The 144179-nt window shown below is 39.7% G+C and overlaps 1 protein-coding gene and 1 pseudogene across 2 annotated transcripts; both read left to right on the top strand.

Annotated features, from left to right (window-relative positions):
* Positions 1-34035: 34035 nt before the first annotated feature.
* Positions 34036-34377, top strand: LOC101150923 (small ribosomal subunit protein eS21-like; annotated as a pseudogene).
* A 30688-nt stretch (positions 34378-65065) lies between these two features.
* Positions 65066-131000, top strand: TAPT1 (transmembrane anterior posterior transformation 1). 2 transcript variants are annotated; one of them, XM_019025738.4, is made up of 14 exons: positions 65082-66065; positions 78456-78586; positions 89758-89876; positions 100803-100965; positions 103973-104108; positions 105434-105531; positions 105708-105777; positions 112652-112732; positions 116055-116164; positions 117551-117610; positions 118008-118076; positions 121546-121622; positions 125494-125654; positions 128752-131000. In XM_019025738.4, exons 1-14 carry the CDS (start codon positions 65261-65263, stop codon positions 128979-128981), a joined length of 2310 nt encoding a protein of 769 aa, XP_018881283.2. In that variant the 5' UTR covers positions 65082-65260; the 3' UTR covers positions 128982-131000. The 2 variants fall into 2 exon arrangements, with proteins under 2 accessions (XP_055241420.1, XP_018881283.2); XM_055385445.2 differs by lacking the exons at positions 121546-121622; positions 128752-131000 and having other exon boundaries at positions 65066-66065; positions 125494-125649.
* The last annotated feature ends 13179 nt before the right edge of the window (positions 131001-144179 follow it).

Here is a 144179-nt window from a genome sequence, read left to right as displayed (position 1 = left end):
GGATGAACACCAGCAATTTCATATTTCTATCTAAGACTAACTCTTTTGATTTTTACAACAATCTTCTAAACAATGTTGTTGTCTTTTGTTATGAGCTCTAGATGGGTTTTTAACTCAGCTCTGCTACTCTGGTCAAATGTGCCTTCGTTTTCTCCCATGTAAAACGAGACTAATAATACTGCTTGCTTCATAGGGTTATCACGAGGATTAAATGAGTGAATAAATGTAACAGTGCCTGACACATAAGTGCTAAATAAATATCGGTCATTATCATTAGCTTTACGTAAAGTGATGTTAAGGTCTCCTTCATTCTAGAAATACTTTGTGCAGTGGCATTTCATGTTTTGTTTTGTTTTTTTTTTCCTACCAGGCACTTATTTCTTCTTCTCTTCTAAAATAGCATCCCAATTTCCCTTTCAGGGAACTTGTCCCCCTGGCTGACTATCAGCCAGGGATCCTTGCCTCCCCTCACTATGGCGTATACATGTACCCTGAGGTTAGCCAGCCTCTCTCCTGTGTCCTGTATTTTCCAAAGCCACATTATTCTGCTTTTCCTGTGATTCTGAAGCTCTTCTGTGTCCTTCCAATAAATTCCTTTTTTATTGCCCATGAACAATGGGCACGTGGAGGAAATACGGAAGGTAATTTAGCAGATTGTTGGCAAGTTAAGTTAGCAAGATAAGTGGTTTCTACTGTTGCAACTAAAGATCTTTAAAACATATATCATTGGAAATAGACATTGTAATGTTCTTTTTATGAATAATGAAACCAGCTAACATTTACTGATTCTCTGTCTAGACTTTTACTATGTGGTTATGTTTAATGCACTTCTGCGACAGTAGGCGTCATTAACCCCATTTTGCAGAGAAGAAAATTGAAGACTTAGATTCCCCTGCCAGCTTGTCCTGCTTGTGTGTCCTTGAGCAAGTCTCTGAATATCTCCAAGGTCTCAGTGTCCTGATATGTGAAGTGGGGTTGGTGACATTTCCCACCCACAGGGTGGTTTTGAGAATCAAGCAAGATGATGGAAGTATAAAAGCTCTTTGTAAACTATATAGTTACATGCCATATACGGGTAAGATTGCATTATGATTCTCTTTGACGAAAGGACACATTTTAACTCCTGTGTCTTGGTGCCTAATTTAAGCCATTTGTTGTTCTTTCTGCATAATAATAATAATAACAAATAAATAATGCATGTTTCAAAGTGAAAGCCCTAGCTAACACACACCCCAGAATGAGATTCTTTTTCTTGGAAGCAACACTACACCTATGTGGATTTCCTGGCTGCTTTATGTTCTTGCCAGGCTAATCACGGCTGAAACTTGTGTTCTCTGCTTTTCTGATCAAACTTAGAGCCCTTCTCTCTCTTTTCCCTTTATTTCCCTCCTGTCTTTCCCAATCTCGAAGCTCCCCAAGGACCAATAAATTCTGGCAATGACTACACACAGCCTTCTAAGGGTTTTCAGTATATTAGAAATAAGATCCAACTTCCTGTATTGAAACCAGAATTTAAATGAAGGTTTTCCAAACTCTACTGAGGATTATATAAAGAGTAAGCAGGAATCATAAAAATTAGGAATATTATTTTCAAATGCCAGGGTTTTTAATAGACAGATAATGTATGGGATCAGGCTGCAGTATATTAGCAAAAGATAGAGAAAAACGAATGAAAGAGAAACATATTTCACTGTGAAAACCAGATGAATATTCTTATTGGCCCACAGTGCCATCTTGTGGATCATTTTTAAATAGGGCTTCGTTTTCAGTTGTGATTGCATTTGTTTGACTGTTCCTAATCATGTAAAGCATCCATTAAAGTCTGCAAATGATTTCCAGGTAACCCAGGAGAACATAGATGAACACACCTGGTGGAACTCATCTGTTTATTGATATCTCATCCTCCTTAGGCATAGTTGGCCTGTCATTCCATGCTTTAAATAACTTCTCTCTTTGCCCTCTGTAATAGTAGATGTTCATGGTTCTCTCTGGCCATTTTCTTCCAGCCTTCACCAAATCTACTTTATCTATGTAACTCCTAAGGTATGTTCTTTGCCTTCTCTTTCTAGATGTAGTGGTTATGCACCTTTTCATAGGTTTTGTAACCCATGGAGAACCAATGGTTACCCATGGTCCACGGACATTCTTTCCAGAAAAAGACACTCAGATGACTGTGCCCCTCCTGGCACACACACTCTGATAGACAAAGAACACACACTGTTACACACTCGCACACACCTACACTCACATACATGCTCACACATTTCAGCCAACAATTTCAGGGGGGTTCACAAAGCTCCTGGTTCCATGTTTAGAACCTTTGCTTGACAGTACTTCCTTCAGTGATGTTATGGAATCCTACACTTGTAAATATCACACCTATGAAGAGATATCTCAGATGCCAGGTTCTTTTCTATATCCAGTCCTTTGTTTCCAACCTCCCTCACTATTTCTGATGTAAACATCCTGCCCTTCCCTACGGCTAACGCTGTAGCCATGTTGATCTCTTCTCAAGGAACACTTCTGGGCACGTTCAAATTCTGTTCACTCTCCAAGCCCCAGTTCATATACTACCATCTCTGGGAAGTCAATCTCTAATCAAAGAGAATTAAACTTTCCCTTTGTGATCTCTTAGACTATTTTTTTAAGTTTTCACATTAAATATTTCAGACTTTCTACTGTTTATAATTGCCTGAGTAGATAGGTTCTTAAGGAAAGAAAACATGTCTGGTTTCATTTTGCAGCTTCTATCATAACAAGAGAGGGGCTTACTTTGTAGCTTGTAGCTTTTCCTTTAAAGTCTTTGAGATTGGAAGACTTGGTTTAATTTCTCAGTTTAGACCTTAACGTGTGACTGTGAGCAAGGTAGTTAAGCTTTCCAAGCCTCGGTTCTTCATCTGTACACAGGGATCCGATGGTTCTGTACTATATGTGGGGTCTGTGGGAGGATTCAATGAGTCAAGGTATGTAATGCACTTTGCATGTTTCCTGGCACACAGCTGGGGATCAAAATATGTTTCTTGAATAATAGGACCCTCAGAAAAGGAAAAGAAGCTGGGGTCACTCTCTCCAAAAAATGTATTCCCATGATTTTGAAATCAAGGAGTTTGTCCTTGTCCTTTCTTTCTGTAGGAGTGACTAGGATGTCCCTAAATGTTAGAAACTCAGTTAACAGCAGAGAAACAAGATGAATCAGCAGTTTGCTCTAATAGATCCAATCTTTGAAACCTTTCAATCAGCATTGGGATGGCAACCCAAGTAATTTTTGTAAGTATTATTTTATTTAGGCCTGTGTGGCTGGCTTTTCAGTCTGGGCTGACCATTAGCAAGAGCAATCTGCAGCTGGTTTCGGTCTCCTGGCACCAGTGGTTTTCACAGCAACAGCAAATTGTCTGTGGTGCAGTAGAAAGAGCACTGAAGTTGGAGGTAGAGGGTCTGACCCAAAGGATACCCTTGTTCCTCCAAACCACATAGCCCGGAGAATAAATATGGACTTCTGCTGCTCATTGAGGTGCGCATGTCTATTGATATAAATTATTTTATGTCCTCCAGCATGATATTTTGTGCAAAAAACCACTATTTTTGTAAGTTTATATTTTTAATTAAAATCTGTTTAGTTTACAACTTAAAAAATATTATCTTCCCGGTTTCTGCCATATTGCTTGCCAGCCCACTCCCCAGAGTGTTGATCCAGTTAACAACGGGCTAGATCACATTTCCCACAGCTCCCACAGGCTGAGATGTGAAGCTTATTGTTTCTCCCTCCCCAACCCTGCCATCCTTGTTGAACTAAATATCCTCCAACAATATGACTTTCATTAATCTGATAGATGTACTGTGGGGTCATGTTGCCATTTAACTTGGGAATTTCTATGGTTATGAGAGATGTTGAACTTTTTTCCTAAGCTATTTAAATTTCCCATTCTATGACTCCCCTACTTATGTCCTTTGATGACAGAGTTGGCTTTCTTACCTTTTTCTTGTTGGTTTGCAGGAGTACTTTGTATATTCTAGGTATTAATCCCATTCAAAAATTCTCCTATTTTTTTCATTAGCTTGTAGCTGTATGTTTCACATTGAAGTCTCTAATTATCTAAAAGTTCCTCCCTTGACCAGCCTGGAAAACAGAGGGAGACGTCATCTCTACTAAAAAATACAAAAATTAGCCAGACATGGTAGCGTATGCCTTGGTCCCAGCTACTCAGGAAGCTGAGGTGAGAGGGTCGCTTGAACCTGAAGGTGGAGACTACAGTGAGCCGTGATTGTGCCACTGCACTCCAGTCTGGGTGACAGAATGAAACCCTGTCTGAAAAATAAAAGAAATAAATGAAAGTTCCTCTCCTTGCTTATGGAATAAGATGAAGATCTCACTTTATTTTTCTCCTTAATATGAGTCTATTTCCCAATATCAACTTCTTAACAATCTGTCGTTGAGCCACCGACTTGTCTTGCCACCTCTATCATATATCAATTCCTAGATATATATGGATCTGCTTCTGAATTTCCTGTTCCATTTCATTGTGATAGTTGAATGTTCCTGTGATAGTACTGTTTTTGTTTCCATGGTTTTGTAGTATATCTTCATATCTGCTAAGAAATTCTCTTTCATTTTCTCTTCTTTTTAAAAATTAACTTAGCTATTCGTGGACTTTTAGTATTAACCACAAATTTGAGATAAGTCTTAAGTTTATTTAAAAAATGCTGATGTTTATAAACTGCATTAATTTCTAAATTATTGGTTTTTATTTTTGTTTTGTTTTGTTTTTGAGACGGAGTCTCGCACCGTCACCCAGGCTGCAGTGCACTGGCGCGATCTCGGCTCACTGCAGCCTCCACCTCCCAGGTTCAAGCGATTCTTCTGCCTCAGCCTCCTGAGTAGCTGAAATTACAGGTGCCTGCCACCACACCTGGCTAATTTTTTTGTATTTTTAGTAGAGACGGGGTTTCACTATGTTGGCCAGGCTGGTCTTGAATTCCTGACCTCGTGATCCACCCACCTCAGACTCCCAAAGTGCTGGGATTACAGGCATGAGCCACCGTGCCCAGCCAAATTAATTTTTAAAGAATTGACTCTATTACAATTTTAGGTCATTACACCTATGAACATAATGGCATTTTCATGTATTCAAGTCTTTGTCTATTTCCTTTAATAAAGCTTTAAATTATGATCTGTAAAGCTCTTATATTTTCTTTGTTAAGTAAATTCTTAAATATGCTAGAGATTTATTGCTGTTGTAAATGTTATGTTATTTTCCATTATATGTTCTAGTTTGATGTTGCTGGTATAGAGAAACACTATTATCATTTGATACAGTCTCTGCAAATATTACTGATATGTCTTATTAATTCTAGTTCATGACGGTTTGAGTTTTGTGTAGATTATCATATCATCTTCAATTATGTAACTCTTCTCATCCTTTCCAGTCTTTAAATTTTATTTTTCTTGGCTGACAGTAGCACCCAAAACCTCCAAAGCCAAAACCACATTCACAGTGGCAGTAATAAAAGGTTGCATTCTATTTTCCTGATCTAATGAGAATGATCCAACATTTTACCATTAAAGATCATCCTACAGTAAGGTTTAGGTACGGATATTTTATCAAGTTTAAGAAATTCCCTGCTAGTCTGAATTTGCTAAGAGGTTTTAACATAAATATATTTTGAATTTTATCAGATACTTTAATCTACTAATCATACAATTATTCTTATTTAGACCATTTATTTGGATACCTAGTTAATTTTCATTAATATTTCTCATGTGCTAAAAGAAAATGTCATCAGTTAGGATTTTTTTGCTTATATATCTGTTATCAAATTGTCTTCTGCATGAAAGTCATTCATTCTACTTTTAAAGTGTTTACCCTTAATTATTAAGACCTATATTTGTGTTTATTTTTCTATATGGGTCTCTTAAACTTAGCATTAACTCTATGTTTCTCCAAACGGTACAAAGACCCTAATTATCTTCATTCCTTCTCCTTTTTTTTTTTTTTTTTTTGGTTTGATAAGAGTCCACTGTTTCCATTATAGACTTCTCACATCCTAATTTTCAAGTTGGTTATTCTTTGCAAGTGCTTGTTCTGGCCTTTATTACAAATTCCCTTGACTACTCCTTTGAGATATTTACTATATCTATTTAGATTTTTTTAATATGCTCCATTCATTCTACTGCATCTAGTATAGGTATTTGTTTTTGTTGTTTGTTTGTTTAACATTGACTCAGTTGACCAGTGTCTTATGATTCTCCCTGGGAGCTCATATTCCCCTGGGAATATGAATGGCTTCACCATATCATCTCTACCAGGAGAGGCAAAAGTTCAGCCCCTGGTTTCCCTCCTGTAAGTCTGAGGAGAAAGGATCCTGCCTCAGGACATTGGGCCTCTGGGATTACTTATTTATCTTGGTATTGTCCACTTCCCACTTCTACCAGCAACATTGACCTTTGCCAGCACTGCTTTAACAAGGTACCACCAACAGAATGGTTTAAACAGTATATTGTCCCATAGTTCTGGAGGCAAGAAGTCCAAGATCAAGGTGTCAGAAGAGTTGTTTCATTCTGAGGGATGTGAGGAAGAACTGGTTCCAGTTCTCCCCTAGCTTCTGGTGGTTTGCTGGTGTATTAGTTCATTTTCACACTGCTGATAAAGACATACCCAAGACTAGGCAATTTACAAAAGAAAGAACTTACAGTGACTGGGGAGGCCTCACAATCATGGCAGAAGGTGAAAAGCATGTCTCACATGGCAGCAGATAAGAGAAGAAGAGCTTGTGCAGGAAAACTCCTCTTTTATAAACCATCAAATCTCGTGAGACTTATTCACTACCAAAAGACATATTCACTACCACAAGACAGCATAGGAAAGACCTGCTCCCATGACTAAATTACCTCCCACAGGGTCCCTCCCATAAGACATGGGAATTTAAGATGAGATTTGTGTGGGGACACAGAGCCAAACCATATCATTCTGCCCCTGGCCTTTTCATGTCCTCACATTTCAAAACCAATCATGCCTCCCCAACAGTCCTCCAAAGTTTTAACTCATTTCAGCATTAACTCAAAAGTCCGTAGTCCAAAATCTCATTCAAGACAAGGCAAGTCCCTTCCTTCTATGAGCCTGTAAAACCAAAATCAAGTTAGTTACTTCCTAGATACAATGGGGGTACAGGCATTGGGTAAATACAGCTGTTCCAAACGGGAGAAATTGGCCAAAACAAAGGGGATACAGACCCCATGCAAGTCAGAAATTCAGCAGAGCAGTCAAATCTTAAAGCTCCACATGATCTCCTTTGACTCCATGTCTGACATCCAGGTCATGCTGATGTAAAAGATGGGTTCCCATGGTCTCAGGCAGTTCCACCCCTGTGGCTTTGCAGGGTACAGCCTCCCTCTTCACTGCTTTCACGGGCTGGCATTGAGTGTCTGTGGCTTTTCCAGGTGCACAGTGCAAGCTGTTGGTGTATCCAGGTGTTTTCATACATCCTCTGAAATCTAGGCAGAGGTTCCCAAACCTCAATTCTCCACTTCTGTGTACCCACACCATATGGAATCTGACAAATCTTGGGACTTGCACCCTCTGAAGCCATGGCCTTAGCTGTACCTTGCCCCCTTTTAGTCATGGCTAGAGTGGGTGGGATGCAAGACACTAAGTTCTTAGGCTGCACACAGCACGAAGACCCTGGGCCTAGCCCACGAAACCATTTTTTCCTCCTAGGCCTCCGGGCCTGTGATGGGAGGGGCTGCCATGAAGACCTCTGACATGTCCTGGAGACATTTTCCCTAATGTCTTTGGGATTAATATTTGGCTTCTTGTTACTTATGCAAAATTTTGTAGCAGGCTTGAATTTCTCTTGAAATGGGATTTTCTTCTCTATCACGTTGTCAGGCTGCAAATTTTCCAAACTTTTATGCTCTGCTTCCCTTATAATACTGAATACCTTTAACAGCACCCAAGACTCCTTTTGAATGCTTTGCTGCTTAGAAATTTCTTCTGCAAGATATCCTAAATCATCTCTCTCAAGTTTAAAGTTCCACAAATCTCTAGGGCAGGGGCAAAATGCCACTAGTTTCTTTGCTAAAAGATAACAAGAGTTTTGCTCTTTGTAAAAAAGTTGTTTGCTCCAGTTTCCAACAATATCTCCATCTGAGATCACCTCAGCTTGGACCTTATAGTTCATATCAATCATCTCCATCTGAGATCACCTCAGCTTGATCCTTATAGTTCATATCACTATCAGCATTTTGATCAAAGCCATTCAACACATCTCTAGGAAGTTCCAAACTTTCCCACATTTTCCTGTCTTCTTCTGAGCCCTCCAAACTGTTCCAACTTCTGCCTGTTACCCAGTTCCAAAGTCGCTTCCACATTTTTGGGAATCTTTTCAGCAGCACCCCACGCTACTCATACCATTATAGTGTATTAGTCCGTTTTCACACTGTGGATGAAGACACACCCAAGACTGGGCAATTTACAGAAGAAAGAGGTTTATTGGACTTACAGTTCCAAGTGGCTGTGGAGGCCTCACAATCATGGTGGAAGGTGAAAGGCATGTCTCACATGTTGGCAGAAAAGAGAAGAGAGCTTGTGTAGGGAAACTCCCCTTTTCAAAAATCATCAGGTCTCTTGAGAGTTATTCACTATCATGAGAACAGCACAGGAAGGACCTGCCCCCATGATTCAATTACCTCCCACAAGTTCCCTCCAATAACACATGGGAATTTAAGATGAGATTTGGGTGGGGACACAGCCAAACCATATCACCTGGCAATCTTTGACATTTCTAGACTTCTAGCCGTATCACCCCAGTCTCTGCCTTCATATTTACATGGCATTCTCCCTGTGTGTATGTCTGTGTCCAAATTTCTCCTTTTTATAAAGACAACAGCATATTGGATTAAAGGCCCACCCTATTCCAGTATAATTTCATCTTAACTAATTATATCTACGATGACCCTATTTCCAAATAAGGTCACATTCTCAGGTACTGGGGCTTAAGACTTCAACATATAAATTTTGATGCCTTTATAAAAAATATATAGTTTGAAAGACACAATTCAATCCGTAACACCCTTCAAAGTACCTCCCTGGACCTCTGCCCTGGGTGCTGCCATTTTATAATCTAAATAACTAATCCTTGCTCTGTAGAGAGGAATGGAGAGGTTTGTCCTCAGCTTTTATTTTCTTCCCACCCCAGTTGCATGTATCATTTCTCTGTGGCCTATAGCGAGGGCTAAGCTTATGATACTGTTTTTCTGATTTATATTGGCAGAAAACATTAGAGAGAGAAACAAACACAACGACAGAGCTTCCACCATCTGCAGCTCCTGCCTTCTTCTATTCTAAGCTGCCATTTTTCCTCTATATTGTGACCCAACCGTTGTTTTATCTCTGGGAGTTTTTTACAGTTTTTATTCACAGTCTCAGATCCACCACCTTCTCTCTTGCTTCTGTGGTATCTCAAAAAATTCTTTCACAGGTGGGAGACTTAGTCCATGTGAATTTGATATCTAGTTGGAATCATTCTTTGCCTGAAGTTGTTTTATAGCACACCAGTACACAGGAAAACCCTTAGTTTATCAGGTATTTCTCATTTAGGGAAGAAAAAATGAGTGTTTTTATAATTCCTACAATGGAGGCAAATGGATAAGCAATTAAAGCTAAAGGCAAAGTTTTAAAATATATTTTAAAGTTAAAGATTTTTGCTCAAGAAAGAGTAAGCAGCTATAGAAAAGTTAGTACATTGATAAATGATTGTTTTCCAGACATGGATTATTGTTGAAAACAAGAGGATGCTTGTTAAAGTGCTGTAGATATATTAATTTTTCTTTTCAGCATTGTTTGCTTAATACTTTGTTATGGTTCTTCCTGTCAACTTAAGACTAATGAGATCTATAAGTTTGGAAAGGACACTTTATTTCTTATAGAGGATTACAGCTTGTAAAGTGACCATTCTGACAGGCTCAGAGTGTAGCCTCCAGTCCAAGCCTAGAATCAGGCACTTGGAGAGAGGGAAGTGTGAGACAGGAATTTAAGCTGAACAGGTTGTCCAAGTATACTTATTCAACAGATTACAGGAGGAGCTATGAATATTCATGAAGGTGGTCCTAACTCAAGTGTACTGAATAAGCATACAACCTATGTTCACTATGGGATAGAGACTTAACCTTTAAGTGTATTATATAGGTCTTTACAGGACACAAAAGCATTCGAGTGTGCAGTCTCTGTAAACTGACCAAAACCAGTTCATGATCAGTGGCCTCTTATCAGGAGAAAGTGATTGAAATCAGTCTCTTGTCCAATGAAAGCTATACCTGTGGCTTTTGGAACAGGAGAACCAGTCAGTATCTTGTGGTAGATGAGCAGCAAATTTTTTTAATATTGCTTATCTTGAAGCCAGTGCTTGTTTCACTGCTAGAGAAAAATAAAAACCTGTGGCAGGTAGAACATAGTTTATTTGTTGCCAGCTGTGATGGCTCATGCCTATAATCCCAGCACTTTCGGAGGCCGAGGCAGGGGGATTGCTTGAGCCCAGGAGCTCAAGATAAGCCTGGACAACATGGCAAAACCCCGTCTTTACTAAAAATAAAAATAAGTAAATAGATAAAAACAAGAAACAAAAAATGTTAAGCAGTTTTTTTAAAAAAGAACATATTTTAGTCTTTTAAGTGTAGGGGCATAGGTCTTGCCTGGCATGGTCTTAGGTTTACAGGTTGGGATCATATTGCCACAGAATCCATTCTGTCAGTCTTATGATCTCTGTTTTAACATCAATGCTGATCAGTCGTATCTAAACCCAAAAGGAAGAGGGTATAATGAGGGGTATTTGATCTACTGTCCCATCATGGCCAGGAACTCAGTTTTTACAGTTTCTCTGGGGTACCCTTGGCCGAGGGGAGGTGGTGTATTCAGTCAGTTGGGGGAGTTAGGATTTTCTTTTAGTTCACATTTCTCATGCTCTAATGCACTTTTACCAGCTGAATGTGATGGAAGAAATCATGGGGTGGGAGTCGAAATGCCTGGGGGCTTGACTTGACACTGCGCAGGTCCACTGAGCTTCCATTTTCCTCTGTCAAATCAGGGGCTAGAGCCCACATTCTGTCCACGTTCTCACCACATTTAACATTCCATGAAATAGCATTTGCCTGTCACAGAGTGAAGATCACTGTGCAATGTACTTTTGTTAGTTTGAGAACTCGAAGGGGCTAAACCTCCAAGAAATTTTGTACATATTTTCTTTTGTATCGATTTATCTCACAGATGGATGATATAACCTATCTGCAGTAATTCTGAAGTAATTTTATAAATCTGGTGGTAAAATGAGATTTACAAATATACAATTTGACCCTAATGTCTACATTTCTAAATGGATAGAAAATGAACACTTTCTAAAAATACCCAAAACAAAGCCATATAATATGCAAAAGCAGACAAGTGTTCCTTTGATTTAAAGGATGTACTTCAAAAAATGAATTTACTTCTCAGTCTATCCTTGATGGTCATGACCTTGGGAGTCTTGAGGCATACTGGCCAGATGTCCTGTAGAATGTCCTGTAATTTGAGTTTGTCTGATGTTTTTCTTGCAATTATCCTGGGGTTATTGGCTTTTTACAAAAACCTTACTATGTGAATTACATCACATCAGATTAGGTGATACATGATATTTGCATGATACCACTATACCACCTTAACTTTTATTACCTGACTAAAACAGTGTTTTCCAGGTTTCTCCACTGCAAAGGTACTGTTTTTCCCTGTCCCTGTGTTAGTCTTTGGAAGGAGTCATTAAATGTAGTCCACTGTCAATGACAAGAAGTGGGGGAATTAAACTCCAACTCTTAATGGAGTGGGAGACCACTACATACGTCATTTGAAATTCTCCTATATTGCTTGACCTTTTGATACACTTGTTGTATTTTGTTTTGCTTGTTTTAGCCATATATCAATGGTGTGGTACAGTTGGCTCATAGCTTGAAAGAGCCTACTGTTAAATTTTCAGAAACTTTGCATACTGGTTGACATCATGTTGGTAGCCTAAAATCAACTATGGTGGGAGTGTTTACACCATAGATATTGGCAAACACTACAAATTAGGACTTTTTTTCCTAGGGAGCTGGCTGTAAAAGTTATCAGCACACCCCTGTATTGTACATATGCCAAATAAACATACCAAAATATTAAATGCCAAAAAAGCAAAGGAAGATAGTGAACAGATATCACCATGGGCCCTTTATTTCTTTCCTGATTGAAACAGAAAAAGAAATCAGAAGATGTCCGTGCCCTGCCACCTCACTTCTACATTAGACACTACGCCATTGTCAATGAAGAGTCTCAGCCATAACTCTAGGCAAGCTCTCAGCTGTTTGACCCCATCAATGGAACCATACCATCTATACCATCTCTGGAGCCATAACATTCTTCAGACTCCCAGCTGATAAGCTTTTAATATCTATGTTGCTTTGTATTATCCCGAATGCAAACGTGAGGTTTCTGGATCAAATCAATAATTATTACTTATTTATAGCAATAACTGCATCCATTCCTCATGCCTCAATTCTTTTCCCTTCAGGAGTGGCACAATGAGAGCCACACATGCCCACCCAAAGGAGTTTCTTGTATTACGGGAGAGGAACCCCAGAAAACATGAATCTGCAAGCCTATATACAAGTTGCCCTCTCCACTCCAGAGAGAGGGAGGGAAATCTGGTCTTATTGTACATGTAGGCCCTTTGGGAAGGAAAGAGGAAGTTTCCGGTTTCTTTCCCTTCTGAATGTAAATAAATGTCACATCCCCAAGGGTAAGTAAGACAAACTGGGGTTTACAACCAAGGGCCTTATTCCCCCATTTGAAATGTAAATACGTAGCTAACTCTTTAAATCCCTGTTAAGGTCTCCTGGATTTAAATCACCATCTCACTTTCAGGCTTGTTCTTTATCCTAAGCCCCAGATTTCTTCACTCAGAAAGCCCTATACATACAGATACAAAAATATCTTCTCTACTTTCCCACACCATCTCCTAGTAGAAGGCAGGGATCATGCAGATCAACAATTTGAAGTTTTATTTAAAAAGAGCTAAATGGAGAAGAAAACTCCTAAGCAGTCTCCAGTCTCTGGGGTCTTCTGTTATAATCCAAAACACCAATATTGTGGTTTTATCAAAAGAGATGAGATAACTCCCATTTATAGGACCCTAAAATTGGGCAAACAAAATTTTTTAGAAAGATCGTTGGTCTCATGAGGAGAAACAAGTAACAAGTGCTGTCTCTCCAGGAAAATGATAAATGCTCCTCTGCAAATTCATCAGGCAGAGTTGGTGTCTATGTTGTGCAGAGTGGTCCCAAGGTGAGCTGGAAGGATTCCATCCCCCGTCATCCCTATCACTGGGACTCATTGGAGTCCTCCTGAATTGGAATCTCCAAGATTCTGGTGCCCAGGAATCCAAATTTTTAAGTCTCTTCAGGTGACTCAAAGGGCACCCCAATTTACCCTCAGCTTCTCCAAGGTTCCTCCCAACTCAAAATGTTATGGTTCTGAAAAAGGTTACAGCTCCACCTACAGATGATACATGGTTTTGCAACAACTCAATATACACCAGGAATATAGTTTCAGTGGGATGTAAACATGAAAACCTGAAACATTAACTTTTCTACAATTATTCCATTCATATAGACTCTTTGATACCTGTATTATGCTGTTTTCACACTGCTATAAAGAACTACCTGAGACTGGATAATTTGTGAAGCAAGAGGTTTAATTGACTCACAGTTGCACAGGCTTAATGGGAAGCATGAATGGGAAGCCTCAAGAAACTCACAATCATGGCCGGTGAAGGGGAATCAAGGTGAAGGGGAAGCCGGTACCTTCTTTACATGATGGCGGCTGTGGGGAAGTGCCATATGCTTTTAAACCATCAGATCTCAGGAGAAATCACTCACTATCATGAGAAGTTTGGGAAATTTGCCCCCATGATCCAATCACCTCCCACCAGCATTGGGAATTATTATTCAACATGAGATTTGGGTGGGGACACAGAGCCAAACCATATCATTCCTCCCCTGGACCCTCCAAAATTGCATGTCCTCACATTTCAAAACCAATCATGCCTTCCCAACAGTCCCCCAAAGTCTTAACTCATTCCAGCATTAACTCAAAAATCCAAGGCCAAATTCTCATCAGAAACAAGCTAAGTCCCTGCTGCCTATGTGCCTGTAAAATCAAAACCAAGTTAGTTACTTCCAAGGTACAATAGGAGTACAGGCATTGGGTAAATACTCCCATTCCAAAAGGGAGAAATTGGCCAAAACAAAGGGCTACAGGCCCTATGCAGGCCTGAAATCCAGCAGGGCAGTCATTAAACCTTAAAGGTCAAAAATAATCTCCTTTGATTGTATGTCTCATATCCAAGCTCCACTGACACAAAGGATGGGCTCCCAAGATCTTAAGCAGCTCCATCCCTGTTGTTCTGCAGAGTATGGCCTCTGCGGCTGCTTTCATGGACTGGCATTGAGTGCCTGCAGCATTTCCAAGTGTATGCTGCAAGCTTTCAGTGGATCTACCACTCTGGGGTCTGAAGGATAGTGACCCTCTTCTCACAGTTCCACTAGGCAACCCACATTTCCCCTCTGCACTGCCCTAATAGAGTTTCTTCATGAGGGCTCTTCCCCTGCAGCAGACTTCTGCCTGGACATCCAGGCTTTTCCATGCATCCTCTGAAATCTAGGTGGAGGTTCCCAACCTTCACTTCTTGCCTTTTGGGCACCTGAAGGCCCCACAGCATGTGGAAGTCAATAAGGCTTGAGGCTTGCACCATCTGAACCAATGGCCTGAGCTGTACCTTGGCCCTTTTTAGCCATGGCTGGGGCTGGAGTGGCTGGGACACAGGATGTCATATCCAGAGGCTCCACAAAGCAGCAGGTCCCTGGGCTTGGCCCATGAAACCATTTTTTTTCTCCTAGGCCTCCAGGCCTGGGATGGCAGGGGCTGCCAGAAAGGTCTCCGAAACGCCCTGGAGACATTTTTCCCATTGTCTTGGTTATTAACATTTGGCTACTCTTTACTTATGCAAATGTCTGCAGCAGGTTGAATTTCTCCCTAGAAAATGAGTTTTTCTTTTATACCACATGGCTGGGCCGCAAATTTTCCAAACTTTTATGCTCTGCTCCCCTTTTAAATATAAGTTCCAGTTCAGATAATCTCTTTGTTCATGCATATGAGCATACATGTTCAGAAAAACCAAGTCAACTCTTGAATGCTTTGCTCCTTAGAAATTTCATCCAACAAATACCCTAAATCATCTCTCTCAGGTTCAAATTTCCACAGATTTCTAGGGCAGAGGCAAAATGCTGCCAGTCTCTTTGCTAAAACATAACAAGAGTGACTTTTACTCCAGTTCCCAAAAAGTTCCTCATATTCATCTGAGGCCACCTCAGCCTCAACTTCATTGTCCATATCACTATCAGCATTTTCGTCAAAACCATTTCACAAGTCTCTAGGAAGTTCCAAACTTTCCCACATATTCCTGTCTTCTTTTGAGCTCTCCAAACTGTCCCAACCTCTGCCCATTACCCAGTTCCAAAGTCACTTCTACTTTTTCAAGCATCTTTATAGCAGTGCCCCACTCCTGGCACCAATTTTCTGTATTAATTTGTTTTCATACTGCCATAAAGATACTACCTGAGACTGGGTAATTTATGAAGAAAAGAGGTTTTATTGGCTCACAGTTCTGCAGGCTTAACAGGAAGCATGACTAGGAGGCCTCGGGAAACTTAAAATCATGGCAGAAGGTGAAGGAGAAGTAAGCACCTTCTTCACGTGGTGGCAGGAGGTGGGGGAGAAATGCCACACATTTTCGAACAATCAGATTTCATGAGAACTTACTATCATGAGTACAGCATGGGGGAAATTTGCCCCTGTGATCCAATCATTTTCCATCAGGTCCCTCCCTCAGCATTAGGAATTACAATTTGACATGAGATTTGGGTGCGGACACAGAGCCAAACCATATCAACATGTTTGAGGGACATCTTGGGCAGGTGCTATAACTTTCCAGACATATCCTGCAATTAAAAGTCCAGACCAGTTTAAAACTTGAGACTTAAACATGATTTAAATCTCATCTTCTCTCTGTTCCCTCCTCAACACTGCCAACCTCAGGCTGTTTTGGTGGCATAAAGAATTAGGATAAAGTTGGGGACTCTTTCCTAATCAGTCTCAGACCCCTTAAAGGAGAAGGAGAGGTGTGTAATTCCTGACACACGAACATCCATCCCTTTCCTCTTTTGAGTCTAGTTCTCCTAAGGTTAGTGGAAAGTGGAGAGGAGAGAGACTCGTTGGAGAAGGTGGTGTACGGAGGATGTCTTTTTATGTAGCTACTAACATTTTGTGACATATTGGTGGTGGAGAGGCGCCCCTACTTGGGTCAGATTTGGACTGAGATTGATTTTGTTTTGAGGTCATTGTCCCTCACCAGTACCACCACTGTCCCTCAGCAGTACCATGTCCCTCACCAGTACCATTAAGATAAGTGGGGATTAGAGCACACCATTCATTGGCATACCACCATGGGTGCTTCCACTAAACAGCAGAGTTGAATAGTCATGACAGAAGCCCATGACCTACAAAACCAAAAGAATTTACTGTCTTAAACTTCATGTAAAAATTTGTCTCCTCCTGTGATAGTGGAAAGAACTCCAGGTTGGACTCAAAAGATATTAATTTTAGTGTCATTTCTACTTCTTTCTCAACTATGTGCTGAAGATAGTCTAGCTTTCCACCTGCCCATTATCCATTCCCTGCTTATTCTAGTAACTCACCCCAGGTAAAAGTTCCCCCCAGGTAAAGTCTCCGTTATGACACAGTTGCATCACTTAGGGTGAGTTTAGGAGCAGCTCCAAACTGAGGACCCAGCTTCAAACTGCTTTGAATAAGAAGAGAATAATCACAGAAGTCCACGGGCAGGCAAAGTTCGATGGCTCAGGGATGTCATTAAAGACCAGGAATCTTGCCACCTCTCTACTTTGCAGGTTACAGTGACATCTTAGTCTTAATGGTTTATTCCCTTTCTTCTGGTATCATGTTGCCAATTTTTCTTGCAGGAACCACCTCTCCTAACAGAAACACTTTATCCAGAAGTGCTTTGTAAACTGTAAAGTAGCAGGTAAGTATAAGGAGTTATATTGTCATTGTTATGTTGTTATTTTGTGAAATCCCTAACAAACAAACAAAAAACAGCAGTGGGTTGTTGATTTAAAGTCTTTATTCTGGCCGGCCATGGTGGCTCATGCCTATAATCCCAACACTTTGGGAGGCCATGGCAGGCAGATCACTTGAGGCCAGGAGTTCAAGACCAGCCTGGGAAACATGGCAAAACCATGTCTCTACTAAAAATACAAAAAGTAGCCAGGTGCTTATAATTCTGCTACTATTATAATTCTGCTATAATTATTAGCACATGCTTATAATTCTGCTACTCAGGAAGCTGAGGCATGAGAATCACTTGAGCCTGGGAAGCGGAGGTTGCAGTGAGCCAAGATTGCACCACTGCACTCCAGCCTGGGCAACAAGTAAGACTCTGTCTCAGAAAAAAAAAAAAAACAAAAAACAAACAAACAAAAAAAAACCCAGCATTGGGAATAGGGAATAAACAAAATATCTTGGCTCTTGAGTATTGATATATTTACTCTTTCATTCATTTATTCATTGATCATATACTACAGTATATGTCAAACACTGTGATAGATGGTGGGATACAAGATTAAGATATAAGAAGATTAAGACAAAGAAACTCTATAATGGTTCACTAATAAGGCCATATTCTGTGACTTTTATTTAAGGAGTTTTTACCTGGTTCCAAAGTACTTCTAAAAATGTTAACATCAGTGGTTAAAATTTGGATGCTCAAAGGTTAAATTTAACCACTATGACCACTTGTTTGCCCAAATAGTGCTTTTAAATAATTGGACTTTTACCCTTTTGGGGTCCACTTTATAATCTGCTGGTAGCTCTGAAAATGGGCGTGAATACAAAAATTTGCATACAATTTTAGGGAGTTCCATGAATCCTCAGGTAAAAGCTCTTTGATGTGATAGTTGTATCACTTAGATACAATTATGATTACTAGAAGGATTTAAGCTGCAAATAACTGTAAATCCAAGCTCACACTGCTTTGAACAAGAAGCAAATATACCTGGAAGTCCAATTAGGCCTTATGTTCCAGACCGAACTGTGTTCTCTTTGCCCAAAATTTATATGTTGAAGCCCCATCCTCCAATGTGACTGTATTTCGAGATAGGGTAATTAAAGTTAAATGAGGTCATAAGGATGTTGCCCTAATCTGATAGGGCCAGTGTCCTCATAAGAAGAGGAAGAAACACCAGAGTGCTCTCTCTCTCTCCATGAGCACACACAGAAGAAAGACCATGCGAAGACACAGTGAAAAGATGGCAAGCCAGGAAGAGAGGCCTTACCAGAAACCAACCCTTCTGGCACCTTAATCTTGAACTTCCAGCCTCCAGAACGATGAGAAAGTAAACTTCTATTGTCTAAGCCACCCAGTCTGGGGTATATTGTTATGGCAGACCTAGCTGACTAATGCATCTTTCCAAAATTGGCAACTCTCTAAAGCCTTCTGTTGGCTTCCTGCAAAAGTTGTGTTACTCAAGGACGACACGACTATGGCTCTGATGTGGACAATGTTGCAAAAAGCCCCGAGGCCCATTAATAACATGAAAGATAGCAGCTGATGCGTACTGAGAACTTACCATGTCCCAGGTGCCATACCGTGTGCCCTACATATATTATCTCATTTAATTATTATGATAGGAATAATTGTCCCTATCTGACAAGAAAAAAAGAAAACTGAAGGTATTTGACTCCAAAAGCTTTTCTCTCTCCATTATGCATCCCTAGTTTGAGTAACTAGGCTATAGTATGGCCCAAAACTGTACCCCCAAAGGCTGGGCTCATTGAAGGGGCCCCAAGTTCACAGTCATCTCTGATCCCACATTCAAACACTCACCCAGTCTTTTTGCAGATGCCCAAGATGAACCCTTAGACCTGTGTAGTGACAGATGCAAATTTGTTCTCTGGACTCAGATGTGCAGAAAAAAATAACTATTCCACCTAATACCTGTCTACACCCAATGGATAGTAGAAAAAAATCTAAATTTGCAACACTCTTCCAGTTTAAAACAATGTCATTTCAGATTAAGTATTTAGTCAGCCCAAATTTCATATATCAAAAAACTGAAACACATGTAATCCACTCTTCCCATTATTAAAACTTAACGATGGAGCTGAATTAAGAAAAAAGAGAATGCTATGTAGGGGTGTCAGATGCCCAGTCCCTGCCTCCTCTAGACTGTGGATACCAGAAGGAGTCCTGGGAGAGAGGAAAAGACAAGAATGAGAAACCCATCCTCACTTCTGGTCCCAAGCGGATATAGTGGAAGTGCGAGTAGCCCAGCAGCCAAAGAGACAGCCTGTCCTTGTTTCCCCTCTCTGGGCTCTGGCTGGGAAATGGGGAAGGGTGCATCCCTAAAAACCCCTAAAAATGGGAAAGGGGAGGGTGCATCCAAGAAGGTATAGGACGCCAAGGAAAGACGGCACTTGCCTCACTTACACATGTGGCTCTGAGGGGCGATCACCTGCCAGAATGCCCCATCACCACCATTGAAGAAATCATCTCTGAGTGCAGTTGACATGTCAGGCACTGATCCAGCACATCAGACAAGAAGATGACCATATTTTAATTGCATGCACATGTGTGTGTGTATATGGATTTTTGGATCATTTGATTCTATTAAACTTCCTGAAAAAAATATAAATTTTAGAGATTAAATAGTAATTTCACTGCACCAGGGGCACTTTGGGATTTAAAGACCGTTTTTAAAAGAATCCTTTTGTAAAGGTTAAGTCCCCAGTTGTTTGTTTTGTTTTGTTTTTAATGCAAACTCAGATTTTTCCTATACATTTGGTTTACTTAAATTATACACACACACACACACACACACACTCACACACAAAAATATCTCAATTCCCTTGGCAGCCTATGATATTTGCTTCATTTATCAGATTGGAGGAAGGAGAAATATTGAAGAGAAGAGGAAGATGAGATGGGTAATTTTTGCTGTGGAATTTTTAAATAAAATTTTCCTAGAACAATCACATTTTCACATTCGCAGTTTATATTGTTTTTCTGTCATGAGTGGCTTAGAAACCAAACAAACAAACAAACAAACAAACAAAAACCTACATCAGAGGAAAGGTAATGGAACAAACTGAAACGCTGGTTTAGAACCACGAGTTTAGTGGGAGTGTATTATTATACTTCCTTAATTCTGCCACGTGGCAAGGTTTTCTATGTGATTAATGAGCCACCATTGTACAACATTACCAGAAGGCAAACAATTCCAATTACCGATAGAGCTAAACTATAATTACCATGCAAATGATTTCAATAATGTAATAGAATGGAATATCTGGTCATTACAGGGCAGACAATTCACAATGTTAATTGGGGGTAGTCTGTTTTCAGAGAGTAAATAATATTAACAGTAATATAAATCCAAACTAATATTAGGTTTGACTTTCCTTATGATCAAGGGGAATGGTCTACTTCCGAAATTACGTTTACATTACAAAGACAAACCGTACTTGCTTCGGTTTCTATCATAAGTAAAATGATTTGTATCGAAAATACCGGGAAGCAAAATGATACTGAGATGAGATTGAAAATTTGAGAAAAGAGGTCAGCAATTGAAGGCCTTTAGGCAAGAATTCAGACATGGGAATAGACAACCTCTAATTCCCAGAGTCGCCTCCTGGGGGCAGGAGATGATGGTTGAGAACTCCGAAAATAGGGGAGAACAAGGAAAAAGAAAACTGCTGTTAAGTCATCCTCTTAAATCCTACTTTTCCTCTCATTCTTTCTTCTATTAATCCAAGTTTTAATCTTACATGACCACCTACTTGGTCTATTGTAATAGTTTTCTAGTCAGTTTCCTGCTTACTCCCTCCTCTTCCCCATTCATACTTACCTCTTCCCCATTCTGTGCAATATCAGTAGAAAAACATGAAGTTCTTCCCTCCCACTACTAAAGTCCCAATACTTTCTACTTCCGTTCTGAATTACCCAGAGGCTCCTTCCCCAAGAACCTTCCTCTCACCATTCTGTACAGTCCCTAGGAAGTGCATGGTCCAACTTGGCCATTTATATTCATTCTTCCAAGGCTCCCAACCAAGGCTCCCAAGACTCAGAAGAATTGGGGTTTTTTTGCTCCAGCAGCAGTCCCCTGAATTTTGTGAAGTTCCTGTTGCTTACACTTCCACAGTACACATAGTTTATGTTCGTGGCCCCTCCCATCCTATTTTTAAGCTTGATTCTCCAGTTTCCCTATTACCTAATCCATACATCCCTCTAACAAATTCCCCTTTTATAAGATCTTGGCCAGAGTTCATTTTTGTGGCTTTCCAAAGAGGAACCCTAACTGATACACCTCTCCTAAGAAATTTAAGGCAGATCCACATGGCTTCCCCTGATAGGGGGGAAGACAGTCATGATTATCTGGCAAATTGGGGCTGTTTCTAAGGATTGCTTGCGGTCATTTTAAATTGGAAAATATCCTGTGAGTAGATGACATAATCAGATGCAGTGGAGGTAGTGGTTAAGAACCAAGCTCCGGAGCCAGGCCTTGCGGGTTTAAACCTCACTTCCTCCACTGAATAGTCGTATAACCTTGGGCAAGTTGCTTAAAAGTGAAATGGAGAAAGCAAGAAGCCATTCTTCCTGGGACTGCTACAAGAATGAATGAGCTGTACATGTGGAATTCATAGAACAGAGCCTGACACCAGCAAGCATTTGTAAGCATGTAAAATGTGATTATTAAGACTTCTGAAAAAATAGGCTCTGTGAGTAAGCAAACAAGATTTTTAAAATAATGATTCAATAAACTTACCTGACATCCATATACAAGTAATTGTGTAGCATCCAAAGTAGTCACCCTGGGGCTACAAATATTCTCATGATGTTGCCATTATTCAAGGGTTTTCTTTTTTGTCAGAATTTCTCCTTTAGAATTTTATTTAGAATCTTCCATACATAGGTTTGATTGCCCTTGTTCCAGCAAAAAAGGGATTTAGTTACAAAATCCCAATGAAAATAATGATTAGAATATGTAGGCTCAGTGTGTGACCATTCCTCCTTCTGGTCACCCAAGTCTTGTGCTGCAGGTAAGCACAGAGGTGAGGAACTGTGAATCTTTGCCCCTGTGAGCCTCACTGGCGTGGGGAAACCAAGTCCTGTGGAACAACTCCAAATGCTTGCCTGGAAAGACTCTAAGTCTCCTTAGCTGCCTTGACAAGGTATCAGATGGCTTCCAAGGAAACCTCAGTCCCAGAAAATTTTCTTGGCTCTATGTCCCATCTCACTTCTCCTAAAAGTCTTGATCAGTGAGTGCTGCTACTACCGCCACCGCCTCTTGGTCCTTTGCCAAGGCTTGGGTGGGTTGCTCCCCAGTCCTGTCTGTAGTGTTCTTAAGCTCTCCAAAGGTATCCAGAGTCAGTCCATTCATCATAGCCCCTGACACATGTTAACTTGAATCAGTTCCCAGCAAACTGAATCTATGGAGTAACTGAAGGTCCAACCAGTGCCTTATTAAGTAAGGTTTAACCATCTGCACTGTTCAGGATTTGAAGATAATTGAGAGTGAGAAAATTTAGCTCCCAACTGCCAATAAGAGCAGGAAATCAAAAAGCCCATGGGCTCCCATCCCAGTGCCAACTGATGCTGTGCTTTTTATTCAGGACTCCCCGGTGCTGACAGATGTCTTGGTTGAGGGGTAGTGGTGGTAGATATCATCAAGGCACAGGTGTATTTCAATGTATGTGTGAATCAAAGAAACAGTGTTTGAGTAGAAGCAGGCATCGATGATCCTGTTATGATCCCAAAAGATGGTCCAAGTGACCAAGTCCTATGGTGAACACAAGTAGTGGTACAGTCCTCCAGTAGTAACTACTTTTTAGGGATACTGGCTCACCAGTGATGCTGCCTTAGGAGGCCTCTGAGCCCAACCAGTCAGGCTCTTAGATGAAAGCTGCTTCAGTTCCTACAGCCTCAGAGACAGAGACAGATGATTGTCTCTGAAGCCAGTATGGACACAAAGTGCAGCTCAACGAGTGAGAAGAGGCTTGGGAATAGATGAGTGGTTCTGCTGCTCACCGCTGGGAAGCCTAAACTCCAGAGACAAGGGTTGGTGGGAGGAAAAGCAGGTTTATTTGGAGAATCAGCAAACCAAGAAGATGGTGGACTAGCATCCTAAAGTATCATCTTAACTTGGTACAAATTTCAGGCTCTTTTCATGTTAAGGGCAGGGGGAAGAAGAGGGAGTTGTGATCAAGAGGTGACAAATGACTGCAGACATCTGAGCGCCAGTGAGGGTTGGAGGAGGTTGGGAGCTTCTTTGTCGTCAGTCAGGTCACAGTGCACCTGTATATCTTTAACAAAGTACAGTTAATTGTTTACCTACTTTCCCTCTAATTCCAGAGTTAGTTACAGAAACTCCGTGACTGCTGTTTTTGCATATTATCTCAGTGCTCTAAAATTATCCTAGCCTAGGTGCAGGAATGGGTAAATGCTCCTTAAACAAAAACGGAGTTAGTTATGTTAGTTCGTTTGCTGTTTCCCTGTTACAATAAAGCCAGGGCTGTTCAGAAACGGGGCCTACAGCATGTTAATTTTTAGGTAATATAACTTTTTATGGCTCAGATTTTTTTGTGTGTCATTCAGTAATACGTATATTCTCTAACTAATGGGATCAGGGCTCTATTATGTTCATTTTATTGTATTGCTCAAATTTTCTAAATCCTTAAACAAATTGTTTTATCAAATTTTGAGAACATATGATAAATTCTCCCATATTTAGTAAGAATATACCCATGAAATTCTTTAGGTATTTACTTCAGCTTTTTGAAAGACGATGTTCTTAGCTGCAGGTGGGGTCAGACTATTTTAACTTCCTGTTTTTATTTTATTGTTATATAGTCACTCTCTTATCCCTAACATTGCTTTTGCTGCTATGAAAAAGGTAGTATCAAGCTAATATTGATAATTAATATTAATAATAATGCTACTTTTTTGGTTTTTCACATGGAGTCTGGCTCTGTCACCCAAGCTGGAGTGCAGTGGTGCCATCTCTGCTCATTGCCACCTTTACCTCTCAAGTTCAAACAATTCTCCTGCCTCAGCCTCCCGAGTAAGTGGGATTACAGGTGTGTGCCCTCACTCCTGGCTAATTTTTTTTTTTTGTATTTTTAGTAGAAATGGGGTTTGGCCATGTTGGCCAGGCTCATCTTGAACTCTGACCTCAGGTGATCTGCCCGCCTTGGCCTCCCAAAGGATTACAGGTGTGAGCCACCACGCCAGGCCAATAATAATGCTACTTTTAATATTGATATCACAACTTTTTGGGGAGGAGGGCTTGCATAGAAAACTCATTTCCTGGAGGCAGTGAGCATGGCTTGGGCTGCCAGCCTGCAAGCTCAGGACCCCTTTGCTTAGGCCAGCCCTCGGCGAGAGAAAGCAGAAGCATGCCCTGTAAGCTCTGTCTTGTCTCTCCTTGCCCTGCATGTGCTGGGCAGGGACAGGGGAGCCAAGACTTTGCTGATGAGCCCTTCTTCATGGGCTGCTGACATCTGCAGATGCTGCTAAGCAGAAGTGCCCTGTTCTGAGCAGCTAATCCTGCTCCTCCTACCATACTGCAGCTCCTCTCCACCCCGGGTAAGTCTTATCCCGCTCTCTCACCGAGGACAAGGAGCACATCCCAGCATCTAGCACATTCGATGGCTATCAAGACACTTCAGCCTAAGCTCAGCTCTGCCATGAAGAAGCTCGGAGACCAGGTAAATCTACTTGGCCTGTCTGGGTGTATGTTTCTTCTATAAAGTAAGGGAGGTACATGTTTTTAATGTTTGAGGTCATGGCTAGCTAAGGGAAATGCTATGAATCTATCTAATTGCAGTAAGTGATCTTGTTTTTAACATATTATGAATTTCAAATCCTAAGTGCTTCACTGAGAAATTAGACAAATCCTCAGAATTAGGCACAAGAAGGCTTGGTGATGGGGAATGGCAGGAAAAGCCATGAATAATAGGAAATATTTATTAGATTGCAGCCTGGTAGAGCAGGAGCAACTTTTTTTAAAAAAAAAATCAAACTAATGATGACTTTTTTTTTCCAGAAAATTCCCCTTTTTCCTAAACTTTCACATATCTGGGGAAAATGACAATTTTCAAAACAAAGCAGGTGTAAGTACGGCTAAAACATGTTTAATACATAATATCCCTTTGAATTTTATCTTGGTCCTCCAAAAATCTAACAAAGTAACTTTCTCCTAAGGAAAAAAGACTAAACACATACATATTATAGAGAGCTTTTCCCAGGAAATCTTACCTATACCAGTGTTTTCACCCTAAAGTGCTACATAATGTGGGAAAATCCCGATACTTATCAAAATTCAGATACAAAAAGCACAAATCTGAAATCCCAGGCACAGCTCTCCTGCTTCCTTATCGTCAAGCCTATGAATTTCACTAGGTGGCAGCATGTAATAACAAATAATGACATTATAAGGTTATAAATAACAAAACTGTAACAAGCTACTTTAATAGCAAATGTCAGCCTCACAAAGATTCTAAAATAATAGAAAGAGTTCTAGTCCTTTTTCAGCATAACTCTAAAGTCCTTTAGAGGACTTTTTTTCTCCACACATTCACACATTCTATTTTAAGTAAAAATTATGGAACTAACGGCTAGAGGGGTTAGGATTCTCTTTGACATCTTTTCTTCGTTAATATTTAGATAAAGGAAATGAAAACTCACCTCTAAGCCAAAAGAAGTTTTAAAAGATACCAACGATTAGTTACAATTAAGTCTTTCTCAAGGTCAGGATTTTATTTGTAAATTAGTGATCTAGAAAAGAATGCCAACATTTTTGATGCAGAAAAAAACATACCAATGCAACTGAAATATTTAAGGCCATAGGTAGCATTCTACAAATTCAGGGGATGAACATGTTTTGCCTGGCCTGAACTCTGTGTGTGTGTGTGTGTGTGTGTGTGTGTGTGTGTGTGTGTGTGTATGCAGAATTGTCCATATTCAAATTTGAACTTTTTTACAGAAAACTGAGATAAATTAAGGAAGAGCTAAGTTGACAGAGAGTCACTTTCATAGATTGGAAGACTCAATATTATTAAGATGTCAATTCTACCCAGTCAAATTTCCAGCAAGCATTTTTGGTAAAGATTGACAAGTTAATTCAATAATTTGCAAATCCAAATGACATAGAATTGCCAAAACTATTCTGAAACAAAAAAAGAATAAAGTTTAAGAACTTAAACTACCTCATTTCAAAACTTATTTGAAAGCTGCAGTAACCAAGACAGTATGACAGAGATACAAAGAGAGACATACACATCAGTGGAAGACAAGACAATGAAGAGTTTAGAAACATGCAAACATATATGGCCCATTAATTTTTGCTGAAAATGCCAAAATAAATAAATGGAAATACAGTAGTCTTTTTAGTAAATGGTGTTGAAAAACTATCCATATGCAAAAAACGAACTATCCATACGCAAAAAAAACTCAATTTTTAACTCACACCACACATTAAAATTCATTTAAAATGGATAAGACCTAAGCGAAAAAGCCATAACTACAAAACTTCCATAAGGCGGAAAACAATTTACATTAAAAAGCACGAAAGAAAATCCTCACAACTTTGGGGACAGGCAAAGATTTCTTAGATAGAATAGAAAGGACACACCATAAAAGAAAAATTGATAGATTTGACCTTATCAAAACTCGTCCTTTCTAAAAGGCACTATTAAGGAAATGCAAAGACATGCCACAGATTGGGAGAAAATGTTCACAATCCATATATATGAGAAAACACTTGTATTCAGAATATATAAAGAATTCTTCCAACTCAATAACAAGAAGACAAACAAACATCCAGTAAAAAATGGACAAAAGATTTGGATGCTTTATTGGCTAATAAACTCATGAAAAGACAGGCAACATCTTTAGTCTTTAGACCAATGCAAATTTAAACCAAAATAAAATATAACTGCACACCTATTAGAACAGATAAAATTTAATAGACTGGCAATATCAAGTATTAATGAAGGTAAGAAGCAACATTGCTGGTGAAAAACCATCTGACAATTTCTTATAAAGTTAAATGTATATTTACCATCTCACTATTCATTATATACCCAGAAGAAATCAAAGCGTATGTATATGCACATGAATCTCCATAGCAGCTTTGTTCATAATAGCCAACCATTGGAAAAAACCCAGATGTGTGGTTTGATTGGATAAACAGATTGTGGTATATTTATGAATAGACTACCACTCAGAAATAAAAAGGAACAAATTACTGGTAACAACATGAATGAATCTCAAAAATACTTTGTTGAAGAGTCCGGACACAAAAGAGTGTATACTATCTGATACTATTCATATAAACAGTCAAAACTAATGTGGCGCCTGGGCGCAGTAGCTCACACCTGTAATCCCAGCACTCTGGGAGGCTGAGGCGGGTGGATCACTTGAGGTCAGGAGTTCGAGACCAGCCTGGCAACATAGTGAAAACCCATCTCTACTAAAAATACAAAAATCATCATGACGTGGTGGCAGGCACCTGTAATCCCAACTACTCAGGAGGCTGAGGCAGGGGAATTGCTTGAACTCGGAAGGCAGAGGTGGCAGTGAGCCGAGATGGCACCATTGCACTCTCCAGCCTGGATGACAGAGAGAGACTCTGTCTAAAAAAAAAAAAAAAAAAAAAAAAAAAGAAAACCCTACTGTGGCTTTCTGCATTCGAACAAGCACAGCTAGTCTATATTAAGAGCAAGCAGATCTATGGTTTCTTCAGATTGGAGATGAGGGACTTTGAATGCAAAGGGGCATGAGGTAACTTTTTAGGGTGATGGAATCAAACTTATGTCTTGATTGGGCTGGCAATTACATAAGTGAATATATACATATATATATATATATATTTTTGAAACTTATCGAACTGTGCATTTAAAAGAAGGGGGGGGGAAGTATACAAATTATCCCACAATAAAGATAATCAAACTAGTGGGCCCAGCAGTGTGGGGAGGGGAAATATAAGAAAGAGTAATTGCACCAACGTTGCTGTTTTCTGCAGCTTCCCTTTGATGTGTGACACATGTGTGCTTCCGGTAGCCATGCTTCATGCTTTCTGCACTAGAATATATTAAGGATTCAATACAAATAGCAAAGAATTCTATCTCTCCACCTACAAACACTTCACACTTTATTTTTCTGCATTTTTGTACATCTGCTTTTCTTTCTGTCATCCTGACTGCTGCACTAGTCCAAACATAGCAATGAAGAGTATTGTGTGTGTGTGTGTATATATATATATACATATATATATACACACACACACATATATATACAAACACACATATATATATATATATATACACACACATATATATATGTCATCTGCCTTACATAAAATCCCACCAGTCATAAGCCCAGCATAGCAGACACTGGGAATATAAAGCCTACCTGCCAAAAAATAGTAAGTGCAGAGACCATCACATATTTATTTCTAAGGAGTCACACTTCACCAAATGAATAAGGCTCCAGGGGAGGTGGAAAGGACAGGGCCAAGAGACAAGCAGGGGAACTGGCCTTAGGAAAAATCCAGGAATCCTGTCATTGAGACAGGAAAGAAGAAGGGCTGAAAATAGAGGTGTTGTGAGGGGGACGCTGCAGAATTGGCAGCCTTTTGTCTCTGCATCGTGGAAGAAAAAGTGGATAGGGTGGGGTTGGGGCTTGAGGGAAATGAGAAAAGTTTGCAACAGCCACTGTGAAGAACTGGAAACAAGTTCACCACTGAAGAGCGGTACTGACACTGCCCAGTGCCAGGTTGATCAGAAGCCTTCAGTTTCTGATGGCACCAGTCAGTCTCCAGGCAAAATTGTCTCTTCTGAGAGTCTTGGGACTGTTCTTTTTTTCACAAGCAGGCATTTGAGCATTTTGAAAATGCAGAAGTATATATATATATATATATCACTACACATCTCTGGGTAGTGAGACTATGGAGGTGTTACTTTGTATTACTATTAGGTTGGTCAAAAGTAATTGTGGTTTTCATCGTTACTTTCAATGGCGAAAACTGCAATTATTTTTGCACCAACCTAATATAAATGTCCCTAAGTCTTCTCCTTTCCAGCTTAACATCTCAACCTACAATCATTCCTCAAAAAGCAATCATTTTGCCATCTTGGCAGTTTTCTCTTGGAAAAAAATAAATTACAACAAAAAGTTAATAATTCTTCACATTACTTTATGTGATGGTTAACTTTATGTGTCAACTTGGCTGGGCCACAATGCCCAGATATTTCATCAAACTTTATTCTAGATGTTTCTGTGAATATGGTTTTTGAATGAGATTTGTATTTAAATTGGCTGACTTTGGGCAAAGCAGACTGCCCTCCATAATGTGGGTGGGCCCCATTCAATCAATTGAAGGCTTTATTAGAACAAAATCTGATCTTCCCCCTGAGAAAAAGGAATTCTGCAGGTGGACTGACCTTGGACTTGAAGTGCAACTCTCCTGTGGGTCTCCAGTCTGCTGGCCTGCACAAACAGGTTTTGGACTCACTAACCCTCCACAACCACATGAGCCAATTCCTTAAAATAAACCCAGATAGATAGATAGATAGATAGCAACAAAGATAGATATAAACACAGACATAGACATAGACATAGACATAGACACAGACATAGACATATAAAGATAGCAATATGTAATTCTGTTGCTTCTATTTCTCTGGAGAACCCTTGCTAATATACCTTATTTTTTTAAATGCCTTCACATAAGCTATCCAGTAGGTGGATCATGGAAGCCATTTTGCTAATCAGCTGATAAAGATTTCATTCACTCAGAAGGAGACATAACATATAAGATCCTTCCTCCATTTCTTCTCACTAACAGTAATTTCCAAATACCAAACCCCATAGAGACCACCAAATTTTGTGTGATATTTAGTATATCAATAGAGATCAGAAAAGAGTTAGTTACACAGTTGTATGTTCATTTTTTAAATTAAGACATTTATTAACAAGTGCTTGCAGTTTGTTAACTTTTTTGAAAAAAGTCATTATAAAATTTTATTACATATTAAAAATGTTCTTAAAAATCTCAACTTGACTGGATATAAAATATTTAAAAATCTTTAAAGGCATATTCAGTGAAACCAAGCCTCCATTCATGGCACTTAAAAAAATAATTAGTGAGCAGGAATTGGTTTATTTTCCAACTTTCCCACTGATCTTCAAATACGTCACTTTTGTTCAAATAATGCAAGGTTTCTAACAGTCCAATTGTAAAGATTTTTACTAAAGTGGATTTGAAATTTAGCCTCTAATCTATTGAGAATGATGAGGATTTTGCTGGAACAAAGATGACTAATAATTATTATCAAGAACTGCAACAGCTAGGCTGATGCAACTGGCAACTCACCCACGTATTTCCAAAAGCAGCCCACATTTTATAGATGCGTGATGTGATACTAGCACCCTTCTCCTCAGGCTAAGCTGCCAGGGTCTTTTCTTTGACCCAGTTTGTTGACAGATCATTACTTTCAAGCAAACAAATCCTTGTCCCTGTGTTTAGGACGGGAAGTGAATTGAGGAACATAGTATATACAGGATATATTGTCTCTCTTTTCAACTCTAGTTATGTAGGATTTTGTTTGTGGGGCAGAGCTACTTTAGATCAGAAGCACCAGCACAGCTAAACCAGATATTAAGATAGTGAAATTGCTTTGTACTTGTTGGAACATGGCTGCTATCCTATGCAAACACCTTCACCCCATACTACCACTTCCTCTTCTCTGGTACACTCTTAGGACCCCTCCAAGACCTTTCCACAATTTCTAACTAAAGGGATAATGCATGGCAGAGTTGGGGCCCTTAGGACCCTCATCAGGAGCTACTGCCAGCATTTATTCCAGTCGGGCAGCATCCATGCCCTATTGATTGCTAAATATTCTAATAACATACTTGATCAATAGGGACATTTTTGAGCATCTTTTGACCTCCTTTGTTTGCTCATAGAGAGATTCTGATTGCTCAATCTATTTTTTGTTAAAAATAAGAAGTACAAGCATTTGTATAACAATCTACCCTTTGTAGCTTTCCCAATACATTAGCTTATTCAACAACTATTCATTTAGCCCTGCTATGTTCCAATCACTGTGATAGGTATTTACACACACGTATATGCACACATCATTTATTCCTCATGACAGTCCCTAACTTGGGTGGTACTATAATAAATTTCACCAAAAATTACAACATTAGCAATATTATATATTATATTCATATATTATTACTGTGCTATATTATTAGTTATAATAATCACTAATATAATAATTATATCACTATAAGTATATTATTACTATATATTATTCTGTATGCTAGATGACAGGCACTATGCTAAACACATAACATGGATTTGCCAATTTGATCTACAAAAATGTCTTGAGATATATTCTCTTTTCATCCCCATTAGATGGACAAGTCAACTGGGACTGGAAAAGGTTAGGACACATCCTTAAGACTAAAGAGCTGTAGGAACAGGGCAAGGACTCTGATCCAGGTTATCCAATTCCAACTTTTCCACTGTTTTCTCCATTGTTCCAAGTTCCCTTGCATTAGAAGTTGATATTGGCAGAAGTACTGAATAACAGGGCTATAGTAATTTCTAAATGGATACAAGTATCTTGAGTCCTGACTTTCAGTTTTGGCGTTGGCATCTTATATTTTTCACATTAGAAAAGTGACAAATTCATACCAAAAACCAACTGTTTTCTAAACGAAGCTCTGCTCCAATTTCTCTTTGCTAATTATTCTGTTTAAAGGATGGGCATTTTGCTAGTCTTTGGAGACTCTATGTTTTTCTTATAAATTTTATTTAAGATTTCTACATTGATATATCTTGCTAGGGATATTATAGAGAAGAAGGGAAAGCTTGACCTGATTCTGTCTCCTCTCCCAACTTTTCCCTACTCTTGTCCAGGGAGGAATGCTAGACCATAAGCTTTGAGGAGAGGGACTATGTCTATTTCATCGCATCTCCAGCCACCAACCTAGTGCCTAGAACATAAGAAAATAATACATATTTTTTGAATGCTGGAATAAGTATGGGTGGTGCTTTTTAAATGTCTATAAGAGACACGATTGTCATAAGTATGATAACTGTATGTTTTAGCTCCCACAACATTCTGCCCACTCCAACCAGGTTAAAAATCCACTATATGTAGTGTATGACATCTGGCACTTGGTTCTCTCTTCATTCTTTTATACAACAAACACTTACAAAAAAATTCATTCATTTATTTAACAGATATTTGCTGAGCACCTCCATATGCCAGGCAATTTGCTAGATTGTGGGACTACAGTGATGAACATGAAGGTAAGTGAGGCCCCTTCTCAGAGAGCTTAGATCATAGTTGGGAGGAGGAAACAGGATAAACACATCTAACAAACAAGTTTTTTAAAATAAGCAAATCAATTACCAATTGTTTGAAGAACTATGACAAAGATAAACATGGGAAAGAGATTGAGTAGCTGGGAGTAGCAGTGAGAAGGTGACCTTTCTGTTGAGACCTAAAGGATGAGGATGACCCAGCCATGCAAAGAGATGAGAAAAAGAGCCCTCTAGGCAGAGAGGAGAACAAGTGCAAAGGCCAAGGTTCCTAGGGAACAGAAGGGAGGCCAGAGCTGCTAAAGTCCAGTGAGCCATGGAGAACAGCGAGGGGAGGAGCAGCCAGGCCTTCCAAGGCTCCGTGGTGCAGTTTGGATTTTATTCTCAGATAAATGACAAGCCAGTAAAGGGAGATGAAAATAATTCTCTCTCTACTGTGGAAAGTGGGCTGAGAGGGAAGAATAAAAGCAGTGGGGTGATGTGGGTTGCACTCACAAAATGACAGTGGAAATGGAGAGAAGTCAATGGATTCAAGTTCTACAGCAACTGGGTATGTCAGACAAAGGGAGAAGGTAAGGGAAAGGAGACGTGACTCAAGCAACCAAGATAGGGAAGAGCAAGGTAGGGGTAAGTTGCAGTCAGGAACTTTCCTCTAGCCCTCTAGGCAGAAAGGAGAGCAAGTGCTTCCCCTTCACCTTCTGCCACGATTTTAAGTTTCCTGAGGCCTCCCAGCCATGCTTCCTGTACAGCCTGTGGACCTGTGAGTCAACTAAACCTCTTATCCTCATAAATTACCCAGTGTTTTCCACTGGCTATGACATACCCAAATGGAAATATCAAGTAAGCAGTTGGATATACAGGTCTTGAGTTCAGGAGGGAATGAAACCAAAGCTGGAGGTAGTAAATCTGGGAACCAACCACAGATAGATGGGATCAACACCAAGCTAATACATACAAGGATCTGCTATTTAAATACCAGTTATGAACCATGCTAATTCTACGACCTTGAGAAAATAACGACCTCACTCCTCCATTTTCTCATCTGAAAAATGGGAATGAAAGTAATGCTTTTTAGGGTGGCTGTGAGGATTCATAAAATAATCCCTAGTACCTGGGTAAGCACTCCAAGAATGCTATTGTAACTGGTTTATATTATTTTCCACAACTGCCTTTACACTTGCTCTGGGTATGGCCGTTTTAAGACAACTAAAGCCTGAATGCTTTCCATGGGGTCCACTCAGACATGCTTGCTCATTCAAACTCCGCAAGTCCTGAAGGCTTACGCCTCTGCTGGCCCAAATCCTCACCAGCCATCTCAAATAGCTTCAGCCAGCTTTGCACCCTTGGAATCCTCCAGGCTAGAGAAAGGCACCAGTCTCATGGAGTGATACATCAAAATCCGCTCTCGGTAGACGTCTTGCCTTCGAGATCTGCTTTGAGGGCTGCCCTAACTTGGCATAAGAGGACAAACCCTCGGCTTTCTCTCGCGCGCGCGGTGTGGTGGCAGCAGGCGGAGCCTCGAAATGCAGAACGACGCCGGCGAGTTCGCGGACCTGTAAGTTCCGCAGAAATGCTCCGCTAGCAACCGCATCATCGGTGCCAAGGACCACGCATCCATCCAGATGAACGTGGCCGAGGCTGACAAGGTCACGGGCAGGTTTAATGGCCAGTTTAAAACTTATGCTATCTGCGGGGCGATAGGATGGGTGAGTCAGATGATTCGATTCTCCGATTGGCCAAGGCCGACAGCATCGTCTCAAAGAAGTTTTGACTAGAGAGAATCACGGATGTGGAATATTTGTCATAAATAAATAGTGAAAACCTAAAAAAAAAAAAAAAAAAAAGACAAACCCTCTTTTCATCCCACAGAGTGAGGAGTCAAGAAATGTCAAAATGCTCGTACACCTATAAATCCCCTTTAAGGCACCTTCTCAAGCCCTCTCTTACATAGTCGAAGGGGGTTGATGGAGTTGATAGCCACAGGTTCTGTATTGTAATTTCTCAGTAAGTCCTAAAAATGTGTCCAGTGTCACTATTTATAATGTAGAGAACTTGTACATTATAATCAGCTTTGAGCTTCAGCCACAATTCCAAGAAACAAGAAACATCTTCATGTGGTTTGGCTCTGTGTCCCCACCCAAATCTCATGTTAAATTGTAACTCCCAGTGTTGGAGGAGGGGCCTGGTAGGAGGTGACTGAATTACGGGACAGACTTCTCTCTTATTCTTCTCATAATAGAGTTCTCATGAGATCTGGTTGTTTGAAAGTGTGTAGCACTTTCTCCTTTGTTCTCTCTCTCTCCTGTTCCACCATGGTAAGAAATGCTTATTTCCCCTTCACCTTCTGCCATGATTTTAAGTTTCCTAAGGTCTCCCAGCCATGCCTCCTGTACAGCCTGTGGACCTGTGAGTCAATTAAACCTCTTTTCTTCATAAATTACCCAGTCTCAGGTCGTTCTTTGTAGCACTGTGAGAACCGACTAATACACATCCTATTTCCCACCATATATATTTTATTTTTAATTTTTTTCTCAGTATCAAATGTATTAGCCCATATAGCCTCCATGCAAATAAATATTGTCACATGAATCTGAAGTCGAAAGAGATTTAAGACAAATGATGGTATATAATACTGCCTCTCCTTTCTATATGCTTATGTATTGGGTTACAAATATGAATAAGGCCTTACAAAAATCTTTATTATACAGAAGTTTGCCAAAAAAGTCATCTGGGTGATATTTGAGTTTAAGGGAAGGTGATAATTCATCGATGCTTTTCTCCAGAGTTCAAAACTAATTAAGAAATGGAGTCAGATTCAGAGAAGCCAAATCATTGGCCGTATAATATAGAATGGCTAGAATGGAGAAGGCAGCTTATCCTGTAGTAAAACGTAGGCTTGGCCAGGTGTGGTGGCTCATGCCCGTAATCTCAGCACTTTGGTAGGCCTAGGTGGATGGATCACCTGAGGTCAGGAGTTCGAGACCAGCCTGGCCAACATGGTAAAACCCTGTCTCTAAAAAAAAAAAAAAAAAAAAAATTAGCTGGGTATGGTAGTGTACGCCTGTAATCCCAGCTACTCAGGACGCTGAGGCAGGAGAATTGCTTGAACCCAGGAGGCAGTGGTTGCAGTGAGCCAAGATCGTGCCACTGCATTCCAGCCTGAGCAACAAGAGTGAAACTCCATCTCAAACAACAACAACAGCAACAACAAAAAACCACATAGGCTTCCCACTACTTCCCTCTAATACCAGTTCAGAAAGGCAGGCTGCCATATTTGTCAAGATGAAAGCCTGTCCTTGAAACCCTCCCACATGGAGGTGGGAGTCATGAACGCATGCTTACTGCGGCAGGCAGATCTCAGAGACAGAAAGGAGGGACAAATAATCTGAGAAGCTTGGACAAGAACAGATAAGACTTTCCTTGCCTTCTAAATCAGAATAATGAAAATGGAAGCAGATGCTAAAAGTAATCCTTGCATCTATTTCCTTCCTTTCTGTTCCAGAGAAAGGAAGGTTGGAGGATAAGGGTACCCCTCAACAGGAAGAATGAAATGCTATAAGAATAGAGGGTAGAGAAAGAACACCTTGAAGTAGAAAAACCCACGAATGGCAGAATCCATGGATGCTCACTTGTTCTGAGCCTGCAAGGTGTGATTTTTTTTGTTTTTTTTTTTTTTAAGGAGAAGGTATGCAGGAAGCTTTCCATTCAGAGGGGAAGCATGAGTGAAAGACAAGTGGGGGAAGGCAGTTGGGCTCAGGGAAAGGTTAGTGGGCTAAACTTACTTGAAAATCCAGGGTTTGGGTGGGAGAAGAGTGAGAAACAGTGAAAAGGCAATCTGAAGCCACATCAGGGAAGGTCTTGGTTACAAGTCAAGGACTTTATATACTATTTGGTCAAGAACTGGAAGGCAGTCAAAGTTTTTGAGTAGGAGAGGAGCATAATTATAGCAAGGCTTTAAGAAGACTAAGTGGGCAGCAGGGTGCAAAATATATAATCTAAGGAGAATTTGGGAAGGAGAAAGTTCAGTTAGAGGCTCCTGTATAGATTGGAAGAGGAAGTAACATTAATTCATGTCATCACAGTGGGACTGGAAGGAAAATGACATTTGTATAGTGCTTTAGAGTTTACAAAGTTCTTGTTGCATTAATTACTTCATTTGATATGGCACTTGTGGAAAGTAAGTTAGCTCAAAAAAAAACAGACCATAAGACAGTTTACAGTCAATAAATGTGAAATGAATAAACATAAGACTCTAAAGGGCTCGGTGACTACACACAGGAGGGAATGCAAGTGAGGAGTCAAATATGACTCACAGCCTTGAATAACTGGAATTATTCATTCATCAAGTATTTGTTGAGCTTTTGCTATATGCCAGGAAAAGTGCCAGATGCTAGGATTGCAGCAAAGAACATGGTAGATGAAGACCCTATTCTCAGGGAGCTAATGTACTAATGAAAGAGAGTATCAATAGATATATAAAGAAATATAAAACATCATATGGCAAAGGAAAAAACAAATCAGGGTAAGAGGATAGAGTCTGTGGGGGGTGCTTTTTTAGATATTACGGTCAGAGAAGGCCTCTTTCCAGAAGTGACTATTGGGCAGAGACCAGAAGAAAGCTAGGCAGTGAGCCATGTGAAGTTCTAGGAGAGAAGTATCTGGGGCAGAGAGAGTGGCATGAAAAAAGCCCTGAAATGAGTGTCCATCTGGTGTGTTCAGAAAGTAACAAGGGGGCCTGTGTAGGCAGCAGAGTCAACAAGGAGGAGGTGATAGGTCATGAGCCCAGAAAGACAGCCAAAGGCCTAATCCTGAATGGTCTTGTAAGCCAAGGTAAGTACCTCTGGCTTTTGTTTGGAGGAATCATTTATAGAGAGCAAGAGCAAACAGATACCAGTAAGAAGGCACCATGGGAGCCCAGGGAAGAGACAACGGTGGCTCGAACTGATGTAGCACTGCTGGAGGAGATGAAAAATGGCCAGATTCCAGATCTATGATCAGGCAACGCTTGTAGGATTTTTTTTTTATTGGATTTGATGTAGAGTAGAAGAAAAAGGATGATTCCAGAGTTTGTACTCAGAACAGCTGGGTAAATGGTGGTGCCCTTACTAAGATGCGGTATGGTGGGCAAAGACAGCAGGGGCTTTGCTTAGCCCCTGTTAGATTTAATAAACCTCTTGGACATTCAAGTGGAGATGTTTTGAAGGAAGGATGTGATCATGGAGTTAGGAGGAATGTCAGGGTTAGAGATATACATTTGAGATGGCTTTACCACCATCAAAAATAGAGAAACCAGGAGAGAGAAGCAGATTCACATACCGTATGTATTCACATTCAGTATGTATTAAGTACAGAAAAAGTGTGTTTACTTTGTGTTAAGCACTTTTTTAGGCCCTGGGTGTACAGACATCAAAGACATACTTCTTCACTTCCAAGGGCTCACAGTTCACCTGGGAATACAAACAAGTAAGCAACCAGCTACACTTTAGTATGATACGATCTATAACAGAAGTTTCCAAGGGGTGCTATAAGAGACAGCAGAAGGGCATCAGATGCAGGAAGCCTTCCTAAGGAAAATGATACACAAGAAAAATTTGGAGGGTTGAGGAAGGAATGTTTTGGGACAAAAAATTCAGGCCCAAGGAGAAGGATGTTTCGGGGGACAGAACGTAGTTTTCAATAGCATAGAGGCATGTGAAACATGACATGTTCGTGAAACTGCAGTTATTTGACATGACTGGAAAAAAGGGTGCTTGTAGAAGAGTGGTAAGAGATGAAACGGGAAAGGTGAGCAGGGTATAGGCCAGAAAGGTCTCTTTAGCCCATACTGGGGAGTTTGAAGGTGAAGAAGACAAGTTTTGTTTTAGAAATGCTAAGTTTAAAATACAAATGCATGCTGCTCAGGTGATAGATGCACCAAAATCTTACAAATCACAACTAAAGATCTTACTCATGTAACCAAGCATCACCTGTTCCCCAAAACCTATGGAAATAATTGTTCTTTTCCAATCACCCTGGGAGCTTTTAATAGGCACAAGTGCTGCAGCCCCATCCTACATATTCCAACATAATTGTTCGGGGGTAGAGACCTGACATTGGTCTCATTAAGATGTGTTTGTGTGTATATGCACAATATACATGTATATGTATTACATATATATATGTATTCATATATATATACAGTACATATGTGTATGGATTCATATTTTTACAATACATATGATTATCTCATTTCTTTCTATAAAAATAAAATAAAATACAAATGGGACTTGCCTAGCAGATAACAGAAAATGGGAGATTAGAACTCCAGGGGAGGTCAGGGTCAGATTTATATTTCTAGTTATGTCTGTATCTGTCATATTTCAAAACCTCTGTCATAGAAATCATCATTGAAGCCATAGGAGTGAATTAAATATCCAAGAAATAGAAAATGCAGAAAAAAGAGAAGTAAGAAAAGAACAGTTCTGTAAGCAGACCCCACAATTAGAAGACTGGAGAAGGCCGGGCGCGGTGCCTCACGCCTGTAATCCCAGCACTTTGGGAGGCTGAGGCGGGCGGATCACAAGGTCAGGAGATCGAGACCATCCTGGCTAACACGATGAAACCCCGTCTCTACTAAAAATACAAAAAATTAGCCAGGTGTGATGGCGGGTGCCTGTAGTCCCAGCTACTTGGGAAGCTGAGGCAGGAGAATGGCGTGAACCCCGGAGGTGGAGCTTGCAGTGAGCCGAGACGGCGCCACTGCACTCCAGCCTGGGTGAGAGTGTGAGACTCCGTCTCAAAAAAAAAAAAAAAAAGAAGACTAGAGAAGTGGAAGGGGAGTCATTATGGAGCTCAGGGAAAGAACAGTCAGGAGGATTTACGAGCTGGAAGAGTACAATGTCACCATCGCCATGGAAACAGGGACTCATGCAAGGGACAGTGGTTGACAATATCAAACACAGAGAGGTTAAGGAGGGTAAAAATGGAGAGAAGGTCATCAAATGTGATGACCACGTGGTCCTTTGGTGACCTTTGGGAGAGTAATTTGGGAGAAAGCAGGGGTAAAAGTCAGCAGCAAAGATGTTGGAGTAATTAGGTTACAAAAAGTGAAAACAAGGAAGGTGGACTTTACTAAGCCTTCTTTTCCAAGCCCGTCCCATTTTCCTGCCTGGCATCTGCCTTTTGTACTCCACCTTGACTTGACCTTTTTCTCCTGGCATTTTGTCCTGTCTCTCTTACTTCCACTGTCTACTGGCCCCCTGTAACAGCATTCCTTGCCAGCAACAATTCTAGCATTCAGCCAACTAGCAAGCTATGAACTGAATCACCAAGTAGACTTTAACAGATAAGAAAACAGATCAAAGGTCACCTTGGTGAAACATGTGTCATGATAGATTCTGTATAATGAATGGAATCTCTTTAAGGACATTTCTGAGTGGAAGAATCCCCACCTGTCTGTTAACAGAAGTTGTCCCAGGGGTTTTAGACAGTAGGAGGTTGTGGTGGGGGATGCCTTTTTATTTTTACCATATAAATAACCTTATTGTTTTAGGTTGTTGTGATTATTGTTGTTTTACAACAAAAAATGTTTTGGTTTTCAAATTTAATTTTTTTTTTTTGCATGCCCTCCATTCTTCTAATCTGCAGAGGTACCATTTGGCTAAGATTGTGTATATTTCTTCTTCTTTTCTTCATGTTCTCCTCCCATACTTCTTTGGCAGCCAGAATTAACTCAATGGAAATGTTGGCAAATTCTCCAGTCAGTCTTTGTTCTTTTTAATGTCATGGACATATCTAGATAATTGTTCTTCTATATCAATTGATATCTAGCTTTTAATGTAATTGGACCTTTGCATATCCAAAAGCCACTTATGCAAATTTAAACAGTGACTTCACTCAATAAACTGGGAATGATAACCACAGTCATTATGAAAGTAGGAGAAGCTAATCAAAGTCCCATCTTCATAATTTTCATTTTAGAGACCAGCAGCTAAAAACAAGTAGACAGGAAGAGAATAATTGGCCACTTATTCTAATCCCTGGCATTTGTAATAATAATAAACAGCACAAATAGCAAACAAATTAATGACTGCTCCCCCTGAGCCAATCAATTACCAAGCTATGATCACTTTACCTCCTACTTCTTGAATCTTTTCCTTCACCACTGACTCATTCAAGCTGTCTTTTCCTCTTTCGTGGATCATGGCAATAGCTTCCCAGCCTCTATTCTTGTTTCTCTTAAAAATATCCTCCATATTGGTCACTAAAATGAGCTCTCTCATACAAAAACCAAGCCATTGCCTTGCTTAAAACCCATCAATGGCTCTGAAAGCATCATGGATTGTCTAACCTCCTTATCGCAACATGTAAACTTGATAGTTTCCTGACTCCTACCTGTAAATCTTCTGCACCCAGACTCATAGTGCACCAGACTGAGCTCTTTAACCTGGAGTTAGTGCTGTTGTGTGGAGTTCAGATCACTGCCAGACTCTACTTCCCCTTGTGGTGAGTTGGCCTTTGGGACCTTACTGTCCTCTTCTCTCATGCCCCTTGGTCAAGACCATCACAATCCACTGTGGCAGGGTTTCCTAATTTTAACATTTGGTAGTAGGAATTGGTGCCTCCCTTCCTTCTCTTTCAGAAGGGTTTTAGGATCCTTATTCAAATACATCCACTCCCTCCCCAAACCTCTGCAAACTGAGGATAAGCCTTTGCTAAGACACAGGACTTTTTTTTTTTACAGTTAATTGTATACCATTTTCCAAAGTCAAAATATGCCCCAATTCTTCACCTAAAGGATGCTGTTCCAACATGACTTTCTATGTTCACCTCTAAATAAAAAATTCCACCACACCAGGTACACTGTTACACACATATAATTAGATGTGTATAAAATTCAACTCTCTATAAACACATACATATATCTTAAAGCTTTATATCTCAGCTTAGAATAATTTTCTGACAACATCCTTTAATAATATTATTGCTGTTTTATAGAGGTCAATAGGACTAAGATCAGAGCCTTCTGTGACTTTAACCAGAACTCAAATGAATGAACCCTCTCAATTAACTGATTATTATTTCTTCTACACCAGACTTCTAAAAGAAAGAAAGAAAGAGGCTAATAAATACAGATGTGTCAGAGACCATTTTCAGGCTGTTGAAACAATGCCTTCATCTATAGACTTCATTCATAAATACACACACACAAATACCTACAGTTCTTAGGATCTATTGACATTCTGGAGGACAAAGTCTTCAAACTTGGCCCATTCAAGCCCTTTCACCATGTGTAACCCTACCTCTGGAAGATCTTACTCAGGCATGTAGAAAATGGTGACCGCAGAGATGGGAATTTCCATTGAAGAACAGATGGAACAAAACTTTAGGAGCAAAATGCTGGACCGTCTAACAGCAATAAAAATATCTACAGGCCCTACACCCATACAATCAACTAGCAAGCTACAGATTTAAAGATCTTTAAAAAGATCTTTAAATATGTAAAAATATAAAAGTCAGTCCCACATGTGTTTCCATGTATGTTTTCAACTCCTTCAGATTTCTGAGGTTATCCACTCTCAAAAGTCCAGGTTGAAGCAGACAAGAAACTACTTTAAAGACATTAGCAGCTCTAGAACCTCTGGAAGAGCCCAAGAATCACTGTTGAAAGCTATCTAGAGAGGTACTTGTAAATCAACTTATGCGAGGAGTTCCACCTATTTGGTTTGAGACTATTGGGAGAGATAAAGAAGGCTTTGGGTCCTTCTTCACATTACAGCACCTTTAAAAATAATAATAAGAAGAAGAAGAACCTTATAACCCAATGCTTAGCCCCTTTTTGCTTTACTCTCAGGCAACACAGAGCTCAATTCAGAACTCCTGGCAGTAGCTCCCCAATTAAAGGGCTGGACACATCCACTTCCCTTTTGGAATTACCTTGTTTAGATGGGTTAAATTTTAAAAGCCAAAATATAAATTCCAAATAAACAAATTAAATTAAATAGAAAGCATAATATCATCACAGTGAATTATTTCTAGACCAAGGTACAGACATAGTATGGCTACAGCTTATTAAATAGACTCTAGATTATCAAAAATCAAATGTCCAAGGCTTACTTTTGTCAGGCCCTCATGTCTTCTGAAGTCATCATCCCTTAAACATTCTACCAAGACGGCCTGGGTCTCATACCATATATCTTGGAAAATTCTGTGGCTACCTTCTCCCATCACAGACTCCCACATCCATATACCACATGCACATACACTTGTCCCATCCCCATGTCAGCATCTCGAAGGTACCTCAGTAAGATTGTGTTTTGAGCAGTCGGCATATCCTCAAATCTGTCTTCTTTCCCCACTTCTTTGCTCCAAGATGGTCGGCACGGTAGATGCCACTGGTGCTCCGTTCATCAGAGATTTGTCTCAACCAAAAAGGAGCTGCTTCATTCAGATCACACTTCCACCTCAACTCCTTCAGAGAAGACTGGGGCCAATGACTGACCAATATAAGGGTTTAAAGACCATACTCCTTACCCTAAGAGGAGTCCAACTCTGTCATGCAATTCGTGCTCCAGAGGGCTCTCCATGGGATCTAGACTAATTTGATCCCCAGCCAAAACAACATCCACACTTGGGCTTCTTTCCCACCCTGTTCTTCTCTCACTCCCCTTGTCCTGAGAGCACTCCCTCAATAAGTCACTTTTACAACAACCCCTGCCTCAGGCTCTACTTCCTGGGAACCCTTCCCGACACAGTTGGATTCAGTAGCTTTTTCCTGAAAGACAATAATAACTCAACATAGAACAGTAACAATTTAGATGTGAGTATCCATGCTACATTGCTAAAAGAAGGAGCATCAGAGTGAACAGCTGCAGAGTCCACAACTCTCTCCTCTATACAGGGTTTTGTAACCCAAGTGGAGAACATCATCTCTATTTTCATGTATCAGAGGCTTTTATTCTGTACTCTCTCTTGACTGCCTCCCAGGGAGGGAAGTGAGCACAAAAATAAGAAAGCAAATCCTTGGTGTAGGAACATTCTAGAGTTTGACACTTGTATTAAAAAGTTTCTGAAAGCTGGCCTGGTGCAGTGGCTCACATCTGTAATCCCAGCTCTTTGGGAGGCTGAGAAGGATGGATCACCTGAAGTCAGGAGTTCAAGACCAGCCTGGCCAATATGGTGAAACCCAGTCTCTACTAAAAATACAAAAATCAGCTGGGTGTGATGGTGCATGCCTGTAGTCCCGGCTACTCAAGAGGCTGAGGCAGGAGAATCACTTGAACCCAGGAAGCAGAGGTTGCAGCGAGCCGAGATCACGCCACTATACTCCAGCCTGGATGACAGAGCGAGACTCCATCTCAAAAAAACCAAAAAAACAGAAAAACAAACAAACAAACAAACAAACAAATGGTCTCTGAAAGCTGTTGGAAGAGACACATGGCATAGGAACCAGATAATTCAACTCATAGATGCATGCTTCCCCAAACTCATTCCTCTCACTTTCTTTCTCACCTACTCTTATCTACAAACTGAAAAATGTTTCCCTCAATTCCTTTAGAGATTGTGCTAAGAGCTGCCAGGAGGGTATTGTGATGCCATGAGGGAGGGTATAGGCAATGTGATCACAAGGAAGTCCGTGAGACCCGAGATGGGGAGGAAGGGCATAGCTTCCCCACCTACGAGGTGTGGATGCCATAAGGTTAATGTCCATTCGGGCTGCTACATGGTTCATTCTGGTGGGTGGGCTAAATTTGAGGGATATACAAATTGCCACAGGACTACAGAAAAAGAAACAACCAATACCACTTGGTGATGAGGCAGGGAAGGTCAGCAAAGTTTCCACTGAGTGTAGAATGTCTGACCTGTGCCTGAGAGGATAAGTAGATGGCCATGTAGAAAAGAAGAAAAAAGTCCCAGGCAAAGAGTCTGGACAGCACAGAGATGTGGATGCAGATGGCAGTGGTGGGACCAGGCAAGCACAGACTACCTGCTAGGGTGTGGCAGTATATAAGGCTGGGAAGACAGCCTGAAACCCACTTGAGAAGGTCCAGAGGATCGTGGAAATTGTTCCAGCAGGAAGTGCTTTGTTCACATGTATTGTTAAGACCAATCTGCACACTCTCTGGGGAATAGATTGGTGAGATGAGAAGGCAGCAAAACCAGTTAGTAGTCTTTTGAAATGATACCTAGTGCTTATTATATATTTATTATGTAGCCAGGCACTATCCCTAGCATTTTACACATTTTATCCTCACTCTGACTGCATGTGACAAATACTCTTTGGCATCTCAAATGACATGAGGAAACTGAGGCACAGAAGGTTAAGTAAGTTACCCAGAGAGTCAAAGCTAGTAAGTACAGGGCAATTAATTAAACCAAGGGGGATCTGGCTACTTTTCTGCCCCGCTAATGCTGAGGGACTATTCTAGGGCAATAATGACTAAAATAGAAAACAGAGGACAAATGACATTTTGAGGGTGAATATAGGTGAGGCAAAGAGATAAATAAAAAGAACTGAGGTTTCCAGTTTCAGTGACCCAGGAGAAGGGAATTAGAATTAATAAGAGATGGAGCAGCAGCTTCGGGGTGAAAAGAATACCAAGGTTTGAGGCATGCTATGTTTGCAGAGATTGGGAGACATTCCGGTAAGTGTCTGAAATGTTTGTCTTACTCCCAGCCTTATCTTAAGATATCCTCTCCCACTGTGATGGTTAATATTGATTGTCAACTTGATTGGATTGAAGGATGCAAATTATTGATCCTGGTTGTGTCTGTGAGGGTGTTGCCAAAGGAGTTTAACATTTGAGTCAATGCGCTGGGAAAGGCAGACCCACCCTTAACCTGGGTGGGCTCCATCTAATCAGCTGCCAGCATGGCTAGAATATAAAGCAGGAAAAAAACGTGAAAAGGCTAGACTGGCTTAACCTCCTGGCCTACATCTTTCTTTTCTGCTGGATGCTTCCTGCCCTTGAACATCAAACTCCAAGTTCTTCAGTGTTGGGACTCGGACTGGCTCTCCTTGCTCCTCAGCTTGTAGACAGCCTATTGTGGGACCTTTGTGATCGTGTTAGTTACTACTTAACAAGCTCCTATATATATCTCCTATTAGTTCTGTCCCTCTAAAGAACCCTGACTGATACGCCCATCTTCCATAACTTGGTATCATCACATATGCTCTCTCCTTTGTGCAATCAGAGTCTGTTCTTAAGGCAGTGTCCAGTATAGATGCCATTCACACATTAATGTCAGCAAATTCTCTCTTCCCAGGTGGGCCTGATATTAAATGAGAGCTTTACCTCTTGTTAACGAAATCAGTAAAAATTAACAGACTATGATGGAGAGGCATTTCTGGAGAATCTATCCTGCCTAAGTGTAAGACACTCAGCCCCACCTCCCAAGACAAAACCAGACATTCAACCCGATCAGGTTCTCCCATTAATTCAATAGCTGTGCAATGGATTTGGTGAGTTCTCAGAGTCCTCTCACAAGGCACAAAAGCCACAGGGAATAGAGAACACTTTGGAATGTCAGCCAATTCCCTAAAGTATCCAGGTCTTCTTTCAAAAATGTTCTTGGCCAGGGTGCAGTGGCTCACACCTGTAATCTCATTTGGGAGGCCAAGGCAGAAGGATCACTTGAACACAGGAGTTTAAGGCCAGCCTGGGCAATGTAGGGAGATCCATCTCTACAAAACATAAAAAATTAGCCTGACATGATGATGTGTGTCTGTGTTCCCAGCTACTCAGGTGGCTGAGGTGGGAGGATCACTTAAGCATGGGAGATCAAGGCTGCAGTGAGCCATGATCATGCCACTGCACTCCAGCCTTGGTGACAGAGTGAGACCCTGTCTCAAAAAACAAAAGGAAAGTTCGTGTTCAAAAGATTATCTTTTTAAAAATCAGTCATCTTCCTTCTCCCCCCACCACCCTCACCTCTCTCTCTATCTTTCTCTTCTGTCCTTCTGCCCTCACCCCTACTTGTTTTTGTTAAAAGAAAGTGTTAAAAGAAAAACTGAGGCACAATACAAATCTTAGAGTTTATCTGAGCAAACAACAATTCATGAGTTGGGAAGCACCAAACCAGAAGAGGTTTGGAGCTCCATAAAGAGGCACAAGGAACTGGCTTTTATAGAGTGAATGCAGAAATAAAGAAAATATTTGCTCAGCACCTGAAGATGTCGAGACAAGGGGAACGCTTAAGGCCAAAAGTTTGAGACTAGCCTGCACAACATAGCAAGACCCCTATTTTGTCCCCCTTTCAGCCCCCTTTTCTACAAAAAAATTAAAAATTAGCCAGGTATGGTAACACACGCCTTTAATCCTAGCTACTTGGGAGCTCAGGCAGAAGGATCACCTGAGCCCAGGAAGTTGAGGCTGCATTGAGCTATGCTCACGCCACTGCATTCAATCCTGAGCAACAGAGTGAGACCTTGTCTCTTAAAATTAAAAATAAAATGTTTGAGTGAATATTTAATTTCCTTATTTGGTTTGTCCCACTAGAAAGTCTCTAGTTACCTAAGTTAGTTGGCTGCTTCTGATTGATTGAGCTTAAGTTTTGTTTTCCTCTGATATAAGCATTTACATATAATGGCCCAAGTTAAGTTTTGCTTATGTTTGCAATTTAAGAAACGTTAAGGTTATTTTCAAGGCCTAACTCACTTTGTCTGCTGAGGGATTTTTCAGGTCTACTCTCCATTTTAGTTTGTTTTTACAACTGCCCCTTTTTGGTTATCCTCTTTATCCTCTCAGCAAACTGAGAGTGTAATTAAACGGTATAGCATTCGTCTTGGTTATCGCCACTGAGGGAGTTGACGTAGACACTGGGACAGAGTCATACAGACATTCTCATCGTCCATAGTTGCACTGGAAGGAAGGGTGGTGGTGTCACTGTTATCAGCACCTCTGTAGCCATCACTGGTCAGGTGGTTGAGCTCCTCAAGTTATCTGATCCTGATGGCAATCATTTGATATGTGAGTAGCTGCTGGAAAGCATTTAAAACCCCTGATAGGACACCATGCACTAGGAAGGTAAATACGACGACTCTAAAGAGAATAATCGCCAAGGACTGAAAAATCTCCCAGAGCAGAGATTCCCAGGAGCCACGATTTAGTCAACTAAACAAATCAGTAGGCATAGCATCACCTCTGTGATGAAAAACCTGTATCTCTTCTTTTAAGATCTTTTAGATTTGGGGCAACAATTCGTGATTTATTAACATAGAAGCTACAGTTTTCAACACTAACAGCACATGCACCACCCTAGTGAGTGGTTAGGGTATACAGAACTTCTCTATTTTGCAAAACTAATGAAGCAAGGTTGGAGAGACCTCATTTGTAAAGCCAAGACAGAAGTGGCAGTGTCATTAAAGCTTTTTTCTAAAGTCCTGGGAACATTTATAATAGCCTTTCCTAATTCAGACGTATAAATGGAAGGAATCAATGCTCTGACGAATGAGTGAAACCCAAAATTGCATGTAGTGAGAAGCTTAGCACTGCATGAATTTCTCTTATGAGAAGATATTTTATGGACAAATGAGCCAAGATTAATGGTTTCATTGCAGAGAGGGTTTTTTGTCTCTGAACACTCGGAGCCACTTTAATCCAAAATGGTCATTCAATTTGCGGGCAATTCTTGCACAAAGTTGTGGTGCATTGGAAATAGAGTCCCATTCCTTTCATGGGTAATGCTAAAATTTGAGGCTCTCAGTTCTGTTCCCTCCAGTTGCCTTAAGAAGTAGGGGGTAAGCAGACTTCCAATTATTGAATTTAGATAAAAAGAAGAGTTTGCTGTTGGATATAGAATTGGGAAATACCTAGTTCAGGAAAATCTATCTGGATTATAGAATTAAGAATGGGTATATGCAGAGGAGGATTTTGTGTGGTTACATTGGGAAAGGCTAATCTGAACAGTTTCAACACAAAATTGAGGAGTAATATATTCTAGAGAGGAATAAGTCTGATTACTAAAAATACAGACAGGGAATTTTCTTTCATTTGAGGATAAATAGGGAATATAGTTGGGTAAGACTAGCTAGGCTTTGGAGATGTGTCCACATCCCATTAGGTTGGTACCAGGCTGTTTTATTGGCTGGATGCAACTGTGAAAATATATCAGGTTCTTCATATATTGTATGGGCACAAATCCAGCATTCTGACTGATTAGTTATAGATGCTATTTTTTATACAATATCCACCAAGGAGTGTTTGCAATCAATGTTAGTAAAGCCTAATAAAGGTATTGATAACAAAAGCATTTTAATCATAGTGCCAGTAAACTTGTATCATTGATAGATGCAAAAGACTATTCATTGTGTCATTATTTATAATAGTAGAAGATTGAAAACAATCCAAATATCTACTGATAGGGGGTCTATAAACTATGATATGTCCCCAAAATGCTGTATATTCAGCTTTGAAGAAGAAAAATAAGAAAAAGCCTCATGTACTAATATGGAGTGATCTCCAAGAGAAATTGTTAGTGCAAAAATCAAGGTGCAAATCAAGGTAAGTAGTATACCACTTTTATATATATGCATATGCAATTCTTCCAGTATTTCTTTTTGTGAATATAAGCATACATATTTTTGCAAATATAAGCATACATATTTTTGCAAATATAAGCATATATATTAATCCAAGTTAATATATGTTAATATAAGCATATATATGCTTATACTTAATATTAACCAAAGTTACTATATCAAAGCATATATATAATATAATATAATCAAGACTGTATATATATATATACGCTTATATTTGCAAAAAGAAATACTGGAAGAATAAACCAGAAACAAAAATTAGTTACCTGTAGCCAACTGAGGCAACAGGGTACAGGGCTCGAGGCTTGAAGTAAGAGTATCCTGGCGTATTCGTCCGTTTTCATGCTGCTGATAAAAACATACCCGAGACTGGGCTCTTTACAAAAGAAAGAGATTTAATTGGACTCACAGTTCCACATGGCTGGGGAGGCCTCACAATCATGGCAGAAGGCAAAGAGGAGCAAGTCACATCTTACGTGGATGGTGGCAGGCAAAAAAAAACAGCTTGTGCAGAGAAATTCCCATTTTATAAAACCATCAGATCTCGTGAGATCCACTCACTATCATGAGAACAGCATAGGAAAGACCCATACCCATGATTCAATTATCTCCCACTGGGTCCCTTCCACAACATGTGGGAATTATGGGAGCTACAAGATGAGATTTGGGTGGGGACATGGAGCCAAACCATATCACCTGGGTATAACTATATAACGTTGCCTATAACTAAATAATGTTGACTTTGGAATTATGTGTTATATATATTCAAAAAGTGAAATTTTAAAAAGGAATAAACCCATCTCATGTAGACATTCAGAGGACATATTTTACAAAAGCAAATCTACAGGGAGAAGTCAAACCAAGGCCTAACCATGGTTTATGGACCTTAGTGCCCACTCAGTCCTCTAGATGGCCTGCCGAGGATGAGTGTAAAATGGGAATGGAGAACAGTAGCAGGGAAAAGACAAGGATTGGATAGAGAAGGGGAGACAATGTCAAGAAGAGTGTGGCCAAGAGAAAGTGACAAGAGAACAGGAAGTTAGAAGCAGCACAGACAAGACACTGCTTCTCCAGACCACTGCCTCTGTCTGAAAAGCCTTCTCTCTCAATCTTGCCAGAGATCTTTGTCATTAGCTAATATTGGCTTTTTTAATAAGTTAAAAGTATATTTTTTCTAACAGTCCTAGTAATTTAGGGGATCTTTTGTTTGTGTGGCAGGGCACTATTTTAAGATACAAAGCTGTGCAATTTTGTCTCCACACGTGTTCATCCTTTCGCTCCATGCTCCTCTGTCTCCTGTCTAAGCAAGTAGGCACCTGTGTTCACTACCTCAGGGAGCAGATGTGGAGGATACAAAATGAAAGCCCCTCTGTCTAACATTCACTGCTCCTCTCACTTCCTGCCCTAGGGAAGTGGGGGAGAAAGAAGAAGAAAGCAGCCACTGGGGTCCTGAGCACTATTCCTGCAGGGAGGGGAAGACTTGTGCCAGGAATGGGCAAGTGGCTGCAACACTCTATGCAGAGGGCATCATAGGCAGCCTTACACACATCTGTGATCCAAGCAAGGGAACTTGGAGGGAAACAGAGAAAGACCCACTGGATTTGAAAAAGCTATGCAGTCAGGAACCTGTGGAGTCCCACCCATTCCTTGCAAAGGACAAGATCAGGAACTGGTAGACACAATGTCAGAGAGAGAAAGAGAGTGCTGGGAAACATTTTATTTTCCCAACAGCCTGCCATAATGTAGAGTTCAAAGTTAATATTAAAGTGGTTTACAGATAATTTTAATGTAGTATTTACTGCACATTTTATTTTTTAGGAAGACACTTATGTCCAATATCTCTGACTTGTTCTCAACGTAATTAGACATGCTTTGACCTCAAGGGGTATAGAGGCCCGGTGCAGGAAAGCAAGAACAGGGCATCTCCAGCTTTCCCCAGGCTTTCTCTCTCTCAGACCCGTGCTGTCCCCCACAGGACCCTACCCACATGGGGTGTCAGTGCTGGAACCCAGAGACAGCGGCACAGCCAAGGAATCAAGAAACAGCAAAACAAGCAAAAGCAGAGCCTTGGAGAACTTCTCAGAGAAAGATACAGATTATGACCTCTCAGTTCACCTTTATTTCATTCATATGCTCAGAACTAAGTTCCACAGAGATCAAACAAATACACTTGACTCAAGAACAGACACAAAATTGTCCTGCACTTTGTCCTGAAGGCAAAACCAACCAACCAATCAACAAACAAACAAAAAGTTCAGAACGGGGTCAGGGTGCAAGGGGATGGTAGGTAAAAATATAAAGGGATTTGAAGAGAATGCCCTTTTTTCAATGTCCTGGAAATTTAGTAGCTGATCTTGGCTGCTACATAAGCAAATGAGTTTTCTTTAAGATAAATTGCAGTCCTGGAACCTATCCAACTCATAAAACAGACTTACCCTTGTGAGCTGTGTAGACTGGCAGGGGAAACAATCACGTGAGGAAAAGAAGAGTGTATTTCATATGTTCAACTGAACTCATGAGATTGTTTAGATTCTACCAAAAAAAAAATTAGGGTAATCTACCAGTTTCTCCTTACCTAGGCTAACTGGTTCTTCACTTTGCCCATCTAGTACACAGTATCGCAACAAGGATTAACTTACCTGCAGGACCGGGAGCTCCCTAAGGGCTAGAGCCATGTTTCTTCATGGTTTAACCTCCATTTCTTATTGCAGTGCCTGGTGATAGGAAGTGCCCAATAAACCTGCAGTGAAGACACCAGGGGTGGTTAGATGAGCCCTCTGTGGATGAAGAGAAGGATGTGTGCATTGGCCACCGCCCCATTATTCATAAGGCAACCCAAGTTTTGCTGTAATTTGTTCAGTCTCAGGACAAATGGGAGGAACAGAGAATGGTCAGGGTCACAACACAGTGTTTTGTTTCATCTGACCTGTGAGTGGTAGATCTAGTAGATGAGGTAAGACCCAGCTCACAGCTGGAGAGCAAGAGTATCAAAGCTTATCTGATGTTGTGGCCAACACGTGGTAGCAAGACTTTCTCAAAAGCAGTAATATTCAAGCGTCATGGCAAGTGACAGTACTGTGGGGTTAAGGGCAGTAAGATCCCCTTGACTGAGATATGAAAGCAAGTGATAGCAGCTCTGGAGAAAGTTCTGGGCCCAGGAAGGAATTAGGGGTTTAATGGGGAACCCAAAGTAAAAGCTCAAATGGGTGGGCCAGATTGAGGATGGTTCTGTCTTGGGGACAGCTGCAGAGGAATCATTAGATATGGAGATTTAGGCAGCAATGCTAAATTCTACCCCCGGAAAGGACTGGGATCTTAATTTTCTTCTTGGGGATCCTGTTCCAACTCTCCTGTACATTCATCCTCTCCTCTCTAACCCATCGGCACCTAACCATGCTTAAGTCTCTCCGTACTAAAAGGAAACAAACCAGCCAATCAATAAGCAAATTTTTCTTCTTGCAGCCCAGTGTTGTCCTTGTAATTGTCTCCACATCTTCGCTTCCTTCTTGCTCCTCTTCTGTATACCCAGCTGCATATCTTTCTCCGTTCATGAGGTTGCCTTCAGTGACGACAGGGTGATGTTATTGTTGCAAAATCCACACATTTCAGTATGCATCCTCTTTGCAGCATCTAACATTGTTGACCACTTCCTCTTCTTGACTTGACTTCCACAAGAATGCCGTCTTGTGAGTTTCTCCCTACCTTCTACCGCTCCTTCCTGGATTCTTTCTCCTAGTTTTCTGGGGTGCTCTTCTCTTACGCTATACACCCTCTGGTGAGATGTCATCCACTCTCTTGCCCCCATACCCAGATGCAAATGCTTACAAATCTACATTTCATCCTAGACTTCTCTTCAAATCGCCATACCTATATACATGTACCTATATGTTCTGCACTTCTATCCTTGGCTCTTCCATAGGCAGAAGAATGCCATTTAGATTCTGAGGCAGTTTTGGTTTTAAGGACCAAAATGAAACCGACAAGGGCCAAAATGATACACAGCAAAATTTGTTATAGATGAAAAGCTGACTTGAGAATCACAGACCATTGGTAATTTTTAAAGTTGAAAAAATTGTCTCATGAAACTATTTCGCTGGTTACAAAAAAAAGGTAAAATACAACTGAAAATAGCAAAAACAGAAAATGGTAAAAAGTTATTATTGCTCACAAATTAATGAAGAATCAAAAAGAGTAGATGTCCAATATTTGACACGGTAAAAATAGTAGAGCTAAAACGACATTTATCATGAAAAAGTTGTATCTGTAAAAATTTGAAAAAGATGATAAAGAAGTTGATAAATCAAGTATTCATTGTAAAATGTACACAAGAAAGATTTTGTCCTGATGGAAACAGTGCTAGTAAAACAACAATACAGGAGGGAACAAATTGGAAAAGATTAAATTTGCCACATAGGAAATAGGTCAAGAAATTAAACTAGCTTAACGAAGTTAACCCTGGAATAAATCTTTACCACAAAATTCATCAGTGTTGATATCATCTTGATGGCAATGTTTATATTCAAGAACAAAAAAAACAGCAGGGTCAAAACATACAAGAGCTCAAAATGATGTCAAAATGTCCTGCGCTCCCTCTGGGTACTTCAAATTCCACAATTTCCACACTGGACTCACTTTCCATTCCCTACCTATACCCTAAACTGCTTCTCTTGCATTTCCTATCTCTGAGAATAGCACTGTCATCCTCGAGTCAAAATTCTGTACATTTCCCCCGAAATCTCCTCTCTCTTCCTTACGCACTTTTCCCCCACCTGTACACCGTATCACTTCCTGCCTTTTCTGGCACCTAATTATCTCTCAATGCATTCTCTCCACCCCATTTCCACTGTAACTCCTGCTGTTAAGGCCATTAACACTTATGGGCTACAGTCTCTTCACTGGTCATAGTGATTCTCTTGACTCCCTCAAACTATTCCACATGCCAGCAAGGAAAGAGATCTTCCTGAAGTGCAAATCTAATCATCTACTCTTCACACATTCCCTCTGCCCTGTGCCTAGCTTGCAAGGCCCCTTGTAATATTTGTATTTGCAGCCTAACCCCACCATCACAGCTACATTACACCTCCCTCTGTGCCTTAGATTTCCCATCCTCTCCCTGGCTTAAAGGCATTGCACACAGTTCTCCTTCTACCTCAGATCCTGCTGCTTTCAACCTAAACCTGATCACTCCTGTGCTAGTGAATCCTTACTCATCCTTTAAGAATTATGTTGCATGCTGTTTTGGTTACTGTAGCCTTGTAGTATAGTTTGAAGTCAGGTAGTGTGATGCCTCCAGCTTTGTTCTTTTGGCTTAGGATTGACTTGGCGATGCAGGCTCTTTTTTGGTTCCATATAAACTTTAAAGTAGTTTTTTCCAATTCTGTGAAGAAAGTCATTGGTAGCTTGATGGGGATGGCATTGAATCTGTAAATTACCTTGGGCAGTATGGCCATTTTCACGATATTGATTCTTCCTACCCATGAGCATGGAATGTTCTTCCATTTGTTTGTATCCTCTTTTATTTCCTTGAGCAGTGGTTTGTAGTTCTCCTTGAAGAGGTCCTTCACATCCCTTGTAAGTTGGATTCCTAGGTATTTTATTCTCTTTGAAGCAATTGCGAATGGGAGTTCACTCATGATTTGGTACTGGTACCAAAACAGAGATATAGATCAATGGAACAGAACAGAGCCCTCACAAATAACACCTCATACCTACAACTATCTGATCTTTGACAAACCTGAGAAAAACAAGCAATGGGGAAAGGATTCCCTATTTAATAAATGGTGCTGGGAAAACTGGCCAGCCATATGTAGAAAGCTGAAACTGGACCCCTTCCTTACACCTTATACAAAAATCAATTCAAGATGGATTAAAGATTTAAACGTTAGACCTAAAACCATAAAAACCCTAGAAGAAAACCTAGGCATTACCATTCAGGACATAGGCATGGGCAAGGACTTCATGTCCAAAACACCAAAAGCAATGGCAACAAAAGACAAAATTGACAAATGGGATCTAATTAAACTAAAGAGCTTCTGCACAGCAAAAGAAACTACCATCAGCGTGAACAGGCAACCTACACAATGGGAGAAAATTTTCGCAACCTACTCATCTGACAAAGGGCTAATATCCAGAATCTACAATGAACTCAAACAAATTTACAAGAAAAAAACAAACAACCCCATCAAAAAATGGGCGAAGGACATGAACAGACACTTCTCAAAAGAAGACATTTATGCAGCCAAAAAACACATGAAAAAATGCTCATCATCACTAGCCATCAGAAAAATGCAAATCAAAACCACTATGAGATACCATCTCACACCAGTTAGAATGGCAATCATTAAAAAGTCAGGAAATAACAGGTGCTGGAGAGGATGTGGAGAAATAGGAACACTTTTACACTGTTGGTGGGACTGTAAACTAGTTCAACCATTGTGGAAGTCAGTGTGGCGATTCCTCAGGGATCTAGAACTAGAAATACCATTTGAACCAGCCATCCCATTACTGGGTATATACCCAAAGGACTATAAATCATGCTGCTATAAAGATACATGCACACGTATGTTTATTGCGGCATTATTCACAATAGCAAAGACTTGGAACCAACCCAAATGTCCAACAATGATAGACTGGATTAAGAAAATGTGGCACATATACACCATGGAATACTATGCAGCCATAAAAAATGATGAGTTCATGTCCTTTGTAGGGACATGGATGAAATTGGAAATCATCATTCTCAGTAAACTATCGCAAGAACAAAACACCAAACACCGCATATTCTCACTCATAGGTGGGAATTGAACAATGAGATCACATGGACACAGGAAGGGGAATATCACACTCTGGGGACTGTGGTGGGGTGGGGGGAGGGGGGAGGGATAGCATTGGGAGATATACCTAATGCTAGATGACGAGTTAGTGGGTGCAGCGCACCAGCATGGCACATGTATACATATGTAACTAACCTGCACAATGTGCACATGTACCCTAAAACTTAAAGTATAATAAAAAAAAAAAGAATTATGTTGCAACTGTCTATTTCCTAGTCTTTCTCTACTACCACATTATAAAGTTCTTAGGATAAAGTCATGACTTATTCACCTTTATATTCTTAATAGCAAGTACAGTTACACTTGCAATTACTGACATGTAATAGGACGTCTCCATATATTTGTTGAACTAATGAATGGAGCTTATTTAATCTTCACAACAATCCTGCATAGCAGGTATTACTATTGTTGTTTTAAAGAAGCTCAAAGAAGTAACTTGCCCCAGTCCCCACAGCAAGTAAGGAGCAGTTTGGATTTAACCTGTATCAGTTTATAAGGTGCATGTTATTTCTATTCTACCATGCCCTGTCTTTCAACTGGATGCAACCAAAATACAGATATGGGGACACAGTTCCTACAAATATGGGATCGAGAGCTGACAGGGGAAGTAATGCATTAAAAAATAGTTACAACGCAGTGTGGTGTGCAGTTGTAGATGCATGAGCCATGGGTGTATACTGAAAAGAATGGCCATGGGGGAATGGGAGGTTAAAAGACTGTGAGGTGGAATGTTAGAGCTGGGGCTTAAAAGAGGTGGAAGAACTTGATTGGCAAAGTTGGGAAGAGAGTCCTGGGCAGATGTAGAAAATAAGTTGTTTTCTTATACATCAGTTACTGCATCAGAATAAGCTTAGGAAATTAATATTCCTTCTGAGTGTAGTATAGATGACAAAGCTGCTAATGCCAATATTTTGAAACTCTAAAATGATTAAATGTATAAGACTACAAATCATCAGCTAGGATGATTTCTCAGAAGCATTGAGCATTATACTGAAAGCATCTTTCTTGGATGCTGCCAGAGACCTTGGGCAGGCCATTACGAACGTATTTCTTCATGTCTTGTGCTCATCAATGTATTCTACTGGGTTCCAAGTGCTAATTAAAATTGCACACCGACTGCCAAAGAAAAAGCAAAAGCGCTTACATTAAAATAATGTGTGTAAATTAAATGGCTCAAAACAGAGTCTGACTCCAAACTGACATACAGTTCTTACCCTACTCCATAACTATGGGGGATTAGGCTGAGACTCAGACACAAAACTGAATACATAATGTCTTCTTCCTGATATTTATACTTAACTCACAATAATCTAGAACTTTAAAGTTTACAAAAGACTGCTTCCAAGCCATCAACATCCCATTTCATCCTTTCAGAAGATGGAAATGATTTGATTTGAGGTTTTGAGGCTAAATATGATATTTTATATGTGAAGAATACATTGCCTATCATTAAAATATATCTGTGAGTTGCTGTCAAAAAAGTTAATCCTTAATGTTTTATTGTCTTATAGCCAAACAAAACAAATTAAAAAAAAAAAGTTTGTTCTACAAATGTTATGCTGAAACAACTTTTCAGAAAAAAAAAAAAAGATGGTAAAATGTCTTAACTAGATACTGGACTTGGACATTGAGAATAAGACTTAATGCATAGTAAATGTTCAATAAACAGATTATTGTTCCAACTGTTCTTGTGAAAATTTTGTAGAAATGCAAGCAGATCACAATATATACCAGATTAAAAATACAAACAAACAAAAAAAACGGAATTACTCTTCAACATGTGGAGATGGCCGAGCGGAAGTGTTGGCAACCTATTAATGCCCTAATTCCTCATTTCACTTCCAGGCCATTCTTCCCCACTCTCCTCAAGTCAAAATGCCCTATCCCACCCCCACTTATGGCCTACTATTTAGCCTTGGAAACAGAAACTCTATCTTGAAGTTCTACTCAAACACCACGCATCTTCCTACCTCTCTCATTCTGCCCGTGCCCTAGCACCCACCCGTCAGGCCCTTCAGTTGCCGTCCTCAGCCCAGTTTTCCATCTGGCAAACACATCTTTCCAGATCCATCCAAATGCCATTTCCTTCTAAGCTGACCTGGTCATCCCAAAGCAGAATTAATCTCTCCTCTGAACTACCATGGCACTTCATTCGGTCTTCCATTGTGGTACTTAGTGTATAGCAATGTAATTACTCGTGGGTGGGAAATTCATCTTATTTACTTTTGTTACTCTAAGGCTTTGTACCAGTACCGGACACATAAAATCTGGTCAACAAATGTATGCTGAATAAGAAATACTAAAGACTGCTGATGGAAGGTAAGCAATTTCAGATAAACATTATCATTTACAACAGGGTACCTGAGCTCACCAGAAGGAAAATATTACAAATGAATGTCAGCATTTAATGCTAGCCTTAAATAACCCAAGAGGCACCTAAAAAAATCACATAACTCTAGAGCTGAAAGGAGACTTTGAGACAATCTAACCCACCTTCTGCTACATGAATTAGGTAATGATGGCCCAGAGCACATCCACGTTCCACAACTAGTAAGTGGCAAGCCTCCTGATTCCAAGTTGATAGCTTTCTCCATTACATTCTGCTACTCTCTATACGATGAACTTTTACAGCCTACTGCCATCATTCAAGATTAGTTTTTATGGTCTAGTCCCAAACAAATATTTCACCCACTTTGGCACACAGGCAAAAGAACAGACTGTTTTGAGAAAACTATCCATTAGTTAAAAACAAATGCTCGCATGGGCGAATCCACCTGTGTGTTTATATATGTCCCTGAAGGATTAACGGTTGCTGCCTTTCTAAAAGATTTAGCTTAAAAAAAACACACTCAGAAGAAAAACCTTTGCTGATAAGCTATTTTTAAAAAATACTCCTAATTAAAGAAAATTATTTGCTTTCAAGGGAGAAGCCAGTTATACTGTCCATAAAACACCAGTGAAGAAGGCTAATCCCACCAATGAGGCATCCTCTGTGGAACACTATTAAAATATCAGAGGGAAACAAATGACAGATTTGGAGTGGACATTGCATTGCCCAAAGTCAATGGAACCAACTGATTTTTGGACCTTTAATTACTTAATACAAGACTGATTTTGCTGGATGCATTAATTACATTACATTAATTACATTAATTAATTACATTAATTTAATTTCATGTAATTTGATTTTATTTTTACTGTGTAAAACTGTGTGTTTATCCAGCTAGTAAAAATAAAATCAAATTACATTAAACTAACTATTGTTCAGAAAAAGAATATCTAGCCAAACATGTCAGATAATAAATATCAGAATTATAATAAATATTAAAATTGAGTATTTAAAAATGGGTTGCAGCACTAGAAATGAATTATTTATATTAAGACAATTGTGTTATTACACTGCTAAGTAGATGGATGAAAGGTCAGAGTGTAATTTAAAAGATGATAATGACCAGCATGTGATTTAATCTCAGTTTTCTTAGCAATTGAATATTTATGTGTAAATTATACACGCCAAATTTGTAACCCCAGTGTATATCTGTCAAGAGTGGGCATATGCTTAGGAGAACATGAATTAACGTTAGTACCAGCTTAGGCAAAGTATAATTAGGAGGATAAAATTGTCACAAGAAAATAATGCTTGCTAAAGCCACAATATGTTTTCTTTTTATTGCTATTTCAAAAAAATAACCACATTCTTCTATTCTCCTCCATGAAACTGTATACCTAAGTTATAGTATTTATTAAGCATCCACATGGAAGACAAGCAGGTAACAGTGGTTCATTATTAGAAATTGATACTAAATTGGAAAATGTCAGAAACAAGAGAAGCATTTTACACATAAAGATAGGCTTAGGACTGAAAAGAAAAGGGAATAGAATAGATGCATATAAAAGAGCAATTTGAAAATCTAAGGCCTTGAAATCAGATAAACTAATTTCTAAAACCTGGAAAGCAGAAACCCTGAGATTTTTGAGAATCTGAAAATTTATCGTGCATTTCCAATAAATTTTGGTATGAACGCAAAAGACAGAGATAAATACTTGGGTTTGCCTAAAAGATAACAAACAATAGATCCTTGTAAGAGACTGCTTTCACTTTTTAATATCTCAGAAACAAGAGGAGAAAGAAAAGGAAAAACTGTCAGAACGGAAACACTGATTAATGAACAGGATGAAAGCTAATTACAAGAGCAGGATCACAGCCCAAAAGAGCTTAAAGGGCATAGATGTCAAGAGAAAAATTACTCAGTTACCTTAATCCATCATAGTTCAACTAGAAACACTAGAAAAAAGCAAAAAATTATCCTGAATATCATGTAAAATCTTCTGATTACCAACTACTATTTGATGAGTGGCCAAAAGAAGCAATAAATAACTTGCCACTGGGGAATAACAAACAGAAAAAAAAAAAAAAAACTCTGAAAGGCAAAATTCAAAAGGACTAGCAACAGGAACTGGGTGATAAATAAAATCTCCCCTGCTTCCTGAATTCCAAAATGAAAGCCTTTGCTAGCTAGAATTATAAAAAAGGATTTTTGACAGTTATCAACACATTTACTGGAAGGTCTGAATTTATTCTGCAAAAGGATTCTTGTTAATTAACCGACTAAATGATTAATACGGTTTGAAACAACGTCTATTTATTCTCATCGTGATAATGAGAAACACTTCTTTTTTCTTAGAGATAAATCTGGAATGGAAAGCCTGCTGAGTCATTACCAGGGCCCCTTTCATCAGTATTTTGAAATTTTCCAGAAATTTAAAGTACAGCACAAAATAAATTTTTTATCTGATCATGAATAAAAGGCCCTATAAGCCAATAAGCCGTGAAATTATATAGGTTCATACACTTTTATTACATAAACAGAACCTACCTTTAGGTCTTCAGAACATAATATCCTTTATAAAACACCCCTTTTAGCAAAGTATTGTTTTCAAAAAGTCCTATTTACAACGGTTTCTGTCATATATTTGCACGTCAAAGAAATGCTTTTAAAAATGATGTTGCTCATGACAGTTTTAGTTAAGGTGTAACAGGTACATTGAATCAAAGGCACATTACTTAATCTGTGTTACATCTTCCAGAAATAAAGCTAACTGGTGTCCTTTACAAATCCATGGAATAAAGCCCAAAGAGAATAAAACGTAATAAGCATCAGTCCAAAAATGATTGCCAAAGATAGAAAATACTACTACTGAAACTCAGAAATTCAAACTCACATTAATTTAGTGCAAAGGCTTGATCTGGGTTCAGTGGTATATTTTATTTCTTTAGAACATCAGCTGCAAAGCTGTTTAGATCTTTCAACAACATCAACTCTTCTTTTTGACGACAAAATGGTGAATGAATTAAATTCAGAACTACAGTTTGTGAAGAAACATGACATTTATGATTCATGAAATAGAAGTCATGTAATGCTAAAATAAAGTTTCAACTGAGAAATACAGATTTAATTAAAACTGTGCTCTATTCCGTGTTTGAATCCACACTATGAAAATCAACTGTACATTGATTACTGAGTAATCATCTCAAATATAACTTCAGGTGCTGTTTAATGTCACCTTACAACAGAGTTCTTAGACTCAGGTGTGCATGGGTACAATACTGGAAATTTGTTCAAAATGTAGAAACCCTGAGGCCTGGTGTGAGAAACACAGCCTTAGAGTTCTGGAAGGTCACTGAGAAACCATCACTTCTCCTCATGCCAAGGAATGAAGGACTAATGCATAGAACATAAAGGTACATAAAAACTTACATGTCTTTGTTGTGTTATCAACACAATTATTGCATTTGAACTCTATGCATTCAAGTGACTCTAAGCATTTCATATTTTTCTACAAATGTTGATAATGCAGGCCTGTCTACTATTTTTAACTCAGAAGGGAGGTGCATGGAGTTTAGCCCAGAATTTTGGAGCTACAAGGGAGGATCGGTCATTGAGTCCAATACTCTACAGGCCAGAAAATGAAGCAGAAAGGGGTCACCTGTGCTCCTTTGGTCAAAGACTTTAGTTGAAGGGTCAGAGAGAATCCAGGCCATCTCCTGACTCGGGATTCTTTCAAGTTAGCAAATATGTGATGTTTTTATTACTCAGGAAAAGTGTACAGAACTACTTTCAAAAGTACTTTAGGGACAATACACTAGAAGTGTTATCAAGAGATAAATTGCTTTGTAGTTAAAAAGTGAAAACTACAGCCTAAATGAAAGGAAGGGAGAATAAAAGGAAAATCGTTATTTTTTTCAGCTTTCATTATACAAAAGATGTTGCCCCAATTTACCAATGAAAAGACACTGAGGGCCACAGTGGCCCTCTGAGACCCTCTTTCCAGGGTCACATAGATGAAATATGTGGCCAAAACAGTATCTTTCCCAAGGCTTGTAACTGTAGGCCCTTGTACTACACTGTGCTCTACCTGGTAGGAAAGAATATAGATATACAAACTAAAAAACATCACTTATTTTAAAACTTGTTATTTCATGAAATGGCAGACCATAATGATTTGGTGTGGACATTAAACAAAAAGAGTTTATATGCCTCATTAAGATAATTTTCTGGAGCTCTGAATCCATGGTTTATACATAATGAGTTCAGTATATTTTGTTTAGCCACAAAATCACTATTGTTAAATCTTTAATTACTGAAATATGAAGTTACGCAATTTATTTTTGAAGTCTGCGTATGCTACTCATCAAATTTTTGTTGTTTAAAAAATATTGTTTTGCAATTTTCAAAATACATTAGCCTCATAGTGCATATAGCAATCTTAAGACTTTATCAACCTCTGATTTCTGAACACACATCCAATATTCATCACTTTCCTCTGCTGAAATTATTTCCCACTAGTGGAGTATTTTTTTTCTTTCTAGTGCGATGACATGCTACGGCACACCATCTTACTGTTTGTGAAATCAATACTTAAGTTGATTCAGGAAAAGTGTATGGAACGAATTTCAAACATCTTTTAGGGGCAATTCACTACAATTGCCCCTAAAACCAGTTATAAGATAAAACCAGGATTTGGATAACAATGATGGACAATATTGTCATTGTCATCCAAATCTTGGTTTTATCTTATAACTTAATTCAGAATGTTATTTGATGCCTATTTAATGGCTAGGGTTGCTATGTTTCTTAAATACTCATATTGTTTTTCTAACGGTAATACCATAAATCTAAGCCTGTATTTTTCTTTTTACAACTGATATAAAGTGCATTATGATATTTTAACTATTTATCTTCCTCAGAGAACTGCTGGTTCTTCTATGCTGCATAAATATCTCTTGTTTTAAGGTAATTTGTAACCTAGTATTTTGAAGATTCCAAATACACATTTGAAAATACTATTTTCCTGGATTCTAACTAAGTTGCAATACGTTGAATTAACTCAAAGAAAACAACTTTCCATATGCAATAAGCTATTTGATTATCTGATTATCAACACCTATACAAGGGAAGAATAGCGTTAACTGAAAACATTATTTTTACTAATGGTTGTTTTTTAAATGCTTTTTTGTATGTTGACTTCAATATGGGTTTGTTTGAAATTGTGTAGTTTCACATGTCAGATATAATAAAGCAGCTTCAGTGAAAAGATTCAACCGATGAGAAGCTACAAGTTCCTCAACTTGCCCACATTCGCATTCCCACATTTGCAATTTGTTCCCCCGCTTCTTTAGGCAGTACCTAGCCTTGGCACGGCTGCTTCCTCTTCTTCTTTTTTTTTTTTTTTTTTTTTTTTTTTTTTTTTGGCACGGCTGCTTCCTCTTCTTCTTTTCTTTTTTTTTTTTTTTTGAGACGGAGTCTCACTCTGCCGCCCGGGCTGGAGTCCAGCGACGCGATCTCGGTTCGGTTCACTGCAACCTCCGCCTCCCGGATTCAAGCCATTCTCCTGCCTCAGCCTCCCGAGTAGCTGGGAATACAGGCGCCCGCCATTACGCCCGGCTAATATTTGTATTTTTAGTAGACACGGGGTTTCACTATGTTGGCCAGGCTGGTCTGGAACTCCTGACCTCGTGATTCGCCCCCTTCGGCCTCCCAAAGTGCTGGGATTACAGGCGTGAGCCACCGTGCCGGGCCCTCTCTCTTCTATTTCAAAGCATAGGCACAGCCTTTGGAACTGAATGTCTTTCCTCAGGCCTCATAATAGAAAATGAGGAAAGTCCATTCTGACAACTGGCTGCCTTAGGAAACAGAATTTGGGATTCCTACCCTTCCAGCTCCTGTTGAGTCAAAGGCAAAGGCAATAACCCAATAAATGTGGTGAGACAGTAAATGGAAACTGACATAAAAATAGCAATAAAAGCCTACTTCCTTCTTGACAATCAATACATAATGGAATGGGTATGATTTTACACCATAAAACATCAGAGAATAATAGAATATGGGCTGAAGAAAGCTCAGAAGCCACAACATTTTCCCCACCTTTTGATTTTCAAAACGATTCTTAAGATTTGTCGGGAGTATTTTTGTTTTCAACTGTTTCAGTGAGGCTCAGTTTTGACCACATGCAACCAAAATAGAGAATTTCATGGAGGATGGTCACAGGATTGGCTTAGAAATGTAATCCTGTGAGCTGTCCCGTTTCATAAATAATAAGGTTCCGACGGCTGCACCGAATGTTCCTCCTTTCAACGAGGTTGGGCCGAGGTTGGGCTCCCAGCTGCTGGGACATTTTTAGTCCATCTTGGACTCTCACCTCTGCCTCCTGCTCAGCTGTCAGAATGCCAGGCGGCTCTGCAGCCCAAAGCCCACTCCGTTTTAAACTTGCTCAGTTTGCAATCAGGTAACCCGCTACTGACAACAGAACCCTCAAGGCCCATTTATATGCGGTTCTCAAGTTTAGGTCTAGGGAAGTTTCCAGGAAGCTTAGTGTTCCGGGGAGGAATTCGTTTTGCTTTTGCTAATCAAAGAGACACAAAAGCACAGATGAGTCCCGAAGCTGGCACACGGGAAATCGAGGTACCACTGTCCCCTCACCGGAGCGCGCAACAATCACTTGGGGAGCGGGGAAAAGGTCTCCACCTTCCCCGAGCCTGGGGCACCTTCGCTCCCACCGCCCCAGCTGGTGGTGGTCTCGACACCACGCTCGTTGCGGGGTCACACGCCAGAGCTGGAAATGGGAGGTCCAGCCCCAAGTAAAGCGACAAAGTAAGGACACAGTGGTGGCCAAGGGCTGTCTCCTAACCCCAGTCCCGAAAGACAGTGTGGAAAGTCCGCCGGCGCGCCAGCCCTTGAAACTCTCTGCGGGTCCGGCCGCGGCCCCTCCCCTGCGCGTCCCCACCTGTTGTGAAGCTGCCCAAGCTCCTTCTTGCCCAAATGCTTTGGAAACTGCCAAAGGACACTCAGAGGCCAGGGAATGTAACAGGCAAGCATAAATATGCAGAAGAGATGGAACCAAAATAGCGGGCACGCAGGGCCGGCGCTCGTGGGGGTCGGTGATCTGGAGGCGGGCCCCCGCCGCCGCGGCCGCGCCAGCAGTGCCAAGACCTGGAGGGCGGCGCCGGCGCACTCCGGACACCGAGTCTGCAAAAGAGGCCCTGAGCGGGCCGCCGGACACCTCGCAGACTGCGGGCAGCGGTGGTGGCGGCCGCCTCCCCGGGGCTCCACAGCCGACCCGCCGCCCGCCGCCGCCATCCCCGGCCCGCTCCTGCCGGGTCCCCGACCCGAGCCCCGGAGGCGCCCGCTCTGCAGGACCGCGCAGTCCGGCTGCATGGAGCCCGGCGCGGTGCCCCGGCCGGCCGAGCCAGCCACGGCGCGAGAAACCGCCGCCCGCCACGGCGAGGGCAGGAAGAAGATGGCGGCTGCCGTGGCGGCGGCGGCGGCGGCAGCGGCCTCACACGCGTCGCTGACGCCAATGGCTCGCGCCGGTCGGCGGGCCGCGGATGGCGGCGGCGGCGGCGACTCGGGCTCCGGCGAGGGGCGGGGCGAGGCGGGGAGGGGGCCGGCCGGAGGCAGAGGCTGGAGGGAGGCGGCGGGGACAGTTTGTTGTGCTCGGAACATGGCGGCCGCCCCGGGAGAAGGCGGCGGTGGCGGCGTGGACGGCCCGCAGCGAGACGGCCGCGGCGAGGCGGAGCAGCCGGGCGGCAGCGGCGGACAGGGGCCCCCGCCGGCGCCTCAGCTCACTGAGACGCTGGGCTTCTACGAGAGCGACCGGCGGCGGGAGAGGCGCCGGGGCCGCACAGGTGAGGCGGGCGGCGCTAGGCCGTGGCGGGCTCCGAGGGGCGGACTGGGGACCGAGGGCGGCGGGGGCGCCTTGGGACCCCGGCCCCCGAGCCGCGCGGCCGCCGTTGCCTCCCGGGGCTCCCCAGGCTGTGGGCGCGCGGAACCGCCGAGGCTGCCGAGGCTCCGCGGCCGTTGACAGCTCCTCGGGCGGGTTCCGCGCCAGGCCAGGTGTGCCCTAGAAGGGGTCTGCGGCCGGGAAAGTTCTGTCCGGGTCCTTGCACCGCCCTCGGAAGGTCTTAGGTTGGCGAGCATCTCCCACGTCTCGGAGCCCAAACGTGAGAAGCACACGGCTGATTTCTAATTATATTCATGCCAAGGTGACTTTTTTGGTTCTGTATTTTAAGCAAACTTGAGCCATAGAAACCTGTTAACTTGCCCTGCAAGTAGATTTTTCGCAGACAGCTGACGGTATGGTAGTGACCATGAAGTTCAGTAGTTTTGCCCAGTACAGAAATATTTAACACTCCATAAAATGTTGCATCTGAACTTTTCCTGAACTGAAACTTATGCCAAAAAAATTACTAGATGAGAAAATGTGTACTTATGAATCCTACATTCAATGACCAGTTTTAAACGTATTGTTACAATGTTAGTTTCTATAAGCTGTAGGTTTTTATTCTCATTTTAAAAGAATTTTTAAAACTTGCATTTGTATTCATATTGCAGTTACAGATTAGTTTTAAATGAAAAAAGGTTTTGAGATGGATGTCTTCTTGAATATAGAGTGAACCCAACGTTTTAATTCTCAAGCTGTAAACAGCAACTGAACCATAACTCCATTAAATTTCTTCCAACTAAAAAATTACTTCTGTTGTCCAAAAGGGGCTGTGTTAGCCGTTATTTCCTGAAGTTCATGCAAATAACTTTAAGTTGTGAGGCTGATTACATCATTGATTGTACTTGAGTATTGAAATTTTAAAAGTACTTAAGGGGCATAAAGTTGATCAGATGAGATTCTAATTGATTTGCTGATTCCCAGAACTGGACGTAGGTTCGATTTTGAAGCAGTCTATATCTTTGGAAAATTACAGACGGTCTTGTTTGGTCTTTTTCAATTAACCACTTAAAAATTCTCAACCATACTTTATTTGGTTTAGTTCTCAGTTAAACATTTGCTTTCAAGAGTATTTACTTTCTGCATTGGCAGGATCTAAGTAAGACAAAATATCAAATCTCTCAACTGTCTGTTTACTTACTTAGACTTGAATATTAAAAGCACTCTGTTGTAAATAGAGATAGATGTAGCCAGGCTTCACTATACTTTCTTTAAAACATTTCTCAGTTGCAGGAAAGCCACCATTTTAAAAGCCTTTTTTTGTCGTTTGCGTGGAGAGGAAATGAAGTTGTTTGAAGCCTATTGAGCACAGATCTTGAGCTTGCAGTATCACTTAACACTTCTTCCCTGGCTTTTTCTGGGACTGGATACCTGGACTTCCATGGACTTCATTATACCACGTATCCATTCTTCACCAACATGGTTCACCATGTTTAAGGCTGGATTTTTTTTAACCCATAGTTGCAGGAAGTCATTATCAGGGAGATGCCTCCAGGTTTAGCTGTTGGGGTAGTCCTTGTTCTTTCCCCAGTTCCATTGATTTTGTGTGAGGAGATGTCAGTGGCCACTCCTGCTTTACCAAGTCACACTAGCCTTGGTGATCAGGATTTAGGTGAGAATTCCAAATTCCAGGAGTATTTCAGCTGGAGCCACTGGCCAGTGTTCTCTCTGAGCCTCCACATAAGCCCCTCCTTCTTTTCCCCTGGTGTCCCTGCTCTGCTAGTCACATAGCTCCTGCCACTGCTAGCACCCAGTCTGTAGCTCTGATAACCATATTTGTTAGAGGTTTCCCCACTAGAAACAATTATTTTAGTCCTTCTTCAATGCCCAGGCTGCTAAGTCTAGCGCTGCCCTCTTCCCCTGCTCTGTAATCCTTCCTTCCCCTCCTTTTAAGAATTTTTAAAAACGATTCCCTAGGAGCTGGCCTGGGTCAGAGGGCCTTTGAGTGGCAGCACCTAGAGTCATTTGGATAGCATTTCTCCCTGAATCAAACTAGTCCTCCACGGCTAGATGCTCGGACTTAAGGTATTACTTGTCGATTTTTTATATTCTTGTGTGCCTCTGAGAGTCTAGCACCCCTGCTCTTGAGATCTAGATCCCCCTGCAAGTTAAGGCAACCTTTGGCTTTTCTTTTTGAAAGTCATAATCTTAGTGTCTTGGTGGCTGAACCATCAGTCAGTTCCAAAGTTCCCTTTATCATTTCTCACAAGGAATTTAGGGCTCCTACAGGTAAGACATTTGTTGATCAGTCCCAACAGCCTAGAATTCCCTAAATGAATGTACATATTAGGTACTTATCCAAACTCTTTCCATCTGAATAAAATAAATCAAAACGTGGTGTCTGAGGTTCATTTTTTGTTTTGTATCTCTCCTTGTTGATTTATATGTTTAGAAACTAGATATGTATATTTGTCTGTATGAATAGCTGTATATGCTCTATATTGTATTATACTAAACATGTGTCTCCATTAAGTCTAAGCTTTCTTTTCCTCATCACTTCGTTCTCAGAACTCCCGTTCTGACTTATATTTAGCCTGGCAATAGGCTGAAGCATGTCTCAGATGCGAGTACTTACACCTTTTAACATAGTTAGAATTGGGAATCCCACTCATCATTCCTATTTTTATTTGCTCTCTCAGAATGGTCATTGTGTATTTCCTTGTTGCATATGTGGTTACTGGCCTTGAACTCTGGATATAGTGGTTATCAAGAACTGCAGATTGATCTCTTCTGTATTTTCTTCCTGTCCTTGAAAATACTACCAACTTCTGTTGTTCCTTTTGACATAAAACCAAATAATCAATATTATGTTTTTGTGCTTGTTCCCCACTTGATTCATCTGCAGAAGTCCTAGGTAGGAGAGTTTCTGTATAGCCATATTTTTATTTAGGAATCTAAGTACAGCAAATCAACTTTGGACTAAGCATTAGGAAATCTGTGTTTTTGGCTTGGTTGGGTTGTTGAATTGCTTTGTAAACTCTGTGCTTGCTTAGACTGCTTGCCTAATCAGTTTGGTTCTGTTTCATAATGCCACTACTAGATAGTTCAGTATCTGAAGCATCTAGGTTGCTTCTAGTCACCATGGAGACTTAACAGAAGGCTTGGTGTAAATAAGGGTAGCACCTGTGAGGGTAGCACAGGTGAAACAGTACCTGTGTAATGCAGGTGTTGGAGATGCATGGGGATAGGTATTGCTTGTAAAACAAGAAAGCCTGAAGTCGGGTATAGGTGAACATATTGTTTCTACTGGTAACAGTGCCATGGACCGATTTCTTTCCTCCTTTAACAGTGACTCTGGACTTCTAAAACTTCAACTTATTATCCATCTCTTTTGCCTCTCTCCTCTCCCTTTAACCATGGTTAGACCTCTTCTTGCTTCACCTCTGTTAGAGATTGAGCAGAGGCAGGAAGAATGAAACCCAGAAAAGTCAACTGAATTTTTAGCAATACCCTCAAAAGATTTCGAGTGGGACGAAGGTTTTAACTATTCATATTACCTATGTCTTATTCTTTGTGTAATTGAAAATTTGTCAGTTTCTTCTTACAAATACATTTTTATTAAAATATGTTTTCATTTAACCAGTCTTCACCTATATCACATAGTTATCCCAGTGGCCCCAAACTTAACCAAATGGATGATTAAAGGGTGACTGATTCTAAAATTATGATCTAGAGCCAATTAATTTGTTCACAAAGAAAAATAAAAATAATAAAACCGGGAAATTACTTGGAGTAACCACAAACCAGATACAAAGTAAAATTAGCTACTTCTGACAAACTATTGCTTTGCTTTTAAAATTCTCACTTGCTTTACTTAATTAGTATATATAGACCAAATGAACAATGAAAAGTTACTTATTTTGGTTTTTGATCAGTTCAGTGTCTTGGCTTTTTACAGTTTTTAACTTTAACTTAGTTTACGCTCTGAAATTCAATCCTAGCAGCTCATTTGTGCTCCAATTTGGGGACTACTTGCATGAAAGAAGTCTCTGGAAAGCCTATATAGCATTGACTGTCAAATTAATGATATTCTATTCTCATTTGTAATCCTTTGCTTTATAACCTTATGACCTTGGAAAAAGTCACTCCTTTGTTTATACCTGTTTTCCATCTATACATGTGTAAATATTCTACTCTTTACTCGTCTAAATGAGGCTATAAACATTTTTTCGAACATCTTAAAAACTTGAATATACTGTGTGAAATGGTTCTTTACTTAATGTTTGACTTAGGAAGGCAGAATTGCTGTTGTATTATTGAGTCCCAGAAAAGCTGATTACTAATTGGCCTGGTACAAGAGTGTGTCTCTGTTTAATAAGCTTATTTAATATTTTAGTGTAACCTTAATAAAGTTTACTGAAGTTTTATGTTATTTAAGACTATGGAGATATGCATGTTTCATATTTTCCTAACAGTTAACCAGTATTACTTTCCAACTTTTTAAATGCTCAATGCTATTTTAAGAAAGATATATTTAGACATATTACTGAACATATAAATATATTTATGATTACTCATTACTTTTAATTAATACTTTTTAATCTTTGGTTCTTATTTCTAAAATAAGCTTTCTTAGAAGATAATTAAACATTGTGTTTTTTCTTTTAGGGGTGAGGAAAAAGCAATTTATACTATGCTTTTTCTGAATTTAAGTTCTGGATCACAGAGCAATTCTGTGGTAGGAGATGATATCATGTAAAAATATGCTGGAGGGGCTGGGCGCGGTGGCTCATGCCTGTAATCCCAGCACTTTGGGAGGCTGAGGCGGGTGGATTGCCTGAGCTCAGTAGTTCGAGACCAGTATGGGCAACACGGTGAAACCCTGTCTCTACTAAAATACAAAAAATTAGCTGGGTGTGGAGGTGTGCGCCTGTAATCCCAGCTACTTGGAGGCTGAGCCAGGGGAATTGCTGGAACCCAGGAGGTGGAGGTGGAGGTTGCGGTGAGACGAGATCGTGCCACTGCACTCACGCCTGGGCAACAGGTGACAGAGCAAGACTGTGTCTCCAAAAAAAAAAAGTATATATATATATGTACGTATGTGCTGGAGGAATTGATTTGGATTTATGATTGGTATTATTTTCCTCATATTACATATTCACAGTTGACGGCTGGGCACGGTAGCTCACACCTATAATCCTAGCACTTGGAGAGGCCAAGGCGGGTGGATTGCTTGAACCTAGGAGTTCAAGACCAGCCTAGGCAACATAGTGAAACCCTGTCTCTATAAAAAATACAGTGAGCCAAGATTGTGCCACTGGGCTGCAGCCTGGGCAACAGAGTGAGACCCTGTCTCAAAAAAAAAGAAAATTCACAGTTGACAAAACATAGTTCTTCTAATGTTGAAGTGCTTGTTTATGTTATAATAGTAAAATGTTTCTTTTTTTTTTTTTTTTTTTTTTGAGATAGAGTCTCGCTGTCACCAGGCTGGAGTACAGTGGTGCGATCTTGGCTCACTGCAACCTCCGCCTCCTGGGTTCAAGCAGTTCTCCTACTTCAGCCTCCGGAGTAGCTGGGACTGCAGGCGTGCACCACCATGCCCAGCAAATTTTGGTATTTTTAGTAGAGACGGGGTTTCACCATGTTGGCCAGGATGGTCTCCATCTCTTGACATTGGGATCCACCCGCCTCGGCCTCCCAAAGTGTCTATTTTTAAAAGACTTTTACTGAATGATATTTCTTCCTGGTAAGATTGGGATAAATGAACTAAGATTAATTGACATCTTAAAAACTGAAATCAGTGTTCAGAAAGTAAATATTTGGATTATTGGAAAAATACTTATTTTTAAAACGTAGAGGTAGATGTTTGGCATAACAAATGAGAGTGACTGTTTTGCTTAGAAGGAATGAAATACTGCAAAAGTCTGACAGAAGTTAAGATGTACTTAGCTGTCAGAGTTCTTGGTGATACCCATAGGTAAAGAACAGTGGCTTTGCTAAATAATTAACCAGTCAACTATAGCCAAAATTATAGGACAGATAAGTTCAGATAGGTCTATAGAATTCTAGAGAGCAATGTTTAACAAAATAAAAACAAGCGAAACACTGAAACGCAGGTATACCTCGGCACTGGAGATTAAGTGGCGCTCTGGGAAATGCAGCCTTCTCCAGGAAAAGGTGGGAGTGGTCCTGGCAGAGCAGAAGCAGCGAGGCTAACTCGATGGCTCTGGCAGTGAGGCACTGTACCCTTCTACCTCCTTCACCATGAATCACAGCCAAATTATAATTGTCAGAGAGATGGTTGATCATTTTGATGTAGGGGAGAGAGCACGCTGGACTAGGTACTATTCCCAATTTGTCACTTAGCTTTTCAATGACTTTGGACAAGTCTCTCAACTTCTGTGAACCTCAATTTTTTCATAATATGAAAATGGACAAAATATGGACACCATTAATTGCTGTTTAGCTCTCATGATTGTTGCAAGAATTGTATGAAGTAACGTGTGCAAGACCTTTGTAAACTGCCTTATACTATAAAGTAGAAGGATCCTAATCCCTAAAATACAGCCACTTACGCAGGAGTAGGTGAGAAGGAGGTAAGACAAAGCTTTCAAGATATTTACCTTATGAAACTTTGTTGTTGTGGTTAGTATTTCTTTAATGTATCATTTAAAACCATTCCCCAGCCTATTAGCATCACGCTAATTGTACGCAAAGATTACCCTTACATTCAGAACTCACCGGCAGGGCTGGACTTCGAGAATATAGGGATACATGGGGCCTGCTCTTAGAAAGTTCATGGTCTTGTAAGGTAGCACCTAGTAAAGAGTGTAGCTTCACAGAAGTCAGCCCAAGCTGCAGTGGGAGCACAGGTAAAGGGGATGGACAGAGGGCTCCTAATTTTCCAGAAGTAGCACAGTGGCCTGTTTACAAAGGCACTTGAGGCAATAATAGGCAAAGCTATCTAATGGTGAAAAGCACACACTCTAGCCATAGACTGCTTGACTTTGAATTCTGGCTTTTCTGCTTGCTTCCTGTGTGACCTTGGAGATCTCCTTAGCCTCTCTGGGCCTTGGTTTCTTCATCTGCAAAATGGGCATAACAGTAGAACCTGTTTCATAGTTATGAGAGCTGTACATTCAAAATAGGTTATGTTTTTATTTGACTTTTTATATTCTCCATTGTAGAATCTAAACTAGTGTTTATAATTAAAATTCTTGGATATCTAGAGGTAGAATCCAGACACTGCATTGTTTTGTACTTGTAATTAAAACACTCAGTATTTATGTCGTATGATAACATGTTTACAGAAAATTACTTAGATGATATATGTTGTTAAATATACTTATTTGTCATATTACGTTTTAATGATAGAGCTAGGATTGCAGAAATAAACATTAGATAACCACCAAACCAGAACTGATTAATACTACAGTACTTGTGAAGTTAATATGAAGTAGTTGAAGACACTGCGTCATGCTTTGCAGTTTTTATATACTTTCATACAAATACTGTCTTAGTCCTTTGATGATTCTGTGGATAAGGCAAACAGTTGACAGGTATTAAAAAACTGCTCTAAGCTTCCATTTTCTTTTCGGTGAAATTGACATCTGTGACTGGAGCAGGGTCACAGGACTAATGTTTAAGACAGCTGGTACCAGGACTGCCTTCCTCTGGTTGCTAATCCCATGCTCTTCTGTGGATCATAACACAACTCTCATTATGGTCAAAGCTGTCATCTCCAGTCACCAGAGAAGACACCATTGTGGAGAATAATTTTCCAAATAAACCTTTTTTATTTGAGATGGAGTTTCACTCTTGTCACCCAGGCTGGAGTACAGTACACGATCTCAGCTCACTGCAGCCTCTGCCTCTGGGGTTCAAGTGATTCTCCTGCCTCAGCCTCCCAAGTAGCTGGGATTACAGGCACCTGCCACCACGCCTGGCTAATTTTTTGTATTTTTAGTAGAGATGGGGTTTCGCCATTTTGGACAGGCTGGTCTCAAACTCCTGACCTCAGGTGATCCTCCCACCTCGGCCTCCCAAAATTGATGGGATTACGGGCGTGAGCCACTGTGCCCGGCCCCAAATAAACCTTTTTATTTAATTTGCTTTTTAAAATTGAAAATTATTGTGCAGTAATGTGTTTCTGTATCTCTTTAACCCAGATGGCATTCTTGTGGGCTGCGTAATTTCTTTCCTTGCACTTAGTGTGGACAATGAGGATCTCCTTATTCCCAAATCCAGGGCACTCACTGGCTGTGACTGCATCATGGTACCCTGTTCCCTCAGGGGGGTTGAGGTTCAGGTACCCGTTGGGTTACCTTTACAGTCACTTAGCTACACATACAGAGTAGAGGCTCCTGAATCAGCAGCAGCTGCTACCTTGAGTGAAGCTTTTCACTCCTTCCCTGCTAACTCCCCAAGTCTCAGAACAATTATGTCACAATCACAAGTTCTTTTCTCAAGTATCTGGAATGCTCTTCTTTTGTCATGTCTGATTTTTGTTTTATATTGGTAATTGTTGTTTATTAAGCAGTTCCATTACTATTGAACATTTTGATTAATTCCAGTTTTGTTTTCATATAGATCATCTTTCAATAGAGAAATTCAGCGGTAAAGAAAAATGAGAAAATACCAGAAATTATCATATCAGAAGGGACAAATCACCCACATGAAAGTTTAGCTCAGTTTGCTGTTCACATCACTTCCTCAATTCTTTGTCAGTTCTGTTCTTTGCTGCCTGACTCCTAAAGAGACTAATTTGGCCACTCCATTTTATGTCTAATTCTTTCTTTTCTTAGTCACTTCCGTTTCCATTTCATTTTTAGCTTCTCACTGTCTGATTCTGTTTTTGTTCTCTATGATTTTTCTTCTTCTCCTCTGACCTGTATATTGTTTTAGCAAAGATTTGTTGAGTACCTGTTATGTGCTGGGTCCTAGTGATGCAAAGGTGAATGAGAAAACCAGACAAGAAAATGAGTGTAGTATCCTGCAGAAAATCATAGGCAGGTGCAGGTACTGTGGAAGCCGAGTAGGGGAAAGGACAGACTCTGCCTGAGAAACTTAGGGAAGTCTTCACAGAGAGGGTACTGTCTGGGCGTGTTCACTCCTGGAAAATTGGTAGGGGATTCTCAGACCAAGGAGCAGTGTGAACCCATTGACATGTTTGGGAGAAATGAAAAGTAGTATAAAAAGAAAATTGTGACCTAGAGATTCAGGGGAGGCAGGTGTGAAGCATGACTAAAGAGATGGCCTGTGTCCAGTTGTAGAGGTTCTGGGATGGCCCGCACTGAGGAGGTAGGACTTTATTCTGGAGGTAATGAAGAACCACTGAAGGGTTTCAGCAGAACCATATTTGATCTGTGTGAGCTGCTGACTGGCTGCCAGGTGGAGTTAGCATTGAAGGGAGGAAAGATGGGAAGAATGGTACTCAATCAAGAAGCTTTTGCAATAACCTGGAGAGAGATGGAGAGGACTAAACCAGGGTGGAGTATAGGAAAAAGGGAAAAAGTTAATGTTTTAAAGGAAGAATTGGTAGACCTTGGTAAGAAGAGAGAGGGGATTGTCAAGATTGGCCCTCGGCTTCTAGGGCAGCAAGTATGTCACTGGTAACGCCAGGAACTGAAGTCGGGACTCCAGGAGAGGTGCTGAATCAGTGGGCAAGATACTGGTTTCGTTTTGTAGGTAATTTCCGTGTCTATGGGATATCCAGGTAGAGGAGGCTGTTGGAAATATGACTCAATAGCCAGAGCTGAAGATGTGATTTTAGGATTTTGATGATGGTTTTAATTTTAGTTAGGAATCTATAGGAAACAAAGCATGTGTGGGAAACAGAGTAGGTATAGGGAATAAATACAAGAAAGAATGATGAGGACATATTGGAGAATACCATCATTAAAGGATGGCTGACATTTTACTGTAGTGAATAGAGCACTGAACCAGCAAACACTTAAGGATCGGGTACAGGAGAGGAAGGGCTACCAAAGAGACTCAGATGAGAAAAATCAGCCATTCAAGACAGAAGAGCACCACTGAATCAGGTTTAGGTGACATGGAGGGACAGGGAAGCTGCAGGGTTGGCTGCTGTCCGGAGAGTGTGGTGAAGTGGCCTCTGAGGTTCAAAATTCAGAGTTCACTAAGGTCAGTGAAAAATTATATATGTGGAATCTCCTCTGCTTTCTGAAAGTCCTGTTGCTTCTCGATTTTTACATGAAAGAACTGATACTTGTAGATACTAACTAATCAAAACATACTTTTTTTCCTGATTGGAAAACTGACTGAACTGAGTATGATTTGTTTATCTTTCATTAGTCTTGGCTGTTTTTGTTTGCAACTCAAAAGGTTTTCTTTTTCTCACCTTGAAAGAGCAGATCTTGTTCTGGTTCTAGCCAGCGTAGAACATATTAGAAAGTTCCTAACCAGAAGTTCTACTCTACGTGGATTTGGTTAGACTAAGTCCTTTAAATCCAAACACCTGTTAATTTATACAATAGAGTTTACATATTGCGTGCACTTAACCCATGTGACTTCAACTGTAAATGTATTGAAAAGAGAAAGTACGACACATGTAGATAGATTCCGCCTCCTGTTGCGTGAGGCTGGCAAAGGTGGAAAGAAGTCTGCTTTCTTCTCCTTCTGTTTCAACTCCAGGTATCTCTCATGGTAACACTGACTCCCCAGACAGATTATGAATCTGGTATTTAAAGAAGTGTGTATGTGTATGTGTGTACATACACATATATATGGAATAAACCCTAACATAAGCAAGCCACTTGACGTAATACTCAAAGAACCAGGAATCCGTTTTAATGCTGGAGGAAGTAAGCTGTTGTAGACCTATTGTTTAAAACCATAGTCAAGTTGGCTTCTAAGTCTTTCCAAGGGCTTTTAAGGATATATATATATATATATATATATATATATATATATATATATATATATATTTTGTTGTTGTTTTGAGACACAGTCCTGCTGTGTCACCTACGCTGGAGTGCAGTGGCGTGATCTCGGCTTACTGCAACCTCTGACTCCTGGGTTCAAGCGATTCTCTTGCCTCAGCCTCCCAAGCAGCTGGGACTACAAGCGCCCAGCGGCACGCCTGGCTAATTTTTTTTTGTACTTTTAGTAGATAGGTTTCACTATGTTGGCCAGGCTGGTCTTGAACTCCTGACCTCGTGATCTGCCCACCTCGGCCTCCCAAAGTGTTGGGATTACAGGCGTGAGCCACCGCGCCTGGCCAAGGATATTTTTTACTATAAACGCTTCCCCCCTCACATGTAGGCTTTAGATGATAGTACTCCTAGAAGGTGCAACTCCTTAAGTAGAACTGCATAAATGAAATCAACCTTCCTCCCTTGTCATTTTTTGGAGGGAACATTAAGACCACATTTGGTAGAAAGGACCACAAGGCCAGCTCAGAGCAAAGAGAACAGTGGACAGTTGGAAACCTTTTGGTAACCTGCGTTCTGGAAGAGAGTTTACCTCCTGCAGAGTAAAAGTAGGAAGCTGTAGATGAAGTAAGGGGTGCTGAGGGTCATTGAGGGAATGGGCTATCAGGGAAGTGTAATGCACTGGGAAGAGGTGGGGTCGAGCAGCATCCAGAGCCTTCGCTTCTCACCTCAAGCTTCCAATTGCAGTGAGTGGAAAGTATATAAATAACTTCCTTTGACCTTGTTTTTCTCACCTGAGATGAGATAATTATGGAGTAATTTGCTTTAGAGGAACAGAGGAAAAACACGGGTGAATGGAAAGATCCAAGGAAAGGGAGGTTTTTCTGATCCGGTTGAGGTTGCACTTCGCGTAATAACTATTGTGAGTATCATGTTGGTAAGTCTTCATGTAGGGAAATGGCATTATTTAGATGTTTGTGCAGGATCTCTGAGGCTGAACTAAGAAGGGAGCTGGGGCACCAGTATCCATGTAGTTCATCCAGGATGGTTCTTGGACTAAAGTGGTGCCCGTTGTGTGACTTTGCTCCCTTTTGACTCTATATATTGCTCTATTTTATATATTCTTGACACCTACTGATTTTCCTTCCATGTCTGTCAGTCCAGGTACTGTATCACCTGTAAGAACTAAGACTGAGCTCTTGAAAAATACTTTTCTGACTATTCTAGCCCTTAATAATTATTCCCTTCCATATTCCTGTGGCATTTTCAGGTTATACCACAAAGAAGAATACTTTTCTCAAAAATACTTGCTGATCATTGTGTGCAGTTCTAGGCATAGAATTATAGATAACATTTATTTTGGTCTCTTTGTTTTATATGTATATTACCTGTGGCCCCAGCTAGCGTGGAAGTTCCTTGATAAATACTGTTCTTTTTGTTTTCTGTCATTTTCTTTTCTGTAGAGCTTTCATTGTTGAGGTTCCTCAGTGCTGAACTAACAAGAGGGTACTTCCTTGAACATAATGAGGCCAAGTATACAGAAAGAAGAGAAAGAGTATACACTTGTTTGCGAATACCAAGAGAATTGGAAAAGGTACTATTTTTTCTTCATTACCAGACATCATTTTGAAAGTTATGTCAAAGTATTAATTATGCAAAAAAATGGTGAACAGCTAGAGTTGAGTTTTTTAAATAATTGAAATAATGTTATTGGAGGAGTAGAAATTTCCTTACAGGAAGAAGCTTTAAAGTTACATTTTTTAGTGTAAGACCCAGTGATAGGATATTAATAGATCTATCAAAATCTGAACTTTTCTGCCTATTATTATCATTGTGTGCTACATCAAAATAACTTTTGTAAGGAATTAATCTCTACTTCTGTACCCTTTTAGTTCCCTTCAGTTCTGTTTTACTAGAAACAGGTTTTTTTTTTCCCCATTCAGCATGATAAATTATTTAATTTCAGCCTTTTTAAAGGTTTCAGTTTCTCCGAAAGCCCACGTTTATAAACATACAGGACAGTCCCTTCAAAGAAAAAGATGGTTTGTCTAATCTTTATCACAGGAAGCATCACATTACAGGGTGAGTGTAGTAACAGCAGCACTACATCTTCACGTGTCTTATTCCTTGGCTGTGCCTTATCCTATCAAGACCAATAAAATAGGCTGGGAAAGCAGCCCCTTCTCCCCTAGGCGATGCTAGAGTTGGTGAGTCTAAGCAATTCCAAAATTTCTTGCTAAAAGAAAAGAAGAAATAATTCAGCTTCAGCTATATTGAAACATGTTTTCATACTTCTATAGTAACGTAAATCTTGTAATAGTCCAGTCGTCTTCTTAGAATCATACTTTCTGTTGGAGTGGCTATCAGAAGAGTTTGGTTGGCTGGATTTATTGGTACATTGTAGTAACAAGAGGTACTGCAGGCAATGAGGAGTAAGGACCCAGCTTGTTTGGCTGATGTTCTATTTCTGATAGTCTATCAGTTTAATATAAGAAAAAGAGCCAAATGTAGAGTGACAGTTTCAGAAATGTTGCTTTATGTAGGTTCTTGGTGAAGCGTCACTTGCTGAAGTTTTAGGGAGTTCTGTATTAGGGTGGGATTTAGAGAGCTGGTGAGCAAGCAAAGATTAGAGAACAAATATGGCAATGGTTTGATTGCCTTTGGCAAGGATCATTAAATATGCTTAACTATTACTGTATTCCTGCATTTCTAGTGGACTAGAGTTCCATGGGGGAGCCTGAGGGACTTACAGATAAGGAGGGAGGAGGAGTGGGCAGGGCTCTCCGCAGCACTCCTCTCCAGCGCAGCAACAGCTCTGTCTTATACATTGAGATTTATCGAAGATTTTGTTTGGGGAAAGGAGTAGGGTAGGCGGATGTTTCTTTTACTTGGAAAAAAATAAAAGATTAAACCAGTTCCTGTGTCTTAAAAGACTGTTAGCTTGCTTTGCAGCTTTCTTCCAGCAATAAGCCATGAGATGGAAGTGTGAGGACACAGTGCAGGGGAAGTGGGAAGGACAGCCTGCCAGGGCCTGTATTTGGACAGGATAGTGCCAGCCACAATCAGCTTTTGCCCACCTGGCCTCAGCCCTCTACAGGGGAATTGGTTTCCTGTCTGTCTGAGTAGTTATGAACTCCCATTTTTCTCTGGGGAGGACACAGAGGGATTTGCCTGCAACTCCCACCAAACTTTATGAACACAACCAGGGGACTGCTTCAAAGTGGGTTGGTATCTGTCTCACCCCTTTTATTACCCCTCCTGTGGCAAAACTAATGAGCAGTGGCAACATCCACTCCTGATTTTGTTACCTCAGCAGAGACAGGCTGGTTTCACGCTTCCTTCTTTCTTTCTCTTAAGGCAACACTGAAATAACAAGCAATGTTTTGGGGTAGATTTCTCACAGAAACTAATAAGCATTTCATGTTTGTAATTATGAGTATAAATTGTTTTCTGGAGAAAATAGCTTATACTTATGTCTTGATGAGACTAAAGTATAAACCAGTGATTCTAAATTGTGGTCCACTATAGAACCACTAATGGGTCAAGTAATCAGTATAAGTTGCCATCAGAATTTTTTTTTTTTTAAGAAAATAGAAGAAGTATTAGAGAACATTGCCTATACTAAGTATTGTTTCATGAAACTTTGGTTCCATTTGTATGAATGTAAATGTATAATGTCAGAAAAGTTGCATCAACACTGCTCATACGCAATTGTAATAATTTTCTAATGATTTTTGTTTTCCCTGAGAGAGGCTTTAGGCCTGTTTGGGAAAATTTGATGTAGTCTCTTAGAACAATACTTAAGAAGCTTTGTAGCCTAAATGTACAAAAGAACATCGTGATTTTCTGTTTGGAGCATTTTTTCTTAACTTCTAAAACCAAGTGGGATGTAGAGGAAAGCCAATTTAGGTTTCAGTTTAATTCCAGGCTTAAATATCTCTCATAATTGCATGAATTCACTCTGATATCTTTAAGGCCTTTATTTTTTATAAGTAGGATTTCACTTAAAGTTTTTATTATGAGTTGAGAGCCTATCTAGACATGCAAGATAACCTAAATAATTTTTTATTGGATTTTTTTGTTTACATTGTCTATTCTAATATATAATATCTTACTCATTTTTTTTCTTGTTTTCGATAAATGCTATGATATTTTCACCTAACCTTTTCAGGAAGAGAAACTTGAAAATTAAAGAGCACTTTGCTTCTACAAAGGTTGCAAACACCATAAAACATGTAATTAATTTTTATATTTTAAGATAAAGATCAACTTAATATCTCTTATCAAACCTGTTTACTAATGTGAAAAAAAAAACCCAATTTTTGTGTTGTATTGTCATTGGATAAATACCTTATACTTGACATTTAGTAAAAATGAATTGCTTATATATTTTACATAGTATTTCCCAATTATTAGCACATTATTTTCACTCTTAAACTTCTTATTTTAAGCTAAGGGTATATAATTTTGGAGTGTTTTATTGGCTTTTGAGAGACATTTCTTCTCTTCCACCATAAATGTCCTCCCCTGACCCTACAACCCCTTGGGTTCTATGTACCAGATCTTCTGCTGTTTATGTAGTCTACTTTGGGAACTTTATTTTTCTTTTTTATACAACCAAGGAGATTAAACTATACTTTCTCTGCCTTCTAAATTGAGAGGCAAGATAGCGAAGTGTTTAAGGGGATCATCTCTAAAGCCGAACTGCCTAACTCTGAGTCTTGGCTTCACAGTTGATTGGCTGTGAGTCCTTGAGCAATTCACTTAATTATTCTCTGCCTAAGTTGTCTCATCTATATATTAATTATATGGTAAGCGTGTAAAATTTTTCACAACCTTCACATCAGCAACTCAGGGGGAATGCACTACTCTGCTAGAGTGAGAGGAATTTAAAGGTTGCTTGTCCCTGATTACATTCTGGTGGATGTAATATTTTTCTTTGCAGTAGGGATAGCTTTCATCTTTGGGATGTGCACAGCAGGAGGTGATTGGGAGAGGTGTGGTTTTTAGGATTTCCCTGTGTCCCAGTTTTATCTCACATTATACTTTTAATCTCCCTGCTTTGCTTGCCACTAAGTTCGACTTTGCTAACCCTGCAAGGGGCATGATTTTCTGGCTCTTGGCCCTGTTGGGTTGCTGACCATAGGCAGAAAAAACCTTTAGGGAAAGCTGTCTTCTTTCCCCTTTCCTTTTACCCAGGCTGTCTGAGGGTAAAGCTGATCTCTTTCATGAAGAACATAACCAATGGCCATGAGAGATGATAACACACCCTGCCATTTTCTGCCAAGCCCTATAGAGTCTGGCCTCAATGGGCACATGCCTGAAGCCTACAGTTATAACAGAAACAGGGTGCTTTAACCAGAGGCTTGGTGAAATCAAGGGCAGGGAGCACCAGTTTCTTAAAGAGGAAATTCCTGGTGAGTGAGTTCTCACTGTCCCATACCCCACCTTGACTTGGACACTTACATCCCACCTCTTGTATCCATTTCTGTGTGAATAATAAATAATGTTTGTTATGTAAGGATTAGGTGTCAGGTACTGTCCTAGGCAGTTTACATGTGTTTGCGTTCAATCCATTCAACAGCCTCACAAGATATATATACTATTAAAGCTCCAATTCCTTTGTCCACCCCACTGTGGCAGTTCTACATTGACTTCCAGACAGATCTCTCCTTCCACCGTTGTTTGGTGGAGGTATGTGCTAGTAGTATATGCTCTCCATTTAGGTCCCCTAGGAACAGTTTACCATGCATCAGGTACAAAATTGTCCCTTGTCTAAGGACTAATTTTGTCATCTTTGTGAATCTAAAGCTACAGTAAATAGTAAAGAAATATACATTATAGGATCTTCTAAAATTTCCTGTTATGTTTAAATTCAAATTTAGAAAGGTAAAGATCACTTAACACAATTATTAATTTGCTCCGTCTATATTTTGAGTACTTTCTATGTTCCAAGAAGGCACTTTTGCAGTGCAAAATACAGAGATAAGACTCACACCTAGCTTAGGAGATATCAGATCCATAAGTTATTATAATACAGGATACAACGTGACAAGTGCTTTTAAATAGTATAAATAAAAGATGAAGAATTTAGAGAAGGGGAAGTGTGCCTAGACAACAGGCCTGGGACGAGGATCCAGGAAGGAAAAAGAGGGAGATTTTGTCGTATATGCTTTGTAGGATGGGGTGGCTATGCTAGGAAGATCCAGAGGTGGAAAATTGTTAGGTGTGAACAGGAAACCACCAACACATGCTGGAAAGAAAGATAGACTGGCCAACCTAGGCAATGTGGCAAAACGCTGTCTCTACAAAAATACAAAAATTAGCCAGAAGTGGTAGTGCACGCCTGTAGTCCTAGCTACTCGAGAGACTGAGGCAGAAGGATTGCTTGAGCCCCAGAGGCAGAGGTTGCTCTGAGCTAAGATCATGCAACTGTACTCCAGCCTGGGCAACAGAGTGAGACCCTATCTCAAAAAAAGAGATAGGCTAGATCCAGTTATGTTGAATGGTCAGGCTGGAGAGTTTAGAGTTGAGTCTATGGAAGGAGACTATTAAATATATATTTCTTAGGAATGCTTTTAGCTGTATAGAATGGAAAAGCTGGCTAACAGTCATTTAAACAAGTAGGAAATTTTTTTTTCAACAAATCTAGAAAAAAAGAGGTCTCAGTTGTTACAGCAGATTAATGAAGCTGTCAAGGACCCAAGTCCTTTTCATCTTTCTATTTTGCCATCCTTGGCAAATTGGCTTTGGGTCCTCTTGCTTGTTGTCTTCTAGTAGAAAGATGACGGCTGCAACCTCAGCATTACATCTGCATTATAAACACAAAGAAATGGGGTGGGCATTGCCACTTTTTTGACTATGCCTTTTATAAAGATTGAAAGATTTCCCAGACGTGGCCTGGAATACTTCCACTTCTGTCTTATTGTCCAAGCTGAGCTACGTAGCCATTCCCAGCTGCAAAGGAGGCTAGGACAGTGAATGTTAGGCTTTTCCAACAAACAGAAAAGAACTGAGAATGGTTATTGGGTTAGCCATCCGTCAGAGCTTTCTCTCTGGAAAATTAATATAGTCATATTCAACATGGACTGGAAATGAGACAAGCAGGGAGAGCTCAAGATCCTTCCATGAATATAGTTAATATATAATTTAATTCTACAATTAAAATTCTAATTTAATTCTACAATTACATAATTTAATTCTACAAATTAAAATCTTCATTTGATTTACTTATTCCCTTCTCATGGTATTTATTTCTTGTGTTAAATATGTCAGATGTATGTTGTGGATTATCATGAAGCCTTTTAGCAATATTCTTTTCCGTATTTATATATGTTCATGTAAGCTTGCATATCTGGTTAAACTAAAATGAAAATATTCTGTTGACTTTTCTTTACCTTGTAATTCTGTGCTTTTTGGCAATTCATTATTTCATTGTTACCATGCCTTGTACATTATAGCTATTTAATACATTTTTCTAAAAATTAAATTCAACTGCTTAAATAGAATGACTTAGTTTTCTTACCAATGTAGCAAATTTTTATAAGCCTTAAATTTGTCAGATTGAAGGTGTAAGTATTGATATATTGTTATTACTAGGCATAGGCTATTATTGTTGAAAGGGAGAAGGGTTACTGTCATACAGGGGAATTATTTGTAATCAAGCATCAACAACCTTAGCTTCTTGAGTCTGTAATAGCTGAGGCCTGATCAAGGCATCAAATCTCTCTTGGGTTTTACTTTCTTCTATGATTAGAAGGTTGTACCTAGGTCATCTCAAGAGGTCTAATAGTGCATGATTCATTGAATGAGTTTGCCTGTGAGGAATGGTGAGGGTAGATGGAAAGATTTAAATGTCTAGTGGAGTAACTTAGTTTTGCCTTTTTGAAGGTCGTGGTGGGGTTAACATTTAGGAAAAAATAATCCAAAAGTTCATTTCAAACGAATGGACTTAAAATGTCATATAAAGCCTTTTTGTTTTATGTCAGTGTGAGGATATGTTAAGAAAACATAATGACTATTGTTTCCCCTTTATTTCAGTAAAACAGTCCTGGGATTTCATTGTGAAACTAATAGAGAGTATTTACTCAGACCCATATTTATGGCAGTGTTTTCTTGGGCATCCTAGTCAGTTTCTGATTTCATAAAAACATGTTCAGAGAATCATCCCTCTAAATTCTTCTCATAATGCAGCTCTTGCTGGTGACACACCCTTGTGGAGATGTCCCCCCCCTCCGCCCCCCAGCCCCTGCCGTGTGGCTGCTGAGAAGCAGGAAAGCCAGTAGGGATCCACATGTCTCAGAATCTCAGCAGCCTTGGCTGATGCTTCTCCCCTTCTCTCCGAGGCTTGTCACACCCTGCTTGTGGTGGTGGTGGTGACCACAGCTTCCACGTTCTTTATGCAACTGTCTCACCATTCTTAATTTTCTCAGGGGAGGTTGGGCATATGAGACCCATCAGATAGTTCTAAGACAAGCCAGCAAAGCCTTTAGGCCTCTAGCACATTTATTAATGTATTTAAAAGATAATTTTTGAACTTGGCACCATGGAGCCATGTTTATCTTTGTGAATCGATGACTTATTTCTCTCATTTCAGCTTTGGAAACAGTCTTAAATTTCTCTTCTCTGTCTTTCCATTGTCCTATGTCAGGCTGCTGTGGTCATTCACACTGATGGCTCTTCTCCTTCCGTACTGTCCTCTCTGCTCACTGCAGCCTGCTGTGGTGCTTCGTGCTGACCACTGCCTAGAAAGTCGATCTGATCCTAGATAGAAGGTGTAGGATCAGAGCCTAGAGCCGCAGCTAAGACCTCTGTTCCTTAGGTGACACTCAGTCTTGCCCTGGGACCCTGAGGGCACTCCTGCCTTGCTGCATCATTCCAGCCTCTCAGCAGGAGCACCACAGCCCTGTCTAAGCCCTGTCTGTAGCAAGCAAAATACCAAGTAATAGTTCCTGCCTGGTGGGTTGTTGTGAGGATTAAGTTAATGTGGGTCATGTGCTTAAAATATAACAATATTCAACATGGATTGGAAGTAAGAGAAGCAAGAAAGTCTCAGGATCATTCTATGTGCATAGTCCTACAAATTAAAATCAATTGACTTGTTTTCCATGGCTGCATATGCTTACATAGCTTGCCTATCATAAGAGAACTTGGCTCATGATAATCCCTTTGTTGGCCATCTCCTAGAGTATAGACTTTCTGGGGCATGAATTTTTTAATTCGGATGATTAAAATGATTTTATTGTAGGGATGACCTTGAATCTGCAGTAATTGCTTTCAAAGTCAGTCATTTGTAGTTTTCTTATTGATATCCTGTTCCCTTTAACATTCTGCTGATTATTGATCCCTATATGTGAGTTTATTGAGAACATCTTCATTCTCAGCAAAGGTTTATCAAAATGTACATGTTTCAAAATAACCTAATCATCTTCAGGTACCTCTTTAAAATAAAAGAGCTATAAGTGAAAACAGTCAAAAGACAAGGATACCTTGGAACCTAAGAATGAAAATTTGAGCTCCTTAGCAATGAACTGAACGTGATTTTTATGCCTCTTGCATAATGATTATATCCTAACCTCACCACTAGGAGGCTACTCGCATTGTACCTGTGCATGCTCTTTCCTTGGTTTGGAATTCGGTCCTCTTTACTGCCTGGCAAAATCTAGTGCCCGCCTTCTCTCCTCTGTGGGACATCTCTGCTATCTCTTGCACCTCCTTCCCTGTGGTGTGCATGCCACTCTCACCTGCCCCCAAATACACACACTTTACAGACCCAGGCTCTTCACCTGTGTTTCCAGAGCACATCATTCATCTGGCACTTAGTGTGCGGTTTGTGTCAAGCTCACTGGGTTGTGAATTCCCCGGAGAGAATGTCTTTCCTCCCAGTGCAGTATTAAGCAAGATATGGTCTCTGCTTTTACAGGAGTAGACCCAGAGCTTTAGCACAAGCTTTATAAAAGTGAGACTAAGCCTCTTTACTCCTACTTTCTAACACCCTAGACCAGCGATCCTCGACTAGCAGGTGGTATTTGGTGGTTGTGGTGGAGGAGATGGTATTCAGAATTTCCAGAAGATGGTTAGTGTAATTCAAGGAGATATATTGCAAAATCATTATGCTTCTTTCATTTTAGCCATAACATTTTATTTATTTTGAAATTTCAAATGGTGCTAAAAGAAGGGCAGGAGATTTTTGTCATAAAGGGACACATAGATTTTTTAAAAGGTAAAGAAACCCTGCTTCATTCCCCACAGAAAGAGGCTGGCGTTTTTACTTGTTTATTTCTCTTGAGGCAGGTATTTTTCAGATGCTAAGTGCAGTACTATTAGGTTCAAAATAAATATAAGAGCAGGTTGTAGAAATTTTCACAAGTGAATATTTTGTTTACTTACAATGTCACAGGATAATTTTCATTTTGTAATTTCCTTAGCATTAAAGTTCAGATGTTAAAAACTTACGTTAAACTTTATTTTAAAATGTGTATAATGGTAAATCCAGTGGTGAGTGAGGCCAGAAGGATGAGTGAAAGTGTCATTAGTAGAAATAGTGCTTCAGTTTTCTGCAGACTGAGTGAAGTCCTGGCTCTGCCTCCAACACTCAAGCACCCAGGCCAACTCCTTGTCTCACTGCAGAGTGTGGGTGGTACTAGACTGCGGCCATGCACAGGCAGGGCCCAAGCCCAGCACCTGGCCAGTGCCCGGTTGCATTGCCCAGAACCTGTAGAAGGCTTCTGAAGTCCTTCCAGAAAAGATCTCTCAGAGACAGAGAGCCTGGTGAACATTTCTGTCCTTTTATTGTTTTCACTTATAACTCTTTTCATTTTAAAGAAGTACCTGAAGATATTAATTAAGCAAAAGATTATTTTGAAACGTACATTTTGATAAATCACTGCTGAGAATGAATTTTAGAAAATATTTTAAAATTATATGTCTGCAGTTTGTAACTCAGTACTTTTAATTCAGTTTTGCACAAAGAACTTCCCAGTGTGTTCCCACTCGTATACTCTTCTGCAAAGCTTTCTGTAGTCAGTTTGAGCTGAACTGTCTTCAGTGCTTTGGAAGCTGCCTAGGAAGGAACTAAATTTCAGCCTGGCTGCCTATCCGGGACCTGATTTTCAGACTGAATTGCAACTTTTTAGTGGATCACAAACGCTCCTTCTGGGAACATCAGGTTTCTGGCAGTTTCTGCCCTCAGTACTGAACCAGCAGTCTACTCGCAAGGACGGAAAGGCTTCTCAGTGATAGGAGAGTAATAGAAAAGGACCATGAACTCTATCTATATGGACCTTGCTCAGCCTCCTGCTGTACTGCTTTGTGTGTAAGACAAGAAAACATGCAACACTGGGACTCTACGCTAATCTACCACACGTGACTCTATGCTAATCTAGCATCGTATTTTCACTGCTGTTCATAATGAGTCTAAATTGTTAAAAACAAAAAAAGGGCCTATACAGATTAAGAAATCTGGCAAATATTATGTGTAGCATATTTTTGAGATATTTTTATCCAAAATTAATAAAATGTATTCTTTCATTTAAAGACATGTGAATTCGTTTGCTAGGGCTGCCATAACAAAGTACCATAGACTGGGTGGTTTAAACAACAGACATTTATTATCTTGTGGTTCTGGAAGCTGGAAGTGTGCAATCGAGTGTCAGTGGGGTAGTTTCTTCTGAGGCCTCTTCTTGGCTTGTAGATGGCTGCCTTCCTCTTCGGTCTTCATATTATCTCTCCTCTGTCTGTGCCTGTGTCCAAATTTCCTCTTTTATAAGGACTCCAGTCATACTGGATTAGGGCCCACCCTAATGACCTAAACTTAAATTACCTCTTTAAAGACCCTATGTCCAAGCACGGTTACATTCTGAGGTACCAACATAGGAACTTAAATTACCTCTTTAAAGACCCTATGTCCAAGCACGGTTACATTCTGAGGTTCCAACACAGGAACTTGATAGAGGGGACACAGTTCAGCCTGTAACTGTGAATTTTAATCTGTGGAGGCAGGGCAATTTATTGACTAAAGATACATGGATGCTGTGGTGAGGGCATATGTATCATACCATAATTGTGTGTCAGACATACAGAAAGTTGCCACTCTTAAAATGAGTAGCTGAGTTTGTTAGCCTAGTGGTGGCTACTTGGCCAAGTCCTCGAAAGACTTCACCCTCTTTCTGTGAAATATAGTCCTAAACTTAACAAGTAAGAGTGTCTAATGATACCACAAAAAGAAAGGGTATGGCAAGTACTCAAGAAAGGAGGAGAAATATAAACACTGGGAGGCTGGTCCTGGAATTAAGAATAAGGCCTTCTGAGTGCAGCAAGTTTCAGTGCACATGAAATTGTGTTAAAGTTAGTGATCAGTTTGCATATTTTTAACATAAACAGTATTGTAACTCAATATATATTCCAGTCTTTCCCATCAATGAAGCATTCTAATAAAGAGGAATAGCAAAATTATGAGGAATAAAGATTTTCCATAATATCTAGAGCTTGAGGAAGTACTCAGAAAGCCACATCAGATGATGTGCCATTAACTGTGGTCAAGGGCAACTTGTTTTTGAGTAATTTCTTTTGTGAGTCGTAAACCAAAGGCTCTGAGGAAGCACAGACTCACTCTTTGAAGAGTAGAACTATTAATTTGTTATTCCCAGGGCTAAGTTTTAAGAAATTAATTTTTTATAATGTTTAGAAATTCTGGTTGTTTGGAATTTTCATCTACAAGTATTTTTAAAATACTTTTTTTTTTCTTCTCTCCTTGTTAAAATTTAGCTGATGGTTTTTGGAATCTTTCTGTGCCTGGATGCGTTTTTGTATGTGTTCACCCTGCTTCCTTTAAGAGTTTTCCTGGCACTATTCAGGCTCCTCACTTTGCCTTGCTATGGCTTAAGGTAAGTTTAAGATCATTAACTATTGTAAATGTATAGTATTTCATTATTTTTAATACATGTAGTGGTTGCAGACTAAGGATAATTCATACAGTTTCATCCACACTTTGGCCCTTCATGCATAAACTGTTTACCTTTTTAATGGATATTATATAATATGTTTATATAATATTATGCTTTTTATATGCTTATTTTTTTCCAGAATTGTTTTGAACCGAAACTTTGCTTTAGCCGGTAAAATAATGTTAATGCTGGAGGCTTTGTAGCAGTGTAGAAAGGACCCAGGTCTGAAAGTCAAAGATCTACTTATCACGTTCCTAACTCACCTGGGCCTTTATTTCCCCGAAGTCCTTGGGCCTCGTAGGCATCATCTGTAGAAAGGACAGGGTTCTAGGCTGGAGTGGAAAAGGAATCTCCTCAGGAGCTCTTACTGCAAGGGTTCCTCCTCCATTTCATTTGAGAATCATTGTAATGATCTGTGGAGCCTTAGTTACTGGTTATGGACGAGACTGATTTGTGAGAGTGGAAAAACTCTGGAAGACCATTGTCCCCACGGGGAAGATCAGATAGCCCGACCCGACATTGACTAGCTTGTGAGCTGTGCACAACTGCCTGACTTCTCTAAGTGTGCTTCCCCATCAGCAAAAAGGGGGTATTGAGAGCTCAGCATCTTTTACCACAAAGATTGGAAGATGTAAAAAAAATACCCAGCATAGTACCTGGCTCATAGTAGACCAGAACAGATAATCTGTTTTCTTCTTTTTCTTCTCTACCAAAACTAAGAATAGTAAGGTGAAGATGTTAAGCTTACATGAAGCTTAATGCTTTATTGGTCTTGAGGTTAAAAGCAAGTTTGGCTTTTATGGTTTTCTTTCTTTGTACAATTATGCCGGGTGTCTCCACTCTGTATATAGTCACTCTTCACAGCATTTTTATTTAGTTCTTAGCATAGATGTCGAGGTTACATTTCTGACATGCATCACTTTTCTACATACATTTCATGCTGGAAAAGTTCTAAAATGCTAAAATGAACAATAATTTGTGAGACTTCATTAACTATGGTGACTGTTCCATGGTGTATAAAATATATAATTAATAAAATAATTTAACCGTAGCAGTTGAGTTAAAAATTAGTGGTCGATATACACAATTGTATGGTTTGTTTTTTTTTAAAAGACTGAAGCCATGAAAGGTTCTTTTTTAAAGTAGTAAATGAGCGTATACTTGATATTTAGTAACACATACAGTCTTTTTAAAAATAAGACTTAATCAGTTTTGATAGAAATTCCTCCCAGTATAAATTGGAATACTTATTATGATGATCACATTATAAAAGGATTTAAAATGCTTGTTTTGCAAGATTACTTGGAGTAAAACAATTATAAAAATTCAGCTCCTGTCATTGTTATATGCTATATTCTGTAACTTACTTGCCTTCCAGGATAACAGTGAATTAGTGTTACATATTTTATTAATCACAAGTTAATCAAATGGGAAGGTAGTTTTAGAAATTTAGTTATTTGCTTTAAGGCATTTCTAGTACATCCTTTTTTCTTTTGGGAGAAGTTTTAAGAAGGCCTTATTATTAACAAGCCTTTTTAAAGGCATTTGTAGCGTGGTGCATTAATACTAACAAAACCTAACCACAATAAACTATTTTCTTTTATCACTACTGGGAGCTTCATGATATCATGGCATTTTAGTTCATTTTCAGAAGACCCAAATACAATCTAATAGAACATTACGAAATATACATCTTTATTTGGTACGGGATAAAGCGAATAGAAACATGGAAATTTAGATAAAGTCAGGTGAAACACATGACATAAAATTACTAATATTGCTGGATGTGGTGGCTCATGCCTGTAATCTCAGCACTTTGGGAGGCCAAGGTAGGAGGATCGCTAGAGGCCAGGAGTTCAAGACCAGCCTGGGCAACATAGTAAGAACTTGTCTCTACAAAAAATTTTAAAAATTAGCCAGACACGGTGGCACATGTCTGTGGTCCCAGCTACACCAGAGGCTGAGAGGTTGGAGAATCACTTGACCCTGAGAAGTCAAGGCTGCAGTGAGCCATGATTATGCCACTGCACTCCAGCCTGGGTGATGAGTGAGACCCTGTCTCAAGTAAAGAAAGAAAATAACTAATACTATGTAGGGCTTTTCACATCTACATTATGAGCTACATTACTTTTTATTCTTTGATCAACAGTATGTGTCAAGTTCATGTTCTAGCCATCTTTATGTGGATGGCTTTTAAAGACATGTCATGTTCTTAGTGGCTGTTGGCACAATGTGGTAAAACATTAAAATGATAGATAAGCTAATGACTATATTCCTTCTGGAGTGGTCCCTTCCTTGGGCATTGGTTAGCACACGTATGAGGTATACTAAGTAACAGTGGTGATTTGCCAGTGATCCCAAGGGTCTCTCTTTGGGGACAGTTGTTTGAAGTTCCACCTTGTTATATTGTACAGGCATCTAAAACTGTGTTGCACTCAAGTTCATTTCTGTGTAGCCCCTGTTACGTGGGGGTACAGGGCACATAAAATAGCATTAGAAGAGTCTTTTCTAGACCAGCACGGTGGTACACACCTGTCATCCTAGAACTTTGGGAGGCCGAGGTGGGAGGGTAGCTTGAGGCCAGGAGTTAAGACTAGCCTGGGCAACATAGCGAGACCCTGTCTCTACAAAAAATAAAAAATTAGCCAGGTGTGGTGGCACATACATGTAGTCCCAGCTACTTGGGAGGCTGAGGTAGGAGGATTCCCTGAGCCCAGGAATTCGAGGCTGCAGTAAGCTGTGATTGCACCACTGTATTCCATCCTGGTTGACAGAGCAAGACTGTCTCTTAAAAAAAAAAAAAAAAAAAAAAAAAAATTCTTAAAGTGTTTGTTCCAAAAACTAAAAGGTGTTGCAGGGAATTGGGAAATCTTAAATCCTCTGCCAGTATTGACTTTTACTAGTGGTTAATGATCCCTACCTCTAACCTTTATTAGATATTTTAAGATTTTTTGTATTGCATAAGATGATTGCTTTCTTACATTAGTTTGAAATACCTTGAATCTAAATTAATTTGAGTAGCATTTGAAAATAAGATGTTTTCTATTTTCAAAGTTTTATAGCTAAAATGACACTAGAGGGCAGCCTGTTACACACGACATTTAAGACTCCATTGAGGATTTCCCCTGCAAACACTTCTTACTATTTCTGCTTTGGATTAACTGAAAAATTAATTTCATGCTATCACTAATAAATACTTATACGTATAAAAACATGAAATGCAGTTAAAATTATATAACTTTCAGCAATTTTAAATGATAGGAGTTTAAATGAAACTTAAATTTTCATTTAAATTTTAAATGAAACAGAGTTCAGGCAATTATAAATGCTTTGAGGATAGGCCAGGATACACAGAATATGAAAATCCTGCCTAATGTCTTAGTGCCTTAAGTATGGTTTATCAAAATTGAGTAATTTGTGCTTACAGTAATATAGGCTGCATTTTTTGTTTCTTTGAGCAATTTAGAAAATATCTCTTTGAGCATTATTTTTAAAGTCACAAAACTTGAAATATTTGATAAGGTAAAAGTTACATAAACAAAGCTATAGTTAATATTAAGTCTAAGACCTTTCAAATATTTTGGAATATAAAAGTACTTTTTAGGTTTACCAAATGATTATTTAGAAATAGCCAGATTTTGCCTTCTGATAGCTTTTATTCCTGTGTTTTCTACTTCCATTAAAGATTATTCGATTTGTCTTGCCTGTAGTGATGTCATGTTCCATCCTTTTCAGCAAGCAAAAAGTGCTCTTTCCTTCAGTCTGACTTTATTTTTTTCAGAGAAATAAGAAGAAGTGAAATAGACTGGCAAAGAAGTTGATTGCAATTTTTTAAGTAATGTTTTCTTTTTTCACTCTCCTGTATTTCAATCTTCTTTCTGTAAAAACTTACTGTCTTCCTAGTCTCTTTGTTCTTTGAAATTGTTTTCACAAAAGGGAGGAAACAGTCTATTTGTCAAATTAATCACAATGCTGACATGAAAACAGTAACTCTTTGCAGACTCTAGAACTGTTTGGTTCAGTATCACATCAATAATGTAAATTATTGCCTTCTTTTTATGTTTGAGATCAGTGTTCTCACCTCATCTGTTTGCAGATTTACATCTTGTACAGCATTTGTGAGAAGCTTTTTAAAGCACATAGACCCCCGTGTTCTCTGCTTCATAACTTAATATTTGAACCTATTTCTAGATCTTCTGCAGACTTGCCATGGTTTTTGACTTAAGTAAAATAAAGACCCTGTCCCTTCACTAAGGCTGAGGACAAGGGTGGTTCTACAGTGCCTTAAGTAAACCCAGCCTTCATCATGATGGCTCTTCCAGCAGGGTGTTTTGCTGGCTTTGACCCTGTTTTGTTAAAGTACTGTTCATTATGAGATGTTGGCAGGGTAATTATCTGCAGTCATATTTGTGTGTGGTGTTTGCCAAGGATGCACTCCCTCCCTAAAAGTTAATGTCTGTCCTCAGTGATCTCAAGAATACTTCATTGAAATTGTTTCTGATGAATTAACAACCTTGAAAAATCTTTGCCCCCAAATATTTTGTTGTAGACTTAAAAAAAAAATTAGAAAATGCATCTAAATTCTTTAAAAGCAGATTCACTTATGTATATCTTCCCTCTTTCCCAGATAAGAGTAGTGTCATTTTAGAAATCATTTGAGAAACTTCTTGAACTAGGATAATCTTTTTAATGATTCATGACATAGAAAACAGAACTAAGTTTTGATTTATTATATGAAGTGTCTATTCCTTGGAAGAATGATAGAATTTTTTGTTTTTCAGAAAAGCAGACTGCTCTCTATTATGTTAGAGGTATGAAACATCCTTTTTCCAAATTTGCTTGTAGAATTGAATGAAAAATAGCTAATTATGTACATTTGATTTACCTGGCATTTTTGTCAGCCCTCTATTCTCCTGAAATTTGTGACTTCGTTTTGTGCTTTAGAATTCTCAGTCACGTGAGTTAAAAGTTAAAGAAGATTGTAGAGAAAAGTGATATAGCCTGGTATCAAGAATTGAGTTATTGTTGAAAAAACTTTACTGAAACATTTTAGAAAGTGATACATGAGTTGAACAGGCTTAAGTAATAAATGCCGGAGTGTTTTTTGGTTTTTGTTTTTTACTATTAGAGCAACTAAAGTATGTGTGAGCAAGTGTTCTGTCCCCTGGCCCGGCTTTAGGCATAACTCTCACATGAGGCTTCACAGGCTTTTATTTTTCTTGGTTGAAGAGGCAATAGTATCATTTTCTTTTGAGAGTTTATCCCATGGGAGAGCTCTTGTCTCCCAGAATTATGAATTTCAGATGCTTGAGAGTTTCCTAACCTTTTGAGTTTCCTTCGTATGCCTTACCTCCTTTGAAATAGTTCTGCCCAAGATTAACCTCACCTATATGTTATAATAGATTTTTCTCTTTTTAGACAAAATTAAGCCTTGATTTTGGCCTAAGTGATTGATGCCACCACTGTAGCACAAGTAGGGAGAGCTCTTGGTAACTTTCTCTGGGGAAACAAATATGCCTTTTACTTCCTTTTACCAGGGCTGATCTATGTGGCTTATTTGTTGAGAGCAATATATTTGTTATTAGAAAGTCTTCATAACACCAGGTTTTATTGTCCCGTTTCCTCACCTTGGAGCTCTAAGTAGCGTAGCAACATTACAACCTTCTCTCTTTCTTTCTCTCTCGTAAATCAGACCGAAGGGAGGAGCACTTTCACTTCCTTTATAGAATGGAATGTGGTGGCACAGGGACTCCTTGTGGTGAGTAAACCCTGATTTTTCCTTCTATACTCTTGGCCAAATTGACATTCATTAAATGCAAAAGTAAACAGGATAGGCAGACATAGCCATTAGGGGGTAGAAACATACTGAAGAAAATGTGGATCCCTGTCCTTTTTAAAATAGCATCTTTACTTGGTCTTAAAGCTTTGTCCACATTTCTTTGTGAAGGATTTGACTGTGATTTCACCTAACATGAAAATCCGCTCAAAAGTCATCTTTACACATGTTAGCTTAGACTTAGCAAATACTTCATCCCCAAAGCCACAGAAATTGGCTGAGCTTAATTCCTTCCATATAAGCAGTTTTTATTTTGCATTACTAAAATTGTGAACATAGCTTTATAAATAAGTTATTTTTTTCAGTATAGTTGGAAATTAAAGTTTAAGAAATGGTTTGAATCATTCCGTTTAAGTATTTATTTTTCTGTTACATGTCAGTCAAACTGAAGATTTAAGATACTTAATTTTCTAATTCAGGAAAACATCTTGATTTCACTACTTTATTCCAGTTTACTTAAATTATAAAAGGATTTCACTTTCAAAAATAAAAACATATTATTTTGCATTTTTATTTCAGTAGTGCTTGTGTTTCTTCGCTCTTTCAATTATACCACAAATGGCTGAAAATATTGAGAGAGAGCGAGAGATCTAGTCTATGTATTTTGTAATGAAATAACTCATGCTAATACTCTGGCATGTTTCAACACTGATTTGAAATAACTATGCAGGGATTCTCCCATTTTTCTCGCTCATTTTTGGTGCCACATCTTCCTTCTTGATCTTTCTGTCCACTACTAGATTTTACTTTAATCATAGTTAGCATATTATCTTCCCCTAAAGAGGAAAAGGAAACAGCTTACCCTTGATCGTCTTTCTCTACTGTATAATTCAGTTTCTATAAGTCTATGAGCCCTTTGAAACAACTAGAGATGCTCTAATTGGTAAATTGTATAATGTAAAATTGTACAGTTACCAGAAATACAATGGAAATGGAAATGTTTGTAAGAATAAAAAGTAAAATTTTAGAAATTTAGCTAATTTGGTTTCTGTAAGGGTGGTTTTACTAGAAATTTTTAAAAGAATTCTGTTTAAATGTCTTATGTTGAAAAATGTTTAAGTTTTGTTAAATACCTGATGTAATATTACTTGTGTGATGACATACACCCAAACCTGCAAATTAGATTAGTGGGTTTTTCATTTTGCCCAACAGTATGTTTCACTTGTTTATGCTTTCATATGGGGTTTTCATCATTTGCAAGGTGAATTGCCAGTAACCACCACTTAGCCATTTATAAGAACTGTAGCATGAAAGTATTTTTCAAAAGCCAATTCGGGGTTGAATAGCAGGGCCTTGGATAAGCTTCTTAGGGAGTTTGAAGTGCTTATCAGATAGTCATCTAAAAATATCCTGGCAGAGAAGGAACAAATAAACTGATTGGTTCAAGTTGTTTTAACCAGGTAAACTTATTTGTGAGGTTAGGTCTTTTCATAGAAAGAGGCTGTGGTACATACAGCTGTCTTTTAAGATGCCACCTTAGAAACAATTTTTTATTTTGGCAGCCTTTCTTTTTTATTAACAAGGACATTTATATGAAAACAAGACCCTTATCGGGCACGGTGGCTCAAGCCTGTAATCCCAGCACTTTGGGAGGCCGAGGCGGGTGGATCACCTGAGGTCAGGAGTTCAAGACCATCCTGGCCAACATGGTGAAACCCTGTCTCTACTAAAAATGCAAAAAATAAGAAGAAGAAGAAGAAATCAAGACCCTTGTTTTTTAAAGGTTCTGCTTCTTGTATTCTTTATTTGAATAATATTCCTCCTGAAAATCACAGTCATTCCTGCAGCAACCAATTATGATGTTAGCAATGGATGGAACGCTTTCAACAGAGCAGGGGGTGCACAGAAAGCAGTGAATTCAATATGTGTATATCATATATATATCGTAATAGTCCAGTTTTTTTTTTGCATTCATTTTTAGAAATACCAAATGATAGATAGGTTTGTTTTTTTGTACAGCAATTTATTGAGATGAGATTGCAGTATAGTGATAAAGTATCCAGTGTAAAATTTTACAGAAAGATAGTAGGTTCTGAGTTGTTGATTCCTGCAAGTTTAGAAGTTCTGTTTTAAAAAGTCTAGAGTGCAGATGGTTCTGAAGAGCATGCCTTCTGGAGCCAGATTGCCAAGTTTCCATCCCTGCTGCACCGTGTGGGAACTTAATCACTGTACAACCACAGGCATGTTCCTGACTGTCCCTTGGCTCATTTGTAAAACCAAGATGATTAAATAAATAGGATTATTGTGAACACTGAAAGGAATATATGTGGAGTGTCTAGAACAGTGCTTGCCACGTAGTAACTGAATTGTAGCATTAGGTGTTTCTACAACTTTTCTTTGTTAATTTATCAGCTTGGTTCAAAAAGTGTGGTGGTGTATCATTTTGGGATATGTGTTTCCAATGTTTGGTAGATCTAATTTCTAACTATGGCTTGTATTAGATATACTATTCCTTCATTGATATACTAACACATTGTTCTTTGATTCAAAATATGTATATAAAGAAACACAATTGGATATATACTTAAAAGCCCTTTGTCTCTTAAATAAAATTGCTCTGACTGAGATCACTCAACTAAGTAGATGCCATCTAATACGAAAAGCTCTAAGTATAGTTTTCTACTTTAATTAGTTATCAAAATTATTTTCATAATTAACACAAATTAATACTACCCTACTTTTAGCTCGTATCATTTTCTTTAATTTATAAACATGATTTACAGTCTTTAAACACAAAAGCCCATGACTGTTGATGATGTGTGACTTTCAGTATATGCTGAGCTGTGCTACACTTCTGAGTGGGGGCTGGTGACTCACATTTGTTCCCTGCTGCCCAAGTGGAGACAGTCACACCAAGGCCAGGAGCTCACAAGTGTTCAAAACGTCTCCTCTTCTCAGTGTTTGAATGAGAAATATGTTTAAGTGATCAAGATCCAATTCTTGGCAGATATAATAGGTCTTCCATTTTCAGTCTTGTAGGGATAAGGGCAGGAAATTATCTTGATATTCAGGTAGCCCTTGGCAGAGATCCGTGCTCTGGGCTGGTTGGTTGGGAGTCAGGAGATGAAGGACATTCTTTGTTCCCTGAGGAGAAAAAGGTCTCTCTTTCTCTCTGTGGGAGAAAGAGGAACATCATTGGATAAAAGAAAGTCATGGTGAAAAAGAAATAATGATAGATTGATCAACTTTGTCCTTGATGCAATCTTTCCTGAAGCCTTAACTTCAACTGCTAAGAGTAGTTACTTGGCTTTTCATACCCATCTTAAGTCATGTGATCTGACTTAGACACATTCTGACCTCTCTCTTATTTAGGCTCTTTGGTCCAGCCCAGTGTATTTCCAGCCACCTTTAGCCCTTCGTCAACAGTCTTCACAGAATTTGTCTGCTTTCAGAATTTCTGCAATATCTTAGATTCTGTCTGTAAATAGATCAGCCAAATTAATATCTAACTGAAAACATCATACAGTGCACATTGTAGAAAACAAGAATGAGTTTCTGTAACAACTGCTCACAGAATTGGTAGAGCATCATTGTGACCTTATAAAGCAATGTTTCAAGTAACAGTTTGGAAGATTTACAAATTCCTTCTTAAACTCCACAAAGATCTTTGGAGGAAAAGCATTAGGAAAGAGCTCTGGAGAATATGTAGCCAAGGAATATCAAATACATAGGTGACTCAGATGGCCAATGGCCATTTAGAAAATGAGCCCACCCCTGTATTGTTGCTTAGAACATTGTCACAATTGGTGGAAATGAAGAGATTCTGCAGCTCCTAAAAAAAAGTACTCGGGCCGTTTTATTGATCGCACTATGCATAAAAGCTGCCAAAACAAGAGACAGCATTTTCTGTCCTGAGGAATCAGCCTGCGACAGGCAAAGAGAATGTATCTTTCCCATTCTTGTCACAAGAATTTTAAATCCAGTGGAAGAAATCTTAAATTTCTTCTTTTCTAATGTATTTTTTGCTCTGTCTTGTTAAGATGGTTCCTTTCGCAATTTAGGTTTAGCTCCTTTTACTCTGACCTCAGAAGTAAGGAGTGATTCTTCTGCTCATATTAATTATGAAAAAAATATTTCAACTGAAGTCACAGAGGTCTAACATTTGTAATACAAAAGCGGTCCTATAAACCAGTACAAGAAAGATAGGGAGTGTCCATGTGAAATATAAATAACTGTTAAATATGTGGAAATATGTTTAGTTTCCTAATGATAGAAATTAACGGTGAAACTACACTGTGTACGATTTTCCATCAATGAGACTGGCAAAGATCCAAAAGTTGATCAAACACTGTATCAGTGCCCTGGGCTACAGGCTTTCTCATGACATCGCTAGTTGAGGTATAAACTGTACCCAGTACAGTGGGCAGTTCAGCTGTTTCTATCAAAATTTCAAGTGAATATAACCTTGGAATTCCAATTTCAGGAATTTATCCTACAGATACACTTTCGTATATGTGACATGGCATGTAAATTGCATCATGGCTCATAATTGGAAAAGACTAGAAATCTGTCAGTTATACGTTAAATAAATTATGGTTCATCCACATAGTGGAACACTATGCTGCCAAAAAAGTATGAACTCCTGATGAACTTATATGGAATATCATGCCTTTAAATAAAGTACAAAATGCAGAGCAGTATGCATAGAATGTAGCATTGTGTGAAAAGGGCTGATCCAGCAGGCTACGTTCAGGGATTCATGATTAGGTTAAAAGCTTATGCCATAATGGTGGAAATCTGTCGCTGGAAAGCACCCTATCAGTAGATACCTGCCCTCTGTGTTCATTTGTTAAGATTACCAACATCTAATAGTAATTCTTACTTAAAATCTTTATATTCTATACTTGGACAGAAAATTTTACACTGTCGAGTAGTCATTTAGTTTAACCTCCCTTGTTTGAAGTTTTTAAAAGATCAACATAATTCTTATTTTTACCTTTGTATGCCAGTGTATATCGAGTAAAGATTATTGTTTTTGTGAGAACATACAGAGTAAAAATTATATTTTTATTACTTCTTGTATGTTTCAGGGACAGACGTTTGCTTCAGCCTGCCCAGGTGTGTGACATTTTGAAGGGTGTCATTTTGGTAATCTGCTATTTTATGATGCACTATGTCGACTACTCCATGATGTACCACCTGATAAGGGGGCAGTCCGTCATCAAGCTCTACATCATCTACAACATGCTGGAGGTAAGGGCCTTGCTTACCCCGCACAGGCCTGGCCAGGGCACTCAGCTTCAAGTCTTCAGTTCTGAAGGTACCTGAGAGTCAAGAATGCTCTACCGACTCTAGTTATGGTGCTTCTGGCCTTTACTGTGCTATCATCACTTGGGGGCTCTTCTTAAACATGGATTCTGATTTAGGAGATCTAGGCTGGGTCTGGAGAATCTGCATTTCCAAGGCGGTGGGGCTCATGCTGCTGGTCTGGGACACACCTCTGGTGGCAAGCCTGCAGGCATGGCATGTCCTCATGTAGGCTGAGAAGATTCTTGCTGCCCAGACATTTTAGAACCAGTACCCCCTTGAGTATCCAAATTGTCAAGTGCTAGGGAAATTAGTTTCACAACTTCATTAGAAACCCATGCTAGAACTTTAAATTATGAAGTAAATGTTATGATTATGTATATGTTTGCTGTAAGAAATACACATTTTAAATTGCACATTTAAATTCAGATCTTTACATAGGGTAAATAAATATAAGTTCCCAATTTTTGTAAGTAATGTTTTTAGTACAATATGTCTCACTTCAAAGCATTCAGCATATGAAAATCTGCATTTATATAAAAAATAAGTTGAGCTGATATACATTCACTTTACAAAAAAATGCTTCGCTTTATAAGCCAGATATTCACAAGTTTTTTAAATAGTAAGCTACCCTAAGTTATATAATAAACTTTGAAATTCAAATTGCAGGCCAGCACGGTGGCTCACACCTGTAATCCCAGCACTTGGGGAGGCTGAGGCGGGGCGGATGACCTGAGGTCAGGAGTCCAAGACCAGACTGGCCAACATGGTGAAACCCCATCTCTACTAAAAATACAAAAATTAGCCGTGCCTGGTGGCGCGTGCCTGTAATCCCAGCTACTTGGGGGGCTGAGGTAGGAGAATCGCCTGAACCCTGGAGGTGGAGGTTGTAGTGAGCTGAAATCGTCCCACTGCACCCCAGCCTGGGTAACACAGCGAGACTCCATCTCGGAAAAAAAAAAAAAAAGAAATTCAAATTGCGTTTTTATATTTTATTTTTGGGGGGATACAATAAGGTCTATTTATCTTCCTAATTAGCCATGAAGAGATTTTTCCTAGTGAGAGGACAGATGGGGTGGGGGCTGCTGGCCTTTCTGCTCTGAAGCTGCATCGCTGTGGTAGACAAGGACTCTCCATCTCTTCACAGAAGCCATGGAGCTCTAGCCTTCCTGGTACCTCCTAAATTCAAGACCAAGATGTTTTAAAACCATACCCCAGCTACCTGATTCTAGGCTTGCTGCGCGTACACTTTGCCCCACCAAGTAGGTTGCCTAGGGGTGGATGGGGACAAAGTTCGTGAAACAGAATAGCTCATCTTGTTCTCCCTTCCTTCTCATAGAAAGAGCCTAGGCCTCATTCCCTGTTCCCCTCTGTTCTCTGCCTTGCTCTTTTCACTGCTGCCCTGCTAGTCTCTCCTTCGTAGGCTTTCCATCGTAGGACACTGGAAAGTGCGAGGGTTTCTCCCTGTCCCCTGACTTACAAAGCCCTCTCAAGGTAGTATTATTATTGTTACTAGAAAATAGGCCAAGAAAAAGGATCCATGAATTGCTGACTAAAATGATTTATATACGTATTCACATTGCAGACTATAATTGATGAGGTGGCTTAAACACAGTGGATGAGAGTCCATGCTCTGGAAGAGGCAAACCACCTCTGACCAAATCCTAGTCCTTCCTTTATTACCTGGTTATCCTGGACATAGTTACTGTTGCTGAATATCTCTAATCCTCAGTTTCTCATCTGTAAAGTGGAGACACTAGGGAGATTATGAGGATTAAATAGACTTCACATAGAAAGGGTTTAGCACAATATCAGGCCCATGGTAGGAGCTCCCTAAATGGTAGCTGTTATTCATTCAGCACATCTTTAGTTGGCACTTGCTGCATGCCAAGCATCTTAGACCCTGAAGACTCACAGGTGAACCAGCCTATTCTCATGGGGCTTATATTCTACAGGTGAGAGATAGACAATAAACAAGGAGATATTAGGAAATGACATATCTTATGATGAAAAAGAACAGACTAAGGCAGTAGAGACCGTAGGAGCCACAAGAGATTGGATGGTCTGGAAAAGGCCTCTGTTAGGATGTGGCATTCAAACTGAATCCTGAATATCATGCCCTCCTTTTCTCTCTTTTATGTGTCACTTTTTACCTGTTATACTGTATTCAAGGAGATTGATACCTGAAAATGTGGTTAGGAAGTAAATCTGCATATTTTATTCCATATAATAAACCTCAAAAAAATAGTTACCATTATTTACAAATATTAGATATGAGTAGGTCAAATGATATATTTGTCCTAAATTTGAATCCTGAGTTTGAATTTAAAGTGCTAAAACCAGAGGAACCATGATTTTGATGTGCCCACCCCCTTTTTTTCTTTTTTTGGTTGAGTCAGAGTCGCGCTGTCACCCAGGCTGGAGTGTAGTGGCGCAATCTCGGCTCACTGCAAGCTCCACCTCTCGGGTTCACGTCATTCTCCTGCCTCAGCCTCCCGAGTAGCTGGGACTACAGGCGCCTGCCACCACGCCCGGCTAATTTTTTGTATTTTTAGTAGAGACGGCGTTTCACTGTGTTAGCCAGGATGGTCTCAATCTCCTGACCTCGTGATCCGCCCACCTCGGCCTCCCAAAGTGCTGGGATTACAGGCATGAGCCACCGTGCCCGGCCAGATGTGCCCACCCCTTTTATTTTTGCCACTATTTAAGACTTTCTTTGTTACAAACATAGCTAATTAGTCTAATTGAAATTCTATGCATATTTTAGCAGTTACTATTTGTTAAAGAATAAAGAAATGTGAGTGAATAAGTAAACAAAGATCCTCACTCCTCTTTAGCTTGCCTTCTACTAGGATTTAAAACACAGATCTCCAGGATTTGAGCTATATCTCAATTTTAGTTATATATTTAAATGGAATATTAAGAAACATCTTACAAATAATTTTTTTTTTAGGTAGCTGATCGTCTGTTTTCATCTTTTGGACAAGACATATTAGATGCTCTCTATTGGACAGCAACAGAGCCTAAAGAGAGAAAAAGAGCCCACATTGGGGTGATTCCTCACTTTTTCATGGCTGTTCTCTATGTCTGTATCCTTATAGACCTACTGGAAATTTCCGACAGTTAATGCATAGTCTACCTTATTTTATTTGGTTAGCCATTTTATAGATTTAAAGATATATAGATAATGTATGTATCCTGAAGATTAATGTGAAATATCTGTGTTCTGTTGAGAAATTGATTGTCATAATAACTAACTAATTTAAGAGCCTCATGTATGCATTACTCTTTGAGCTGCTGGAAAACAGTTCTGTTTGCAGTGTAACTGATTATAAGGAAGACTTTTATAATAAAAAGGCAGTGTATTTTTATACATACCTGATATAGATCTATATAATTTTTCGTAGTTATGTTAGAATTTTTCTTGAAGTTATCTTTAAATCCAGGAATTCTTTTTTATGGGCTTAAAATGCATGGAATTTATCTAAAAGTATAATGTGAAATTGGTTGGGAGGAGTTTTGGTGATTTTATGTGTTTGTGTATTCATCCCTGGCTTAAAGCTTTTCTATTGGAGAGTAAGTGCTTTACTGCATAAGCAGTGTACATATTTGTGTGTACCCCTACATATTTATACACACATTCCTGCTCTTAAGTTCCATGTGAAGTCAGGACTCATTCACAAGAATGTGTCACTTTTTTTTTTTTTTCTATCTCTGTAAGAGTGACACTTGAAAGAAATTGGGTTAATGCTTGGAAAGTTAAAGAACCAAGTGGGAAGATACCTGTGAGGGTAAAAGCTTGTTCCAGTTTTAATGGAGTAAAGCAGTTACCACTCTTAGATATAAATTAACTATTCTGTATGTAATACAAATATAATTCTGCAGTTTATGGATATCTTCAAAATGACATATGAAGAAGAATCTTAATTATCAGATATTTCCTACTTCCTTACATTCCACATTTCCTGAAGAATCAGGGAAGAAAATCACTTCCAGAATTATATTTTGTGCTTTCTTTTTTAGAATGCAAATTATCTTAATTCAAAATGTGTATTTCTTAGTCTCTTCTTTCAGTATTTACCATAATTTATTCCATTTACTTAACAAACTTTTTTGAGGGCCTATTTCCTGAGCACTTACAGAAAAACAAAACAACCCTGTTGCAAAGGATTCATGGTCTAAATAAATGAATGCATAGAGGTACATTTCCACTTTTGTTCGTTTCATGTGGGTTGCACATATCCTGTCAAACTTATATCAACTATAGCTAATAGGGAAATTATGAAGATAATACAATACTTATTAAGACAATTTGGAAAAGAAAGTCATCTTTATTATTCACTTTCAAAATTTTATAGTATTATCAGTAATAATATGAAAGCAAATTTAAGTTTTTTCCTTGACCTTCTATTAGTTTTGCATGCAATTCTTATAATGGTTCAAGCAACAACTCTCAATGTAGCTTTTAACTCACACAACAAGTCTTTGCTTACTATCATGATGTCTAATAATGTAAGTATGAGATTTATCTTACATTTTTGAAGTTATACAGGCATTTCAGCTGCAATACTCTGGGTGGGATAAAATTGTTTGTTCTATATGTTGTTCTCCCGGAAGTTTTATAAGTAGCAAGTCCAGTTTTTAAACTGTTATAATCATAAAGATGGTATTTCTGTTTACTATTTCAGTTTGTTGAAATTAAAGGAAGTGTTTTCAAGAAGTTTGAAAAGAACAATCTCTTTCAAATGTCAAATAGCGGTATGTACAATTAGATTCTACTTGAAGTTCTGTGCAGTATTATTTTGCAGTTCATTCTGAAATCCTAATGGCACATTTTCTCTGGGCCACTCTTCAGCTTAAACTGTACCTTCTCTTATGCTATCAACATCTTTACTAGGTTTTCTTATTTTTGGTTACTGTAATCACAAGATGTTTGAGATAAAAAAATTAGAAACATTTGTGTAGTACCATACGCTACTTTGAGAAGCTTCTTAATAGTCTAGAAATTTCTCCAAAGTGGGTGGTATTTTTCCATTTTATAGATGTGAAAACTGAAACACAGAAAATAATTTGACTTCTCCACAGTCACATAGCTTCTAGGAGAACTATGTCTGTAAATCTCAGATTGTCTCTAAGTCCTTAGCTTTTTTAGTTATTATTTAGTTATTATTTACTGTCTTCGTTCTAATCCTAAAAAGTGTGAAGGCACAAAATTTTTGTGCCTGGAGTCACTGTCTTACATAGTTTTTGAAAGCCAGAGCCACATTGCATGGTGGATCATGGAGCCCCCAAGAACAGTCCCAGGGGCTCTGCCAGGGAGTATGCTCAGAGTCAAAAGTGTTTTTACAAGAATATGAAGACATTATTCATCTCTTCTGCCATGGTGACATTTGCACAAGTCATGAAAAAATGGTGGTGTTTTAGCATGAATCCAGACAGATGTACAATAGAGAGGACCCCTAAAGGAACCTGGCTTGATGATATCCTTGAGGAAGGAGGGGGTGTGTTACGGGGGAGGCCTGCAGTCCGGTTGTAGATAAGAGCACACATGGCTCATCCAAAGCGGCGCTTGTCAGACTTTTTGGTCCTGAGAACCCTTTTACACACTTTAAAAAGTGTGATGATCAGCCAGGCGCAGTGGCTAACGCCTGTAATCCCAGCACGTTGGAAGGCCGAGGCTGGTGGATCACCTGAGGTCAGGAGTTCAAGACCAGCCCGGCCAACATGGTAAAACCCCGTCTCTACTAAAAATACCAAAATTAGCTGGGTGTGGTGGCGGGTACCTGTAATCCTAGCTACTGGGGAGACTGAGACAGGAGAATTGCTTGAACCTGGGAGGCGGAGGTTGCAGTGAGCCAAGATTGTACCAGAGCACTCCAGCCTGGGTGACTAGAGCGAAACGCCGTCTCAAAAAAAAAAAAATTATGATGATTCCAAAGGACTTTTATTTATATGGATTATGTCTCTCCATATTCACCATATTCGAAATGAAAACTGAGAAATTTTAATAAAAATATTACATGCTTACAAAAATAACATTTCAATAAAAAAGATATTTTATAAAACAAAATTTAGTGAGAAGAGTTTCTCAACAAGTAATGCTGGAACAGTTGGATAAAGGTTAAAAAAAAAAAAGAACTTTGGCCCCTTCCCTGCCCAAGAAAATTAATTCATAGTGGTTCATAACCCTAAACATAAATGCTAAAGTTATAAAACTTCTAGAACAAAATATAGGAGAAAACATTCACAACCTTGGTCTAGGCAAACATTTTTGGAGACCACACAAAAAGTACTAAATGTAAAACAAAGGAGAGAAACTGGACTTCTTCAAAATTAAAATGTGTGATCATAAAACTTAAAAAGTGAAAAGGCCAGCCACAGTACTAAGAGAAAAGATTTGAGATGCATATATCTGACGATAGATTTTTTTTTTGTTTGTTTTCTGAATATATAACAAACTATACCAATCAATAATGAAAGGACAATCTAGTTTTAAAATGGGGAAAAGGCTTGAACAGACGTTTCACAAAAGAAAATCTATAAATGTCCAATAAGGTCATGAAAAGCTGCTCAGCATTATTAGGTAAAATGTCACTGGAGAAAGACAAAGCCATAATGAGATAGCACTGCACACCCTCCAGAGTGACTGCTCTTGTAGCCTGACAGTGCCACAAGTTAGGATATGGATTAACTGGCACTCACGCATCGATGGCGTGAGTGTAAAGTATTACAACTGCTGTTTTTGGCCATTTCTTTTACAGTTAAATGTTCACCTGCCCTGTAATTCAGGAAATATATTTCCTCAGTAGGACTTATTGCAAGAATTATTATGGCAGCTTTGTTCATACTAGCCAAAAACTGGAAACAACCCAAATACCTATCAATAGGAAAATAAACAAACTGTATATCCATACCATAGAATACTACTTAGCAATTAAAGGTAAAAGAATGAACTCCTAATATTGTCAGCTATGTAGGTCTCAGAAGCATTATGTTGAGCAGAAAAGCCGGACACAAAAGTGTACATGATGTATTATTTCATTTATATGAAGTTTATGATCAGACAAAATTCGTTTATGATAATAGGAATAAGAGGTTGTTTGTTGGGCATTTGGATTGACTAAGGGGACTCAAAGGAGCTTTCTGGATGATGGAACTTCTTTCTGTATTAAGGGCTTGGTGTCACAAGTTATGCATTGATCAGAACTCATCACATTATGTACTTAAGATCTGTGCATTTCACTGTATGTAAATTTTACCTGTATATTAGACAAGGAAAATAATGCCATATGAATATGTTAAAGCAAACAAGTTATAGGAGATTTGAAAACTAAGCAAGGAACAAAAACAACAAGTGGAAAACTTGAACCTAAAGCCTAGATGATTCTATGAGGCCATGCTGGACCTGACTCTCAAGGCTCTGAGAAGCAGTTCATATTCTTGCTGCTTATTAATGTTCCTCACCTTTCAAGTGCAGACTGCCAAGCGTCATGAATTAGAAATGAAAGAGGAAGGAGGGAAGGTACTAAATTATAGAATACTTTGCTTCAGTAGTTAACCATAAAGTAAATTGATTCAACTGTAAGAATTTCGTTTGTTGTGGAAACCATGTTTTTTTTAAATTAATTCATATTAGTAACCTCCTTTGGGTAAGTGCTCTTTATAGAGCCTTAAACTAGACACGCAGATCTTAAGTTTTAAGGGTTTTCAATCCTTGTGTATAAAAGCTTCGAAATTATGAGGGGGAAATTGTGAATGTTTTTAACCTTATGGCCAGCATGTTGATGTAATTAATACCCCTTTTCATTTTTATAAACGGGTTCCCCAGAATTCCAACCTCTTAGCTTAGAAAGATTAGGTATTCAATATTTGAGTTTTAAGAAAACTCTGGAAAAAAAATGATATAATGATCAGGTATGCATATCAGTTTACAAGAAATTTGGACTTTATTTTGGCTTAAAATGGTTACTACTTAGCACCAAAAAAAAATTACTTTTTGCTGTAAGCAAAGTAGCTCATGTTACAATGCAAGGTGGTCTGCGTTGTACCCTTTTAAGAGTTTTATAAGAAATTAACTTTACCCTAAGGCAGATTTTAAGACCCTTCTCAAGTAAGAAAAAAAATATTCTAGGCAACGTTCAGCTATTAAAATGGAAAGATCAGGAGTCACCAAGAGGTGCTTTTTACTCTTTATATGAATATGTTGCCTTCTTCATATGCTTCAGTAGTAGCTACTTAATGAGAGCCAGTCAGGAGGGATACTCATATCGGCTATTTTTTTCTTACGAATTTTCCTATGAATTTTTTCTCCATCAGAATTTGAGTTGCCAGATATGTAGTGTAAGGTTCAGTCCTTCATGCTGGTTTAATATAGAAGACTTCATGGAGAAATCTGAGAGTAACTTTACCCCTTTCAGTGGTAGCTCACTGTATATTTTCTTTGGAGGAATTGCCTGAGGACATGTGAAAAGTAGTTTAGTTAACAAAACCAGATTTTTAACAAATTATCCTTTTCTTCACTTCATTTTAACATAAGCGTTAGCTGAATGTGGAACCCCAGCCTTTCTGGTTTGCATTCTTGAGATGAAGAATTTTAGGTAGTTTTTTACCCATTGGTAATGTGAACTGTGCATTTGGAAAGGTCCTTCAGGAGTTAGGTTGTCTGGAGTAAGCTTATAGCTCGCTTAACACTCTTAGAAGCCTGCATATCTGCAATAAATGTGGATGTTTGTTGGAAATAGTCACTCATTTTATATTTAAAATGTGACTGCAAGTATGTTAAAGTATATCCCTGTTAGTGGTAATATAGCAAGGAAAAAGCTTAATAACCTGAATGTCAGAAATATTTTAAAAGCATTAATACCAATGTTTTTAAGCTTCTTAATAAAGGTTAGGAGAAAACATTCCTAGAAATTTTAATTTTTAATCAATGTAAGAGTTCAGTTCTAATCCGAACCCTGACTATTCTGAAAATGAGATGGTATAAATATGTTGCTGATTGCATTATTTATCTAATATATGTTCGATTATCAGTATCAGACTCTGTTATTCTCATAAAAATTTTATTTCTTTTTATATCTTACTTTGGAGAAACTTAAAATTTGGGTATTTTTTAACTCAAATTTTAAAAGTCAAATCTTGATTTTATAATGTCTATGTAAAACATTTAAATGTAAAAGTTGTGAAAGTGTAAGAATAAAACTTCCAAAAAATCTTCACATAACAGCCTCATTTTTATAGTTAGATATAGTTTTGTATCTTTATCTTATCAAATAAAGATAGAGTTAATTTTTATGATGTCACTTTTTAATCTTTAAGCTTGCCATCCTTCACATCCTTCATCTTATAAAATTGCATTCATTTACCAAATTTATCCATTTTTATTAATCTCTATCATATTTTGAAATAGTCTGCTTTTCTAAAATTTGTTTTGGGCCAGGCACAGTGGCTCACGCCTGTAATCCCAACACTTTGGGAGGCCAAGACGGGCGGATCACCTGAGATCAGGAGTTGGAGACCAGCTTGGCCAACATGGTGAAACCCTGTCTCTGCTAAAAATATAAAAATTAGCCGGGCATGGTGGCACATGCCTGTAATCCCAGCTACTCCGGAGGCTGAGACAGGAGAATCGCTTGAACCCGGGAGGTGGAGGCTGCATCCAGCCTGGGAGACAAAGCAAGACTCTGTCTCAAAAAAAATTTAAAAATCTTAAAAAATAAAATCTGTTTTGCCTTAAATACACCTTTAATGAGATAAGTTTTTCCCCCTTTCATCAGTATCCTTAGAAATGAAATTATTGCAGATTTTCTCTATACTTGCAGCTGCCATATGTCCAAAAATCAAATACAATTAATTTAAATTCGACAGTAGTTTTGCTTTGTTAGAGTTTACAAAAGTTACTTTGGCTCATTTCAGATAGTGTTTTAAATTTCTCAAGGCCATTTATTTTCAGATAATTCTGTAATGAAGCAAGTCTATATTATACATGTTTGGGAAGTATCAAAAATAAATACATTTCATTGTTAAATTCATTTATGGAAATTAGAAAGGACTTAGCACACATATAGGTACAGCTTGGTGAATAATTCTACAGAATTCCAATTAAAGATACATTGGTAAATTTAACCCCATGAGTTAAGATCCACAGTTAGCTATAGTAACAAAGAATATATTTTGTGTCAGACTTTGATGGAACTTATTCTAGGGCAGACTTTTCTTAGTTTCCTTTAACCTGTATCCTCTTTTGAAGTCACAGAATAAATTAAACATGTGATCTAGACAAATCAAAACAGGTGCACCTGAAAATCCACATGGCCTTGCTCCGGAGGTGCCCTGCCTCCTAAAGAGGCATCTCAGTGCTTGGTACCTTGAGACTCACTGTGCCCTGAGCTCACACTCATAATGAATAGTGCTTCAGCTTTGGAAATAGGAAGTGAGTAGTGCCCACTGGGCTTTGAGGGAGTGAAGGCACAGCTCAGACCCATCACTAATAAGGAGGTGAGCTACCCTGAAAAAGAAGGTACCAGCAACTGACTGGAAGAGCTTAAGGATGTAGGGAAGGTACAGAGAATAAAGGCCAACTCGCTTATGGAGAATAAGGTTTTGCTGTGGAATAAAAGTTTGTATCATGTTGCTAGAGAATAATGGGGAAAGGTGGAAGTAAAAAAAGAGAAGCAAAGACAGTCCCATGAAGTACATCAGGATGAAATTGAAATTCAGAGCGCTTACAGGAGGTGCGCCATGGCTGAATGATATGGGTGAGGCTTGCATTTACTGAGGCAGTGGGAAAGTAGGGAAATGACAGCAGACTGTAAAAAAGCTTTTGAGATGGGTTGTTATATGAGTGATTGTTTCTAGTCACAACCCCCACTATTGCATCGCCACACATACATGGGTGTGCCACTCTTAACTGCAGACAAATTTATTTCGTCCCATTTCTTGGTTACACGGTATCTTAGACTATGAGAAAGTTAACAGCTTAAAAAGTGAAATGTGTACACTGGCCTTTAGCAAGAATTCAGTGATTTGCTTTTGTTAAATTCCTTCCACCTAATCTCAGCACACAGTTATTAGTTTATGGTAAATATTATGAAGCCCAATTTGGGGTTATTTTACCTCAAGTTCTACATACACCCCCGGAAATGCTATTGTAGTAGCAGGATTCTCTCAGCTAAAGGACTCATCAGTTCAGTAATTGTGTACTATTTACCAGATTGGAAATAGTCTGGGATTTTATACAAGGATTTTGTTACCCAAAGTCTTTCATTTACTCTTTGCTTCTATTTTTTCTTCCGTAAAATGGAAGCAGTTGTCATATGTCCCCAAAGCCCATTGGAGGAACCTAATGACCCAGTCTGAGCAGTTTGATGGTTTGAATACTTTTTGAAGTTTATAGAAAACTGGAATTTCCATACTAGAATTATGTTGGCAAAAGAAGTCAATGGCTTACCAAGGTAGCACCAGCCTATATACACACACGTATATATATATATATATATATAAAGTTGTATATTTATAGACATTTATACATCGTCTAATAATTTCATCATGTTCTGGCTAAAATAATTATATATGTACTTTATTATGTTGTTTATATACACTACAGTACTTATGTTGATTTTTTTTCTTTTAGATATTAAGGAACGATTCACAAATTATGTGCTTTTACTGATAGTGTGTCTAAGAAACATGGAACAGTTTTCTTGGAATCCAGGTAACTCACTCTTAACAAAACAGTGTCTTATAATTTTACTTCTAAGCCAAAATCATTCTTTTACATGGAATAAAATGAATATTGCAGAAAACTTCAAAAGACTTTGGCTGTTTTACTGTTTGGGTATTGGAGAAACAGTCATCTGTCACTTAATGACCTTCAGTCAACAATAGACCACATATACGATGGTGGTCCCATAAGATTCTAATGGACCTGAAAAATTCCTGTCACCTGGTCTCCTAGTGTCCTTTTCTGTGTTTAGACATGTTTAGATACACTTACCATTGTGTCACAGTTTGCCTACAGTATTCAGTATGGTAACGTGCTGTACAGGTTTGTAGCCTAGGAGCAATAGGTTATACCATATAGTCTGGGTGTGTGGTTATACCATCTAGGTTTGTGTAAGTACCCTCTATGATGTTAACACAGTGACATAATTGGCTAACAACACATTTCTCAGAATGTATCCCTGTTGCTGAGCAACACATGACTGTACCTGTTTCAGTAGAATGGATTGGGTATGTTTTCTGTGGTGTGGTGGGATGCTGTCATTTTCCATAAACTCCTCAGTGTCTCTGGAGCTCTATACTCAGTAGGTGAGTGCGCCCTGTTATGCCTGGCAGCTCTGAGCCTTTCGGTTTTTAACTGTAGTGTACTTTAGTTACCTAAATCCAGAAAGATCGTTTTCATCTTAGGGGTTAACCAGGAGAACCTTTGCTCTTCCCTAACATTATCTTTTACCCATTGATTAGCATTTTAAGTAGGGATAAATTAAATATAAAGTAAGGTGGAAATTTTGCTACTTAGGTGCGTCTCTAAATTCAGGCTGACAGAAAATTGTCAAGACTCCATGAATTTTCATTATCCATTCAGTTAGCAGACATTCACTGAGCATATGCTAGTTTCTGGGCACAAGGGCAGGCACTGTGGCAATGTAAAAAATGCTACGACATTTGTAGGACTTACAGGCTAATTAAGGGGAAGTGGGTAATTATAATGCTAAGTGAGCTAAGTGGGAAATGATCAATGTCTCAGGTATCTCAAGTAATTTAGAGTTTTTGTTTGAATGTCTGACGTTTTTGTTGGAATCTCATTCTTAAAGGATGCAACCATGTTTTGGATTTCATTTATTACTCCCAGTATTATATATGTTATAGGCATTTATTAACTTCTTAATTTATTTTAATTCATTGGTAATTTTCAAGTAACTGAAAAATCAAAAACATAAAATGACAGATACGCTCTTGGAGATACATTTTCAGAAGTTTTTTTCATAGAGAAACCATAAGATTAAATGACATCTCACAGCAGCTTGAGTAGGCTACCTGGCTTGTGGTGGAAAAGCCTCTTCCTCCACACACAGCTAGATTCTTTGTGTACCCAAATTTGTTTTAGTGAATGGTGGTATATTTCTTTATAACTAAGTCACCTAACAGGGTGTCCATGAAGGGCAGAGGGGGTATGTGTCACTGGTTCCAGTAGAGTACATGTAAGATCAGCAATTCCCAAAGCTGAGTGATTAAACCAAAAGACAAATAGTCTTTATGCCTCCTAGACAGCTGGATATTTGAAGTCATATTCTCATTTATACTGCGACTTTTAATAAATTGTCTTGCCTCCTTTGTTAGTACTATGGCAGATAATATGATAAACGGAGCACTTGCTTTTATTGATGAATTCACCATTTTCACTCTTGTTTTAGGTTTTCACTTTTTTTAGGTTTATTAAAATTTCTTAAAAAACCAACTAAGTGCCATTTATGGAAGGTTGCTCTAAGTTCTCAGGGTCATGAGGAAACAGCACTAGCCATTTTGTATGCCAGGCACATTGCTGTGCACCATTATCTCATTTAGTTCTCATAATAATTAAGTGTAGACACTTACTATCCTTACCTTGTGGTTGAGGAAGCTGGAATTTAGCTCATTAAGAAACTTGCCCTTTGCTAGTGATGTGGATTAAAAAAAAAACTTGCCCAAGGTCATATAGCAGTTAGTAGCAGAGCTTATCGGCGAAAGAGGTCCCTTGATTTCCAAAACCTGATGTGATGCCAGACTCACAGAAGCTGTCTTCACTGTCAGCCGGGATAGCCCAGCTCTGTCATCTCCATCCCACCCTCCGGCTACCTGGGTCTTGAGTTGCTGTGGGTCCTTGTCAGCATTTCTCCCTATCTTTTTCTTGCTGTGTCCCACTCTTACATTCTTTTCCAGGTTCTTAGGAGGTTGTCTGTAGGTGTGTTTCATCAGGTACCTGGTACTGAATTGGCATTAAAAAAAATTTTTTTATTGATACATAATTTGCATAGTTTGGGTGTGCAAGTGATAATTTAATGTATTCATATAATTTGTGAAGATCAAATCAGTGTACTTGGGATATCCATTACCTTAAATAGTTGTCTTTTTGTTAGAACCAGTCAAATTCTTCTCTTCTACCTATTTTGAAATACACAGTAGATTATTGTAAACTACGGTTACCCTATTTATCTAACACTAGGTCTTATTTGAATAGACATTTAAATATCATAATGGTGAGCAAATTTATCAGGCTAACATCTGTATGACAGTGAAACAAAGGATTGATTAATATCTTTACGTTGTAGTGATCAAAGAAGGAGAAGACTGCTCATCTACAAAGACTACAGCACATCTCATCTAGCTATTTACTGTCACATTGAGGCAGCTATGGAATTAAAGGATTTTCTAAGGAACCTGCTTAATCTAGTCATCCCATCAGCATGTCAGCACGTAGGCTTCGTGAAGGCAGAGGCTCTCTGCTAAACCACTGGAGCCCGCATGTAAAGCGGTTCTTGGCACTTAGAAACTACTGAATAAATATTTGGGGTTTTGTTGTTGTTGTTTGAGACAGAGTCTTGCTCTGTCGCCCAGGCTGCAGTGCAGTGGTGCGATCTCAGCTCACTGCAACCTCCACCTCCCGGATTCAAGCAATTCTCCTACCTCAGCCTCCCAAGTAGCCGGGACTACAGGTGCACGCCACTATGCCTGGCTAATTTTTGTATTTTTAGTAGAGACAGGGTTTCACCATTTTGGCCAGGCTGGTCTCAAACTCCTGATCTCAGGTGATCCAAAATGTTGGGATTACAGGCGTGAGCCACTGCGCCGGGCCTGAGTAAATGTTTGTTGAATGAAGTATCCTTTAACTTGATACAGTATAGCTCTTTTGATAAAGGTTATAATTGAATGCTAGTTCATCATTTACTGAAAATACTACAGTTTTGTTCTAGAGATTTCATATTTCTCTGGTACCCTGTGATATGGATTCTGTTCATATTAAGATATTTTGTTGTTTTTCTTTTTTCTATTTACAGATCATCTCTGGGTGTTGTTTCCAGATGTCTGTATGGTAATTGCATCAGAAATTGCCGTGGATATTGTAAAACATGCCTTTATCACTAAATTCAATGACATTACTGCAGATGTATGTATTTTGATATGCACTTCAATGTTTAAAGTTTACTTCTGTTGCTTAATTTTTAAAAGTTGTAGAATAATAGGAGTTTGTTAATACTTTAAGGTCAGAATTGTAATTTTAAGTTTCTAAAAATTATTACACTATTAAAAGTATTCTGTTTTAATATTAGGCAATGATAATTCCATATCTTGGGGTAGAAGTATAGACCAGCCAGTAGTCGAAGTCACAGTGTCACTAACTCAAAATCATTCTGATCAGTTAACACTGTCATAATCTGTTTAAAGACTTTAAAATCACATTTCTATTTTAAAACTTAGGCCATCAAAACTTTTCTCTCTGGTTAGGTTTTTAAAATATTTTATATTTAAAAGTTGATTTTTTTCCACGATTATGAATAGGTTCCTGCTAAGTTTTAGAAGACGAGAGCCTACATTTTTCTGGGGAAAGTGTTTAAACTTTGAGAAATTTGTTTTATGTTCTAACCAGATGTTCTGGATAATTTCTAGAAATAGATATGTGGCTATAGATTTATTGCATATAAAACATAAGAAAGTTTCCTAATGTAGTTCTCATTCCTGTTTCAGTCCCAAAATAAATAATAGTTCCACAGTTTTCTAGATTTTACTGGGTGGTACTTTTAATAACAGTCTCACAGTAATATTTGTTTTGTTTCAAAAGGCAATTATTTAAAATAAAATGCAGTTGCAATAGCTGTGATTCAATTATGAGTTTCTGAATGTTTTAATATACTTAAAGTAAATACAGTTTTGTACTTTTTTGTAAAGCACTGATAAAGTAATTTCACCATTTACTTTCTCAGCTTTCTTAATGCAGAATGATTCCCTTTTCATAGGATCATTTATTTAGCATCTGAAGTCAAAATTAATAGGCTTGATTGAGACACTTGTGCAATTTTTAGTGGTAATGATCATTCACAAGTGCCTTCATATTTACTATGTTCCCTAACTTAGTTTTATGTCTTTTTCAGCATTCATTTTTCTCAGAAGGCATTATTATGGTTAGACAAACAGTAATTTTTTTAAAGTATTCATTTAATTTAAAATTTCAAAATTATTTTATATACATTACACTACTTAAAATAGTCACTCTTCCCCAAATTCTAAACTCTCAGGATCATAGTCATTGGATATTTATTCCCCTTTAAAGAAAAACCTTTAGAAGATCTATGAATGTTAACAGTTCGGTGGAATTGAGGTTACATTTTACCTTTACTGTAGGAAAACAAATAAGGAAATTATGCCCAGATGTCAGCTTAGTTATTAGCACTTGTTCCTGGTTAATTATTAAATGTTTTTATTAATAAAGTCGCAGTCTTTCCACATGATATGTTTTTACTGTATTACTTGATATTTCATTCTTGTTTGTCTTTAGGTCTACAGTGAATATAGAGCCAGTCTTGCTTTTGACCTTGTTAGCAGCCGACAGAAAAATGTGAGCATTTATCAAGGGCGTAGTCTGAAATTAACAAAGGCATAGTCTGAAATTAACTGAATAATGCTTAATTTAGCATGAAATATTAACTAAAGGAAAGCTACATAAACTGCCTACTGATCTCTATTCTCAACACTAAATAAACATTTACAAATTAAGAATAATAGTAATACTTAACATTAAGTAGTGTATGCTCTTTGCAGCATTTTAAGTTATTCAACTTAGTATTTAAGACTTGTGAACATTTGGATTTCCACATCATTTTATAAGTGCCAGGTTCTATTCTTGCTCCATAGCCTCACCTGTTTAGAACATTTGCTGGTAATAAGTGAATAGTACTTTTAAAATGCTGTTTAAATCCCATAAATCTGAATCTTTTGCTTCTTTCTCTGTTCAGGCATACACTGATTACAGTGACTCTGTAGCACGGAGGATGGGCTTTATTCCTCTCCCACTAGCTGTTTTAGTAAGTGCATACTTTTTAATGTTTTTTGTAACGAAGTAGCCATCATTATAGAATATTAATAAATGGGTTATTAATATGATTGTTTCAAAAGGACTTGATATAAAAATTAAGGGTAAATAACTTGGAAGAAAATTTTGTTTTAAATTATAGCAGTAGCTTTTATATCCAAATATCTATTGGTTGAGCCATCCAATAGATAAGTGACGCTTAGCTGTTTTATGTAAATGGCTTTCCTGACAATGAGAATACTCTTTTTTGCTTATTCATTTAGTAAAAATTTTTTAATGGAAATATCTGAGCATGGGCATTAACGTGGCCACTGCAACACATATTGGTGGAAGTATAAATTAATCCAGTGTTTCTACAAGGCATTGTGACAGTATCATGCTTTAATTCAGTCATTTCATTTCTAGGAATTATCCTAAGGAAATAGTTATAAAAGACACACAATGATTTATGGGCATGGGTTTGCATTTCAGTGACATTTGTAATAATAAAAAGTTAGAAACAAAAGAAATAGGTTAAAAAATTATGGTATGCCCAAATGAAGACATATTCTCTATCAGTGGTAATTAATACTTTTTAAAAATTGTCCAAACTTTTTGCAATGAAAATTCCTGCTTTTATACCCAAGAAGTATGTATTTTTTTTACTCGGGAGGCTGAGGCAGGAGAATGGCGTGAACCTGGGAGGTGGAGCTTGCAGTGAGCCGAGATCGTGCCACACTGCACTCCAGCCTGGGCAAAAGAGCAAGACTCCATCTCAAAAAAGAAAGAATAAAAAGAAATATGTATTTTTTTTCAAAAGTACTACTGAAACTTACTAAATCAACCCTCAACAAGTCATCAACTTTGAATATTTTAATGAATTGCCCACAACAGGCTTGCAAATAGTTTCTAGCCAGGTTAGGCTATAATAATGTTAATTAAGACGATTTGTTTAGCCTGGCTTAGTGGCATGCACCTGTAGTCCTAGCTACTCAGGAGGCTGAGGCAAGAAAAAAAAAATTTGCTGGCTGCACTTGTATTTGATTATGTTCTTTCTTGACTACCGATTCTAACATCAAAACAGGTGCAACCAGCTGGGCACAGTGGCTCACACCTGTAATCCCAGCACTTTGGGAAGCTGAGGCAGGTGGATCACCTGAGGTCGGGAGTTTGAAACCAGCCTGGCTAACTTGGTGAAACCCCATCTCTACTAAAAATACAAAAATTAGTCAGGCGTGGTGGCAGGCGCCTGTAATTTCAGCTACTTTTAAGAGACTGAGGCAGGAGAATCACTTGAACCTGGGAGGGAAGGTTGCAGTAAGCCGAGATCGCGTCACTGCCCTCCAGCCTAGGCAACAAGAGCAACACTCCATCTCAAAAAAAAACAACAAAAACAAAACAAACAAATGCAACTGTCTTTTTTGCCAAAGGATATCTAGACTTCTATAGCTGCAGTCTCACGCAAATCAACTAAGAAATGTGTAAAGAAGGTGAAGGTCATACCAGCTATGTTTTAGACCAGCTTCCTTGACTTTTTTTTAGATGACAGATGATTAAGAGGCTTCATACTATTTAAATTTTAGTGTGCCTTTACAGACAACCACATCCCTAAACATTTTTAATTATATTAATAGCTTGCTTATTACATCATAATGTAGCTTTCTTTTGCTTCGGAAAAGGAACTCCTAGAATTTCGGAAAAATGGAGGCTTCTAAATAATAAAATTGTTTGTTAAAGGCTTAAGAGATTGATAAAATAGAATATTAAATATTTCCGCATTTGTTTACTACAACTAGAAATATGAAACATACAAATATAAGGATAAACCTACAAGGCCTGAATTTTTTTTTTTTGTAAGGATTGGTCAGATGGTTGGATTTAAATATGATCCTGCTTTGCCAAATAATAATTGACTTATTTGTCTGTAACTTGTCAGAAAATTCATAGTATGAACTTTTTTTGATTTAGTATTTAAAAATTTTTCTTCAATCCTTGTTTTATTCTTTAAATGAGTTTTTATGGCTGTTATACCAAAATATTTATGAATAATTAATAATTGACAAAACACTTTTGGAACACCTGCAGTGTGCTGAAAGGGGGTTATATAGTTAGGCAGAGATCTAGTGGGCTTCCTTCCATAGCACTTTGCTCACAGAGCTTCGTCGTGTGCCACAGCTTTGGCGGGCATCCAGGAGCCTTGAGAAAAACATCGAGGCCTCTGTGACAAGTTAATTCTTTAATTAAGGCACAAGGATGGCAACTTTTTCTTCTAAGCGTTACATTGGGTCGTAAAATGATTTTATATCCGAAAAAAGGAAGAAAAAATGTGTATTAAAGTCTCATGGAAATTAGACTGAGTAAAAGTTAACTGATAATATGCTAGATGAAAGTATAGTTATTTAAGCCTTAAATGTGATCATTGGTTTGCCTTTCATATTAATTAATAAAATCCTGGAGTCATGTTAACTTCAGTCACAATTGCCTATACAGTAGACATTACCCTGTAGAGACTGTGACACGATTGAGGGCTTCCATTGTCACTTTTCTCATAGTGAGAGTTTATTGAACATATGACAAGCCATTGCCCCAGCTCTTCCCAATTGTTCTTTTATTAAAAGCATTTTTAAATGTCTTTTTAAATGTGTACCATTATGATGTTTATTTAAGATACCCTAATAGACTTTGGATAACTTGACATTACTAGATAAGACGACTTCTCCCTAATTCTCTATTTCTCTTTTAGTATATGGGCATAGCAGCACTTGTAATGTGTGGACATTTTCCTTTAACTGATTCCACCAGATTTATTCAGCAGACTTCCAAGGATAATGCTTTTATTCCTTTATTTCTGTGAAAGAAGTAAGAAAATGGATATTTAACTGTATCCAAAAGAGAGAACTGTTTCAATGTTTAATTAATTTTTTAATAGTGTTTAGTTTTTCTAAATACAAAACTTTTAAGGTTCCATTTTTCCTGTGTTCCCTGTGAGTTACTGGGGGTTCTTAAAAGAGTCAAAGAAGAAAGGACGGAGGGCAAAAAAAGCAGGAATAAGGAAACGCCCACCAAATGGTTCTAGCTTTGGTGTGGACACGTGTAGCAAGATGAAATCATTTGTACTTTGCAGAATAATATTTTATAAAAATCAGCTGCTTTGCATCCCTGTGAGGTATAAGTACATGTGTCATTCATGACCTAGGTATAGGGCCGAACTTAGAGAGTCCACAGGAGTCAAACTGTTGCACTAGCCACAGGCATCCCAGATTGCTTGAACCAATCCAAATGTACCACAGAAAGTTTCACAAGCAGGCAGATTTTGATACAAATCGACAAATCTGCCTTCTTGGATTTTTAGACAAAGGCCATAGATATATGCCTAAAATGTTAAAGTCAGCATGGAGAACTCTTTTTAAGTATTAACTAATAACTCTGTGGTTGTGTGTTCTGTTTGTGTGTTTTTGTTGTTTTGGTTTGTTTCTGGCTAGCTCATCAGAGTTGTAACAAGCTCAATTAAAGTGCAAGGAATCCTGTCTTATGCCTGTGTCATACTCTTCTATTTTGGGTAAGATTATTCTTGAATATGTTTTTGGCTATACAGTAAAGCATAAATGCAAGATGTAATGGAAGTTAATAGCATCCCAATCATACTACTCCCAATCTATGCCAGGGGTTTCCATTCAACAGCTATACCTCCAAGTGTATTTATTTGTGACTCAGTTAGATTAACTACACTGCTATTTGGTAGTAGTATTAATAGTACTTTAGATTTTATTTTAATTTTTAGCAAAATCTTAAAGCCCTTTTTGCTTAAGATTTAGGTTTCACTCACATTTTTTTGATGAATAAAAGCCTGCCATTGCAGACATGTTTTCATATTTAAAAACATCTTTGACCCTCCAATATGTTTGCCACATTGAGTTGTTCAGCACACTGTAGGCAGGCATCACGTAAACCCAAATGTAATGCACAAGCTTAGGTTTTCTGTCTGTGACCAGTGGAATCCATCTGCAGGTTTGTTGGTCTCATGATCTTACATTTTGGTTGGGGGAGACATACAGTAAATTAACAACTAATTAAGATAGAAATAAATGGTATGAAGAAAATAACAATATAAAATGATGATTTTGCCATTGTTACTTTTCTCAAGAACTGCACGATGATAAAGTACCCAGACCTGGCAGTCAATTAACTTACTGAAAAATGAAACGGGAAACCTGTTCCACCCTCGCCTAGGTGGTGTACATCAGGAGCTTCACTCAGGGAGGGGTGGTCTGAGAGGGTTCGAACTTGAATCCCTCCAGAGGAAAAAGGTTGGAGGGTAAGCATAGCAGTCACAACTTGAGCGGTGGATTTGCTTAGAGTTCCAGTTTCATGGTATTTTTAGTGTGTTTTTCACATTGTTTCCTGCCCAGGGCTTAGCACACTACCTAGCACGTGCTCAGGAAGCTTCTGTTGAAGTAGCATGAGAATAGTCACTTACTGTCTGCACTTTCCACCTCTCCACCAAGTATCCTGAGTCGTGAGCCTGCTTCCCAGCTCCTGCAGTAGCTGGCTCAGGCCCTTGTCCTGCAGAGCTGTGTGTAGGTCATGTGGCTAATTTCAGTGTTTCACAGAGGAGGATGAGGTTCTGATCACACTGTACAGCATTGCCTGTTGTTTGTTTGAATGAGTATGTAAATGGTTTACTACATTAATGTAACTCTTTTCATTTTTTGACATTAAAAAACATTAAGACCTTCCTTTTCTAATGTAGACTCTCACACCGCCCCTCAACGTTTTTAACATTGTGCTGTGTTTACGAAGTGGTGTTGCTGTAATCTCAATGGGAATAATTGTTAGACAATCTAATTATTCTAGTGTTTTTTACATAATAATCAGGAAATGAAGCATGTATATGCTACATCTGAAAACCTTTGTTTAGTTACACTTGCCTGTGCATAGTTCACCCAGGGGTATGTGCTTTAATCTTGAGTTACTTAGAATTCAGGGCACCTGTGCCCCCAGCCTCCTGTGTCGCCTCACTTCTCCACCTGGATAGTGCAGCCAGACAGATCTGCTTACTCACCTTTCTACTTTATTCACCTACTCTAATCCTCTTCTCAGGGTGATTCCTAAATTATCCTCTTCTCCTTCAGAAGCTTTCTCAAAACTACCTTGTCCATGCCTTCTTTATCAATTAACTTCACCAAACCCAGGAATGTGTCTTCAGTTAAAAAAATAAAATCAGAATTCAGTTGGGCTTTTTGACATACAATGCCGAACTTTCCCCCACCACACCCGGTTTCTCCTCTTTCCCTCCAGACTCACTCTTGCCAGCTAAGGTGGGAGGACTTGCCAGCCTCTGCCGTTTCTGCTCTCTGCCCAGTGCCCCTCAGGGAATAGCTGCTTAGCAGCAGGGCCTGGGCCTGGGCCTGGGCTGGTCTAGGGCTTGGCCAAAAAGAAGCCAGACAAGTGCCCTGCCTTGATGTCACAGAAATTCCCAACAACAAATAGACAACAACTAGAAAAACAAGTCACTCTACTGACAGTTGGTAGGAATCATTAGGAAGAAAAGCACAGTAGTATGAGGAGATGAATGGGAGAGGCAGATGCAGCTGCCTTAGAGGGTGGCCAGGGCAGGCCTCTCTGGTGAGCTGGTGTTTCAGTAAGGAAGGGAGCTGTGCAGCCACCTGGGAAGAGCATAGGCTCAGCAGAAGGGCACGGGGACACAGGCCTGATGGAGGAACAGTAGGCGCCAGGCAGCTGCAGTAGTCCATGAGCAGCCATGGGGGAGGAAGGCCCAGGGACGGGAGACCATGAAAGGAGCTGAGCAGAAGATGGCATGGTGGCTCATGCCTGTGGCCCCAGGACTTTGGCAGGCTGGGTGGGAGGATTGCTTGAGCCCAAGAGTTTGACCAGCCTGGGCAACATAGCAAGACCCCATCTCTACAAAAAAGAAAATTAGCTGGGCGTGGTGGCATACGCCTGTGGTCCCAGCTGTGCAGGAGGCTGAGGTGGGAGATTGCTTAAGCCCAGGAGTTCAAGGCTGCAGTGAGCGATGATCATGCCACTGCACCACAGCCTGGGTGGCAATGCAAGACTGCCTCTTAAAAAAAAAAAAAAAGAAAACCAACTTCTTCACTGGTTATAAAACTGGCATTGAGGTTAATGTGAGACTTTTTTCTTCCCATACTTTTTTCCAGATTTGTATTGAATGCCTTAAAATATTCATATTCTTTGACCCAGAAATTTTATTTCTGTAGTCATAGGTATCTAGGTATCCTAAGGAAATACAGATTTAACGTGTTTTCTTAATCAGAAACTTTTTAGTAGAAGCAAAATATTGAAAATAATCTAAATATCCAGAAATAGGAGTTGTTTGGGGCTTTGTTATTTGATAACCCATATAGTGATGTTATAAGGCCATTTAAAGTAATGTCACTGAGGAACATTAACTGATATGGAACAAATTCATGATACATTGTTATATAAATAACAACAATAATAACAAAATTGCTTGCCATTTCTGTGTGCCAAGCACTACTCTAAGCACCTTACCTGACTGTTCTCCTTTCCAGATTAGCTGTTTGAGTAGCTTGCCTAGGTGCACACAGGTTCTAAGCAGTGGACTCAGGACTCCACACAGACACACTTCACCCCAGAGTCCATGCTCTGCCTCCTGACTCCACTCGCCTACTGCCTTGTAAAATAGACCATTTCTATACAGCAAGAAAGTACAAATAGAGGCGTACTCAGAGAAAGCGACTGAAAGATAACATACTAAATGTCACAGTGATTATCATAAGGGTGTGGAATCGTGTAATTTTATTATGTTCTTTTTTGTTCATCTGCATGTGCTAAATGTATTTGTTGTATAATAAAAGAATAAATGTTACAATATTTAATACCAGGAAAAATTTCTAAATGGTATAATTTCTTATAAGAGAACTAAGGAGGCCAGGCATGGTGGCTCACACCTGTAATCCCAGCACTTTGGGAGGCCGAGGCAGGTGGATCACAAGGTCAGGAGTTTGAGACCATCCTGGCCAACATGGTGAAACCCTGTCTCTACTAAAAATACGAAAATAACCGGGCGTGGTGGCGGATGCCTGTAATCCCAGCTACTTGGGAGGCTGAGGCCAAGAATTGCATGAACCCAGGAGGCGGAGGTTGCAGTGAGCCAAGATTGTGCCACTGCACTCCAACCTGGGTGACAAGAGTGAGACTCTGTCTCAAAAAAAAAAAAAAAAGAAAGAGAGAACTAAGGAATTCCAAAGTTTTTATTTGTGGCAAGGAGGCCTCAGAAAACTCAAGATTTGTGTAAGTTCCTCTAAATCCCTAATCTGTCACCGTCCCGTGCCCCCCAACCTTCTCCTTAGCCATGGTAGTAGATGGCATTCACAGGGATTTAGATGAATTCCAACGGATGTGGTTTGTTTTGTTTCTGTTTTTAGGTTGATATCCCTGAAAGTACTTAATAGCATCGTGCTGTTGGGGAAATCGTGCCAGTATGTGAAGGAAGCCAAAATGGAAGAGAAGCTGTCGAATCCTCCCTCAACCTGCACTCCAGGCAAGCCGTCCAGTAAATCACAGAACAAATGTAAACCCTCTCAAGGTAGGTTTGGTCCCTTTCTTCACTTCCCTGGATCATTTTCAAAGAGTTAAATCACAGTTTGATCAATGTTAAGCAACGCTTTAAAGATTGGTTTCCCTTTGCATAGATTTTTGGGTCTTTTAATGGTTGTGTTTTAGATCTCATCCCATATATACCTGGCCCAGTGTTCTGAGTTTTTCCATTTATTCATTCGCTGTTCAACATTGAGCACCTGCGACACATCAGCTCCAGTGGATACAGCAGTGGGGTGGAAAGGCAATTCTCTGCTCCCATGGAGCTTGTTCTAGATTGTCGGGAAGAGGGGTAGAGAGAAATAAATATGCACTATGTCAAGTGACGGGGAACTGCAGAGAAAACAAAAGCAGGACGGGGAAAGGGAAGTACAACAGGGAGTTGGGCGCTCCCCCAAGTGTGAGGAGATGGCCCTGCACAGAGTCCTGGAGCCCGAGACAGCGCATCCAGCCTTCCAGGAGCAGCTCCCAGGCAGAGATCTGGCAGGCCCAGCAAAGGCACCAAGGCAGGAAGATGCTTGGCACATCAAAGGACATTAAAAGCCAGGTGGCTGCAGTGGCCCATCCCAGGGAAAAGGACTGGAGAGGGGGTCTTGGGGGCCATGGAGGGCTGCAGGCTGTTATGAGAACCTTCCAGGTGGAAGGGGGCTGTTGCGGGACTTTGAGCGGAGCAGTGGCATGGTGCAGCTGACATTTTAAAAGGATCATTTTCAAGCTTTGTGGAAAATAAACTCCAGAGGAGTGGGCCCAGAGGTAGGGACCAGAGAGGCAGCTATCTGGCCAGGAGCAGGGTAGGTGGTGTGAGCAGGGAGACCTGGCCAGGTTCTGGATAGACCTGGGAGGTTTGCGTGAAGTATTTGCTGGTGAGGAAGTTATGCAGTGTGAGAAGAATAGGTGAGTTCAGGATGATTCCAAGGTTTCTGGGTTGGAAGATTTGGAGGAAGAACTGGGACATTGACTTAATTTTTGTTGTTAGGTGGCAGTTCCCTGTTCACAGAGGTATTTGTTCATATAACTTTTAGTTTAAATGATGTATTTTTTTTTTTTTTTTTTTTGAGACGGAGTTTTGCTCTGTCGCCCAGGCTGGAGTGCAGTGGCGTGATCTCGGCTCACTGCAAGCTTCGCCTCCCAGGTTCACGGCATTCTCCTGCCTCAGCCTCTCGAGTAGCTGGGACTACAGGCGCCCACCACCACACCCAGCTAATTTTTTGTATTTTTAGTAGAGATGGGGTTTCACCATGTTAGCCAGGATGGTCTCGATCTCCTGACCTCGTGATCCGCCTGCCTCGGCCTCCCAAAGTGCTGGGATTACAGGCGTGAGCCACCATGCCCGGCCTAAATGATGTGTTTTTAAATGTGTGGAACAACTGTGTGCAAGGTCATAGAGGAGATGCTGAAGAGAGAAAAATAAAGGATGTCCTTCAAGGCCTCATGTAACTACAGGGGTCCAAATAGGTGAGCAGAGGGTTTGGAGGGACAGGAGAGGGGGGTTCTTCTAAACTAAAAGCTTGAAGGATGAAACTGGCCCAGGGCAGGCTGGTGGAAAGGGCACTCCAGGAGGGCCAGCATGAGTTAGATCATGGAGACCTGGAAAAGCGTCTGGAGAACTAGCAGCTCAATATGGCAAGTGTGGAGTGTGCTTCAGAAAGAGGGAGGAGAGGAGAGTTGGGCTGGACTGGAGTCCTACCTGAAAGTGGGTCTGTGCTCATCATCTGTACTTAACCGGAAGCGAAAATAAAGTAAATAACAATGTGTGTAATCACTGGGAAATAATTTTTTTCATTATAAGAACACTATTAGTAATAAGGATTGCATTTTTTCCAGCCAACTAGGTAATTCATAGTGGGGCCTGTACGTGTTCTCTTGTTATGCATATTAGTTAAGAAGTTAGGCTAGGCATGGTGGCACATGCCTTTAATAATCCCAGCACTTTGGGAGGCTAAGGCAGAAGCAGCGCTTGAGCCCAGGAGTTCGAGACCAGCCTGGGCAACCTAGTGAGTCCCATCTCTACAAAAAATATAAAAACAAAAAGTTAGTAAGCGTCACTCTTGCTTTCAAGGAGGATCCAGTCTAATGGGGATAAAAGCTTTAAGCACGTACTGCAGGGCAGGGCCATTGACTCAGGGGTCATGTTATGAGAAGTACATTCAGGACGACGGCCTGAGTGTTTGCTCAGAATGTCTTGGAGGTCAGGAGAACACAGACTGGAGAACATGCAGGAGGGTGTTGAAGTCAAGCTAAAGAGAGGGAGGGGGCTGTCTCTCAAAGCTGTGTCAGATTCATCACGTTGTAAAAGAGACAAAAGACAGCGGTTCTGGGGGTGAGGGCAGGAGAGAGGGATTACTACAAGAGAGCTGGATGTGTCATTACCTCCATCATGGCAGTAGTGTGACCAGGTGTATGCACATGTCAGAACTCATCAGATTATACATTTTAAATGTGTACAGCTGATGGTGTGTCTTTTTTGCCTCAAAGAAGCTGTTCTTACATGGATTGAATGTATGATTCAGATGAGTCTCTCCAGGCCCCAGCCCAGCTGTCCCCAAAGCCAGGCTCCAGGATCTCTGTGGCCTAAAATAAACATTGGGGGTTTTGTTTATTTGTTTGTTTGTTTTTAACCTCTGGTTTGGACTTCCCAGAGATGATGATGCTAAACCATCTGTAGCTGAAGTGACTACAGATGACAGGTGGAAGGTAGTAAAGTCTTCTTGGCCCACTCCCTGATGTTCTGTATTGGAGCAAGTGTTAATGTTTCAGGACTGCCAACAGTCATGTTAGGTCTTGATTATATAGAGAGGAGCCATAATGTAGGAGTTGTGATCTTTCTGCAGTTGGGTGATGGCATTGTTTGTGTGATACGAGCAATGTAATGTACCCTTCCATAAAATTGAACAAACAGATGATTAGCCTCTAAGTTTTATTATAAATGATGGCTGCTTATACAACATGCTATTTGGTTATCATTTGCTTTATCTGAAAGCATGGATAATGGGCACTTTTTTCAGCACCACTATATTGGTAAGTTTGTATTTATTAATAATTGGAGAAAAGTCTTTCTCTAATTTAATGGATCTATTTTATCACAGGCCTTTCCACAGAAGAAAACCTGTCTGCCTCCATCACCAAACAGCCTATTCATCAAAAGGAAAATATCATACCATTACTTGTGACAAGCACTTCTGATCAGTTTTTGACAACTCCGGATGGTGACGAGAAGGACATAACGCAGGACAATTCTGAATTAAAACACAGATCCTCAAAGAAAGATTTGTTAGAGATAGACAGGTTCACAATTTGTGGAAACCGAATTGACTGAATCTGTGGCTTCATGCGCTGAAGAAGCTGGGTCCTGGCGCAACAAGTGCTGTGTTGCCAGGACAGATAGATGCTAAACATGGCACTTAAATATTTATTTAAAAACTTAAATTATTATTGGCAAGCAAATCTTAGTATCTTTCTTCCAGTAATATGGCCTGGCTGAGGGTCAGACCACAGGACAGGAGCGACCTCCGGCCTTGACTGTCTGGGAAGCTTGATGGATTATAAAACTTCCTCCTGCCTGGCCAAGCAGCAGCGTCACTTCCAGGACCCAACGAAGGCAACATCAAAATCTGTTTTGCTTTGTCAATCTGGGCTTCCAGAATGTTGAATTTGCCTCAAGGCCTCTTCAGTATAAGGAAATACCTGGAAAACTGTGAAACTTTTACCACGACGTAATCTTTCCAGTCTCATACTATTTTCACAAACAGTTTTCAAACGTTACTTCATCTGCCAAAGCATTAAAAAAATTAAACATAAGTCAAGATAAATGTTCTTACCACCAGAATAACCCTTAAAGATGTATCTTAATTAATCAGAATAAAAGGCTACCTTAAATAAGACATGATGAATAGTAGCATTTTGTAGGGTTAAAAAAAAAAACGCTAAACTAGTTTATTTATTAAAAAAATAATTAATGAAGGCTATGCATTACTGGGAAAAATCCTTCATAATTTTTCAGTTTACTCTTTAAAGCAAAATGTGAGCTGTATGTCATTTAATTGGTGGGTAAAACATAAATTTCCTTACAAAAGGGCACTTTTTACACCAAGGAAGCAGAACAGTGTTAACTTTATACTTAACTGATTTTGCTTTAAAACTAATTACTTCATAAATTATTACAGCTAAAAGGATTTGATGTTGAACAGGCTGAAAAACTGTCAATGTACAAAATTCAAAACTGTCAACTTTAACTGTAAAGTAAATGCTCCAAGTGTGTTAGGCAGCATCATCTTGCTTGGGCTTACCAAATGCATTAGTCCTTCTGTTTGGGTCAACAGCGAGTGTGCCTGTGCTGGGGCAGGGTGTGTGTTCTGTAGGAGGGTGTCTGTGGGGATGTGACTGTCAGGGTGGGCCTGTGCTGGGGATGGGGCAGGCCTGGGTCTGGAGAGGATTTTGTGTGAAAGTAAATGGGGTGTTTGAGGCGTATGGGTGGCTGTTGGTGTGGGGAGGCATCTGTGTATGGCTGTTGGGAACAGCAACCAAAAGGTGCTTTTTGGTTTTATTTGAGATCAAGATTCTGTTTCCGCTTAATTACTAGTTTGTGGCCTATATCATAGAAGTTATTTCCCACCCCATTTTATCTTGACAACCGTGTTTGCATTTCTGTAAAACTTCTACAACTTCTGGTTTCAGAACTGTCCAGAAGATGGTACTGTTAACTGTTATTTCCTTTGATGTTTTGATTTTGAAGTTTAGCTCTCATGCAAATGTTTCAGGCATACATACATAGGCAGAAAGCAATTTTTAGGTGATTTGTCTGTTTCTTGGATGAAATATAAAGCAAACTTTAATGTTCTGACTTGTTCATTTGAAATACACAAAAGTAAGTGAATTTTAATGTTTTGCATTAACTAAAGAAATCTGAAGATTAATGTTGAGGAAATTGTATGGACATGCCTTTGTGAAACCAGGAAGTATTTTAAGTTAAAAATGAAAAAGCTTTTAATTGCTTTATGTGTGTTTTAATGGAGCCCCATTTTAGAATTATTATTTTTTCCATCTCCCTTTACCAACAAAAGGAACAATGCCACGGTGAATGGAATAGTTGGGGGAAAGCTTTGCCAAACACAACCCTGATTTCAGAGCAGGAACATGGTTTGGATAGATCTTCAGTTCCGCTTGAATTATTCTGTTACTGCGCTGTCATTTTCAGAAGATTTCCATTCCTTTGCAGATGCTGTTGGGAGTTCGGGATTATGTTCATTTCTTCTGTTATAATGGCATTCAGTACTAATTTTATAAGTGCATCTTGTGTGAATCTCAATAAATTCAATTTTGTAATCTTTTTTAAAAAGGTCACTGAATTTATTTTAATATTTACTATTGTATTTGGTAGAGTGAATTTCCCACTGTATAATAAGAATTTATTTGTAATTCACAAGTGATAGAGCTATCTTAATTTGAATTACTGCTTTGGTCTTAATGGTGGCAAAATGTTTAATTTTGTCTTTGGAAAAAATAGGCTGGGCCTTGATTATAGACCATTTAATATTTCTCAGCAAATGAAGGTATTTGCATTTTACAAGTGTTTTGAATGTCACACAAAATATTTTTCACATCTGGGAGTCAAGTTCAAGACAGTGCTTTGGTTTTAAAAAAATCTAATGAAGGCACAGCATAGGCCAGACCCTTATTAGGTTTTCCTTTAGAATAAGTGTAAAGACCAAGTGTCACTGATACGCTTGTCCAGATTTTCTTGTGGACTTTGGCCAGTATTTAGAGTTTATATTCATTTTACATAAAGTGAAAGAAACTTGCTATAATTAGGCCATCAAAATATATCCTGCCACTCCTGGTAACTCAGCAGAGGAGGAGATAAATTTACAAAATAATGTAATATCTCTACATTGTTACATGTTTTCAACTATTTTTTATCAACAAAGATTTGTTAATCACTTTCTATGTGTCAGAAACTGTTCTAAGTGGTGGGATCAGCAATGAGCAAGATAAGTCCCTGTTCGTCTGTGGAAGACTGATAGGAACAAGTCGATGAAATAATGTCTGCTGGTCACAGAGTGTCCACTGACCACATGATCTCTCAGGCTTATTTCGGCTCTAAAATATAGTTCTTTAAAACGTTTATGTAAGTCTGATTTTTTTCCTATTGGATTAACTTGAAATAAGATAATTGTATAGCAATTTTACAGTGCTTCTATAAAATAGAAATAAGAAAAGACTTTCTCCCTGAAGACTGCTAGTTGTCCAGCAGAATCCATTCTCCTGTTCCATCGTGTAGAATTGTAGCTGGGCATGTGCTGCTTGCTGGGGACTGCATTTCTCAGCCCCTCTTGCTGTTACCTGTGGCCAGCTGACTCATTTTCCCAGGGGATGTAAGTTGAAGGGTGTATTCTGCTATTGGGCCAGGACCGTTAAGACCATGGGTGAGTCCCCCTCACCTCCTCTGTCCCCTTACCACAGGTGGAACCCAGAGAAGGTAGTGACCTTGTCCCAGTAGGTGCCCATCATGGCAGAGCCATGAGAGAGAAGGAACCTGGGCCCCTGAATGCTGCTGTGGAGCAGAGTTGCTGGTCAGCTTGGAAAATTCCTCGACTATACATAAGAGAGAAACTTTTGAAATGCCATTGTTTCTAAGCCACTGAACCTGGAGGTTCTGTTCATGAAGTTTAGCCCACGTTAGTACATTAGGAAACCTGAGAGGGACTATTTAGAGATCTTTACATAAAAGGAGCAAGGAGTTAGACCTATCTTGCTAAAACACATTCTTCTGAAAATTCTCTCTGGATACTCATTATTTATTATTTATATGGAAAAAGATAAAGATTACTCCACCCCACTTTTTCAGAGGTCAGACTCTCAGCACCCTTGGCTGTCTTGAACTGAACATTAAACTTGCCCATAAGTGGCAAAGTTCTATTTGTCCATATACTCTATCAAATAGATGTTTCTTGCCCTTTATCTCAGAAAAGTGTGTATAGTAAAAGAGTAAAGTGTAAGTAGAGCTTAACAGCAAGGTGAAGTAGAAGCAAGAGGAGTTAATCAAGAGAGCAGTAAAAATATACCTGACATCAGTGATGCCATGCCTGTGATTGCCAATAAACTGTATTACAGGTCAGTGTGATGTGTGGTATGCAGTGATAAACTGTGTTACAGGTCAGTGTGATGTGTGGTATGCAGTAAGTGTCTGAGATCTAGGATGATTTAGATTGTGTTCATTACATACAATTAAGGATTGTGTTTGATACAAATTAAGGTTCGTACAATTGAGGGGAAGTTGTTCAGAAAAAAATGGCATTCTCAGGGACCTTGAGTTATCTGAAAAGTTTGCTTATAGGGAGGAACTATTGATTAGCAGTGCTGAGCAAACAAGGCATTGCTGTTCTAAATTTTATTAAGAGAGTAAATTATCAGCAAGTTGGCAAAAGGCACAGTTATGCATAGTGTGGTAAAGTTGTATTTGAGGTTTTTGATATTTAATGACAAGGTAGGTATCAATACAATATGTTTTGCTTATTTATATGTTTTGTTTTTTGGGTTTTCTTGTTTGTTTTTTGTTTTTGGCTTATAAGGAAACCAAAGGAGGTCTTGAAGGCCCATTTGGCCCCCTTTTAGAGGTATTAGCTCAGGGACTACAGAATGAATGAGCTCTTGCAGCGTGAATAATCTTCGAAGTGGATGGTTAATTTTGAAACTGCAATTATTTTCAATAAGCACATTCTCATTCCATTTTTAATATGTCAACATAAGAATGTAAATACTGGGAAGATTAGAAATCGCCATAATGTCAGGTTTAACCAGATAAGTGAAATGTATAACAAGGAAAAGGCATAAAAAGCTTGTTAGACTTACTTTCACAGATATTAATTGCACTCACTGAGCAGAGCACAGAAACGAAGGAGCTGTGCTTTCTGCCCATGGGGCTTAACTGTAGTCTGACAGTGAAAAGTCCAAGATTCTTAGCAAGGCACTAAAGACTGGGGTGCTGACCCGGCAATTACAGCCCTGTGTGATAAGTACCACCATAAACCACGCCTCTGGCTGCAGCAGAACATTCAACCACATTCACTGCGGTAGCCCTTGCACCTCGTTCCTGACACACACAGGCGGGCAATAAACATTTATTGGATGAAGAAAACATAGGGGCCATTGCAGAAGGTGTGCACTTGGGCCGCCTTGAAAAAAGTAGGAATTAGATGGATAAGAAGGGAGAGGAAGGGCAAGGCACGAATGAACAAAAGAGGAAAGAGCACAGCGGAAGCTGCAGCGCAGGTTTCCTTCACTCCCCATTAAGTGCCAGCTGTCTTGCTGGGAAGATGAGGAGGGAAGCTTCCGTCCCATCCCTGGGGAAACTGGAGATGGAGGATGGAGGCAGGGGCTAGATCTCAAGAGCGCTCTTAATGCCTTGCTAAGAATCTTAGACTGTTAATCCTATAGACAAAGGGTGGAGGAGCTTAAGTGGAATTTTAAGTTGTTGTAATTATCAAATGAGAAATGAAAAAAAAAACTACTTGGTAAACTCTGAAGTGCTATGATCAGATCAATGTTTTAGAAAAGTCAGGCTGGTGTCCTTGTAAAGGATTATTGTGTAATCGCTTTTGTGTTCGTGTGAAAGCAGGGCTAAGCTCATTTTCTACATTCTTCTCATTGAACCTTTATGTCTCTCTAAAGCAGACACTGTTACCCCATTTTATAAGTAGAAAACTGTGGCTTAGAAAGGTTAAGTAACTTGTTCAGGGTCACACAAGGAGCAAGGAGCACAGCAGAAAGTTAAACCGCCTTCCTGAACTGGAAAACTGGAGCTCTCAAGCTCTCTGCCTTCTGCTATTTACGGAGCAGGGAGAAGCCAGGCAAGGAAACCCCTTGAGGGAGGTGCCTGCAGCCACTCACAGCAGAGTGCGAGGACTTCAGGGATGTAGGGTGTACTGAGCTCTGGGATATTTACCCCTCTAAGATACTCTGGAGGGCTAGCCTGCCGTGTGATGTTGCAGTCAAGACCCTTACTCTATGCAACACAGCAAACCTCAGTCTCCTCATCTGCAAATCAGGGTTGAGAATATCCACTTCTCAGGGTTGTGAAGGGCAAATCAGATAATGCATCTGAAACTGTTTGTGAAGGCAGCACACATGTCTAAGCTATGATGACTCAGCCCACATCAGTGATCCCCACAGTGTGGTCCCCGGGCCAGTGGCATCACATCACCTGGGAACAGACCAGAAATGCAGATCCTTGGGCCCTGCCCAGATGTGCTGAATCAGAAACTTCAGGGGTGGAGCTGGACAATGTTTGTTTGTTTAGACAGAGCCTTTGTTTTTTGAGACGGAGTCTCGCTCTGTCGCCCAGGCTAGAGTGCAGTGGTGCGATCTCAGCTCACTGCAACCTCCACCTCCCGGGTTCAAGCAATTCTCCTGCCTCAGCCTCCTGAGTAGCTGGGATTACAGGCGTGCGCCACCACACCAGGCTAATTTTCGTATTTTTAGTAGAGATGGGGTTTCACCATGTTGGCCAGGCTGGTCTCGAACTCCTGACCTCAAGTGATCCACCCACCTCGGCCTCTCAGAGTGGTGGGCTTACAAGTGTGAGCCACTGCGCCCGGCCAGGACAATCTGTTTTAACAGGCCCCTGGGCGAGTCTCCCCACTAAAGTGTGAGAACCCTGGAAAGTCATCATCCTCTAGGATCTGGATTTCGGGGTGATGGGTCCAAAAACTCACCTCTACTTTTTCCAAAGTAAAGATTGGAGAGACTAAAACACGATTTGGGGGCCAGAAGTTCTCTAGCATATGACTGCATTCTGTTTAAAATCCATGATTGCTGTCACTCAAGGCCAGGCAGCTAGACACAGGCAGAGCAGGCTAGGACCAGGGGTTTCTAGATCTTCCTGAAACCCCCGCGCTCCTTCTACCGCATCCTCAGGGCTCCACCCCATCCTCTGGCAATAGTACCTTTCAGACGAGTCCTGCAGAAATAATAGAGCACTCATGATACCAAAGCTTTAATCACCAAGAGTTGGGGAAGGGAGAAAGGATATACAATCCACTAAGTGGCGTGATTCAGCACCAAAGCACCTTGTAGGGGATTCAGTCTGTTTTCACTGAGCATCTCCACCGATCTAGGAGTTGCTGGTGCAGCCAGCAAGGCAGGCACATCCCGTCTCTTTAGAAGCTTATATTCCAGTAGAGAAAACATCATAAAAATGTGAACGGGGCATTTCAGAAGGCGACCTGTGCTACAGAGGTAACAAGGTAAGGTGATAGGGACATGATGCTTTCTTGAAACCACATGGTCAGGGAAAGCCTCTAAAGGTGACATACAAGCGGAGACCTGAACTAAGGGAAGGAACGTCATGTGGCAGAGGCCCTCAAGTTCAAAGCTACTGAATTGAGAGGGAACAGAGTGTATCCTAGGAGCAGAAAGAAGTTCATTAGGGCTGGGAAATGAGGACATGGGGGTGGGAATGGGTTGCAGCTTGAAATGGTATGGGAGTGGAAGTCCAGGTCATCCAAGCCCCAGGACCGGAGGAGTTAGGTTACTACTGGTCCAAGGACGAGGTAAAGAGTTAGGATACTACTGTCTTCTGCTCTCCGAAAAACGGGTTGCAGGGCAAGTAGCATAAAATCAGAGAGGCTAGCAAAGGGCTGTTTCTGTGATATAAACCAGGCTCAGGCAGGCCTGGACTCATGCCAGGGCAGGGCCAGGAACCCCCAGCCTGGCCTGGCTCTGTTTCCACCTCAGAAGGGCAAAGCAGCAGTAGCCTCTTGCAGGAACCTTAACACTTCCTTTGGCAACACAGACGCAGGACAGAGGATTCTGAACCTAGCTTTACCCATTTGTTTCTTCAATGCTGACACCACCTAGTAGGCAAAGTCAACTTGTATCTAATTGTGTTTCTCATTGGATGATCATGGTGATGAATGGCCTCCAGTTCTGCTACTCTCTGAAATGATGCCTGGGGGAAACAGAGGAAAGCATCTGTAAGCTCCCCACCGAGCAGCAGGAAACAGTTCCACTCTCCCAGTGAGGGAATTGTGCTGAGAACTGGAAATGTTTTTTCCAGTTGACAAGATGAAATTTTTTTGAAGTTCAGATTCTATCCAAAACACAGTAGAAAATAAGATGACTTTCCCTTGCAATTATTATGGATATAAATGCACTGTTCATTTCTCTTTCAAAGATGAGTTCGAAGATGACTTAGGTCCTAGGATGATGGGATCTCAGCATTAAAGCAGCTCTAACAAAGCCTCTGACCCCTATTCCAGGGCTTCTGTTGTCCTGTACTCCTGAGAAGTTATCAAATAATTTTGTCTTGAAATAAGTGCTGTAGTATTAATAATAATTTTAAAACCAATCCTTTTTTTTTTTTTTTTTTTTTTGGAGAAGAAGTCTCACTCTGTCGCCCAGGCTGGAGTACAGTGGCGCAATCTCGGCTCGCTGCAACCTCTGCCTCCCGCGTTCAAGCAATTCTCCTTCCTCAGCCTATCAAGTAGCTCGGACTACAGGCACGTGCCACCACACCTGGCTAATTTTTGTGTTTTTAGTAGAGACGGGATTTCACCATGTTGGCCGGGCTTGTCTTGAACGCCTGACCTCAAGTGATCCACCTCCTCAGCCTCCGAACGTGCTGGGATTACAGGCGTGAGCCACTGCACCCAGCCTAAAACCAATACTTATTAAATATCTACTACAAATCATCATACAAGACCCTTTTAATTCATTACCTTATTTAATTTGCACAATGTCCCTGAAAAGTCCTCATTTTACACATGTGGAAACTGAGGCTCGGGAGGCTCTTTTCTCAACAAAGTCACCCAGCTAGGGAGGAACAGGGCCAGGATTTCAACCCTGGTCCTTCTGATCCCAGAGTGCCGGCCCGTAACCATCATGCAGCCTATAGGCCTCAGGACAGCCTTCCACAAGAGCTCTTGCAAAATTCTTTTTCTTAAATCATTTTCTAACAAAAGCATGCATACTTAGAATTTCCATTCCTCCTGCCCTCCTTTCAGTTCACATTTTCCAGACTTTCATGTGATTCTAATTCTCCATAGATTGGCTTTGCTGAGTGTTATTTTTAGCATTTGGATTATGAATAGATTGTTCTGGTTATGCTGTTTATATTTTATATTGTTGAATCACCTATTTTCTCACTAAGGAATCATGACAGCGTGAGGTGTATTTATGTGATGGCTGGCACTTTTTTCTCTTTTGTTTTTCAGAGATGTGGTCTCACTGTCACCCAGGCTGGAGTTCTGTGGCTCAACAATAGCTCCACTGCAGCCTTGAACTCCTGGTCTCAAGGGATCCTCCCACCTCAGCCTCCCAAGTATCAGGGACTACAGGCATGTGCCACCATGTACAGATAATTCTTTTCTCTCCTTGACTTCTGATTCCACCCTGCAAAGTGGGCATAGTATGAATGGGGATATCCATGTGCCAACCAGGAAACCAGGGCCCTGGTTTTCCGAGAGTCCAGATGCAGTGCCTGGGCTGGGAAGTGGGACTTCACACCGTAGGCCAGCACAGGGCTTCCAGCACTGCTGTTCTGCCCTGAGGAGGGGACAGTGGGGAGAGTAGCCCGCTTCCAGGCTTAAGCAATGGCAATTAACACACATTTTTAGAGCTTTTATTGTTTCATTCTGTAAGTAATAAGTGGCCACTGTCCTTAGCAAACTAATGCAGGAACAGAAAACCAAATACCACATGTTCTCACTTATAAATGGGAGCTAAATGATGAGAACTCACGAACACAAAGAGGGGAACAACAGACACTGGGGCCTACTTAAGGGTGGAGGGTGGGAGGAGGGAGAGGAGCAGAACAAATAACTACTGGGCACTAGGCTTAACACCTGGGTGATGAAATAATCCGTACAAAAAAAACCCCCGTGACACAAGTTTACCTGTATAACAAACCTGCACATGTATCCCAGCATACCCATAATTTCACCATCTAATTTGGTGCATATTTCTTCAACTCCTTCTGATAATATATAATAGATATAGGTTTCTACATGTAAATATACCTCAGTGAGACTCTACCATATATGTTGGCTTGTAACATGCTTCATTCCCTTTACATGTAGTGGGCATTTTTCCATGTCAATAATTTAAAATGTTTTCAAAGGCTATGTAGACTTCCCATGTATGGCCAAGTCCTCATTTGTTTAATCGCTTCCTTTGTGCTGGACAAATTCTCTGATTATTTCCTTAGGATACATTCTGAGAGCGGAATTAGTTGGACAAAGTCTTGATGTCTGTTGCCAAATTGCTTTCCAGAGGCACCGAGTGTAGAAGCGTGCCTGAAGTCTCCACACTTTCACCAGCCCTGGGTTGAATGAGTGGCCTCCTAGGGCTTGCCAAGCTTACAGATGTTTTAAAAAAGGTACCCAGTTTTAAGAATGTAATGAAATATTTAAATATTTAAGAATGTAATTAAATATTTAAACATTAATTATTAACATATTAATTATTAACATATTAATATGTTTATATTAAACATATTATTAACATATTAATTAGATATTTTCAGTACATTTTTAGTGACATGTTTGTATCTTTTTGATGTCAATGTTTTTCTTAATGATTTAAAAAAGTTAATGAATTAAAGGTCATCCACTTGTTTAGGGGATCTGAATGCATCCATTAAAAGGTGGAAATTCCTTGCCCCGCCCAAGGAATCAGGCCAGGTCCTCAGTGAGACTTGGAAATCAGTTTTTACTCTTGAAATATGCTACCTGCAAAGAAGGAAGAAAGAAAGGAAATGTTAATGTCTTAACACTTACAAGGCCTTTGGTAAGAAGCCAAAAAGGGGATGCATGAAGCATCTCTTATGTGATGTGTCTATGAGAAAAAACTGCCATGGATAGAAAAATAATGTATATTCAAAGTCTCTGGATTAGGACTCAGAAAAAAATGGATTCTAGTGAAGCTCCACTATGAAGTATTGGAAGGATCCCCTAACTATTTCAGGCCTTTGTTTTGTCTGCTTGTAAAGTGAGAATTGATGTTTGGATGCATTCACCAATGAATTTACTGAAGGATTTTCCATCCTGTCATTCTATGGTCACGTACATTTTGCTTGCTTTTTCTCTGTCTTCCATTTAATAACCTTTCTGGTCAGTTGAGCCAGTGCTGGACTTGGGGCTTCAGAGGCAGCTACTGAAGACTTCTCTGTTTTTAAGAGTCACTCCAGTGAGCTCAAAGGACCAAGAATTTCCTTGGGTAGATGTTTTAGAGAAGATGGAATAAGGTGGAAAGATGGCACAAACCGAAGGAACTGAATTGTGCTCTCCTTGGACAGAAGATTTAGGTGACCCTTGGATGCCTTCTCATCCCTAATGCTCTGTAAACCAGTCTAGTCCCCTTTCCTGGGGGTTGCTGAGTGTGTGGGCCTGAGGGAGTTGTCCTGTAGCCCATATTATATTGGGAAATTTTAGAAATCTTTAAAGCAATTTGCTAAGGAGCAACCCAGACATTGGGAAACTCAGTCTCTTTTTCACAAAAGCAACCTCTTTTCTGGAAGACTGCTGGAAAAAGCGGAAAAAGCTTTCCACTTTGGAATCAGAAAGACCTGAGTCCGAATCAAGGCATTGCCTCTATCTTAACAAGTAACTTTGGTGAAACAATCTCACCTCTCAGAGGCAATCCCCTCTGAGTAAAATAGAAATAATAATACAAACCTCCCAGGATGGCTGCATGTTTAAGTGAAATAATGTACGTGAGTATCTCAGCAAGTCACACTTCCTTTCTCCCTCGCTTTCTAATCTAAGAGGTGAATGGTTTCACATTTTGGCCATTTTGTCCAATTCATCCAACAAACAAACATGTACCTGCAGTATTCAAAACGTGGTGCTAGGTACTGATGGCGAAACCCAAGGTGAATCAAACATGTCACCATCACTGTACTGCAGAACAGATGCAGTAAGAACCATTGGGCATATGGAGATCATTGCCACGGTGGGTCAGAGGGAGGGGAGGCTGTGCCAAGTTCTATGGAAAAGAAGGCATTTGAACTGGATTTCTATTAGGCAAGACTCAACTGCAAGTGACAGTAAACCCAACTCCAGCAGCTTTAAGAGCACCAGGTCAGTGGAGCTCTGGGATGTGTGGAAAGAGGTATGGCTGGAAGAGTTGTTTGAGCTCTGCCTGCCACAGAAGACCTTGGCTGCCAGGCTGCAGATGAACCCTCCTGGAAGAGTTAGCCTTAGGCAGGGTTCTCAGCTCCTCAGTGCCTTTCTTCCCAGGGTTCACTTCTCTAACACAGGCTACCCCACCCCGGGGATATTCTCCAGGTGTGCTCCAGTTACAACTATTTCTCAGCATTCTTTTTCTCTTATGAGATAAACTGTCCTCATGTCTTTTTAAGCTCACAGTTGTCACAAATGCTTCCTAAGATTTTGTTTAAACTCATCTGGATATTTCCCCAAATGACTTTGGACAACTGTGTCATGCAGAATATGAGTCATTTTTCAATGGGGCTCACATCATTGGAGCCAGGGTGCATAGGGCATCTGATGGATTGAACCCAGCCTGTGGGACTCAGCACTCTGCATCCTCTTGTTTCTCTCCACCATTGTTGCCCCATAGGCTGAGGACACAGCAACTGGGTATGAAATGATCCCTTTTCTCCCCCAAAGGAGGGCTTTGCTCAGTCTCCTTTGCGTTCAGAAAGAAAGCATTTTGTCTTTCCTAGTGGTTCTTTTCCATTCCTTTGGATGAGTGTGCCACCAAACCTTTGATGTGTCACATCCTGATATTAGTGAAAGTCCTGACACTGGCTCCTGACCATTTGCAGCATCAGCTTCCTTTGTCATAAAGGTGACAGTCGGTGATGGTCAGAGGGTGGTGGATAGGGAAGAGGTCCTTTGCCCACAATGCCTTTATGACTGGATTATGCTCGTAAGGGAGGGGATGTCTAACAGCTTATCATGGGTACTGCAAAAGTATAAAGTAGTCTTCAGGGAATGAAGAGGGATCTTATTTAAAGGGAACCTTAACTCATCATCTTCCATTCACTCATTCCTTCACTCAACAAACTAAGTGGGAAGAAGAGTCTCAGAGGATCACTTTTACTGCTCTGCATTCCATATAAGAAATAGCCATAGTAGGCTGGACACTGTGGCTCACGCCTGTAATCCTAGCACTTTGGGAGGCTGAGGAAGGCAGATTGCCTGAGCTTAGGAGTTCAAGACGAGCCTGGGCAACATGGCGAAACCCCGTCTCTACTAAAAATACAAAAAAAATTTAGCCGAGCATGGTGGTGCACTCCTGTAATCCCAGCTACTCTGGAGGCTGAGGCACAAGAATCACTTGAACCTGGGAGGTGGAGGTTGCAGTGAGCCAAGATTGTGCCTTGGCACTCCAACCTGGGTGACAGAACAAGACTCTGTCTCCAAAGAAAAAAGAAAGAAAAAAAGAAATAGCCATCTGAAACTCCTTATCATATTTATTAAAATACTGATTGCCACAAATACCACAGAGAGTTTCAGATGGCTGTTTCTTATAAGTAATTTTAAAAATAGATATATACACTTCTATACATTGAGTTTTTGTGGGTAAAGGCTGTGGACAAACAACTAATGAGCAAGGAAACAAAATCTCCATTTTCCGATAAGGTAGGGCTCCCCTGCTCTGAGAGATGAGAGAAATGATCAAGAAGTGATGATAATAAATCTTTGCATATTGTAGAGCCTGGAACTTTCTGTACTGTGTTCTCATCAACTATCTTCTCTACTAGATGAAATCGGTTTAATTATCTTCATTTTTCAGAGCAGGAAAGGCCTGCAAAGGCTGGACAGCCTGGCCTAGGTCACAGATCACACACTAGCCATGAAGTCAAGACCCACCCAAATGCAAGTCTCTGACCCACAGCTGTGGATTTGTCCCACCCCACTGCTTGAAGAGAGCACCCTACTGCCACGATAGATTGCATTCCTATGATTTCCTAATTAAAATGGCAGTAATTAGCTCTGTCATTTTAACATAGATCACTGATATCAATGTAGTCTTTTCCTTCACTTGCAAAAGTCCTTTTGCTTCCCACTACTTAATTAGGCCACAAGATAATCCCCCTAGCAAGCTCCTGACCCCATGTGAAAAGCTGAGGTCTTATCTCGTTGCAGAAGCAGCATCCTAACTGGGAATTAGAGTCTTCTATGTGTCCATGAACTCTGTCTACAAACACAAAGGCAGCCTCCTCACCCCTGGGTTTCGTCCTAGAGTGGTTCATTTTCCCGTGCTACTGTTATGATCAAATGACACCAAGCTTCTACGTTTAAATAGCCATTTACAACTCATCAACCCTGCGATTTAGAGAGAAGCTGCAAGCTCAAAGTAATACAGTAAGTGGCAGAGGCAGGATTTAAATCCAAGCAGGCTGGCTTCAGACCCTACTTGAACCCTTGTCTGGTCCGCTCCCTCTGCAGCCTTTCTGCGGCACTGAGAGCTGTGTTTGATAGCTGGACCAGGTCCAGTCCATAGAAGGAGCAAGACCAGCAGAGCAGTGAAGGGTGCTAGAACTGTCCTCTTCTATGGGCCCCTCCGGATGACATGCACATCAGCTGATTCCACACAGGGACCAAAGGGTACAGAGGAAAGGGGTGGGTACTTGCCATATCCTGTCTTAATCCTCACAGCAAGGAGGGTAATATCTCAGGCCTATAGCTGAGGAGCCTGAGATCTAGGCAGGCCAAGTGAACCCCCTAAAATCATGCAGCAGGTGGGGAGATGAGAATTAAACCCAGTCTGTCTGATGCAAAAGACCATTCCGCTATGGCAGACGGAAGGGTGGCAACATCATCCCATTCAGAATCAGAGGAAACAATCCCAGGTGCAACTGGTGCCAGTCATCAAAGAGGATTAAGAAAGAGCCATTGGCAGCTAAATGTTGTAACTGGCAGTATAAACCAGGCTCAGGCAGTGTCAAAGGCTCCTTAGTTAAAACCTCAATAATTCCAGGGCTTTTGTTTCTCAAGGATCAAGATCCAAGACACATTACAGATGGAACATGCTTTCCTTAGGGGAGCCAGGCTCAGTTGTTTCCTAGAAAAATCAAGACTCACGTTGACACGTCCTGCTTCCTTCCATATAATGCAGAACTCAGCCAGTTCTCAGACTGACCCACATTCAGAAGACCCTGCGGTCTCCCCTTCATAATACCTGGGCATCCAGTGGTAGCAAGATGACAAAACACACAAAGCAAGATGGTAGAGGGAGGGTGTAGTTCCTAGAGCGACTGGAAGGACAGGATGAGAAGAGTGGCTAGGGAAAGGTGAGTTCCCCACTCTCTTCATTCAGACACAGTCTCTTCTGTGAGGCCACCTCCACCTGTGAGGTCCAGGGAATAAGGAGGACAGGTCACGTCTCCCTTGCTGCCCTTACCCACACCTGCCCTCTTCCCCACTGTAGGAACCTCTGACCCACCCTTCTTCAGTGGAAGAACTGCCAAGACCTACATGAAAAAATGAGATCCATTTGGGGAGATTAGCATTACATGTCTCCCTGCTCAGGAGACAGCCTCTGGGGC

The sequence above is a fragment of the Gorilla gorilla genome, chromosome 3 (assembly GCF_029281585.2).
Source record: "Gorilla gorilla gorilla isolate KB3781 chromosome 3, NHGRI_mGorGor1-v2.1_pri, whole genome shotgun sequence".
In the NCBI taxonomy this organism is placed as follows: Eukaryota; Metazoa; Chordata; class Mammalia; order Primates; family Hominidae; genus Gorilla; species Gorilla gorilla.
This window is presented reverse-complemented; position numbering and strand designations above follow the sequence as displayed.

Excerpts from the sequence above, each read along its gene's own strand:
- TAPT1 (XM_019025738.4), top strand. The coding sequence starts at position 65,261 with ATGCAGAAGAGATGGAACCAAAATAGCGGGCACGCAGGGCCGGCGCTC. Across the intron at positions 105,532-105,707 it reads CTATCATGATGTCTAATAAT|TTTGTTGAAATTAAAGGAAG; the intron begins GTAAGTATGAGA and ends TTACTATTTCAG. Across the intron at positions 125,655-128,751 it reads CAAATGTAAACCCTCTCAAG|GCCTTTCCACAGAAGAAAAC; the intron begins GTAGGTTTGGTC and ends ATTTTATCACAG.